At 53.1% G+C, this 118074-nt stretch overlaps 4 protein-coding genes and 1 pseudogene across 7 annotated transcripts; 2 read left to right on the forward strand and 3 right to left on the reverse strand.

The window, feature by feature from the left end:
• The first annotated feature begins 10580 nt into the window (after positions 1 to 10580).
• On the forward strand, positions 10581 to 70005 carry Cacna1h (calcium voltage-gated channel subunit alpha1 H). 3 transcript variants are annotated; one of them, XM_029471410.2, is made up of 36 exons: positions 10581 to 10885; positions 11168 to 11484; positions 46697 to 46808; positions 46888 to 47021; positions 47186 to 47283; positions 49039 to 49198; positions 50473 to 50788; positions 50913 to 51005; positions 51891 to 52680; positions 52970 to 53409; positions 55030 to 55181; positions 55761 to 55946; positions 56348 to 56465; positions 56619 to 56774; positions 56963 to 57053; positions 57358 to 57566; positions 58554 to 58976; positions 59459 to 59559; positions 59721 to 59844; positions 59925 to 59993; positions 60086 to 60270; positions 60450 to 60576; positions 60751 to 60876; positions 60980 to 61069; positions 61259 to 61451; positions 61787 to 61804; positions 62934 to 63085; positions 63586 to 63695; positions 63854 to 63987; positions 64184 to 64254; positions 65452 to 65530; positions 66439 to 66560; positions 66653 to 66898; positions 66990 to 67158; positions 67323 to 67483; positions 68187 to 70005. In XM_029471410.2, the coding sequence occupies exons 2-36, from the start codon at positions 11186 to 11188 to the stop codon at positions 69228 to 69230; spliced, it is 7098 nt and encodes a 2365-aa protein (XP_029327270.1). In that variant the 5' UTR covers positions 10581 to 10885; positions 11168 to 11185; the 3' UTR covers positions 69231 to 70005. The 3 variants fall into 3 exon arrangements, with proteins under 3 accessions (XP_029327270.1, XP_021005554.2, XP_085689269.1); XM_021149895.3 differs by lacking the exon at positions 61787 to 61804; XM_085833143.1 differs by lacking the exons at positions 10581 to 10885; positions 11168 to 11484 and adding an exon at positions 43910 to 43936 and having other exon boundaries at positions 46690 to 46808.
• A 30-nt stretch (positions 70006 to 70035) lies between these two features.
• On the reverse strand, positions 70036 to 74894 carry Tpsg1 (tryptase gamma 1). 2 transcript variants are annotated; one of them, XM_085833145.1, is made up of 4 exons: positions 74825 to 74894; positions 71663 to 71834; positions 70896 to 71161; positions 70036 to 70611 (listed from the first exon to the last, which is right to left on the reverse strand). In XM_085833145.1, the coding sequence occupies exons 3-4, from the start codon at positions 71071 to 71073 to the stop codon at positions 70076 to 70078; spliced, it is 714 nt and encodes a 237-aa protein (XP_085689271.1). In that variant the 5' UTR covers positions 71074 to 71161; positions 71663 to 71834; positions 74825 to 74894; the 3' UTR covers positions 70036 to 70075. The 2 variants fall into 2 exon arrangements, with proteins under 2 accessions (XP_085689271.1, XP_085689270.1); XM_085833144.1 differs by lacking the exons at positions 71663 to 71834; positions 74825 to 74894 and having other exon boundaries at positions 70036 to 70378; positions 70466 to 70611; positions 70896 to 71149.
• Positions 74895 to 76440: 1546 nt separating this feature from the next.
• LOC110284206 (tryptase beta-2) lies at positions 76441 to 78009 on the reverse strand. Its single transcript, XM_021149897.2, has 6 exons — positions 77930 to 78009; positions 77652 to 77721; positions 77362 to 77527; positions 76976 to 77241; positions 76679 to 76842; positions 76441 to 76605 (listed from the first exon to the last, which is right to left on the reverse strand). The coding sequence occupies exons 2-6, from the start codon at positions 77719 to 77721 to the stop codon at positions 76441 to 76443; spliced, it is 831 nt and encodes a 276-aa protein (XP_021005556.1). The 5' UTR covers positions 77930 to 78009.
• Positions 78010 to 98441: 20432 nt separating this feature from the next.
• On the forward strand, positions 98442 to 100687 carry LOC110284076 (tryptase). The gene is made up of 5 exons (XM_021149674.2): positions 98442 to 98680; positions 98772 to 98937; positions 99071 to 99336; positions 100165 to 100328; positions 100401 to 100687. Exons 1-5 carry the CDS (start codon positions 98509 to 98511, stop codon positions 100563 to 100565), a joined length of 933 nt encoding a protein of 310 aa, XP_021005333.1. The 5' UTR covers positions 98442 to 98508; the 3' UTR covers positions 100566 to 100687.
• Positions 100688 to 111734: 11047 nt separating this feature from the next.
• On the reverse strand, positions 111735 to 113684 carry LOC147000468 (serine protease 29-like; annotated as a pseudogene).
• Positions 113685 to 118074: the final 4390 nt, after the last annotated feature.

Here is a 118074-nt window from a genome sequence, read left to right on the forward strand (position 1 = left end):
TCCTAGGCAGACAGCGGCCCTTGCCACCCAGAACATTGGTCCTCCTGTCATCACTTGACAGGATGACCCAAGGAGAGCCCCTTCTTCTCACTGGGCCTCAGTGGTCCTTTAGGGGAACGAGATATTGGCTTATCACCGAAGAGTAGAGCAGGTCAGGGGGTGGTAGGAAGAGAAAGAGCTTTATGGGGCAGAGAACTCAGCTACTTCAGTGGAGCTGCTGGCTCAGTCTGCAGTTGCCTCCCAGGGGTGTGGTCTATGGTGGGGACATGGTGGTCTGGTGGCTCCTATGGTGACTCTGTAAGATCTACATAAGCCCAGGGGTGTACACTAAGGACTGAGGCTTGGAGCCTCTCTGGCCCTAAGAGTGGTGATCCAGAGTTCTGGGATTCTGTGGCATTGCTCAGGCCTGCTGTTGCCCATCACAGGCTGCATCTCTGAGCCTGCCATCAGCAGAAGGATCAGATCCAGGAAGACAGACGACACTGTGCAACGAGAGGATGTGTGTGGTCTATGACCAAAACATCTCCAAGAACTCGCTGTGCTGATCGGGAATCCACAGCCAGGCTCAGGCCTCCAGGGGCCCCAGCAGGGTAGGCAGGATGGGCTGACATAGGACACAGGACACAGGCAAGCAGTTCAGCCTGCTCCCTGCACCTGTGTGAAAGTCTTCTCTCCCACGTTAAGAGCCTGGGCAAATCTCTTTTTAGACTCTCCTTAACCATGAAGAATACTTTACATTCCCAGAAATGCATGGCTATAAGGCAGCCAATTCTTTGAATTTGGGAAGTTATTTTACTTTGTTTGTGTGCGTGCATGTGCGTCTGCATGTGTGTGTGTTCACCATCCTACACAGCCTATACTAGGTGAGCTTCCTACCAATAAACGTCAGCCCCAGGCTTCTTTCTATTTTTAGTTTTGAGACAGTGTCTCACTAAATTGCCCAGGCTGGTATTGAATTCTCTCTGTAGTGCAGGCTGGCCCAGAACTTTAGATCTTCCTGCCTTAGCCTCCCGAGTAGCTGGAAAGTCAGGCCTACCCCTACCTACACCACCAGGCACAGTGGGGGATTTTTTTTTTTTGAGCGCATGCATTTTAAAGAGCTTTGCCAAGATATAATCAAGTGCACTGTACACATCTGAAGTTTGACACGTGTACATTTGCAAAGCCATCAATTCAATCAAGATGGTAGAAACATCTGTCACTCGGAGGCTGCAATGCCTCCCTCCTCCCTGACCCCAAAGTGGCTGCCCACCTGTTTCCTGTCACTGCTGGCCACTTTGCATTTTCTATAATTACACAGAGAAACCAGCACACTGTACTCGTTTGGCTTTTTTCATTCAATGTGATTGCTTTGGCTGTCACCTGTGTTTGATGCCAACAGTTCAGTCAATCCTTAGTGTGTGGCATTCTGTCCCAGGCCCCAGAGCTGAGACTTGTTAGGGAGGAACCTGGCATTGGGCATCATCTCCCTAAGGGGCTGCCTTGGACATGTAGACAAGTCTTCCCAGGACAGTGCATCTCTAGGTTCATGTGGTGAGGATGTGCTTCTTAAGAAACCGCGCAATCTCGTTTTCCAGAGCGGCTGTGGTGTGTTGCAAACCCCACTGTGTTGGTCAGAAGCTTTTGTCCCTGTGATGAATACTCAAAACAGCTTAAAGAAGGCTTATTCGGCTCGTGGTTTCAGGGGTTTCAGTCTCGCCACCAGCAGGCTCTGTTTCCGGGATAAAGTAAGGCGGAGCAAGATGGTGGGAGGGTGTGGCAGAGCAGGGCTCTCTTCTCCTTATGACAGCCAGAGAGAATGTGGGAGAGGGGAGAGAGAAAGAGATGGAAAGGGAGAGGGAGACAGAGGGGAAGAGGGAGACGGAGGGGGAGGGGGAGGGGGAGGGGGAGGGGGAGGGGGAGGGGGAGGGGGAGAGGGAGAGGGAGAGGGAGAGGGAGAGGGAGGGAGAGAGGGACATAAGCAAGCAGGCATACCCACAGTAACACACTTCTTCCAACCAAGCTCCTTCTAATTTTGCCTACCTCCCAATAAAGCCAGCATATTGAGTCCATCAAGTGATTTACTTATTGATTCATTATAGACCCAGGATTCAATCACCTACTCTAGAGACCAACCCTTCCACACCTGGACCTTGGAGGGACACCTCAGATCCAATCACAGCTCCTCTCAGTATGTGGACCTTCCCCCTAGCCTCTCCTATGCCAGTGTCTCCTGCCTTTAGACAATGCCTTTTGTGTTTCAACTTCTCCCAAGATCCCACACTCATCTGCTTTTTCATTACTATTGTTCCTGATAACTAGCCTTCCAATTCTTGGTCATTTCCAAAGTTTTTTTGTTTTTATGTTTTTTGTTTTTGTTTTGTTTTTGGCTTTTTCAAGACAGCACTCTGTAGACCAGGCTGGCCTCGAACTCAGAAATCTGCCTGCCTCTGCCTCCCAAGTGCTGGGATTAAAGGCGTTCACCACCACTGCCCGGCCCAAAGTTTTAACATAAATGTGTGGGTTTGAATTTTGCCCTGCCACTGGGGTGTGGGACATAATCTTGGGAGGTGGAACACAGAGCGCTGGACTATGGTTAACCTGGGTCACCACTGTCAGGTGCTGGGCTTGAGGGAAGTGTCGACACACCCACTGAGGGGGTTTGGGGGGGAATGCAGCCTAAGATGTGGGAGGCAGAAGCCTGTGACTGCCATCCACTGAGGCTGCAGCGAGGGAGGGGCAGGTGATGACCTTTGTCACAACTGGATGAGGGCATCCCTAGAGAGGCTACTCAAATATTTGACAGGTGATGACTTAACTCAGTTAACTGTAAAGATGGAAAACCTCCCTGGGGTGACTATATGAAAGCGAGATGAGTCAGACCCTGCCTAGACTCCCAGCTGGGCACAGTCTCTGTAGCCCCTGGATCCTGCTGACCTCTGACAGACCACCTGGCCTCTTTACCTGCCTACATGGGCTCTAAGTTGGTCGTGCCTCTTGTTCAGTCTCTACAACGAAAGCCAAGAGACAGAGAGCTGTCCATACCCCATGCACTTAGCAGGAATCCAAACCTGAGTCTCTACCCCTTGGTGCCCTTCCAGGGGTCCCTGAAATGCTGTCAGCCTTTGACTGCCTCAGCTGTCCTTCAAGTGTTCCAGGCAGTGGTGGCCCCTCTCTTCCAAGTTCTCTCCCCAACTGTTTTGGCCAAAGTGGCCATCACTAGCCTCAGGGTCTCAGGCAGACCACGTAAATGAGGTTGGAGGAACTTAAGGAGGTATGGTGGTCTGTCTGTCTGTGACTGAAGGGTCAGCCATGTGTACCTCTAGGCATCCCTCTGTGAAAAAGACTCCCCTTGATGGGCACAGAGTTCTGTGAGTAGATCCGCAAGGGCTCAGCCTTCCCTTTCTGCTGTAGAGAGAGCAGGCAGGCCCCAGCCTGGGCAGGGCCAGCCATCAGCAGAGCCTGGCTCTGCTGTGTTTCCCACAGCCCCCAACCCCCAATGTCTGCAAGCTCATAGCCTTAGCTGAATTCCCAAGGGTCCAGCCCATGTGGCTGGCCAGATGTTTCTGCAGCTCATGTCTCAACTTCCGAACTCCTGAGATTCCAAGGACCCACAGGACAGGCTGCAAGCCTTGATCCCTTGCCCGAGATAGCAGTTCTACCAACCAACTCCCACAGAGGCTGCACCCAAGGGGCTCCAACTCCCCCATGAGAATCCAAGTTCAGCAGGAAAGGGGTTTCCTGCTGCCTCCACGGCTTCGCAGAGACAAGGCTCCTTCAGAGATACAAGCTGTGGGCTTCAACATGTTTGGTCATCACCGTCCTCTCAGACCCTTCATCCCTCACAAAGGGCCCCCCACCCACTGCCATCACCTGGCCTCCTCTGCTGGAAGCCGTGGCTGCCTGTGTCTCCATGTCTTCACAGGTGCTGATATTTCATATACACAACGTCATAGGTGTTGTCTTCTGTATTTGCACTGCTTGAGGCATGGGCATCTTCAAGAACCGGACCATATGTGTTGGGGATCCACCTTCTAAATAACATCTGACTGTGCAGGGAGGCCACATTTCACTCCTCTGTCCACTGGACATTTGGAGGTTCTTACCTTCAGCCTACTGTGAACTGTGGCGCTGTGACTGTTGACAAGCATAAATGTTCCGAGTAGACATTCTACCACAGTTCCACATGGAACTGTTCTCCGGCCCTTTTACCTTTTCTTGTCATTAAAATGTTTTTCAGTGAAGGAAATTTAGTTCTCTGGTCAGAACATTTGTGCAAGGACACTTAGCCAAGATCTAATAGAACTGAGTCCAGCCCAGAGATTAGCCCGGCCCACTGCTTGTTCTGATGCCCCATTCCTACAGGGAGACCCAGGCTAGCCCCCAGCATCAGGACACCAAACTGAGCAGTGTTGGCCTGGTTTCCAGATGGCACTGGGGTAGGACAGACCTTTATTGATAATGATCATGGCACTAGGGTAGGACAGACCTTTATTGATAATGATCATGGCACTGGGGTAGGACAGACCTTTATTGATAATGATCATGGCACTGGGGTAGGACAGACCTTTATTAATAATGATCTGAGGGAAGGATTTACTTGCTCACAGGGGGCAGAAGAAAGAAGAAAGAACGTTGTTGGTCTGTAGGCATGGGTGTCATGGCTAAGCCTTAAGGCTGTAGGAACATAGCTCTCTGTTCTTTCAACTCCATATCCAGCTCACAGACCAGAAAGTGGGGAAACGGGGTGTCCAAGTTACAGTTACTACTGCTGTAATGAAACACCCCAACCAGAAGCAACTAGAGAATAAGGGTTTATTTTGCTTGTTGTTTCATATCACAGTTCATCATCAAAGCAGTGAGGGCTAGAACTCCTGCAGGGCAGGAGCCTGGAGCAGGAGCTGATGCAGAGGCCATGGAGGAGGAGCCTGGAGCAGGAGCTGATGTAGAGGCCATGGAGGGTACTGCTTACTGCCTTGCTTCTCATGCCTTGCTCAGCCTGCTTTCTTAAAGAATCCGGGACCAGCAGCCCAGGGGTGGCTCCATCCAAAATGCTGGGCCCTCCATCACTGATCACTAATTAAGAAAATGCCCTACAGGCTCGCCTACAGCTGTATCTTATGGAAGCATTTTCTCAACTGAAGTTTCCTCCTCTAGTGACCCTAGCCTGTGTTACGTTGTCACAAAACTAGCCAGGACAACTGACCCCTTGTCAACTTGACACACAGATTTGTGTGTCTAATTGAATTTTCAATTAGAGCCTTTCCTTTTTCATTTATCCCCACAATAGCATGTTAACATTAATACAACAATATAAAGCTTAAAAGTCCCATAGTTTTTACAAATGCAAACATATTAAGTGTTAAGTCTTTTTTAAAATACCCATTGTCTTAGTTAGGGTGTTACTGCTGTGAACAGATACCATGACCAAGGCAACTCTTATAAGGACAACATTTAATTGGAGCTGGCTTACAGGTTCAGAGGTTCAGTCCATTATCATCAAGGCAGGAGCATGGCAGCATCCAGGACAGCACAGGGTAGGTAGCGCTGAGAATTCTACACCTTCATCTGGAGGCTGCTAGTGGAAGACTGGTTTCCAGGCAGCTAGGACTAGGGTCTTAAAGCTCACTCCTCACAGTGACACACCCACTCCAACAAGGCCACACCTCCAAATAGTGCCACTCCCTGGGTCAAGCATATACAAACCATCACACCCATTCTCTTTAAAAATCCAAAATCTCTTTTAAAGTTCAAAGTCTTTCAGCTGTGGGCTACTGTGAAAATAAAAATGAAGTTAGATTCCTTCTTCACGAAGGAAGAACTTCGGCAGTGCCATACTCTGAACAAACTATTAACAGTGTAAGAAACTCAATGCCCAGTGATCTGGGGCTCACTTATGACCTTCTGGGCTCCTCTAGGTGGCTTGGGTCATGTCTTAGTCAGGGTTTCTATTCCCGCACAAACATCATGACCAAGAAGCAAGTTGGGGAGGAAAGGGTTTATTCGGCTTACACTTCCATGCTGCTGTTCATCACCAAAGGAAGTCAGGACTGGAACTCAAGCAGGTCAGAAAGCAGGAGCTGATGCAGAGGCCATGGAGGGATGCTCTTTACTGGCTTGCTTCCCCTGGCTTGCTCAGCCTACTCTCTTATAGAACCCAAGACTACCAGCCCAGGGATGGTCCCACCCACAGTGGCCTTTCCCCCTTGATCACTAATTGAGAAAATGCCTTAGAGTTGGATCTCATGGAGGCATTTCCTCAACTGAAGCTCCTTTCTCTGTGATAACTCCAGCTGTGTCAAGTTGACACAAAACTAGCCAGTACAATTGACCCCTTGTCAACTTGACACACAAACACATCACTAGTAAGCCTCAACCCTTACATTCTTATTCATCCCCAAGGTCTAAATAACTTTAAACGTCCCACAGTCTTTACATATTCTTAAAATTTGAATCTCTTTAAAATATCCATCTCTTTTAAAATCCAAAGTCTTTTTACAATTAAAAGTCTCTTAACTGTGGGCTCCACTAAAATAGTTTCTTCCTTCAAGAGGGAAAATATCAGGGCACAGTCACAATCAAAGCAAAAATCAATCTCCAACTGTCCAACGTCTGGGATCCAACTCACGATCTTCTGGGCTCCTCCAAGGGCTTGGGTCACTTCTCCAGCCATGCCCTTTGTAGCACACACGTCGTCCTCTGGGCTCCAGATGCCTGTACTCCACTGCTGCTGCTGCTCTTGGTGGCCAATACACAGGGCCATCTCAGGGCCACTCAGAGAATGTAGTATCCCCAGTGCTTTGCCTGATCCCACTGTCTCAGACACTGTCCTTTCAGAGATGTAAGGAGGCTAGGATCTATGGCAACGTTAAGGTGCCCAGTCCCGGCCAGGCATGGTGGCACACGCCTTTAATCCCAGCACTCGGGAGGCAGAGGCAGGCGAATTTCTGAATTCGAGGCCAGCCTGGTCTACAGAGTGAGTTCCAGGACAGCCAGGGCTACACAGAGAAACCCTGTCATGAAAACAAAAACAAAAACAAGAACAAAAACAAAAGTGTCCAGCCCCCACCTTTGAGCTCTGCACTCCCAGGGACATTCGGGGCTTCAGAGTTCCTTGGCATCCTCAGGGAAGGCAGAGTGTGGGATCGAGAGCTTCAACTCTATTACCTATTGGAGGCTGCTCACCTGCTTGGTGATTTCATTGGCCTCTCTGAGCTCTAACTGTGCTACCACTCACTCGTGTAATAAATATCTCCTGGCTACCCACCATGGGATGGCAGCACCCACAGGAGTACCATATAGAGCCTGCAGACACACCTGGCCTCACACCTGGTGGGGGTTACAGGGCTGGGAAGCTGAACGACAGAAGCTTTGGATGGTAGAATCCAAGAGGACCCCCAAGGCCCTCTGCGTTTGAAGGACCTAACAGTAGGTGAAAGCAACGGGGTGGGAGTCTGGAAGGGCCAATGTGGCAGGTGGAGAGTGCTGTGTCTGATGGAGACAGTTAAGAGAAGTTAGGATACAAGGTGCCTAGGTATGGGTATGCACTCATTCACAGAGGGTGTTGGTCAAGTTCAGACTTGATCCAAGCAGCTTGGGAACCACTGGGAATTCTGGGAGGGACATGGGTGTATGGGCAGAGGACAAAGCCACATGAAGATAGAATGGAAGGTCTTGGGGTATGTAGCTGCCTGGGGATGGATGCCACGAGCACCTTCTGAGCTGGATAGGTGCCCACAGGCTGTGGCAAAGGCATCCCCACTGCCTACTGCCCTGTGGGCCAGCCTGCCTTCACTCACCATAAACTGCTGGGTGGAGGGAACAATGTTCCCCAGGATCATGGCCACGGGATTCCCACTGGCTGAATTCCCTGGTTGTTTGTTCCCCTTCCAGTCCTCAGCTCTTTGTCAACTAGCAGCTCTGTACACACACACACACACACACACACACACACACACACACACACACACACACAAAGGAAATAGCAAAAAAAAAAAAAAAAATCCCAGAGGCCTGGAGGATTTTAAAATGCATCCGAACACTCTGTATGGTTTAATTAAACAATTTTAACGCCAACTTCTAAGTTGTCCTACGCTTGTCTCCCTCATTACCTGCTCACCACGTGAGCGTATGATGCTTTCATTGTTTTGAACCCAATTTTCTCATCTCATATCTGAGTAGTGTCTGCTTTTCATTTCCTCTCCTGAAGGCAAGTCTGTGTCACACGGATGGGCTCGGCCCCTGCAGCGAAGCAGACATGATCTAGGCTGATGGTGCTCGGGTGTGGAAAGCCACCATAAGTGACCACTGCCACAGGAAACTGAGCAGACAGAGTATCAGCCCAGGGACAGGAGACCCTGGAAGGGCAGTACAGCAGATCCCCCGAAGGCTTGATAGAACAGGAGGAGCAGACATTGGAAGAAGTCCCCTAAGGTGTAAATCATAGTGTAGATGTCCCTTCAGTTGGGCTGTGGCCGGCTTTGGGTCCTGCTGACTGTGGGAATGGCTCAGTCAGACATACACACCAAGTCCAGGGCCCTTCCCCTTCTCCAGAAATGTGAACAGCAGAATGTAAACAGAGATGGGTGAGAGATAGCCCTCAAGTCTAGGGTGTATGACGCTCCCTCCAGGCTCCATGGGGCCCATAGTAAACCAGCTCTGGCCCTCTCCTTCCATTTTCCTTCCATCTTCCTCTGCAAGGATGCATTCTGCTCTCCTGAGTCCTCTCACTCAGCCATCTCCTGATTTCCAGAGGGCCTTTGCATAGGGGTCTTGAAGCTGGAGAGCCCTGGGACCCTGCCTGTTTCCTTGTCCTCCAGGAGCCATCTGCCCTTGGCCAACAACTATGTTTCCTTCCTCACCCCCCCCACCACACACACTTGTTCCTGGCCTGCCTCCCACTGGAGTGAAGCCCCCAAGAACAAGGGTAAGATGTCCGGTGTCACCTCCGGCGGACCTGTAGCTCCAACCGGGGTCTGGCACCTTATCAGTCTCCAGCTAGTTTTCAAGCAAACCACCACCTTGCACTTCATCTTAACCTTTCCGAGGGGTTTGAGGAAAGTGGCAGTGCTTGCCAGCCATCTGGTCCAGGACCCCGCGTTGGCATAATTCGCCTGCTTGTCTATGCTTCACTCAGCTGTGTTCAAGGCTCAAGGCTCTTCCTGATCCCTCTCCTGGGTGGCTAGGTCCTTAATTGCTCTTTGAGGACCTTAATTATGGGCCGCAGCCACCCACTGGTAAGTAGGAGCATTAAAATAGAGTAAATGTTTTCCTTTTCTTGAAAAGTTCACATATACAAGACAAGGTGCTGTTGGGCCCAGGGGCCTGCCCTGCTTGGACCGACAGGCAGAGGACATGGTTCTTGCTCTCCACCTCCTTCCCCCAGCCTGTGCCCTTCCCAGGCTCAGCGGTGAAATCCTCTTAGAATCCCAGAACCACATATGGGAAACTCCACTTCTCTGCAGCTCACCCTGCCAGGGTTCCATCCAGGTCTGGGGTTGCTATTTTGCTCTGGCCCTCCAAAGAGCCCAGCTACCCCAGGGCAGAGAGAGGGAGGCTGCTCTTTGTCTAGGACAGGAGTGGTTTTCCCCAATAACAGGGCCTGAAGGTGAAAGAGCCCCTTGTTGGTTGAAATTTAAGTGGATGTACACCTAAGAGCTGGAATTTTATGGCCCTAGTGTGGTAATTGTGAGAAAGTAAAAAATCCCTGCATACCTCCAGCGGGAGAGGGGGAGCAGCCCCTCTGCTCATGCCTTCATGGGACAAGGGTCATGCAACCACTGGAGTATGAAAGGAGATTCAGCGACATGCTCAGGATATACCCTCTGTGTGCCGGCGGGTGCTGGGAGGCCCCGCTCGGCTTGTACTCCTTCTCGAGGTTCTTCCAAGAGCCCCAGTCCCCAGGAGAAGGGGGAGGGGGATGGGCACCGGCAAGTTTGCGGAAACTGGGAGGAGTGTGGGGGAGCTGCGTACCAGAGGACCCGGACTGCCCCAGGACAATTGGTGTCGCGTCGCGCATCGCGCCCCACGTCGCCCACGCGCTCTAAAGACACTGGCGCCCCGGCACACCCAAGACACACGCGGTGGGGGAAGGGCACGCGCCTCGCGGGCATGGTCACGGCGTGCCTCCCACGCCTGCTGAGCCCCGCCCCCTAGCCGACCCTAGCAGTGAAGGGAAGGGGCGGCGCGCGAGAAAAGGAGGGGGTCCCCGCCGGCTCCGCGCCCCCGCAGTGGGGGTGGGGAAGGACGTTGGCGCCGCTTCCCCCGCCCCTCGTCCAAGCATCCCTGCGAGCGCCCCCTGCTGCCGTGCTCTCCCGCGAGACAGTATGGGGCGGGAGGAGAGGTCGGGGAGGGGGGCGCGGACCGGGTTCGCCCAGTCCCGGACTTGGGGCTGGCGGCGTACCGGCACGGAGAAACACGGACCAAGGGATGTCGTGGGATAGCTTACGTCTGGGTGGGGGCGGGCCGGGCTGATGACCCCCGCCCACTCTCCGTCCCTATCTCGGTCCCTGAGGGTCGCCCCCTGCCCGCCCCGGCCGCGTTGGCCCCGCCCCATGGGCCGCCCCCGCCGCCCCGCCTCCCCGCCACTGCTCACTCCGAAGTTTCCTGCGCTGTGCGCGGACGGGCTCCAGGGCTCGCTCGCTCCCTCTCTGGCTCGGCCGCGCCCCCGGCCCGTGCCTGCGGTCCGCGCCCGCCCCGCCGTGCATTTAGCGGTTTTCCGCATCGGGACACCGTTGCTGCTGCTGGGCGGGCCGGAGCTAGAGCTTCCGCGAGAGCTGGTGCCGGGTGGGCCGGGGGCGCGGGCCGAGGAGGCGATACTGGCCCAGCTCCGGGCTCTGGACTGGGTCCCCAGTGACAGCGCCGCCCGGGCTATGCCCACAGGGACGCCGCTGGCCACCGGAGCGAGGTGAGATGCGGAGGGTACGCGCGCTCACTGCGTGCCTGGGACCCTTTGAACTTGAGCTCTATGGGCTCGGAGCCCCTAGGGCTCCCGCAACCCTTCGCCTCGGCCTTGGGGGTGGGGCTGCCAGGCTTTGCCGGCGGGAGGGGGCGGGGGGCGCACTTGTCTCTAATAAGGAGAGACAAAGACATCCCGGCGGCCGCGGCTGTTCCCGCAGCTCCGCTCCGCCTGAGGCGGGGCGGGGGCGTCGTTCCTGGGCCAGGGTCATCGCCTGCCCTCTCTCCGCAGGTGCTGCCCTCCGCCACCATGACCGAGGGCACGCTGGCAGCGGACGAGGTCCGGGTGCCCCTGGGCGCTTCGCCTTCGGCTCCTGCAGCGCCGGTGAGGGCTTCCCCAGCGAGCCCTGGGGCGCCAGGGCGCGAGGAGCAGCGAGGATCCGGGTCCAGCGTGTTGGCTCCCGAGAGCCCAGGGACCGAGTGTGGTGCGGACCTGGGCGCCGACGAGGAACAACCCGTCCCATACCCCGCTCTGGCTGCCACAGTCTTCTTCTGCCTCGGGCAAACCACGCGGCCGCGCAGCTGGTGCCTCCGACTGGTTTGTAACCCATATCCTTACAGGGTTGGCAGGGCGCTGGGGACTGGGGTGTGGGACTCCTCTGCGTACGTCCTGTGAACCCCGGCTTGTGGGATCCGGCGGGGGCTCTGGGTAGGGGTGCTAGGGCGGCGTTCTTCTCAGAGATGGTAGGGTTAGCCTCGGAACTCGCCTGTGGAATCTGGGTTCAGAGGCACCTCGGGACGGGAGAGTATGAGCAGAAGCGGCGAGGATGCCGCCGGCTTGGAAGGGAATGAAAGGTAGTTAACTCCAGGAGTTCTACCGGGGCGGGGGAGCGGGGGGGGGGGGGAGGAGATGGGAATCCCCGCCTTCTTAGCTTTCCAAACGAAACACCTGAGCCTGTGTGAAGACCCTCGCTGGAGTCTGGGGGCCGGAAAGGGAGAAAGTTTCCACCTGCTCCGTTGGCGCTGTGTGTCGGGCAGGGCTGCTCCCTGGTTCTCCTCGAAGTGACGTTGGTTTGAGAACTCACTTTTCCAGGCTGAAGTCTGTTCAGGAGCTGATTTAAGTCATGCGCAGCTGTGTGTGTGTGTGTGTGTGTGTGTGTGTGTGCAGGAGGCAGCTAGCTTTGACCCCGACCCCCTTCACCACAGTTGCCTGGGTCAAAAGGAAGGGATTGTGCCTTCTTTTTCTCGGCCCCAAGGCCACAGACTTTCACAGAAGCTTCTAGAACACGGTTGGGTCAGTACTGGCAACATTTCTGGGGTGCAAAAAGAGGCTTTTGGCCCCAGAACAGGTGGCCTTTTGGGGCTCCCCCTGATAGGCTTGATAGTCTCAGAGGAGGGGCTGAAATAATGCCTGGTAGTGCGGCCACCCCCACCCCCAGCAACTGCTCGGAACTGGTCACCAGGGCTGGGTGGGTGGAGGGCCAAGGGGAGTTGACATGGGCCCATAAACACTCTTCAGCGGAGTCAGGGACAGAGGGAAAATGAGCAATGTGTGTATATGTTTCTCTACCTTGTGTGTTTAACTGTATAAATATTAAATACAAAAGAGAAATCTGTACCAAAAAAAGTAATAAAGCCCATGTTTCTTTTCACTCCAATCCAAACATTGGGTGAGTCAGATTTTTCTCTGCTTGTAAAGGAGGGTGGTCCAGGGCTATGCTTGGGCTTCACTGCCTGCTGTCTTTGTCCTTTGCAGTTGATGGTAGTGACTGCCCGTGGTGGGCATCCTCTGGGTTGGCTGGCCCTCTGTGCAGGAGCAGGGTGACCTTGTGTGCCAGCTGTCAGTTTGTCCCCTCTGCGGGATCTAGACTGGAGGTGACTGGACCACTTGGTTTTGGTGGTGAGATTGTATGGCTGGGAATAGTGATGAGCCACCGGGCAGTGCTACTGTGGACCTTGGGGAGGTGACAAAGACCAGCCCTGTGTTAGTGCCTGAATTTGTTGTTTTCAAGCTGTACAAAATACGAGAAGAACGAGTGGACTTAGACTTGGTCTCCTGACAGCCAGGATGTGGCTACACAGGAGTCGGAGGCTGAGCCTGGTTCTCTGGCTGCTGTGTCCCCGAGGACTTCTAACAAGGTTGTTTGTGTTGCTGCCTTCAGAGAAGGTGGGGATGGGATGGCTCATGTAGGTAGACTGAGCCTTCAAGGACTGTAGAGCTAACATTTGCCACCTGGCCTGAGCCGACTGTGTGGCTTAAAGTAGAAGGTGCCCTTGTAGGTCTAAGAGAGACTCGGGTGTTATCAGGCCTGGGAGAGAGGGCGGGGTGTGTGTGTGTGTGTGTGTGTGACAAGAGCTCTCAGTTGAGGAAGGAAATGCCAGGCTGTCCCTGCAGGTAAGAGCACCAAGGGGAGATAGGTAGATCTTCCCTCTCCAGTACGTCCCTGTCCTGGGGCTGCTGGCAGGTTCCAGGAGGCCTGCCACACCCCCATCTTCTTGCTGTTGTCTACCTCAACAGTTTGATTCTCCTACTTCTGAAACCCAAGGATTCTGCATATCCCCAAGCTAGGGAGATGCCATGTGGGGAGAGCTGGTTTTCCAGGTTATTTGGCCTTGTCAGCACTCTGTATCTGTCCAGTGGGGTGGGTTCATTAGAGCCCTGGCCACATGGGGATGGGTCTGACCCTCAGCAGATGCTAGGCTCTGAAGTAGGGGTGTGAAGCTGGGCCTCAGGGAGATCCTAAAATAAGCTGCACGCCTGGACAGGCGGGGGGGATCAGCTTACTGGGGAAGCCCGTGTGGGCCGAGGCTTCCCGAGCTCTTTATGTTCCTCATTCCTGGGAGGTGGGGGGGGGGTGGCTTTGTATGAGGCAGGGGAGCCTGGTGATTGGCATGGCCAGGATTTTACAAGGACTATGTGGTGCCCTGTGGCTAGAGAGAGTTTCCTGGGCCTCAGTTTCCCCTGCAGGTAGACAGCGTGACAGCGGGACCTCCGGCCTTTCCCCAGAGCAGGGAAAATCAGCTTTGCTCTGAGAAGCAGCTGCTGGCTCCCAGCAGATGCCTGCCAGTCATAGCTGGGCTTCTATTGGCTGTTGGAGCAGAGGGAAGTACTTTCTCCCAGTCTCGGACTGTTCTGGAACTTCCTAGTGGAGGTACCAACATAAACGTAGTCCCAGTTCTACATGGATGGTGTCTCCCATCCCTGTGGCAAAGGAGCCTCCAAGGACAGCCTTTGTCTTTATTGATTTAGTTCCCTCTTTAAAAATACAATCGGGCTGGAACTTTTGGGGAGAGCGCTGTTTCTCCTACACAGGCTTATTTATAGAGGAAGGTGGGTGGGACCCGTGTGTTGTAGCCTGCTCCGCCGCTGGGTTATGTTCTGCCCCGGCTCCCCCACCCCACCCCAGGCTCCTGACCCAGAACTGCCTGCAGTGCAGCTGCCTGCCCCAGCAAGGGAAGGTGGGGCCTCCCAGGGGTGTGAAGCTCAGCAGTGGGCACCCAGCTGGCCTGTGTCAGCAGGGAAAGTGAGCTGTAGACATTGAGGATCTAGGAGGAAATCTGGGGTGTTCAGAGGTGACAGTCTTTGGGGGGAGGGAAATCCCCTTTAACCTCTCTTTTTCCCCATAACTGACAAAGAATGAAGGGCATGTCAAGGTCACGGAGGTGAAGGGGAACTGGTTGGGCCGAGCCCAGCTTGGAAGCGCACACATTTGTTGAACCCCTGGCTAGACAAGCCTAAGAAGGTCTGTATGCCATCTTTTAAAAATGGATGCTTTGAGATGCCAAGGGCAAACTGCTTCAAGGTGGCTGCTAGTACCTGATTCTCCACTGGCATGTATATCCCCAGTGGAGACTTACGGGTGCTGGCCTTAGGGGTGAGGAGACAGCCTTTACCCTTGCCCTGGCTTTGCCTGAATCCTGTGCTCTGAGAAGGGTCCATCTCTGCTGCTTTAGAACATCCAAACTGGCTCTCAGGGGAACTGTGTTGATTGCTGGGGGTCATTGGGCCTCTAGGGACTCTTGGGCCTGACTTCTGAGCCAGGAGTACTTATAAGTAGCAAAGGCCCCTGTGGCCTTGGCTGGTACTCGCTTGAGGAATGTTGTGGTCTCTAGAGGATCCTTTGAGGGTTCTCGGTGGGAGCCGGTGGCTTCCTCCCTGGCTTCTCCATCTGTAACTGGAGACCTTGCTGAGTCTTTCTCCCACTGTTAACTCTTCATGACAGCTTCTCTGGACTCTGCAGACTCTGCCAGACAGAGCCACTGCTGGCTCCGTCCGTGTCCACCACTCTGACCCGGTTAGGGTTATGGAATGTGGACCAGCAGTGCTAGCTTCCCGGGTCTTGACAGGCACTCTTACCTACCTAGGGACGTTGGCCCTGCATTTCAGGTGTCAGCCTTCCCTAAGGTCCTCGATCTGAGCGTTCAGTCAGTGCAGGTCATTGATGGGAGAAGAGTTGCAGGACAGCTTTTGACGCTCCTAGCCCACACCTATCAAGTGGGAATCTGGAGCAGGTATTGATTCATGCTTTATCATGGTGAGGGCACATGGTGGCTCTGGGACTCATTTGTGTACAGGGATGTAGCATCCTAACCAAGAGCTGTAGGTGGTGGGATGTTGGGAAGACCCTCAGATGGATGTCTCCCAGGATAGGGTTCCCCTAAACTTTTCATTGGAGAGTCATTCATACTTGCATCATGGAGGTGACACATCCATGGGATGTTACCTTTCCAGGCTCATCCCTCCACGGGATGCACATGATGCCAGTGAAGGTCTACAGGGTACACATAGGGATCGGAGGCTTAGTCTAGGACAGGCTCAGCTCTGGTGGGGGCTGTGCCTCCCAGATCTGCTTGTGTGGCTCAGGGATGGCTGTGTAGGGTCAAGGCTACCATGCAGTGTCCAGGTGGACTGACAGGCCTGCCCTCCTGATTAAGGCGTCACCTTCCTAACAGACACATCACACATCTGCATCCTGGCACCCTGGGGGAGGTGGCCCCAGGCTCACTTGTGTTGCCAGTGGGTGATGACTTCTTTCACTAGGCCTTACCCTGCTTATTCCTAATCACCCTGGCATTGACCAGACCCAGGGCCCCTTTTTGATGGTCTCAGCACCTCAAGTGAACAGAAGAGCCTGACCATCAGCTACTTGGGGACCATAGCAGACTCCCACCCCACGTTCTCCATGGAGATCTTCCCTGATAGAGCCCTGCGTTGTGAGGAATTGTGGAGGGAGTGGCCATGGCTCCGTCATTCAGCAAAGGTCTCCCCAACAGAACCATTTGGGATCCAGCTGTCCTTGTGCCTGTGGTGGATGGGTCTGGACTAGAAGCTGCTGGTACCAGGACCAGGGAGGTGGTAGCTACAGTGTGTCTGTGTAGAGAGGAAGCCAGATGGGCCATCACGTGCCATGGTTCTGCTCCTAAGGTAAGTGGTCTGAGGCAGGAGGAAATATGGTGGAAAGGGCTCTGGATCCCAAGAGCTTGCTGTTAGCAGCGTGGGATGTGAGATGAGACGGAGAATTGGGATATCAGAGAATAGTGGATGGGCCAGCCTGGGAACTCGTGGATGGGCCAGCCTGGGAACTCGGGAATCTAGTGTGCTCGCTGATGAGGCTCAGGAAGAGGGCAGGATTGGAACCCAGCCCGGTGGGAAATTGAGGTAAGGCAGGACTTAAGGGCACTCCAGGACAAGGTCTGAGAAGTGGGTCCCGGTGTCCTCATATCTTGGAGGCGTGGCCTGCATAACATGCTGAGACACCCCAGCACCATGCTGGTAGGGCACGGCACACAGAGCAGGCTGTGGGTGTCTCCGTGGCCGCAGGAGCACGCAGGGTGGTCTGGGAGCTCCCCTTGCTTCCTCGCGTGCAGTGGGCCTGGCTCCCAGTGCTGCTGGCAGACGCCCCATTCAGGGTCAGGATGTGGAAGAATGCGGGGGGGATGGGGCAGCCTGTCAAACAGGGATGAGTCCAGAGCAGTGGCCTGTGGCCAAGTCCAGTCCTCGGGCTTGAGCAGTCAAGGTCAGGCGTGCAAATCCGTTACCTTTGTTTATGCAGATGTTGGCCCTGGTGCTGAGCTGAGCCTGCTGGGGAGGGGGTAGCAGCTCTCGGGACCTGACTCAAAATGTTCTTCCATACCTTGGGAGCCGTTAACCTTCTCTCTTCTCCTGGGTGGTTAGTCTTGGCCTAACTTGGAGCACTCCTAAGAAATGTATGCCCAGGTTAAATGTCTAAGTCTGGGATTAAATTAAAGGCCACAGCCCTGGGCAGAGACAAGGTGTGTGGTGGTGTAGCCCTGGGCAGAGACAAGGTGTGTGGTGGTGTAGGGCTGGATCCTTGATCAGAGATAAGAGACAGGCCAGACAGGATGCAGTCCTGGGAGCCAGGGATGTAGAGGAAAAAGGAACCTACTGGCCCTCAGCCCATCTCCAGCTCAAGAGAGTTGGCAGGTCTGGGTACCATACCCAGAGTGCTGTGCCTGCCTGGAGTGACAGGCTGGATGCTTAAGCCACTCACCGTTTCCTCAGGAAAGGCTTTATGGGACAGACTTGAGCCACGCCTGCCATGTGTCTGCCAGGGTTGGTATCTTCTGGCTTCTCAAATCGTTCTAGGCACTGTGACTAGCAAGGGGAGGAGGTGAAGCCACGGGCTGGCAGGGAGATTGGGGTTCTGTTGGTAGGGGCAGTTGAGGAGTACGCAGATTAGACACTGGATTGGGGAACTCCAGCCTCTGCATGATTGCTGCTTCCAGCGCCAGGATGTGTGAGCCTTGGATAGAAGAGCCCTGAACAGTCAGGAGCCAGCCCCTCCTGATGGATTTCAGGGGTCCTAGAGAACCTCCCTCCCCTTTTTTAAAAAAAACATGGGCTATCCAAGCCTTTACCAAAGTTTGAACCTGGACTTAGAAGCCTCCCCTATGCTCTCAGAGTTAAGGGTTCCCAGGATTAAAGCAGTTAACTCTCGCTGCCCAAGTTGGAGGGGTGATCCACCAGGCTTGATGGTCCATCAGGCACACCTATACCTGCACCTATACCCACCGCCTCCAGATAAGAGACCCATGGGTTAGGCCTTAGTCCTGCCTGGTCCAGCCAGGTTCTTCACCCTTTGCTGTTTGCATTCCTTGGAACTTCTGTGTTCTTTCATGAGGGAAGTAACCATGGCACAAAAAGGGATTCTTTGTATCTGAGCATTAGGCAAAGAGTCATTGCCTCATTAATGGGGCACTGCGGAGCCTCAGCCTCTTGGCTGGCCAGACCTGCAGCAGGCAATAGGGAGAAGGCCCTGTTTTGGGCTGGAGAACAGGCCAATCCTAGGGACCACAGCCCCTGCCTGGCCATGTGGAAAGAGATGATTGCTGCATCCCAGCATGGCCTGACCCTGGCAGCACACAGGATGTTCCTGGCAGACACAGTGATTGGCTTGGTTGCTCTGTTCTCTTCCCTTTGGATTATGCTAATGTCCCCTCCACAAGCTGAGCTCTAGGTTGGTTCAGCTGGGACAGACAGTGACCTGGGGAAGGGGCTTCAACGGTATAAGGGCAGATTGCTCTGCCCACCCCACTTTGTTCTGGCCCTCTTCTTTACTTATCTCTACCTGGTGAAGCTCTTGGTGGGGGATGGGAGTAGGAGTCAGTTCTGGACGATTAAAGGGGGCACCCTGACACTGTTAGGGGACAGTGGCCTTTACCGTTGGAGGAGCTGGAACCCCTTGGGTCCTAGGTCCCTGTAGCTGCAGGAAGGTTAGCAGGGCAGTTGACTCTGAGGCTTGTGTGTACAGAGTAGTTGGGGGGGGGGGGCATGTGCAGTGCATGGATGGCAGGTGCAGTGGATGGATGGATGCAGGGAGAGGCTGCTGGCCAGGTCTGTTGTGCATAGGGCAGGTGCGCAGCAGGTACTCGGTAGGAACTCCTGAGTGAGGACTATACTCCCTCATGCTGGCAGCATAGGCCCCAGTTCTGAGTAGCACCTGGGCTCCCTGGGCCCTGTCATGTTGGCCCATACTGTGGCGTATGTAGCCCATGGCAATAAAACCGATGGGTTCAATGGATTTCCTGGAAATTAGTGGGAGTGATGTAAGCAGACTTGGGGCATCCTCCAAAGTTGAGGTGGTAGAAAAGGTACCAAAATTGCATTGTTTCTGTGGACAGATCACCTTTTGGGCCTCGGTTTTCTCCCCTGTGGCCTCCAGCTGAGCGGCAGGGAAAGGCTATACTCCCTCATGCTTCCATCTCTGTGCTGGGCTGACTGTTGTCCCCTTCAGAGTGTGTGACCAGCAGAATGTGAGGCTGGCCACCCCTATTTGACAGTGGGATATATTCAGATGTAACTAACTAAGCTGAAGGATAGGTTGGACTGAGTGCCTCAGATCCAGTGATGGAAGTCTCTGTGGGGAGGGGATAGACTGTGCGGCAACCGAGGGAGAGAGAGAGAGAGACAGACAGACAGACACAGATAGACAGACAGACAGACACTGGAGCAGCATGGCCACAGCCATAAACAGTGACTGTCACTAACACCAGATGTAGAAGGCCAGGTACAGCCTCCCCAGAGCCTTGGAGATAAGCAATCCCTGCTGAGGCCTGGCCTGGGGACTTGGAGCTCAGACAGAGTAGGAGTTTGTGTTGTTGAGGCCGCTGACCTGTGGTGCTTTTGACAGAGACACAGAACCTCGGCCCAGCTGGTGGCAGGCTTGCCCATGTGGCTGAGAGTGCCCTTCTATGCACGCACGCATGAATGAGCCTTTCCCAGATAGCGTGCCCCACTCCTGGAGGGAGATGAGCAGCTCGGCTTGCTAGGGCAGGAGGCTGTGATGTGCTAACTGGGGGTGGCCACTTGGGACAAATCAGATGCTCAGTGTCAGGCTCTTAAGACAAGGGGTGGGCCACCTGGGGAGAGGAGAAAATCAGCCATGAAATTGGTCATTCTGACTGCCTGGCCGGCCAGTCAGGCCATGCCTGGGGCTTCCTGTTCTGGTCAGAGGCCCCTCCCAGAAGCTACCGCAGGTGTCTGGTGTGTTTATAGGGACATCTCCAGGGAGATTTGAACCACTCCCATCCAGTCTAGAAGGTGCCTTGAAGGTCAGTCCAAAATGGGAGTGTCTAGTGAGTTTTTACAAAGCTGACCACTCTGTCCGCGAGGAAGCCTGCTGAGGTACCCCTGGGATTCCTCAACCCTCTCTCTGTCCTGGTTGTCTCTGTCCTTTGGTTTTGAGCAGAACAATGGAGATGTCAGACAAACCTCTTCAGTGTGAAAGCTGACGTTCAGGTTCCCAGAGCTGTGGCCCCTAAGACCTTGGATGTTACCTGTCTCTAGCTGTTCCAGTTGTCCTCAGAGGAGCAGGACTGTCTCCCTCTTGCTGTCCATGGTGAGGAGTGTTGACCCCAGATGGCCAGGGAGGAAACTGCTGTAGTGTTGAAGCTGCACCCTGCCCCCAGCTTCCAGCCCCAGCTCAGAGAATACAGAGAAGTCCATTATGGCCCATTAGGTTTCTCCCGGGGACACTCAGGCCTTGCTCTCCCAAGACTGACCATTGGATAGTGATTAGGCTAGAGGGACATGGGCTGGGTTTGAACAGGGATAGCTGGAGGAGGAGTAGCTTTGGCCCGAGAGGGAGACCCTTGAGGTGCTTGTTTATGCAATTATTGTGTTAAAGTGTGGTACCATGGTTACCTCGAAGCTGACCCAGGCACCTCCTGGCTAGTGGCCATGTGCTTCTTCTGCCTTGAGGGTAACTTGACCCTCGAGATGTCTGTGCCCTTGGGGTTCATGCTCAACCTCTCTGTCCTATACTTCAAGTAAGAGAGGTAACCTGCAAGTTGAGGGCCTACACCCTGGCCACTGTCATGCATCTGAAGGTGGCAGAGGACCTAGTGAGAACCAGGCACCCTGTGGAGGGCCTGGGGTTGGAGCAGTATGGGGATGGCTGTTCTTCAGCGGGACACCTCCAGCTATCTTTCCACGCCAAGGATTCTAGTCCTAGGATGCAGCCTAATCTGACACAGGGAAGAGAACCCTGCCCAGATGCCCAGCCACTGCTGTTTGAAGGCACAGAGGGACATGAGGGACATGGGGACCACACAGCAGTGTCCCTATCATGTCCCTTTGTCTTTGGCAGCAGTTGCCAGTCCAGCCTCTGGCCGACGGTTGGTGAGTCAGCCTGCATTAGTACCTCATTAAAATGGACAGGATCTTCCTGGGATGCTGAGGGAAGCCCAGTCGGCTCCTGCCCTTGCCCTGGCTGGCTGAGGCATCCACTCTGACTGTTAGCACTTGCTGTATCCCCATCACTCCCACCACACTCTGGACTCAGCAGGGCTCAGGGTGTGCATAGGACACCTTCCACAGGATACTTTGCTCCAGTCCTTTCTGGGGCGGTGGTGGCCTAGACCTGCTGTGTCACTGGTGACTAGATGGGACCTGCATGTATCCTGCGACTATGGCCCATTGTGCCTGGCCTTAGCATCCTCCTACACCATCATTGTCTCTCATCATTGTGGAGTGAGGGGCCAATAAGAAATAGCTGTAGGCACTGTGGCCATGTGGCCATTCCCAAGCCAGTTTCATAGTAGAGGAGTTGGGGTTGGTACAGGCATGCCTAGCTTCTCCAATGCTGTCTGTGGGTGACAGAGGCCAGCTCTGCGGCTGGGGCTTGCTGCTGAAAGAAACTCAGGGTACCCTGTGAAATTAGCATTTCCACCCAAAGATACAAATGAAATTAACCAGGAGTCATCAAACATGGAGTAAGAGTGGTTTTTATTTAAAATCCCGGTCTGGGGCTTGGGGATTTGCTCGCTGGCTCTCGTGTGTACGTGTGCCACTGCACATGTGCAAGTCACAGGACCACTTGTAAGACTTGGATCTCACCTTGCATCATGTGGGTCTTGGAGGTAAAACTCTGTCATCGGGTCACCTGCAGAGCCATCCCAGGGTCTTTATTTTGAGGCAGAGTCTCACGGAGCCCAGTCTGGCCTTGACTTTATTATATATAACTGAGGATGGCCGTGGACTTGCCTCCTGGCCTCCATCTCCTGAATGCTGACATTATAGGTCCGTACCACTGTGCCTAGTTTATGTAATAGTAGGGCTCAGACGTGGAGCTCTGTGTGTGCTAGGCACAGACTCTACCAACTGACCTATCTCCAGCTCCTGCATCTTTTTAAATCCTAGGAATTCGATGACCTCACTGCGAGCCTGAGTGTTTAGAAGATGTTAGTTGCCTAGTGTGGACATAGCTGGCCTTCATTCTCCAGGGTGTTGGATCCTCATTATTGGTGTGACAAGCACGGTCTGACATTCTATGTGGGTGTATCTCTGGTTAGCCCTTCAGACCCTGGATCCAGGAAGGCCTCTGGTACCCACTTGGAGCACCTCGGCCCCTGTCCTGTGAGCTGAACAGTGGGCATGCATTGGCCATTACATGTTACCTGCGTGTACGATGTAGCTACCCGTACCTAGCAGAGTCTCAGTTCACGCCTCTGCAGCTTGGCCCATGTGGATACTGTCATCGCCTAGCTCTGCCCCTCTCCCAGTCCTGACACTGCCAGTGACTTGCCCCACTTACAACCCTGACCCAACTAGCCCTGGCTATAGGTATGGACTGGCTACTGCCACCTCACCTCATCCTCTAAGGGAGCCTTGGGGACCAGGTGGTTGGTGATACACCTCCTGCTGAGGTCTTCCAAGTTGTTCCCGGGTCCTCATTGTTCCTGTGTAACAGACCCTGCCAGGCCTCTTTCTGTGAGATTGAGGCCTGAGGCCCGTAGAAAGGGCATTGTACAATATGGTTGGTCTGTCTGAGGTTTGCTTGTACTGTCAGTGACTAGCTGGGTGTGGGCCGTTGTAGCTCAGGACCAGGAGTCATGGAGGCATGGGGGGGCTCATGGCCCCAGTTGAGTTTCTGAGTATGGACCACTCCAGCTCCCTCATGCTTTCCCAGCTTATGGAGGTTGGTGGCTTTCTCTCCTTCAGTGCCGCTGCCCTGCCCCTAATGTGGGTCCACCAGGAGTGCCCTCCAGGCAGGGACTCCCAGGTGGTTTTGGTTTTGTGGAGGCTCTGAGATATGAAAACATTGTTGAGTGACACAGGGTCAGTAGCGCTGACCTGCTTGGTGAGGTAGGGGCTCTGAAGACTTCCTGTGCAGCAGGTTGTGAGTTGTTGTAGAGATGGCAGCTGTCTAGGAGGTGAGGCCACTGCCCAAGAATGACTCCCTCTAACACCATTGTGTTCCCAAGTGCCATCATCAAAAGGAATGTTCCCCCAAGCCAGACAGCGCCAGACAGACAGATGGGAACAAGCTTGTCAGGTGGGATGGGAACAAAGGCTCACCAACCAGTAGCAGATACAAGGCCACGGTGTTTGTGTCAGAAGCTGGGCCTGCTGCCACAGTCTTCCATAATATTGCAGAACCTTGTGTGCTTCTCCACATTGGGATCTGGGTCACCAAGCAAATGGAGCAAGGTCCAACCAGCCTGAAGCCATCGGGGAGGCTGGGTGTATGCTAGGAAGGGGTAGAGTCAGACCCACTAAGGCCTGGTTCAGAAGAGCTGCTCGGGTGGGAGTGCTTGGAATTCAGAGACCCAGAGGGAGAAGCCTTCAGGCCACCCCATCCCTTCCCATTCACTATGTGTCCCAACTCCATCCCCAGGTGGCAGTGTGTACCACCCTTCCCTGGTGGTAGCTCTGCCTGCTTTACCATGACATCAGGCTGGTGTCCCCCTGAACCTTCCCCCACTGACTTGCAGTTTTTCACAGAGTATCAGGAGGAAAGCTGGTTTCTTCTCATTTGCTGTGAAAGAATGGGCTCCATTGTGCCCTGTGCATGGGCAGGCTTGCGGCTCCTAATTGGGAAATTGGCTGTCTGGGCCTGACCCACTGGGCTGTTATTACAGTGTGTGAGTGTCTGTGTGGTACAGGCTGCAAACGGCTTCTGAGTTTTGCCTTTTGATTGCGCATTGCCATATCTCTGTGGTCACTCCCTTGTCTTCACATTGCTCTAAAGGGGGCGTAGTGTTCCTGGTAGTGAGCTCCTACCAAGAGTTTCTCAGGAGTGGGGCGGTAGGAATTGCTGGTTAACTTGATGCTTTCTCAAGGCCTGGCAGGGCCTGATAAAGGAGACATCGAGCCTCTAGTGGCCTTAGTGGCAAGGCGGGTGAGAGATCACATTTTATCCCATGAGGTACTCTGGGACCCAATGTGGGTATAATGAGCTTCATGGAGTTTGCTAGGTGACCCTGAATGTTTCTAAGTTCCTGCTGGCCCAGCTTGTCCTAGAAGCCAGTGGTCTTTAGTCACCTGTCCAGAGCAAAAGGCAGAAGCACCTGCCTGCCTGCCTGCCTGGCACATGACATGCCCAAGTCTCTACATCTTGTTTACTTTACCAAGCTCCTGTGTGTTCCCCCCCACCCCCCGACCTCCAGGGACCAGGGTCTCAGATAAGACAGTAGCAGCTACTATGCAGGCATTGTAGGCTGACCCCAAAGCTGCTTGTACTATTGGGGTAGATCATGAGTCACATAAGTAACCCATGAGTGTACAGCTCTGTATCTGCCACCCTAGTCTTACACTTGGGCATCTATGGCTGCAGTGTGCTTCGGAGCACTTCTCACCATGCAGGGAGCACCATGCCCATGCATCTCTGCTGACTGCCTTCATCCCATCTCCCTGTTCCAAGGCTCCATGTAGTGGCATCACATGCTTGCATGTGTTGGATGGTGTACTGTGAACCATCTGACTTCAAGGTTTAGTTTCACCGTAGCAAGGTGTAGTTAGAGAGCTTTTGTGTTTGTGGACATGTGTCCAGGTGTGTAGCAGAAAGCGCTGCAGAGAACGGGCGGGCTCTGAATGCAATGTGACTTCCTGGGTTTCGTCTTTCTGGGTAGATACCAGGAATGGGATTGCTGGGTCACGTAGGAACATTGTTTGGTCACATAACGAAACTTCCAGGGGCATTATAGAACAACCCCTACTTGCTAACCGTTTCTCCCACCTATGAGTCTGGGCCCCAAGGTGCTGTAACAGGATGTGTGGCATCTCCAGTGTGCAGTAGCCGTCTAGTGGGTCTGAAAGTGGGGTCTTGGCTGTGCTTCCAGAGCCTGACTACTCCCTGCTAGGTCCTGACTCCCAGTTGGGGTGGGGACAGGTGTCACTGTCAGGTGGCGTCTGGGCCATGGGTAGGAGTAGCTGGCGCGAGTGTTTGTTCTGCATCCGTCCCTCCCTTCATTCTCGAGAGGTTTTCAACACCCACACTTGGAATAAAAGAAAAATTATTAATGAGCTTGGTGCGGTTGCCATGGGAACCTGTTGCTAATGAATCTCTGGGGTTTCCTCTTACCTTTGGGGAGCTAGAGGAAGGCTGAGCTATGCTCAGACCAAGCATGCTTCCTTCTCTTTGGGTTGCCTTGGCAACGCCTGTCACTAATCCCCAGCCAGCTCCTGGTTTACCAGCCTGGCCCCAGGAGCCAGCTGCCCGCTTATGCTTACATAAAGCCTCTTACTGTGATCCTAGCTGCTCCCAGCCCCACCCGGCCCCATGGAGCACCACCATTCCGCTCTGGGCCACACATGGGATCCCTAGGGTGTGGAGAACAGATACAGTGTCTCAGGCTTTGCTAGAGAGAGGACTCTACATGGATTGGGTGGGGCGGAGTTCCGACTCTGAAGTACCCAAGCAGGAAAGGGTACACAGGGGGCCCAAACTAGGACTCATGAGATGACACTTGGCAGGGCTGCTACCCAAGTGCATAGCCTCGTTGACCCATGACTGCCATCTTGATGGAGCCCTGAGGGTCCTGGGGAAAAAACAGGCCATCCTGAGTCCTAGTGTCCTGCCCACCAGGTGACAGAGGGAAGAGGGTATCAGGGTCTGGAGAACTTGCTGTGTGGGATAAGCCTGTCTACAGCCAGGTTATAGAGCAGGGCTGAAGAGCTTTGAGTTCAAGGGATTGGGCATTTAGTAAATAGTTGCGTGAGATCCATGAAAGGACAAAGGGAAGGGTCTGTGTCACCTAGGGTAGTGGAACATTTGGCATAAACCCCAAGCATGGGCCTAAGATAGCCAGCTTCTCAACCCAATGATCTTTTCCTGGACTGACTACTGGCCACGGTCAGCCTGTGTTCTCGGGGCGTCTTGTAGAGTCTTGCAGGGAAGGGGTGGTAGATACAAGATGGCTGATAAGAGGGTGCTGGGCAGGAGGCCTCTCCCAGCTTCAGTGTACGTGTCTAAGATGTGGATGGAGAAGGTGTGGGTGGGAAAGGCCAGAGTGGATGACATGTCCACACAATGCTAGGCCCTGTCGTCTCCAAGAGTCGGCACGTGACCCCTTTGTTCCGGGACATCTGAGGCCCCAGCATGAGTCATTTATTTTTTCTTTTTGTGTCTGTGACAAATGGCTGAGTGAGTGAAAACAGTTTAGGATAAAGACTGATTTTAGCTCATGGTTTCAAAAGTTTCATTCCGTGGTCAGCTGACATATATGTATGTATGTATGTACATATGAAATATATATATACATACATACATATATGTATATATATGTCTCTCTATATGCATATATATGTGTGTGTGTTATATGTGTGTGTGTGTTATATGTGTGTGTGTGTATATACATGTTCATATACATATAGATATATCACAGACACACCTACCTCTCTACAGGGAGTTTATGAAGAAGGCCAGTGAGCACAAATAGTTGTGCATCAGCAAGTTTTGCCTTCATCCCCTTCTTCCTTTAGGTCCCCAGACTATAGGATGGTGCTGCTCATATACTGGGCATGGCCCCTACTTAGTCATCTCTGGAAATGCCCTCAGAGACACACTCAGGTGTGCTTTATAATGTCCTAGCCGTGGCTCAGTGGAGTTGCTTCTGCTTACACCTCACGTTTCAGAAGCTGCATGGTTAATGTGCGCTTGGTGGGCTTTAGACCTGTGAACCGTGGAGAACTGGGTGAATGGATAAGGGGTGGGGGGCTACACTAGAGCTGAGCTGGTGGTTGGCCCTGGGGCCCAGCACCCACAACTCTGGGGCATCAGTAGGAGCCCTCTTTTTTAAGCCACTGCAGCAATGTGACCCGTGGGTGAGGCATTCACTCAAGTCATCTTTCATCACTTTGTTATGTTGGATTTGGAGCTGATAGCCATGGTGGCAGCTGATGGTGTTGGTCACCTGGGTTCTGAGGGTCTACCCCTCTCGGCCCGGTGTGACAAAATGACAGAGGCGCCATGGCTAGGCTGTGTGGCCCGAGACCTGTGTATGCTGATGGTCATGGGCTTGGTTTTCTGGCTTTGTGTTTGGGGAAACAGAAGCCTGACAGATGGGGTGTGGCCAAAGGTCAGGCCTATGATGTAATGTCAAACTGAACACACAGAAGCTAAATAGCATGGAGCCCCTGTGGGTGACAGGGTGTTTGAGTTTGCTTGCCCCCCGACCAGAAGCCACTCTTCACTTCTGACCTGGAGAGTGACCAGCCTTGTTGAGCCTCCACCTCTGTGGCATCGTAGGATTTGCCCGGTCAAGCCTGCTCACCCTCCTAGCCCATATGTAACTCCTAGTGAAGCTCCTGTCCTTTGCCTGGCAGCCTGAGGCACTGGCTGTCCAAGCTCCACCCTAGAGCCCCCTCCTCCCTGGGGACTGCCCCCTGATCCCATGGGAATAATGGTGCAGGTGTTCAGGTCAGAAAAGCAAGACAGGATGTGATAGAGGGATGCAGAAGCTCTCCTGGATACCATCTGCTCTTGAACTTGGACTTCTAAAGCCACAGCCCAGGCAGAAGGGTGCAGCGGTCCCACTGCTGCCCCTCCCCCCCCACACACACACACACCTGCTTTGGGTTCCTTGTGCCTGCTCTTCACCCTGGCTTCTCTCCTGGAGGGGGCAAAGCCAGGACTGGTGGCCCCAGGTCACAAAGCTGGAAAGGAACATCCTACCCCAGTTCACAAGCCCTGGGGCTTCCTCCCCTGAAAACCAGGGGCTAGGCTAAGCCCTGGTTGGGGGATGGGGCTGGCAGGAGGCCACAGAATAGTCTGACTGCTGTGGGTGTGAGGAGTGTGGGACAGTCCTGCCCAGTCTCTCCCTGGGGGAGCTTTTGACTGTCTCCCTCTCAGACCTGTTCTTGTCCCTAGGGTGAGCTGTCCATATGCACGTAGGGCTGTGTCCACGCAGGTGTGTGTGTGTGTGTGTGTGTGTGTGTGTGTGTGTGTGTGTGTGTGTGGACACAGATGTCTCTGGCCACCATCGAGCTGAGAAAGTTCAGTGCTTGTAGCCGGGATGTTTTCCTACTCCTTTGAAATACACCCTGCCCAATGATGGTGGCTGGGATTGGCTTCGGGGTATTTTAATTCCTAATTTAGACTGTTTATGTGCTGGGCTGGAGTTATCTGCCTGCCCCTCAGTACCTCCCTCCTCACCACCTTCTGTTTCCAGCTGTCTGGGGGTTGTAGGGTCCTCTGAGGTGTCAGGGAGCTACCTAGGCAGAACCTGGCCCCTCACCCCACTGCTGCCAGCCCCAAGTGTCCTCACCAACCCTGCAGGGACCCCCCAGGCTAGTGAGCACTGCTCTCTTCCGGGTCCCACCACAGAGCCCTCTTTGTGAAGCCAGCCCCCTCCCCACATGCTCTAGGCCTCTTTGGGATGGGGATCTGAGGTCATGCTGTGGCTAGACTGTCCTGCCAGTCCGGCTGCCTGGGTGGAGCCACAGGGCAGGGAGCAGAACCTGGCAGCAGTTCTGGATAGTCCAGCTGTCGCCTAAGGAGTCAGAAGTGGAAACAGGCAGGAGGGAGCCCCTCGCTGACCCTCCCCCTCCGTCCCCCCCTTTGCTCCTTTATGAGCTGTAAGGACTGCCTGGGCATTGATGCTGACTGCTTGGCTTTAATCAGGAAATACATTCTGCAAGGACTGGTCTGACAGGCCCCTGGGCTGTCTTCCTGGTTTCCATGTCAACAGAGTGAGGGGCTCTCACCCCCCACCCCTGCCCAGCCACCAAGGCTTATGGGAGGCTACAGGGAGAGGATAGGGGGCCCTTGAAAGCAGGGCCCACAGCGCAATCCAGCTGGGTGGGTCTTGACCAATTGCCTCTCTTCCTGTGTGCACTTGTGTGTCTGGCCACAACTTGTTCAGAGAACATACAAGAGAGTCTAGAGGGATCTTGCCTGGGGATCATAACGCTGCCTGGTGGTCCAGGAGCCAAGACTCAGATGTCCCTGACCCTGAGGAAATAGAAGCATGAACTGGGGGCTGGGTAATCCCTGTGTCCATCTCAGTCTCCACCCCCAGAATACCCACAGAAGGAGCAAAGGCTCCCCCATCCCACCCTGCTCTAAGTCTTTACCTAATTTAGCTCCTCCCCTGTAGGCGGGGCTGGGAGCCCCTCTCTTGGTATCCTCCATGTTTTCTTTCCCTTGGAGGCCTCTGTGAGGTGAGACTGGGGTCATTGGGAGAGGAGGGTCCCCAGGGTGCTGGCGAGCAGTAAGCCTCATTGCTTGTTGCAGGCTCCTGTCCACAGCACCACAAAAGCCTCTTCATAAACCACCACTCAACAGAGACTACTACGTGGAAGCTTCTAGAAATAAAAACCTGAATCTTGGAGGAGGCAGGGAATCGGATGTGCTGGAGTTCCGTTCTCTACAAGGCTAACTCCTCCCAGCCTCCAGGGACCCAGGGCCCAGGGAGCCTGCGACCTGCCACGCTTAACTTAGCGGTCCCTTTCACTGTCTTCTGCCCTCTGACCCCAGCTCCATAGCTGCAGGTCATCTTGGCTCACACCACCTGTTATAACTCATTCTTATGCCGGCAGGGACAGGCAGAGCCAAGGGTGAAGTTCTCTGAACCCCTCCCCCATCTCATCCCGTTTTATATCTCAAAACGTGGCTACCTCGCCCTCTATTCACACTGGGAGCCTATCAGAGGAGGTAGTAAGGACGGTCCACACCATGGGAAGTTCTCATGCTATGCAGTGGTCTAGGGACAGTACCATGAGAGGCCTCGAGGTGCCTGGGATGGGGAAAGGTAAAGTGACTTCTAGTAACCACCCTTGGCCCAACTGGCTCAGGTCCTGCATAACTTCACATTGGCCACTTGGCAGGTCTCCTGTCTCAGGGGTGTGGCTGAGGCCATGCTGGAGTGGACAGGGCTGTCTCGGTGGTTGGAGGGACCACGGGCTAGTCCTGGGTTCTCCCGTGTCCATCTTGCCTTCTTAACCAAGTAGAGCCTGGAGACACACCGAGGGCTATGATAGCTATCCCATCTGAGATAACCCCTTTGGGCTATCCTTTCAGCTCTCCTCCCACCTTGGTGGCTCCTGTGCTGGGGTCTGGGCAGCCACTCTGTAGCCCGCTGTCAGGATTGTACCTGTAGTGTGTGCTGAGTCTTAAGGCATCCGCTCCTTGGTGTGGGGATCCCCCAAAATGTGGTAACAGCAGGTAACATCCCTCAAGCTGGTGCTCCACACTGTGCTGGCTCCTCATGGGAGCCTGGAGATTCCCTAATTAAGCGATTTATTATTAAAGCAGCCGTCTTCCTTGGAGCCTGCTTTCTACTGCTGCTGCAGGGACAGACAGGCAGGCATCCCACAGGGGCTGCTCTGGTGGACAGCTTGTAACCTGACACCTTACTTAGAAGAATTCTTTTTTTTTTAATTAGATATTTTCTTTATTTGCATTTCAAATGCTATCCTGAAAGTTCACTGTACCCTCCCCCTGCCCTGCTCCCCTACCCACCCACTCCCACTTCTTGGTCCTGGTGTTACCCTATACTGGGGCATATAAAGTTTGCAAGACCTAGGGGCCTCTCTTCCCAATGATGGCTGACTAGGCCATCTACTGCTACATACGCAGCTAGAGACACGAGCTCTGGGGGTACTGGTTAGTTCATATTGTTGTTCCACCTATCGGGTTGCAGACCCCTTCAGCTCCTTGGAAACTTTCTCTAGCTCCTCCATTGGGGGCCCTGTGTTCCATCCTATAGATGACTGTGAGCATCCACTTCTGTATTTGCCAGGCACTGGCATAGCCTCACCAGAGACAGCTATATCAGGGTCCCTTCAGCAAAATCTTGCTGGCATATGCAATAGTGTCTGGGTTTGGTGGCTGATTATGGGATGGATTCCTGGGTGGGGCAGTCTCTAGATAGTCCATCCTTTCGTCTTAGCTCCAAACTTTGTCTCTGTAACTCCTTTCATGGGTATTTTGTTCCCTATTCTAAGGAATAATGAAGTATTCACTCATTGGTCTTCCTTCTTCTTGATTTTCTTGTGTTTTGCAAATTGTATCTTGGGTATTCTAAGTTTCTGAGCTAATATCCACTTATCAGTGAGTGCATATCTAGTGACTTCTTTTGTGATTGGGTTACGTCACTAAGGATGATATCCTCCAGATATATCCATTTGTCCAGGAATTTCATAAATCCATTCTTTTTAATAGCTGAGTAGTACTCCATTGTGTAAATGTACCACATTTCTATATCCATTCCTCTGTTGAGGGACATCTGGGTTCTTTCCAGCTTCTGGCTATTATAAATAAGGCTGCAATGAACATAGTGAAACATGTGTCCTTATTACCATTTGGAACATCTTCTGGTTAGAATTCTTAGCTTGCCTAACTCACCAGTAACTCTGACTGGTGCTCCATGTCTCCTTAGGGTCACCTCAGAGCCCAAAGGATGTTTGTGGGACTCAACAACTTAGTTCCTGAGGTTAAGCAGAGGCCAGGGTCATCAGCCTGTCCTGCCCTGGGGTGATTTGTATAACACAGGCCAGACCTAGGGACAGGAAGTGGGGACATCAGGATTTGTGCTAAGTGGTTGGTATCTGGAGGAGGGGAGGTGCCTTCCTTGAGCATCATGGAGACCCCTAGGATATTGGGGTATGGTGCTGGTATAGTTACTGAGCTTATGGTCTGAAGGTATAGATAAATGCAGTGGCCCATAGGAACCCTGGCCAGTGGCGGGGGGGAGGGTCTTTGCTGGTACCAAGTGGGGTGTTCCAAAGCCCAGCTAGACAGCTAGAGTAAATGGGAACCCCGGCATAGTGGGGGCGCTCAGGTGGGAGCCCCTGTTCTCTGATGAGGTTGCACCTAATCTCCTGCCCTCGAGACAGTGACTGCTCTACTGGGGGTGGGGGGCATGTGTCTCAGGATCCTGTCAGCGTACGCAGCTAGAGCAAGGCCCTAGTGCTTTATCCTAATGATGTTTAGAATCCTGGAAACTCGGAGGCGGGGGAAACAGCTCAGTAGCTAAGAGTGTGGACTGCTCTTGCAGGGGTCCCACATTGGGTTCCCAGCGCCCACAACTCACTTGTAACTATAGTTCCTGGAGTTATGACACTTCTGTCCTCAGGGCGTGCACGCGCACACATACACACACACACACACACACACACACACACACACACACACAGAGGCACAGACACACACTTGCACAATTTAAAAATAAACTTTAAACTGGGAAATTTAAAACTCCTGACTGGCCAGTTCACCTTGAAACACCATTAAAAAAAAATACCTTGTGTGTTTAACACACTCTTTCATGAAAAATGGCAGGGTTTTTTTGTTGTTGTTGTTGTTTTTTGTTTGTTTTGTTTTTTGTTTTCTCTCAATACAGAGATTCAGCAGGAGCAAGGGCATTGCTTGTTAATCTTTGAGATCTCGGCCATCTGGCTTGATGGAGACCCCAGGGCTTGTGGAGGATCGAGGCATGGGAGGAAGGATTCCTGCTGCCATACCACAGAGAACCCTCTGGTCTCTTTTGTAGACTGAGCCACTCCCATCACCAGGACACAGGCCATGTGTCTTGCCTCTGTGTGTTGGGTTCTTAGCCCTGATGGTGTCACCTTGGGTTTCTGAGAACCATAGAGAAAGCCGGGCAGTTTCCCTCCCACTTTGTTAGGTGCTGGACCCTGAGGTGCACACACCAACTGTGAGGCGCTGAGGAGCCATGAGTAACACACTCCCACAACCAAGTGTAAATTGAGCTCTTCCTCAGATTTGCGGGTGTGTGTGGGGGTGTCTCCCTGGCTCCCAGGGAGGGGGAGAGCACCAGGATTCCCCAGCTGTGGGTAGCCAGAGCCCCAGGGCCGGCCAGCCTTGATGGGTTGGAAGCTGGCACGAGGCTGGTCTGAGAGGAGGAAGGAATGAGCTTAGTTAGCACCATTAGGAAGACCATGCTTGGAGTGAGGCTGTCCTGACCCACCTCTCCCAACAAAGATATGTAGCACCTCCCAAAACATCACACAGCACCTTATAGAACATGCGGAGGCAGTGCAGCTTGCTGTACTGGGGAGGGGAGAGATGCCCCATTGTTAGCGGGTTTTTTTTTTTTTTAAATGACTCAGACGGTTCACAGAGCTTCCTTTTCCTGCCGGTTTCCAAGAATCCTGCTTCAGCATAATGGATCGAGTTATTAGGGGATTGATCGAGACACGGGTAGCTGGACGGGAGCCAGGCCCAGCAAATTGGTATGGCACTGGCTAGGAGACTCCCAGGGGTCTAGGTCTGCGGTCAGCAGGCTGGCGGGCAGGCAGCCAGCCAGCCAGTGAGAGGCACCTAGCTCCTGGTAGCCACAGGGCAATCACAGTTTTGGCAGGGTGGCCCATCTTTGTATTAGGGGCCTTCTGTGGAGAGAGAAGTGGGAAGAGGGAGGGATGTGTGTGTGTGTGTGTGTGTGTGTGTGTGTGTGCATGCACAACTGTGCATACATGTCCAGATATGCCTCTTGTGGGTGGTGCCCCTAAAGTGTGATCCATTTAAACTAAGGCTATATACTGTGTGTCTATGGTCTCACATGATGTAAATCCCTACTGACTGTAAGACTTTTCCTCATGTCCTCATCCCACTATTGGAGGAAGCTCTGGGGTGCTCTGAGGAGACCCAGTAGGCTCCTCATTCCTAAGTAGGTCTGTTTATGTGTTTGCACTGTAAGGCCTCTATGTGGGATGATAGCTTGGGCCCATAGAGCCCTGCACTGATCCTGTCACAGAGCTGCAGCCATTAGTGATGTCCACAAGTGGCCTCAAGGCTCCCTCCCCTCACTACTTACACTTGGAGCTTTATCTGACATCCGCTTGCCTATCAGGAATTTGTCCTTCACAGTCCCCTGCACCGAGCTTGATCAAGGCCAGCCTCTGTGAGCTCGCCCTTGGGTTCGTGGACCTGGAGCACACCCCTGACATCCAGTAGGTACTCCTGGTGGGTGGATTTTCCCACTCAATGACGGGCAGAGCAACAGAGGAATTTGGTCCTTTCCCAGGAAGGACTTCCCGAGATGGGCTTTTTGAGGCTGAGTAGAGTTTACCTCAGCAGAGAGAGAAGTGGCATTGCTGAGATAACTGGCTGCCACCAGACTCAGGTCAGCCATGATCCGTATCCCCCAACTAGGCCCCCAGTGTGACCATCCGCCCCACCCCTAGAGTTCTACCGGCTCTACCTGACCCTATGGCCCCAGGCTCCAACATTTCTAGGCCACGGTGAGATCTAGGGTTAGGAGGTGGGGTGAGCTTAGCCTCTTGGGCTTCCTCTCCAGTCCTTTGGATGAGCCCTGTACGTAAGGCTCCAGCACACTGCTTCCCACTTCTCTGTAAATTGGCTGGCATTATGGCTCAGCTGGGTTCTGGGCTTAAAGAATTTCATCCCATTAAACAAAAATACCATGCGGTTTGAAATATTTGTGCTGGAGCCGCCCTGACTATTCCTCAGGCGAGCCACATGGAGCTGTAATTAGTGCCTGGCGGGTAGCCGCCAGTGACTTTTGGGGTGCAAGCCCGTGGCCTAGCTGTGATTGTCTGTGTTGTTTCTATGTTGTCCTACCCTGCGCATGAGTTTGGCTGTTCCTTAGCCTAAGCAAGTTGGTCTGGGCCTAGAAGGATCTGTCCCTGCAGGGTGTGGCAGACACATATGCTCTGAGCACAAGGGCTGTCTCTGGGGCAGTGGGCAGAGAGTGACAGTCACTGATGGGTGCTCGGCTAGGCCCATCAGCCACATGGCAGATGAGATACCCTGAATATCAGTTTTCCCACCAGAACAGGTTATATCTACAGAGCCTGTCACATAAATGCTACGACAGAGGTTATAAGTCCAAAGATGTCAGGCTGTGTGTATGGTGTCTACTTCCTGGGTCTCCACACCACCGTCTTCACATGATCTGTGCCCCATGTCCACATGTCCTGGAGCTAGCCCGTATTCTTATTCTACCTGATAGGGACTGGCCTTCCAAGGTTAACTGACCCTTAGCCGTGGACTGAGTGCCTGTTTCCCCTTAAATTCCACTGTAACATCCCAGGAGTATATTAGAATGAGAAACTGGGGCCTTTGTGGGTTGTGTTATCTGATCTGTGGTGATCAGATATGGTTATGAGGGTAAGGGTCCCCAGAGTCACCTGTGTACAAGATCTCTGCCATTTATGAACACAGGAGTCAGCTGCCTGTGGCCCAAAACCTTCCCTGTTGCACCGTGATCTTGGTTCCCAGCCTCCAGACTAAAACATGTGTTGTGTGAAAGTTCCCAGCACCACCAGCAAGTCCCACTCCCTCCCCATTCCACTTTGCGTCACACTGGACCTGGGTATGCCTGGAGCTGGGACTCCTCCATATCCTGTCCTTCACCCACCCCGGGGTCACAGATGAAACAGATGTATGGGCCATCCTGACCCAACCAACTTGGCACCTGGGCAGTGGCTTCCCAGAGGGGCAAGAGCAGGACTTATGGTTCTGACCTTTGGGGCAGAGCCTCTGAGACCATAGTATATAGATGCCATGCTGGGGCTGATGCCCAGGTAGCAGGATGCCTGGTCTCGGAGATGAAGCAGCAGCCTTGGGAAACCAAGGTCCAGCAGGCTTCACTTTGAAATCAGACTTTCCGGGGGCGGGGTGGGGGGGTGGGTCTGGGCCATCTTTTTAAAATGTCACCACTATTAATAACATGGCCGTTGATGGAGGGAAGACAGGGACAAGGCCAAAGCCAGTTAGCTCATTCACAGTCTGAGCCACCTTTGGGGTATAGGCCAGGCCCTGTGTAGATGTAAGGAAGCTGTGTGAGGCTTGGGGACCTGTGGTAAGGGTCAGCCTAGATGAGGTCTGCTCAGGGCAGGGCTTCCCGGAAGGACCATAGGGGAGGTGCCCAGAGATGATAGAAATGGGGGGTGGGTTTCACCCAGCTTTGTGTGTGTCTCAACAGAGATGAAGAAACTGTCAGGCAGCTGTCAGACAGATGCAGGCAGGAGAATAAGTTGCCTTTTCTTTTTTTTTTTTTTTTTTTTACAGGAGGCTCCAAGAGTCAGGGGGATTCCAGAACTCTGTGTGAACAGGGGGCCTGACAGGGAGGGAGGGAGGGGCTGGACAGCCTCTAACGGCATAGATTCAGTGTCTTCCAGCATCCAACTAGGCTTAGGGTTCCTCAGGAGGGAAGGTGCCAAACTCACCACCAGTACCTGGAACTCGAAAGTTCTAGATGCTGTCCACTCGGGGGTAGGCCTCCATCTTTGATGTCCACATCTGGTCTGGCCATAGCCTCCCTCTATACAGAGCTCCCAGTAGCCTAGCAGCTCCAGGAGGCTCTGCCTCACGGACATACCAAAATCTGGGATCTTATACATCGGTGCCCACACATTGTAGGGCTTTTGAGCTGGGCAGACTGGCAGGATCTGTGACCATAACAGCTGCCCTCCATCCTGCTAGAAAAGTAGAGTTACTGAAGTGTTATCCACTGTCACCCAGTGCTTCTAGGGCTTCAGGGGGGTGGATGGTAGGGTTAGGATGGACTTGGGGCTCAGGGACAGGTAGAGCAATGTCTCTGAGGGTGTGGGAGCAAAAAACTAGAGGGGTTTGCGCCAGGCTGGGAGAGCAGGCTGGTGGTAGGCATTGCTGTGAGGTTTCCCTTTTAAATAAATACCCGGTTGCCAGGCAACAGTGGTGGGGATAGCCAGGCTTTGCATAGATGGATTGGGGGTGGGGGTCAAGGACCCAGTTGGAACACAGCCTGCAGCAGGGTTCCTGGTTTCCCATGGATGCCAGCCATCATGCCACAAGGTGCCCGCCCTGTCTGTCCCCTTTCCTAGTATGCCTGGGATCCCAGCTCCCATGTCAGTACAAATTTGTGTTTGCAGCAGTTGACACACACATCTCAGATCACAAGTGTAGGCTGGGTTTTCTCACTAAGGTGGAGGTGGTAGTGCCCCTAGTAGTATGTAGAAAAGAGAAGGGACCCAGCCACATGGGCTGGGGAGCCGAGGCCCACCCAGAGAGGCTGCTGCCCCTAGCCTGCAGAGGAGGAGTTGAGCACCTGTGCACTGGAGCATTCAGCCTTTCCATCTCTTGAGGGACAAAGTCTCCTGACCCTCAGAGAGGACAGAGGGCAACCTGTGTGCTGAGCATACGGTGGGGACATGAGAGAGGCGTGACTTAGGGGGCCTTGCTGGCAATAATGTGACTGGTAGTGGCTCCTCCCAGTATAACTTTCTTCATCCTCAATGGGCACTATGAGGAGCTGGGTAAGGCAGCAGAGATACAGGATGGAGGCCGAATCCTGGATAGGGCAGCCTAGGCAGAAAGGGACAAAACTGCATACTGAAGAGAGACCCCGTGACCCTTCCCTTGAGTTTCTTCCCAGCCTCCAGGCCCAGGTACCATAGGATCCCACAGGGCTACAGTAGGCAGTCCTGGGTCCTACAGATGGGCCCTGCTCTGTGCTCTCCCAGGCCAGCCCCTATCAGTACTACCTAGCCATGGAGAACAGAAGCCACATGGGGGCCCCTTCCAGATGGGCTCACCACAGTTCTGCAGGAAGGAGCCAGACCCTGGGGGTGGGGGGAGGGGTGGGGGAGGGGAAGAATACCAGGCCATGTTCCCATGGAAGGAGTGTCCAATCCCCTTGGGTCACTAATTTGAGCTTCAGGCAGCTGTGCAGCGAGGCCCAGGCAGTTATTTCTGGCCCAGAGAATTCCAGCAGAGAGGTCCCTGAGAGCCCATCCTGTGGACCAGCCGTCCTTCTCCCCAGTAGTCACCTGGCTCGGTTTTTGTCTACCGTCCATCCTTCCTTTCCAGGACTACTGGAGAAGGTTGTGCGGGATGCTCTTGGGGATCCCACCAGGCAGAGGTCAAGCCAGGCCCTCTTGCCTCCTCCCAGGATTAAACTGGTAGCCCTGAGTGGAGCAGCTGGTGGGGAGGGGCTGTCACTATGATTGGTCCTCAGTGAGGAATAACCGGGAGAGTCTGAAAAATGTGAGAAACAGGCTCCCCTTCCAAGCAGCACCCCGATGGTGTTCTGGGGGTGGGGTGGGGTGTGCATGCTGCCACCAAGTGGCTGGCAGAGTCTGGGTGAGGTTTCTCGCCCACATAGCCTGCCTTCCTGCAGGCACAGGGACTAGAGGGGTGGGATCAGGCACTTTTCCACTCAATTATCCCTTGAAAAGATCCCGAATCAAGCTCTTTATTAAGAGCTAAGCAGAGACATTAGCGCACTTTCTAATTAGCATGGCTTTAAAAACTGCACAATTAGAGCCATTGGCATGTATTCAGCGGGGCTCCACGATGTCAGTCTCTGCGGATAGGGGGGCTTGGCCTGGGAAGACCTGGGGTCCTGCCCTCCTTTGAAGACCTCATAGGGTGTGTTTACAATGCAATCCAAGTGCCCCCGTTGTGTGTGTTTGAGACATGTACACTGCACTGGATCAGATAGTAGTTTACACGTGGGTACACGTCTGGTATCCAGGCCTGGCTCTGGGTGCCCCACTGTAGAGCCTGCCCCTGCGGCTGACCAGGCACACACTTTATCTAGGGCCAGAGCAATGAGCTGGGGGTGGTGGTGCTGCCTTACATGGCCTAGGCTGTGGGGACCAGCTCACCGCAGTTGTTAATCAGGGACAGGGAAGTAGAGTGCCTCACAGGGTTCAGGCGAGGATGAGGATGAAATAGAATGTTCTGGCAGCTAGAGCTGAGTATTCCTGGTGACCCAGCCTCCCCGTTTGAGGGGCTACAGTGGGGAGTGGCTCCCACACCCTGGCCTCAGGAGGAAGTATTCTCCCACAGACAGCCTGCCCCCCCTTCCCCTGGGTGACCCTGAGCAGAGCAGGCAGCTGGAGAACAAACAGCTCCATGTTTGGTCCGCTGCCCTCACTCCCCACCCCCCACCCCCCACCCCCGCTACCCCAGCTCAGCCCAGCCTGCCGTGAGTCACGCAGGCCTAGGCCTGGGCTCCCAGGCCATGTTCCCTGGGCCTGGCCATGGGGGTGGGGATAAAGGAAAAAGGTCTCAAAGAATGGGAATGGAGAGCAGGAAGCAGGTTGACTAGGCATTGGGGGGGGGACAGGGGGGTTAGAGAGGGAGTGAGGGGAGGACATGGCCAAGATTCCACCCCCCCCCCCCGCCCCGCCCCAAGATCCTGAGCTTTGGACAGAGGTGATGCATTGCATCAACTACCCTGCACCTGTTCCCTCCAGCCTACCTGGGGGTGGGGGTGGGGGTGGGGGGGACAAACCCTGAACCTGGTGGAGCTAGCGTGTGGTGCCACTGCCTGTGGCAGTACTGAGCCCTGAGCATCTGGTGACAAACCACTTGTCTCAGCTCTGGATGTCTCCTGTACTGATGGAAGGAGAGCCGAGAGATTGAGACCCAGGTGACCTTAGATAACAGCTGCACATACCCCCTGTCCTAGGAGGGACCTAGGTGGAGGTACAACTGGTCCTGTGGTAGCTGGAACAAATGTGCACACACTCAACAGTCTCCACTTCTGGAAAGCTCTGGGTCAGACCAGCTGGCCCAAGTACAGGGGTCTAATGAGGGGTAGGGGTGGAGGTAGGACACGCTGAGTCCCTCAAGGAGGGACAGGGGAAAGGAAGCTGCCACCCATGCCTGTGTTTCTTGTATGGGATCACTCTGATGACCCCAGCAGGACTGACTGCCTTGTCCTGACCTCTCCTGTCATCCCTATCTTTTCCAAATCCCAGACCTGAAAAGGATATTCACATACATTCCCCCCATCTTGAGACCAGTGGTACAATGCAGGAATGGGTAGCCGAGCTGGGCCAGGGCTGATGGAAACCTTTGGAAATGGAGCTGGGCTGGGGATCCCCTCTGCCTTTGCCCTAATTGGGTCTCCAGGTTCCTCCTCACCTTATTATCAGCCTGTTGGCATGGCAACAGCCTCAGGGAAGAAAGAGAAACCTCCTTCAATCATCACATCCTGCAGCGTGAGTGCTCCGCCCCTGAGACCTCCCGGGAGACCAGGACAAATGCCTACAGAGAGCTCCCTGGGCACTGACCTGTGAGAAAGGCTTGGGATTTCCACCACCTCTTCCTGGGGAACAAGGAAGGCATACAGACCCAGAGGGCTGGTGGCTGGCTTTGTTTGCAGTAGGTCGTGGGTAGCAATGTCAGACTGGAGGATATGGCCATACCCAGGTGTCTGCAGGGCCCCTCTGCATTTCAGGCATCCCCAGGGAAAGGAATAACAGGCTCCACCTACCCTGACTTGTGAAGTCGCTAGAATATCTTGTCCAGCATTGGGGTTCCCTCCAGGGTTACAGTTGATCTCAGCCACAGAGCTCCATCCTGCCCATCTGGAGGGAGCCAATCCAAGGTGTGGGTCACCCTGTCATGAAGGAGCACATAAGGGTGGAGAGACCCCTTATCCCCTGCCTGCAGTGGACTCATGTTCTACTTAGTGGTGGCCTACCTGCCCTTCCGAGCATCTTCCCAGAGCCTTCTGATTTAAACAGACACCAGAGACACCTGTGCTGAGCTTGCATGAAGGAACCTGTGCCTCAGTAGGGGCTCCTAACAGTCACTCGCTGAGGCTCCATTCATTGTAACTTACAGGGACACTGAGAGGGCCACCCTATAGGCTAGAGAGGTCATCGTGGGGAGTAGCAGGGGACTGGATCCCTGGAGCAGCCAGGACAAGATGGGAGTTGAGCATTGCTTCCCCAGGCTGGGCTACACAGAGCTCTGGCTTGGATTATGTGTCCAGGGCACTAGGAAGCCACGGCAGCGTGTTGAGCTGCTGCCTTGTTTTAGAGGCAGCTTAGATGGATTGAAGGGTGGTGTCATAGCAGGAGCAAGGACAGATCTGGGACCTCTCGGAGGGATGTTCCTGGGTCACAATGGACCGTGAGACATGACACTATGGGGGTCCAGTTATTTGGGGCTGAGGATGGGAACTGAGAGTTTGAGGAGTGAGCCGTGCTATAGGTTAGTCTCTGGGCTTGAGGGGCAGCTCAAGGAGAACAAGGAAGGAAAAGGCTAGGGGTGTGGGACCTCAGAGCTGGAGACCTCAGCCAGGTAAAGGTACATCGGTGTGAAGTGTGTCATCTCTTACTGGATGGTTTCTGTCTTCCTTTGGAGAGTTCTAAAATCTTCAGACACCTTGCCCCAGACATGCCCAGTGCCATAGAGTGAGCATCATAGGTAACCTAATCCATCAGTGCCGGAGGGACTGACCTATACAATCACATCCAGACCATATGAGCCAACCACCTGGGCTGTGCCTGGTCTCAGGCTCTGCTGGCTGCAGAGAGGGTGCTGCTGGCAGGAACTGGTGGAAAACTGACTTCCACAGAACATAGTTACGTCCCTGGCCTTCCCACATCTGTCCCCTCCCTTGATGGGAGGGGCCTTTGCCTGGGGACCTGTCCCAGACCCTTCCAGGCTCCCAGAGCTCTAGTACCAGAAGATCTGCCAGGGCACAGATGATGGATGAGGGGCCATGGAGGCCACTAAACACGGAGCATGTAACCCCTCACTCAACCCAGGAGTAGGAAGAGTGGGAAGTGCCAGGTTCACTGGACTGGCAGCCCAGGGCAGATGTGCCTCTGTACCCTGTTTCTTGTTATCTCTTTGCCCTGGTAATTCATGACCTGGCCCCTGGAAAGGCCTAGATAAGATCTCGCTATCTGCCAACCAGAAGTTGCTGGGCCTTTGATTTCGGGAGCCCAGTACTCCTAGTTCAAGTCACAGAACTTCCACAAGCAGAGGCATTGCCTAAAAAAGGCAAAAGATGTGACAATGTGAAGGGAGCTAAAGCCGAGTCTCACCCCTCTATGCCCCACCTTGTACCTTCCCCATGTGCCCATGGATGAACAATGCCCCCTGGTCTTTGCCTTTCCGTTCATGCAGAGAGTGCATCCTAGAGAGACGGGTTCGTGGCCTCATTGTGACGTTCTCCATAGATGAGGCTGTGTGACTTCGTGACTTGCTCTCACCCCTTCTCCGCTCCCCTCATGTCCTAGTTCATACAGCAGCAGCATTTTTAACGACAGGGCCACAGACTGCATAGCGTGTGTGCGGTGAACCATGCACCTTACCTAGAAGCTCTGCTGCTTTGGTTTCTTTTCAACACGGGGAGCCCTAGCGCTTGGACCAGAAGCCCTTGGGCCTCCCTGGCCACCATGGTTGTATAGCTTCTAGATGAGTAGCCCGTCCAGACCTCATTGTCAGAGAGAGACAGGCCAGGAAGACCATGCTGGGGGAGTCCGACTGCTTCTAGGGTAGAACCTGCCTCACTGCCCACTGAGTATGGAGTGCTGCAGCCACCTGCCCAGGACAGTTATCTGATGCGGGACCTGAAGCTGCTATTCTGTCAGCAGAGAGAGACGGCTTCCACGAAGCATGTGAGGACTCGTTGACAGACTCATCTCCTCACCAGGCGGGGCTGACCTACTGAGGACAGTCCTTCACCATGAATAAACATGTCCCTTTTTTCTTGAACAAATTGAAAAGTAAGGTTGAGTGCCCCTGAGAACTCGGTGGCAGCAGAGGCTGCAAGGAGGGTGGTCTATGAGCCTCAATACTGCAGAGTGACAGAGAGGACAGCCCAGACCCCAAGGACAAGGGGGGCACTGTAAAACAAGGGTCACTGCAGAGAGAAGCCTAGACCCCCCCCAAGGCGGAGTGTGGGGGCTGTCTGTCTGACCTCTTTTCCTATAGTGGCCCTCCACCCTTCCGTCCCTCCTGCCCAGCCTTTCGCACGCAAACCAAGCTGTTCTGGATCTGGCCTAATGGAGCTTAGCTGGCTGTGCAGATTGCTCTGAGGGCTGATAGGCGGGGCTGGAGCAGCTCAAAAGCTAATCCTCTGATCTCATGTACCACCTAGCAGGGAGGCCGTGTTGGAATCCTTGTCTTGCTTGGGGCCCACTCTGACAATGGAGGCCAAGCAGCAGCCATACTTGAAGACTCCTGACCCTCACCCCAGCTAAGCATGGCCACACTACCAATTGGTATGAGAGTGTGGGGCTCTGGGACCTTGGCCGTCTCACTGGGTTAAAGTTCACAACTCCCGCTGCCCTGCTTTTCTGGTGGCACCCTTCCCTGGTCCCCCCCCACACACACACATGACAGACACGTGGAGGGTAATAATTCAGAAACCCTGCCCAAGAACTGAGCATATCAGGGGGACTTAAGGCCTTGCTTGTTGCTGTACCGGAAGGATCTGTGTAAATCAAGTGTTGTGACAGATGGAGAAACTGAGACCTGAAGAAGGGCAGTCATAGTAGATTCAGGGCAGATCATGCCCCCTGACTCTAGTCCAGATGAGTCACTAGGGTTGGGTGAGAAGAATCCCAGGGACTGTAAGCCAACATGGGGGCTGTGTCAAGCTGGGTGTTAATAAATCCTGGGGTCTGAGGGTGCTGGATCACATTGGGCCATACCATCCTGCATCATGTAGCTCCCCAGTGAGAGATTGTATTCCATCTGGAGACCCAGCTAGGACTGTCACCCATGGGAGCCAGCAGCTTGTTAAGTTAACCAAACAAGCAACAAGAGACTGTTCCCTGACAGGCCTCGGTGACTTTATAGAAATGACAGTGGCCACCCAACCAGCAGGGTCCTGTAGCTTCCTCACCTCTGCTAGGACAAGGGATCGTGGCAAAGCACAGCCTTTCTCAGCATGTATGTCTTCCTCGTGGTTCCCTTTGAGTGAAGAAGGGCAGGCCTAAGATGTGTTTCAAGAAGAGGCACTCAGCTCCAATGGGGGACCCTACTCCCTGGCTTGCATCCCTTCCCCAGCCCAGCCTGATGCCCACCCTGAGCAGGCTCCAGGTGGGACAACTGCTTCAGCACCACGGACAGCGACCGCCGCCACTGCCTTCCCTCCAGTGTCCTCTCCATTCAGGTTCACGGAAGGCTACATTTAGGGGCTTTGTTTGTGGTGCATTGAAGACGATCCATCTGTGACCCAGGGACCCTTCTGTGGACTCTGGTCATGGTACCATTTTGGGTTTCCTGCACAGGCAAGAAGGAGAAGGTACCTTGCCATGGGGTAACCTTGTGTCTCCCGGGGGGAAGGCTATGTCCATTGCAGACAGCCTGGAGACCCTAGAAAAGACTTCTTTACCTAATGTTTTGAAATCTCCACAGCAGGACCTTCCCTTTGCTGGGTACTGACTGGAATTCTGACCCCGTGGTGTGATGTAGAGTGGGAAGGCTGTTGAGCCCCTCCAAAGTGAGAGGTGGCCAGACAGACAGTGGGGTGCTTGGAGTTTGGAGTGGGGCCCCAACAAGGGTAGCTGATAGCTGTTATGTTTGATAATCTCTAGCCACGGGGCCCTCTGCTATTCAGGGGGTCTTCTGGGACCCCTTGTTCAGCCACTCGTCTTGCTTCTCAAACCTTTGCTGCTTGCTAAGCCTCAGAGCTAGGTGGGTCTGTGCTGTCTGAGCGAGAGACTCCCACAAGGAGAGATCAGATTAGTCCACTTGGCTGGGTTCAGGCCCTGGGCTGTACCAGCACCAACTCCTGCCCACATATCTGTTTGGTTTCCTCTAACCCCCATGGAAATTGATTCTAATTTGTAGAAAGCCTGCAGGAATTTTAATTAAACCCAGAAAATCTATCTGTTGTAATTAAGCCTCTAGAAGTCACCCGGCTCCACGTGTTGTGACCAGTGGTGCTGCCTGTCCTTAGCTGCCCACAGAATATGACCAGGGGGCAGCATGACACGTGAGGTATGTCCTTGCTTTTGTAGGAAGCTGAAACTCCCCATTTAGGTAGATCTCGGGTCTCTGCCTGGAAGAGACCAGCCCTGGGCCCTGGACCTGATCTGTTTTCCTACTAGTTTGGACGGGGAGGGGTCCTGCCAGGCCTCCTGCAAGTTTGCCCTGTTTCCCTCTAACCCAGAGCCCTTGGCTGCCTCTTGTCTCAAAGCAGCAATCACTCAGGGAGGGCACTCCAACCTTGGTATCAGTCTTGGCGGTAGCTGTATGTGAAGGTAACGGCTGGGGCCTGGGATTCCTGGGTACTTTGACTAAAGGTTCTAGAGACAGTCCAGGCAAGCCAGCTTCAGGAGAGCATGGCCCATCTCAGTCTTTACTGGAGAGTCTGTAAGTAGGTGTCTGTGGCCCAAGCCTGAGAGAAATCAAATGATGGGCAAAGAAGTCAAGAAGCAAGCAGGCCACAGTCCTGGGCATCTGAGTGGGTGGGGGTACAAAGGATAAGCTAAAAAAGCCCATTTCCACTGATAGCCTCTTCCAGAAATAGGGCAGGCAGAGCTTAGTGGTCAGGGTAGTAAGGCAGACAGTCTAGGAAGGGCGTGGCCTGGGAACCATGTATGATCGGCTGGTCTGAGCGTATGCCCTACTGGTGGCCTCCCCCCGGCCATTGGAGAAGAGGGCTTCTGTCCCCCATGGCTTTGTGCTTCCTCTCTGAGCCTGCTCCCCTCTAACCCAGAGCAGCACCCCCTCACGCTGGAAATTCAAGTCTACCCCTGAGCCTCATGGGGATGCACACTGGAACCCCTAAAACAAAGCCACCCCTAAAACACCAAGCCCTTGTCATCTCTTGTCTGTCCACACGGAGAATAGCACAGAGCGCTGGGAATGAGCTTGGCAAAGCCGGGAATTGCCCGGTGTGGGGTGTGCAGAGGTTGCTTGGAGCCACAGGCTCTCCACCGGATGTGTAGACAAGGACGGGCTGAGAAGTCTCCATTCTCTCAGCCTGGGAGCCGTGCTGCCCATCAGAGGCAGGCCAGTGCTGCACTAGCAGGAGGCTGATTTTTGTTTTCCGCAGCCCCATTATGGCAGAGGCACTCGTTACTGCTGAACCCATTAAGTGTAATTATGACGCTCTCAGCAGGAGCGTGTAATTACATTGGTGGCCTGGCACCACCGAGCACACCGCCTGGGTGGGCTAAGGGGCCCAGCTCCATGGACAAGAGGGGTCAAGAGTCAGGACTGCAAGAATGGGTGTCAGAAAATGGGCTAGCCCTCCCTCCCCTCCGTCCCCTGCTCCCAGGTACCTCCGTGGATGGCGGGCACAGACCACACCAATACCAGCCTGTGTCCTGTGTCCACGCACCGAGCTGACAGTGCTGCTGTTTAGGGGTTGGCTCGTTATGGGGAGGGGGCAGGGCTCTGTGCTACTGTTCTCGTGGCAGACTCAGAGGTGTGTGACCTGTTCAAGGTCACCTTCAGGAGATTCCCTCTCTCCCTACCACATCCTCTTAAGCTCCCATGTCCCTCCAGTTATACTTTCCTTCATGCTCTGTAGAGTTTGACCCTCACTTAGGCTACCAGGCTCCAGGATGTTTGATGTCCTTACCTGGGCCCCCTATGTGACACTGCTGGCTCATTGCAGTATTTCCAGGGCCATCTCAGAATGAAGCAGGGTCAGGGGGCAGTGACTATCCTTCCAGGGAGAACTTGAGACTCTGGAGAGCCAGAGGGGCCGGCATGGTGCCGTGGCGCCACCTGGTGGTCATATTGTGGTGTTGTTGCCTGAACTGTAGACTTGGGGCTGAACCCTGCCCCAAGCTTGGGAGAGGGCCCACTCAGCTGACTGCACCCGTGTGCCAGGAAGCACGCCTGGGAGGAGGCGCAGAGTGAGGTTGTCTGCTGCACAGCCCTTAACGCACAGCCCGCAGGTGGTTCGAGCACATTAGCATGCTGGTCATCATGCTGAACTGTGTGACCCTGGGCATGTTCCGGCCCTGTGAGGATGTTGAGTGCCGTTCAGAACGTTGCAGCATCTTGGAGGTAGGTGTCAAGGACGGTGAGGAGGACCAGGAGGGCACCAGATGTGCCCTGCCCCTCATCCTGACCCCCTTTCCTCCAGGCCTTTGATGACTTCATCTTTGCCTTCTTTGCTGTGGAGATGGTTATCAAGATGGTGGCTTTGGGACTGTTTGGCCAGAAATGCTACCTGGGTGACACCTGGAACAGGCTGGACTTCTTCATTGTCATGGCAGGGTATGCTTGGGAATCCCAGGAGCAGGCTCGGGGCTGAGACCTGAGAGAGGCTCAGGTTTGACAGGGTGCATATGTTGATGGCCCCCCCATGGGGCGGTGAGTGACGGTGACAGGAGACAGAGGCCTCTGGGCTCCTCCCTCCCTGAGCATCCCTGCTTCCCCAGCATGATGGAGTACTCTCTGGACGGACACAACGTGAGCCTCTCTGCCATCCGAACGGTGCGTGTGCTGCGGCCCCTCCGCGCCATCAACCGGGTCCCCAGTAAGTGCCTCTACTGCCCTGAAAAAGAGATCCGCCCTTATCCTGCTGGGCCTGCCATTTACCCAGACAACAGCAGACTTGGCCTTTCTTGGGTAGTCCCATTTGGGATGTGACGGGGTACCCAGTGCTTAGTGCCAGGAGCCTCTCTGAACCTCCTTGTATGCATAGCACCTGGAGTGGGCCTGGGGGCTGAGAAGGTTCCCAGTTATATCAGTGTCCAGTGAGGGCCTCAGGCAAGTGGAGGTACATGTAAGAGTCTGGGCTTTTGGGGGGTACTCTGCAGCCCACTGCCCACCTCTCCCATACAAGGGAACGGAGCTCAGAGCTTCTGGAACGAGAGGGAGAGGAACACACCGCATGCTCCCACTACACATGGAGGGAAAGCTTGCAGGAAGTCATGTGGCTGTGCTTGAGGCGTGGCCTGTCCAGATGCTGGCCATCTGCCTTCATCCGTGGACAGTTTTGGTGTTTCCTCAGTAGCTGAGCTCAGATGTTCAGGTTGACGGTGGAAGGTGTGACTCCCACGGAGCTGCACAAGGTGCGTGTGCACATGCGTGAACGGGTATGGTTCCTGGATCGACCTGGGCATCACACACCCCTTTTCAGCTGCCTGACCTGACTTTTTAGCCTCCGCACTCAGCCTTCCATCGTCCTGCCTGGCCTTGACTTTTGAGATCAGATAGGGCTCAAACGCTGTGCGACACTGGGCAAATTACCAGACCTTTATGAACGCCAAGATCCCCTTGAAACACTGGAGTTCGGAATCTGTTTTCCAAGGACATGAATGGGTGTTAGGTGAAGGAGGCACATGCCTAGTTATGAGGGCTCTGCCTCACACCCTGTGTGTTCAGCCTACCCAGCAGAACCCGTGACTCCTCCACCTGGGTAACCTGCGTGCTGGAGCAGAGATGAAACCTAAGCCCGCTCCCATCCAAAGTGTTTGCTGTTCGGGTTAAATGTCCAGGTGGCTCTGGAATTCTGTCTTAGACAGCAACCCTAGCGCCGTCAGGGCTGTCTGAACATTTCCCTTGGGTCCACTCATGTGACCTAGTTGGTTGTTGCCTGCACCATTTCCTCAGTGGTTGAAATGTTAGTGGTGCCTCTAAGAGCTTGGTCTCCCTGTAACCTGAGGGTTCCTATTCCATGGCTACCCCTCTGGATTTCTCAAAACCCTGCTTCTCTCTGTCCTAATTGTGTGGCCCATGCTCTGCCCACAGCCTCAGCTCCCCCAGTGCAGATTTTGAGCTGTGTTCTTTTGATGTCCGAGAAGGGACAGACCAGTGATGAGGCCAGGGACCCTTGGGCCACTTCCTAGATTTGTTCAAATCCATACACGCAAGAAGAAGGACTCCAAAGTTGCTTTGAGATCCCGCACTGGTTCATGCCTATTCCCTGTGATAGGGCCCTGTTGCAGGCCTGCTCTGGCATTGGAAATGAGAAAGCCCATCCCCACAGTAGAACCCCAGAGCCCAGTGTGCCAGGGTCACCACAGAAGCTGCTCTGGCCTTGTGACAGGTCCACTGGGGCCCTGGAGATGCTGCGTGGTGAGGTGGAGCGGGGACACGTTTGACTTGGCCGTGTGGGGCCACAGACTGACTCCCCTCTGGGAGTCCATCAGGCCTTACCTGTCCCTGGCCTCTGCACACAGATGGTCTTGATAGGGATTTATGAGCAGTGGGGCGGGCTTGAGGGGGGAGGCACCCTAGGAGCCTGTCAGGGCTCCGCTGTGCTGAGCACCGGCCCTGCCGCCCTCAGGCATGCGAATCCTGGTCACTCTGCTGCTGGACACACTGCCCATGCTTGGGAACGTCCTTCTCCTCTGCTTCTTCGTCTTCTTCATCTTCGGCATCGTTGGGGTCCAGCTCTGGGCTGGCCTGCTGCGGAACCGCTGCTTCCTGGACAGCGCCTTCGTCAGGTGTGCAGGCCCCGCCCCTGGTGTACGGCTCTGCCCACCTAGCCAGATGTGACTCCAAAATGCTCTCTCTTGACCCTGCCCTTCAGGCTTCACCGTAGGGGCGATGCTGTTTCCCTTCTGTAGGCCCCACCCTCAAAGGGACCCTCCCTCTAAGGCTGTTCTCCTACCCTACCTAATGTGAGCGCCCCCCACCCGCACCAAGGTGCTCTGTCCTTGAATACAATGAACCTGGGTCCTAGTTTGTGGTGAGGTCCTGGGGTGCACAGTTCTACTCAGGACAGGCCATAGGGGCAAGTGCAGCCCCTGGAGACAGGATCCAAGTGGAGGTGAATACATAGGTGGGCATGGTGGTTCAGGGGTGGGCTGTAGGAGGGCCTGGGTGGGGGATACTTCTCCCTCTCAAAAATGTTTACTCTGAGAGTGCATGTGAGGGTTTGATACTGGGTGTCGTTAGGCTCAGAGGTCCTGCTTGAGGGAGGCAGCTGTGCTTATCTGTCTACCAGTTCCTGGCACAGTATCCCCAGTGGTTGCTGCCCCCTGGCCTTGCTCCTTTACATCTGTCTGATTCAAGGGCTTCCGAAGTGTAGGCACCCTGTGCCAACATGGCATTTGCTTCATGGGGATGTGGGTGTGCCCAGCCCCTTCATCCTGGACCTTCCTCAGCAGCATTAGAAGACCCAAGGCTGACCTGCCAGGGTGTCCCTGGAACGCAGCCGTGCATGGTACTGTGAGGCACTCTGCTCTCCACTAGGCCCCAATTGGGAATTCTGTGCCCCCTCCAGCTCCAGTCAGTGACTTGTGCACTAAGCCGCTAGGCCAACGTGTCTTCTGCTCTCTAGGTCTTTGGGTCTCAGAGCTTCTTAGACGCTCGTGGATAGGAGTATAGGGACTGGGAAAGAGGAAGATGGGGGATCCATGAGGGGATTTCAGGGAGTGTGGAGCTGTTGGAGACACCCTGCTTGGCCATGCTGCCAGGCCCCACTCAGGAGGACTCAGGATGCTGTGGGTACCGTGGGAAGGGACTGAAGGTGGGTGGTCCAGAGGCCCTGAGATGCTTCAGGTATGGCTTGTCAGTTACTGCCTCAGTGATAAAGTCCCAGCTGGGACGTTGTCTATCCAGTGTGCATGTTGCGGGACTCAAGTCTAGGGCCCGGCTGAGGAATGGGCATGTGGGGTTTTGGGTCAGCAGTCTTGAGTGAGACTGGTTGTGTAGATGGAGAGAGTGGTGTTTGGCCCAGGAACCCCTAGTGATGCCCTGGCCTTCTGCAACCCAGGAACAACAACCTGACCTTCTTGCGGCCATACTACCAGACAGAGGAGGGCGAGGAGAACCCGTTCATCTGTTCCTCACGCCGCGACAATGGCATGCAGAAATGCTCGCACATCCCCAGCCGCCGTGAGCTTCGAGTGCAGTGCACACTCGGCTGGGAGGCCTATGGGCAGCCACAGGCTGAGGATGGGGGTGCCGGTCGAAATGCCTGCATCAACTGGAACCAGTACTACAATGTGTGCCGCTCAGGGGAATTCAACCCTCACAATGGTGCCATCAACTTTGACAACATTGGCTATGCTTGGATCGCCATCTTCCAGGTATACTCTAGGATAGCCTGGGGATGCCTGGAGTGTGGGATGGTGGACCCTGAGACAGGCACCCATACTGGGGTCCTTGGGAGCTGGAGAATGTGGGTCCATGTCCAGCTGCCTGCCTCCCCAGGTCATCACACTGGAGGGCTGGGTGGACATCATGTACTACGTCATGGATGCCCACTCGTTCTACAACTTCATCTACTTCATCCTCCTCATCATTGTGAGTGTGGGCGTGGCCAGCTGGTGGGCATCCTGCATCGGATGAGGGGCGGGGGAAGAAGCCATATCCCTCCCCTTCCCCCTCAATGTTCATCCTGGACCCAGAGTCCTAAACTCAGCCGCAGCTGCGGGATGTGCTTTGGTGGGTGGGCAGGCAGGGGGCTTTTCTGCCTAGCCTGTGGTTGAAGGAAGTATACAGGATGGAAGGAGACCTATACAGGCCCTCGGCCAAAGGCCCAAAATCTTGTGAGCAGTCGGGCTCCCACCCCACATTGTATCTCGCCCTCTAGCACAGTGTACCCACAGCAAATGTGTGATCTTCTAGCATAGCCCCCTGTAGTGAACAGGAATCTCTCACACACCCATCACCCCACACCTCTTTGGCCCATGACTCCCCATTACCAATCGCCCACACACACAACCCCCCAAAACATCCATGCCTCAGGTTTAGTTTTCTCTTGCCCCTCAATATCCCGTGGTCCTCAGATAGGACAATATTAGTTCATCATCCAACAGACAGCTCCAGATCCCTGAATGCATAGGAACTGCCTGCAGGGACCCAGCAGGGAAGGGGTAGCATACATCCTCAGACAGCCCACACAGCAGGGGCATAGAGGAGAGTCAGTAATGGCCTATACCAGGGAGAACTGGCCACAGAGGCTGCCTGGGAAGGCCACAGTAGAGGACAAACCTAAGGAGCAGGAACTCATGCAGGACCCCAAGGCGGGGTCCCCATCCCATTATCACACAGTTGCAAAGTACCTGTTGCATGCCACTTCCTGGAGTATTAATGCTTGTGGCATTGTGGCTAGGCCCCAGTCCCCAGAGTGGGTCCTGGCTAGGCTGGGTATGGAGCTGCTGTGTAATCACACACACCCTGCCACAGGTGGGCTCCTTCTTCATGATCAACCTGTGCCTGGTGGTGATAGCCACACAGTTCTCAGAGACAAAGCAGAGGGAAAACCAGCTGATGCGTGAACAGCGGGCCCGCTATCTGTCCAACGACAGCACTCTGGCCAGCTTCTCGGAGCCTGGCAGCTGCTATGAGGAGCTCCTCAAGTACGTGGGCCACATCTTCCGAAAGGTTAAACGCCGTAGCCTGCGCCTTTATGCCCGCTGGCAGAGCCGTTGGCGTAAGAAGGTAGATCCCAGCAGCACCCTGCATGGCCAAGGCCCCAGGCGGCGGCCACGGCGCGCAGGCAGGCGCACAGCTTCTGTGCACCATCTGGTCTACCACCACCACCACCACCATCACCACCATTACCACTTCAGCCATGGTGGCCCACGCAGGCCTAGCCCAGAGCCAGGTGCTGGTGACACCAGGTTGGTTAGGGCCTGTGTGCCACCCTCGCCACCATCCCCAGGCCATGGGCCACCGGACTCTGAGTCTGTGCACAGTATCTACCATGCTGACTGCCACGTGGAGGGGCCACAGGAAAGAGCCCGTGTGGCGCACACCATAGCCACTGCTGCCAGCCTCAAGCTGGCCTCGGGCTTGGGCACCATGAACTACCCCACCATCCTACCTTCAGGAGCAGTCAACAGCAAAGGTGGTACCAGCTCGCGACCCAAGGGGCTTCGGGGTGCTGGCACCCCAGGGGCTACAGCACACAGCCCTCTGAGCCTGGGGAGCCCCAGCCCCTATGAGAAGATCCAGCACGTGGTTGGGGAACAAGGTGAGGACCCAGCCCCCACCATGTCAGAGTGAGCGGGGAGGGGGTACCCAGGCAAGGCTGGTCCTTGGTCCTAAGTGTTCTGGGCCCACATCCCATTGCTCCAGCCTGACCCCAAGAGGAACTGCCAGGCCGTTTCTTTGTATCTGTTTATCTTTGAAAAACTGCCCCTTTCTATATGGAGAAGCTAAAATTGGGATTGTGCAAGAGGGAAAATGGAGACCAGAGGCTCAGGGCCCTGGGCTCAGGGCCACGTAACCTAGCTATAGTTGTCTGTGTCTTTGCCTCACAGGACTAGGCCGAGCCTCTAGTCACCTGTCAGGCCTGAGTGTGCCTTGCCCCCTGCCCAGCCCCCAGGCTGGCACGCTGACCTGTGAGCTGAAGAGCTGCCCATATTGTGCCAGCGCCCTGGAGGACCCCGAGTTTGAGTTCAGTGGCTCAGAGAGTGGGGACTCGGATGCCCATGGAGTCTATGAGTTTACACAGGACGTACGGCATGGGGATTGCCGGGATCCTGTGCAGCAGCCCCATGAAGGGGGCACGCCGGGCCATGGCAACGAGCGGTGGCGGCCGCCGCTGCGGACAGCCTCACAGCCAGGAGGGTTAGTCCGCCTCTGGGCTTCCTTTAGTAGCAAGCTGCGTCGCATTGTAGACAGCAAGTACTTCAACCGAGGCATCATGGCGGCCATCCTCGTCAACACTCTGAGCATGGGTGTTGAGTATCATGAGCAGGTAGGGGTGTGTGTGTGTGTGCGTGCGTGTGTGTGCGCGCGTGCGCGCATTTCCCCCAAACCCCAGGGCAAAGCAGGGCTGGGCTTGCAGGATGATGACTCTGGCTTTAGAATCTTCCTAGAATTGCTAGCCTCTTCCTGAGATCTCTGAGGGAGCCATCTGGTCAGTCAGCAATTATGGCTCCTTGGACTGAGGCGCTGCCGAATGGTAAGCACCACACCATTTTGGCTCGAGTTCAGCAGCTTTCCTGCTGTGGGAGGAACAGGTGGCTTAAGATCACCGAAGACTACCCCCCCCCCGAAGAGTGAGGGGACCCAGAGGCACTACAAGGGCCTCTACTCAGCCGCCTCATTCCAGGGAGCAAGCTTATGCCCAGACTCCCTGGGGAGGGGCTCTCTGTGCTTCCTCAACTTCCATGTCCTTGGGGAAACTGAGGCTAGACAGGATCTGCAGCATAGGCTGGACCTTCAAGGAGCATCAAGGGGTACCCGGGACTCCACACCTGCCTGGATGCTGCAGGTCCTCTTCCTTCCACAGCTCCACACTAGGGGAAATGAGGCACTCCTGGGGGCGGGGCCTGGAGCTCCACCCATTTTTAGGGTCTGGAGTGATTTCCTGGGGGCCTTTCCTCTACTTTTTCTTACCTCATAGTAAGCAGAAGAAATTTACCCACTGTGGCCTTAGGCAGACATAGGTGGGTGATGCCAGGGTGAGAATAGGTCGTCTCCATCCTGAACCCCCACCCCACCCACCAAGTGCGTCCCTATGTGAAAAAGCTACAAACATCTGGCTCACTTAATATACACGGATGCATTCTATACATGCGTGGTTCAGCTGCATGTGTGCATGAAAAATCACACATACTGCACATGTTCAAAGCCTCCCTGTGTACATGGAGGCCAGTGCACATGCATTCGTGCTGTGCACACAATTCACCTATGGGTGTGAAAATTGCCTCATGAACGGTTGAGGAGCAGGTGCATGTGAGCACACATGTATGAGGATTCAGGCATGTCTCCACACATCAGGCGACCAGCACCTGTACATTCATGTTTGTGCTCAAATTGTGCTAGAGTACACACACCCAAACCTCTCGAGCATTACAGGTATGCGTGTGTATTCACACATGCAGGTCATAATATTACAGGTAGAGACAAACATACACGCACATACATCTACACATGCAGGAGGGTCGGTCAGCACACTCATGGTAAGAGACCCGCTGGGCCTTCTTCAAAGGAAGGGGTGGGTGAGACTGCAGGTACTGTTCGTGTGCAGACACCTCCATAGCCCATCATGAGGCAGGCCCCAGCACAGAGTGTCAGTCACCTACAGAGGAAGGGGTCTTTTGGGAGACTTGGCAGCTCTTGTATGCAGCTATCATTCCCACAGAGTCAGGATGGGGGCTGAGTGGAAGAGCCAGAGAAGCCGACTGTCATATCTAGACAAGACAGCCCTAGATTCCCTATCTGGGTGGCTAGGCAGCTCTTTCCTGAGGTGCTGGGGAGCCACCAGTTCCTAGCGTTCTTGAGGCAGTAAATTTGCTTTTGCTTCTGGATTCTGTGGCCCTAAAATGGGAGGAGCCACGGTGGGTCCTGACCACCTCTCCTGACCCCGCAGCCTGATGAGCTGACTAACGCACTGGAGATAAGCAACATCGTGTTCACCAGCATGTTTGCCTTGGAGATGCTACTGAAGTTGCTGGCCTGTGGCCCGCTGGGCTACATTCGGAACCCCTACAACATCTTCGATGGCATCGTTGTTGTCATAAGGTAGGGCCCATCCCCGCCCAGCTCAGTAGGCGCCGCAGAGAACAAAGTGATAAACTTCATAGTGGGCCGGGTGATAGGCGTGAGACCCTTGGTCATGCACAGCATGGACCAACAGGTCTAAGCTCCCACCTGGGAGCTTTGTGCTGTGCGGGTGCTTAGCCATGTCTATGTGGGGGCTGGCTTATGAGCAGAGGAATACTAACTGGTCCTGGGGTCGGGGTGGGGTTGCATTTACAATAGCAAAATAAGCACAGAATGATGGGAACATTTGAGGTTGGGCCCTGGCTCCCTTCAGAGGGTCCTGTACCTGGAAGGGATGGTTTGAACGTACAGATGAGCCAGGCGTGGAAGACCCTGGGTAGAGAACTCTGTCTGAGCTCCCTGACAGCTCGGAGCCAGGGCTTCCCCGAGATTCAGGAGTCACAGCTGATGGGGCTACTTGCTGAACTTGCTCCCAGCTATGGTGTTGAACAGAGGCTGCGGTGGCTCCCAGACTGGCCATCCTGCCTACAGGAAGAGAACATCCCAGGGCCATGGGATGGGCCATCCTGACCTTCACACTACTGTCCCAACCCACAGCGTCTGGGAGATCGTGGGGCAGGCAGATGGTGGCCTGTCGGTGCTCCGTACATTCCGGCTGCTGCGGGTGCTGAAGCTGGTGCGCTTCCTGCCAGCCCTGCGGCGGCAGCTGGTGGTGCTCATGAGGACCATGGACAACGTGGCCACCTTCTGCATGCTGCTAATGCTCTTCATCTTCATCTTCAGGTGGGTGGGGCCCAAGCTCCTCCCTCAGACAGCACCAGGCATGGTGGGCGGAGCGGCTCCGTTCTGTGAGGCCCACAGATGCATAGGGCAAGCCCTGGGGATGCTACCAGGCTTTTAGTGGGTTTTGCTTAGCACCTTTTGTGTGCTAGCCAGTCTTGACACTTAGGGAGGGTGTGGGAGAGTGAGCATCCCATAGGATGCTGGGACAGGTTGTCCTTGCCACTGTCCAAAGGCAGAATGGTGGCCTCTGTCCACCCCTTTACGAAGGTTAAGATCTTCTCAGCTGTAGAAAAATGGTTGAGCCTCAGGATTGGCCCTGACTGCAGACACGGGGTGTGGAAGGTGAGGGGGCTGGCAGAGGGGGGCCTGGGCCCCTCCCACTCAGTGCCCATCCCCCTCAGCATCCTGGGCATGCACCTGTTTGGCTGTAAGTTCAGCCTGAAGACAGACTCTGGAGACACCGTCCCTGACAGGAAGAACTTCGACTCTCTACTGTGGGCTATCGTCACTGTGTTTCAGGTACAGCCCCCGGTGTCTGTCCCTGAGACCACGAAAGCTAAAGCTCCAGGGAGCCGAGAAACTGTGGAGACCCCTGGCTCTATCCCCAGGGAGGTAGGCAGGGCCTCTTGTGGGACCAGAGCCATTTTGAGCCCTGCAAATGTGTCCTTGCAGATCTTGACACAGGAAGACTGGAACGTGGTTCTTTACAACGGCATGGCTTCCACCTCGTCCTGGGCTGCCCTTTACTTTGTGGCCCTCATGACCTTTGGGAACTATGTGCTCTTCAACCTGCTGGTGGCCATCCTGGTGGAAGGCTTCCAGGCAGAGGTGAGGAGGGATGAAGAGGATAGAGTCTGGTGTAGACAGGCCCCTGCTTTGGCAGATCCCCCACATCTTCACACGGCAGCCTCCAGGCCCATACATCCACCCTGCACTGCCAAGCACAGACCTTGGGCTGGGGACAGAAGATCCTGCTGTGGGAGTCTCCACACTTACTGTGTATTGCCTGGGTGCAGGGCGATGCCACCAGATCTGACACCGATGAGGATAAGACATCTACCCACCTAGAGGAAGATTTCGATAAGCTCAGAGACGTTCGAGCCACAGGTATGTGCGTGCTTGGATGGTGTAGACCATGGGTGCTCAACCTGTGAGTTGCAACCCCTTTGGGGGGGGTCACATATTAGACACCCTGCATGTCAGATATTTACATTATGATTCACAACAGTAGCAAAATTACAGTTATAAAGAAGCAATGAAATAATTTTATGGGGTTTTTTTTGGGGGGTCACCACAACATGAGGAACTACCTTAGAGAGTTGCAGCACTGGCGTAGACTGAGGCAGGGTTCTGGCAGATAGTTTCCCACTGCTGGGACCTCTGGAGGCTCAGACAGCCCCTTAACCTCTAGAGATGAAGATGTACTCACTGGCCGTGACCCCTAACGGGCACCTAGAGGGCCGAGGCAGTCTGCCACCGCCTCTCATCACGCACACAGCGGCTACGCCTATGCCTACCCCCAAGAGCTCCCCGCATCTGGACATGGCCCATGCTCTTCTGGACTCACGGCGCAGCAGCAGCAGCTCTGTGGACCCCCAACTTGGGGACCAGAAGTCTCTGGTAGGAACCAACCCCAGCCCCTGAAATAAGGGAGAGTCCCTGTAACACCCCAGCCCTGTCTAAGGCAGAGCCAGGGTCCTTCTGTTCCTAGAAGCCTGGGTATCTATTGCTGTGAAATGAGCATAGAGACATGAGGGAGGGATGGACGAGGATTAAGATACCTTCTGCTTGCAACGGTGTGAAATTATAGTAGAGATAAAAGTTGGCCAAGCACGAGGCACACCAGAGAACGAGGTGGGGGTCTGACAGAGACACTTAAAGGCAGTCTGGAAAACAGGTGAGTGGGCCAGGCTGAGGGTCCACGAGCTGCGGAGCACACAGCAGCTCACTTGTGTTCACACCCAGAGTGTGTTCTGTGCAAAGAGCAACCTTGCCTGGCTTGTGAGCCCCTGAGAAGGGCCAAGTTGGGGTTGCATAAGCAGTGGCCAGAATGCATGGGGAGCCTAGGGACAGATCCAAGGGTAGGAATCAGGTGTGGGAAAGCCAAAGAAGAGAAACTGTCTGGTGGATCAATCAGGAGTCCAGGGCTGAGCCACCTAGCACAGCTTGCTACAGTCACTTGCCAGGGGGACCCTGAGAGATAAGACAGACACAGGCCAGGGGAGAGTATGGCTCAGCTCCTGTGAGACCCTGGAGGTAAGGATGAATCTGGACACCGAGTGGTGTGGAAAGCCAGAGGGAACCCAGGTTATGGGCCTTGGCAAATCCAGGGGCTGAGCAGTTAGGCTTTGCCAGCCCTGGCTGGTTCTGGGCTTTTGCTTTAACTATGTGGCTGAGTCAGATGTTACCTGAAAACAGGACATGGGCAGTGCCCTGGTAGAGGGCTTGCTAGGTGGGATAGCTGTGAGTGACCAGACATCCAGCAAGTGTTTCACAGATGCCCTCGATAGCAGTAATATCTGGGGGAGGTCCCTTCCACCCCAGAAACTGGTGTGTGTGGTGATCCTTAGGGCTGTGCCAGTCTGCTCACTCCCTGCCATCCCTCAGGCCAGCCTGCGCAGCTCCCCTTGTGCCCCATGGGGCCCCAACAGTGCAGGAAGCAGCCGGCGCTCCAGCTGGAACAGCCTGGGCCGCGCACCCAGCCTCAAACGCCGCAGCCAGTGTGGGGAGCGCGAGTCCCTGCTCTCTGGCGAGGGGAAGGGCAGCACGGATGATGAGGCCGAGGACAGCAGACCAAGCTCGGGGACCCACCCAGGAGCTTCACCCGGGCCCCGGGCCACACCCCTGCGGCGTGCTGAGTCGTTGGGCCACCGCAGCACGCTGGACCTGTGTCCCCCACGGCCTGCCACCCTCCTGCCCACCAAGTTCCGTGACTTCAACGGGCAGATGGTGGCCCTGCCCAGCGAGTTCTTCCTGCGCATCGACAGCCACAAGGAGGACATAGCAGAGTTTGATGATGACATAGAGGATGTAAGTGGGTGAGACAAGGGGGCATGGACTATACACAGCCATTCCTGGCCCTCTCTGAGTGTGACAGGAAGCAAAGCACTAGCCGGACCCACAGTTATCCATAACCGTCCTGTCTCAGGGCTGCCTCTTCAGAGCAGATTCTGAGACATCATTCGTGGTAACTCAGAAGGAAGCAGGCCAACCAGGGTAGGGGTCGAACTTCAAGTTTGTCCCAGGCTAGGAGCTATCTACCATCGGGGGCCAGGCCCCTCAGGGTCAGAAACTGCCTCTACAAAAAGCAGCTCTTAGTGGCCAGTCAACACTTAAGATTCCTGCGGCCTCACAGCATGGTCACCCTCCCATTGCTCAGATGGAGAAAGTGAGGTGGAAGGGGCAGGAAGTAGCAACAAAGACTGGCCTGAGGTAGGGAGGTCAGGGTGGCCACATGCTAGAAGGCAGCAAGGGGAGGCTGCCGTGACCCAGATGGATATCTGTGTCCCCAGAGCTGCTGTTTCCGCCTGCACAAAGTGCTGGAACCCTACGCACCCCAGTGGTGCAGCAGCCGGGAGTCCTGGGCCCTATATCTCTTCCCGCCGCAGAACAGGTGAGCTGTGGTAAAACCCATCAGCCACCAAGGCTGCACCCTGCTGGGAGGGTAGAGTGAGCCGGCCTTACCCACCTGTGGCCAAGCACTGGGGTGACCCAGGCAACATGAATAGACACAAGTGTCTGTTCGGGGTCCCCTCACCTCGGCTGCCTCCTCAGGCTACGCGTCTCCTGCCAGAAAGTCATCGCACACAAGATGTTTGACCACGTGGTCCTTGTCTTCATCTTCCTCAACTGTATCACCATTGCCCTGGAGAGGCCAGACATCGACCCGGGCAGCACTGTGAGTCCCCGAAGGCAGCTGGCCCTCTGGGTGGGGCAGGGTGAGGTGGACGTGGACTTCCCACTGGTCTTTCCCTGCAGGAGCGGGCCTTTCTCAGCGTCTCCAACTACATCTTCACAGCCATCTTCGTGGTGGAGATGATGGTGAAGGTACTGATGCTCCTCTCTCCCTCAGCCCCTGTCCCACACTACCCTGTCCTGGGACTCTCTGCCAAGCCTATACATGACTGTCCCTCCCGCAGGTGGTAGCCCTGGGGCTGCTGTGGGGTGAGCATGCCTACCTGCAGAGCAGCTGGAACGTGTTGGACGGGCTGCTTGTCCTGGTGTCCCTAGTTGACATCATCGTGGCCGTGGCCTCCGCTGGTGGTGCCAAGATCCTAGGCGTCCTGCGCGTGCTGCGCCTGCTGCGGACCCTGAGGCCTCTGAGGTGGGGTGTAAGGGGCGGGGGCCACTCATATACATCCAGGAAGGACCCAGAAGCCCACCCCCACCTCTGCCCAACCGTATGGCTCTCCAGCCACACGTTCACGTCACCTTGGGGGCATTGCATGAACCGTTGCTTCTGCTGCCCCACCGCCCTCTTAGACGCCCTCTGCCTGGGTGCAGGGTCATCAGCCGAGCTCCAGGCCTCAAGCTGGTCGTGGAGACTCTGATATCATCGCTCAGGCCCATCGGGAACATCGTCCTCATCTGCTGCGCCTTCTTCATTATCTTTGGCATCCTCGGGGTGCAGGTGTGTGGCCCTGGCTCATCCAGGGTCTGCCCCACCCTGAGCCTCTGCTCCCCAATGGTGGGATGGGTCCCGTCCTCCCTGGTTGGGTGGTCAGCACATCTAGTTTGGAATCCAAGAGGTCTGTGGGCCGGTGATTGTGCCAGGCTCTCTGGATTAACAGCCCCTTCCGGTCAGCTTTTCAAGGGCAAATTCTACTACTGCGAGGGTACAGATACCAGGAATATCACCACCAAGGCCGAGTGCCATGCCGCCCACTACCGCTGGGTGAGGCGCAAATACAACTTTGACAACCTGGGTCAGGTAGGTTACGGGTTGTGTGCAGTGTGGCCACGGAGGTGACCAGGTGTGTGGGGAACACGGCTGCCATCTCTACCCTTTCAGTGACCCTTACCCTGCTACACAGGCGCTGATGTCTCTGTTCGTGCTGTCATCCAAGGATGGCTGGGTAAACATCATGTACGACGGGCTGGATGCCGTGGGCATCGACCAGCAGGTGTGCAGGGCTGGGGCCGTGCTCACGGGTGACCTTGAACAATTCCTGCATGTCTTTGGGATTGGAGCAAGTCGCCTCAGAAACCTTCCCCCAGAATCTCTGACTGTCACGGTACTCCAGACCATTCCCGGGGAGGGCTTCCAGGCAGGAAGGAGGATGGTGGGGGACCCACCGTCTTGTGTGCTGCAGCCTGTGCAGAACCACAACCCCTGGATGCTGCTGTACTTCATCTCCTTCCTGCTCATCGTCAGCTTCTTCGTGCTCAACATGTTTGTGGGCGTGGTCGTGGAGAACTTCCACAAGTGCAGGCAGCACCAGGAGGCCGAGGAGGCGCGGCGGCGCGAGGAGAAACGGCTGCGGCGCCTGGAGAGGAGGCGCAGGAGTAAGGCGGTCCCCGAGGTGGAGGGTCGGTACCTGAACGCATGCCGTGTGGCACCCAGCTCTGGGCCTGCAGCCCCCAGCCCAGATGGCTCTGCATGTGGCCACCGTGCATGGGGGCCAGGCCTTGGAAGAGGGGCCGACCGGAGTGAGCCTCTGGGGTGCCTTGTAGCAACAGGATGCAGGGTAACCCCATGAGGGCTCAGGAGGTAGATGGGACACTCCCAATCCCCCTCAGGAGTTGGAGAGACAGGACAGTGGGCCCTAGCTTGGGAGCACGGAGGGCTTCCCACACAGTGTCCCCACCACAGCCGCTCAGACATGTCCTTGTTTTTCCAGGCACTTTCCCCAACCCAGGTACCTCCCTGCTCTGCATGCTCAGCCTGCTGCTGCTGCTGCTGTTGCTGTTGCTGCAGTGGGAAAGATGGGCATCATAGGCCTCCAGGGACCACCTCAGGGTGGGACACAAGTGTCAGGGTGCTGGGTGCCAGAGGGTGGGCAGAAGGTCAGTGGCTGGCCCACCGGTGTCCATGTTGCTGCCCCTGCCCTTACTTGGTCCTCCTCATGGCTGGCATGCGCACATGTCTGTTGTGCCCAGGGAACAAGGTCCATCCCGGTTCCCCGGGCCTCGTGGCTGCTCCCTGGTGTCTCAGCTGTCCGCCCCCTGGCTGCTTGCACTGAGCTGAGTTTGCTAATGGCTGCATGTCGGGCTGAGGAGCATGTGGGTCCAGGGTGGGATGGTTGCCCATCAGACCCTGCTCTTCCAGGCCCAGGCCTTCAGCCCCTGAGTGTGTGGTTCTAGGCCGAGGAGGGTTCTGGGGTGCAGGGTGGCTGAAACCCTCGCCAGTGGAACTCCTTAACTACACTGAGGTCCCCTAAGAGGATTGCTGCAGGCACAACATTTAGTGGAGATAAACCTGTGGGGATGCATGAGGGGAGGCCTGCCCCTGGTGGTCTACTCTCCTGATGTCTGCCTCAGGCTGGCTGGAGTGCACATCCAGGCCCTGGGCGGTCACCAGTGGCCCCCTGGAGTCTGGGAGGAGCTAAGCCTGAAGGCCAGGGATGGTGTCTCTGTCATCTCTGTCCAGATGGAGCCTGCTGAGCCCAGACAGGGAGATGCCTAAAGTCAACACATGGTTGATGAAAAGGACAGTCCCTACTGCTCCCCAGACTAAGCCACAGAAGAATAGGGTCCAGGCAGGCCCTCGGGTAGGGAGGCTGAGATGGCTCATCCCGCCCTGCACTCTGTCGGAGGCCCCGGTCCTGCTCCCTGGGTACAGTGTGAACAGGCCTCTCTCAAAGGAATCTTCTCTCCCCTAGCCTGGGGCTTCCCCCAGGGGCCACCCAGCCCATCTGAGGTCCTACCTGAGCCACTTCCACACACTTAGCACTCCAGATTGAGGTCAGGGCTTCTGTCTGGCAAAGCGGAGAGGGCACAGGCGGTCCCTCAGCATCCAGGTGGCTCAGCGGCTCCCCTCTCCCACAGAGGCCCAGCGCCGGCCCTACTACGCAGATTATTCACACACGCGCCGCTCCATCCATTCGCTGTGCACCAGCCACTACCTGGACCTCTTCATCACCTTCATCATCTGCCTCAATGTCATCACCATGTCCATGGAGCACTACAACCAGCCCAAGGTGGCCGGCCGGGGCCGGGGTGGCACTGGGAAGAGGGTCCCTAGCCGGGAGGGGAGGGGACACAGAGCTGGTGTTCCAACCCCAGACTAGGGACCGAAACTCAGCAGGGCCCTGCCTGCCTGCCTGCCTACCTGTCTGCAAGTGTGGACACTGATGAGGGGCCAGCCAGAGACCTCGAGCCTGAGGGCCATTGTCCTTTCCATGACCCTCCAAGCATATCCTGAAGGACTTCCCTCTGCACCCTCACCAATGAGTGAGGAGGAGTGTGGGCTCGCTACAGCAGAGCCTTTTGTTGGAGTATATGCTTGGCCTTTGGAACATGCCATCTCAATGTCAGGGCTGAGGACAGTCCTGGTCTCTTTTGCCTACTGTCCTCAGCCTGCTCACAGGGTCATCCATCAGGCATGCCACAGGTGTCCTGAAGTTGGCGCTCAGGGAGCAAGGAGCTAGGGCAGCTAGGAGCCACATAGCACCTCAGCCAGCCCCGCTTCTCTCCCCAGTCTCTGGACGAGGCCCTCAAGTACTGCAACTACGTCTTTACCATCGTCTTCGTCTTTGAGGCCGCACTGAAGCTGGTGGCCTTCGGATTCCGGAGGTTCTTCAAGGACAGGTGTGTGATCGTGGACGAGGGGCAGATTGTGGCTGCAAGCGGCCTGGAACGGGCTGCAGGTGGTAGGGAGAAGGCTCTTTGTCCTTTGGGGTGAGCCTTGGCTGAGCTGCAGCTACTCCGAGCCATGGCCACACTAAGCTTCCGCCATGGCTGGCCAGGTGGAACCAGCTGGACTTGGCCATCGTCCTCCTGTCCATCATGGGCATTGCGCTGGAGGAGATTGAGATGAATGCTGCCCTCCCCATCAACCCCACCATCATCCGCATCATGCGCGTGCTTCGCATCGCCCGTGGTAGGTAGCCTCCGCTCGTTCTGTCCGGGTAGGCCCCAGACCCAGAAGGATGGGCTACAGACAGTCTCCGTCTGGGATGTCTGCAGCAGCCAGAGGGAGACCTTGGCCTGTAGCTAGAGAGCAAAGGGATTGGTGTATAGGGTGCCCTGGACTTTGGGGTCAGCTGGGCCCTGCTGACACTTGGCTCCTCCCCTAGTGCTGAAGCTACTGAAGATGGCCACAGGCATGCGCGCCCTGCTCGATACTGTGGTCCAAGCTCTGCCTCAGGTAGGTTGGGGTCCAGCACCCCTGAAGGCCACCACAAGCCTTGAGGGTACAGGCTTCAGGGAGGGCTTGGCACATGTCCCTTGCTTGCTTGCTTGCTCTGTCCTGAGGTCAGGGCCATGCCCAGCTGATCTGGAAGAGGTTGAAGATGGCACCCCGCCTGGGCCTCAGGCTCTGGGCAGGAGCGTTAGAGACCAGTGCCTGCCTGGCTGGTACACACGGGAGGTAAGGGGCTACAGCCAGGCCAGCAGGGTCCCAGGTGAGCTTGTCAGTGGACAAGAGGTCTCCGGCGGTGGCTTTGAGCCAATGTAGACCAGGCTCCTGACTTTCTGTGCCTCCATCCCAGCCTATCCCCAGACTGCAGGATATACCTGCAGTGTTCTGTTTCAGCTGCACCAGGTGGGGACACACTGGAAGACATTCCCACACTCTCCACAGCCCATCCTGCTGCCTGGCCACCCCTGCACCTGTACCCGTATCCTCCAGCTGACAGGCCTCAAACTCAGCTTGTTCCTCTTCACCTGACTCCCCACACACTTATACAGCCCACCACCATCTCTGCCTACCATGATCTCTTATACGCATTTGCCCACTCTTCAGCCGTCTGGACTGCCTGTTTCCACCTTGCCTGATAACATGCTGGCTTGAGCAGCATTTTGAGCCCCATCTGAATGACTTTGCACCATGTTTACTGTCCATGGGGTTGGTGAGGGAGGCCCGGGTAATGCCCTGAAGAGGAGCTGGAGCAGATTTGGGAGTGTGGTGTGGGCATGTGCTGGGGCTGGCAGACGCTCATGGGTGGTAGTACGAGATCCCTGCTAGTGCTCCTGTCCACTGAGCACCAGCCCAGTGTGAGGACTCTTTTAACACCAAGGTGGCCTCTGCATGGGTAGGCGTGACCCCTGAGTGGGACTCTCTAAGCCTTAGGGGCCAGCTAGAGGGTAGAATAGCTCCCAGGGGCAATTAGAAGAACAGACAGAGAACCAGGGAGGGGCAGAGGCTGGCTTGCAGAGGGAACGCTGGGCCAGAATGGAGCTCTCTGAGGGTGGGTGATGCTTCAGGAAGGCCAAGGGGCTTAAGTGGAACTGTAGGTGGACCCTCTTCCTGGGGCTGGGAGCGGCGGGGCAGGGTGGGGCGGGGCGGAGCAGAGCGGGGCAGGGCAGCACAGGGCTGATGTTATTCTGCTTCTCTCTTGTGTAGGTAGGGAACCTTGGTCTTCTTTTCATGCTCCTGTTTTTTATCTATGCTGCCCTGGGAGTGGAGCTGTTTGGGAGGCTAGGTGAGTGTGGCTACTCTGCCTCTTCCAAAAGGGGATGCCTGACCCTACCCTACCTCCCCACAGGGTACTGGCCTAGGTACCAGGTAGACCACGAGCCTCAGACGGCCTGTCGATACCTCACCAGCCCAACGCTTAGAGCGGGGACGCATACTCACGCCTGTGTACACAGACATGTCCACTCGGGGACACATTCCCACATCTGTGATGCACATGTCCACACTCAAGCCAGGCAGGCAGGCAGGGCCACATCCCAGGGTGAATGTGTACCTTGGAAGACATGCACGCATTAGTGTCCCCCGCCCCGTGCCTCCCCCTGAATGTTGTCCCAGGAAATGTCAGCAATGTGTCTTCTGTATTGTTACCTAAGGCAAGTCTGCGAGCTTATCTCGTCTGGGCGAGGGCATGTTGGGGACTCTATCCAGCTCTACTAGACTCTTCCCCTAACTCTGAGGATCTTCTGGGGCCTTCGTGTGCCCCAGTTGGGCAGAGGACATGCAGGTTGTCACAGCCTGTTGTCTTCCTGTCCAGACAGCTGAGTCCAGGCATGGCTCCCACCCAGTCCTCTCACACAGTCCCAACAAATACTTACGAATCCTTTCTTCCCTGTCTCCAAGTCCCCCAAGATAGGTCTGGTATCCAGGCTTGACAGCCAGGCCACCTTGTGCCCCAGAGAACCCCATTGCTTGGCATCTACCATCCATGAGCAGAGGCCAGGCCTAGGGCTTGGGGGTGCTTAGGAGCTCAGACAGTGATGTCTGCTGAGGACAGGCTCAGTGTAGAACAGAGGCCAGGGCCCCAGGTTCCAAACATAGATGTCCTGGCCAGCCCAGCATGGGATGTGTGTGCTGACGTTGTCCAGTCCCACAGAGGCGTGAGGGCTCTGAATGGGTGGGGACTCTTCCTTGCAGAATGCAGCGAGGATAATCCCTGTGAGGGCCTGAGCAGACACGCCACCTTCACCAACTTTGGCATGGCCTTCCTCACGTTGTTCCGAGTGTCCACTGGGGACAACTGGAATGGGATCATGAAGGTAACTGCGAGGCTGCTCCTCCCCACCCCTTTCCTAGCTGACAGAGGGGGAAGACAGAGCCGTGATCCCGCTGCTTCCCCACCCCACCCCAGGATACTCTCCGTGAATGTACCCGTGAAGACAAGCACTGCCTCAGCTACCTGCCCGCGCTCTCCCCCGTCTACTTCGTCACCTTCGTGCTGGTCGCCCAGTTCGTGCTGGTCAACGTGGTGGTGGCCGTGCTCATGAAGCACCTGGAGGAGAGCAACAAGGAGGCCCGGGAGGATGCGGAGATGGATGCCGAGATCGAGCTGGAGATTGCACAGGGGTCCACAGCCCAGCCCCCGTCCACAGCACAGGTGAGGCTTCTCAGGGACCTAGGGCTGTCCCAGGGTTTCTGGGTGTGGGGAGGGTGCTGCAGAGCTGATAAAGCAGCCTCCCTCACCATAGGAAAGCCAAGGCACCCAGCCAGACACCCCGAACCTCCTGGTCGTGCGCAAAGTATCTGTGTCCAGGATGCTCTCGCTACCCAATGACAGCTACATGTTCCGGCCGGTGGCTCCTGCGGTTGCCCCGCATTCCCACCCACTGCAGGAAGTGGAGATGGAGACCTACACAGGTAGCATTTCTTCGGGTGTGGACTCTGGTGGGGACAGCAGGGACATGGGACTGGGCAGGGAGGATGGGCAGATGGGAAATTGGGCAGCGTGGCAGGGAGGGTGGGAGGCAAAGATGGGACCCACAGGCGTCAGGCCACACAGTTCAGATGCATCCCTGTCCCAGGCCCGGTCACCTCTGCTCACTCGCCACCCCTGGAGCCTCGCGCCTCCTTCCAGGTCCCATCAGCTGCGTCCTCCCCAGCCAGGGTCAGCGACCCCCTTCGTGCCCTCTCACCCCGGGATACACCCCGCTCTCTGAGCCTCTCACGGATACTCTGCAGACAGGTAAGGAGAAACCTTCATCTCACAGGCCTTGGGTAGGGGTAGGGGGTGGGGGTGGGGGGTGGATCCACGGGCCTCCTTTTCCCCAGTCACAGGGTTAGCATGCTTGAGGCCCAAGATGCTACAGGTATCCTTAGACTTGGAGTTTTCCATCTCTGCTTAGTGGGTCTCAGGTCCTCAACCAGATGGCTCAGCGTAATCTATCGAGGCCAGCTGTGGTAGCAAAGCCCCTCATGGGACTCAAGTCCCTTCCTTAGGCAGAAACCTCAAACCCCAAAGTGGCTAATGTGCCTGCATCACCCAGCCTGGTCCGAAGTCTCTGCCTGACCTTCCCCGTCAGTTCCCACTATCTGGCACAGGAGCCTCAGACAACCTGGAAGCTCTTGGGAACTTCCTGTTCTTGGGATACCAAGTTGGGCTGTGGGGCTCAAGAGTGGGGAGGTGACCTAGGCCCTTTGGGCTTCCCCAGGCCCTGGAAGACTAGGAGCTCAACCCCAAGTAGCATAGCAGATTCATCCTCTGACATCTCATAGGTCAGTGGGTCGAAGTCTGGGATGTTCACATCAGCAGCCCCCAGTCCCACCTAGTCTCGAGCCACCTTGGAGTATTGCCAGCCCTGACCTTCCCAGGGCCCAGATGGGAGAGCAGGAGCCTGACTGCTGTGTGCTAGACAGGGCCTTTGACTTGGGCCTCTGTGCCTTTTCAGGAGGCAATGCACGCAGAGTCCCTGGAAGGGCAGATAGATGACGCTGGAGAAGACGGCATCCCAGACTACACGGAGCCTGCTGAAAATAGCTCCATGAGCCAGGCACCTCTGGGTACCCTGCGGTCCCCTCCGTGCTCCCCACGGCCTGCCAGTGTCCGTACCCGCAAGCACACTTTTGGGCAGCGCTGCATCTCCAGCCGCCCTCCCACCCTGGGAGGAGATGATGCTGAAGCAGCAGACCCAGCCGATGAGGAGGTCAGCCACATCACCAGCTCAGCCCACCCCTGGCCAGCTACAGAGCCCCACAGCCCAGAGGCCTCCCCGACAGCCTCTCCTGCAAAAGGCACAGTGGGCAGTGGGCGGGACCCACACAGGTTCTGCAGTGTAGATGCTCAGAGCTTCCTGGACAAACCAGGTCGGCCAGATGCACAGCGGTGGTCCTCGGTGGAACTGGATAATGGGGATGGCCACCTGGAGTCTGGGGAAGTGAGGGCCCGGGCCTCGGAGCTAGAACCAGCTCTTGGGGCTCGGAGGAAGAAGAAGATGAGCCCTCCCTGCATCTCCATTGACCCCCCCACTGAGGATGAGGGCTCCTCCCGCCCCCCTGCAGCCGAAGGAGGCCACACTACCCTGAGGCGCCGAACCCCGTCCTGTGAGGCTGCCCTCCATAGGGACTGCCCAGAGTCTACAGAGGGCCCAGGCACTGGAGGGGACCCTGTAGCCAAGGGTGAGCGCTGGGGCCAGGCCTCTTGCCGGGCAGAGCATCTGACTGTCCCCAACTTTGCCTTTGAGCCTCTGGACATGGGGGGACCTGGTGGAGACTGTTTCTTGGACAGTGACCAAAGTGTGACCCCAGAACCCAGAGTTTCCTCTTTGGGGCCTGTAGTGCCTCTAATACTAGAAACTGAACTTTGTATGCCCTCTGGCGACCCCCCAGAGAAGGAGCAAGGACTGTACCTCACTGTGCCCCAGACCCCCTTGAAGAAACCAGGGTCTCCCCCAGCCACTCCTGCCCCAGATGACAGTGGAGATGAGCCTGTGTAGACTGGGCTGTGTGTCCACAGGGCTTTGGCATTGAGGTCGTTGGCTCCCTGCAGGGTGGTAGCCCCAGTCGGGGCTATGAGTGGACCCTGGCTTAGGCCCCACCAAGGCAGAGGGACCGGGAAATACTATCCCGGGAGAGGCAGCAGACGTTCCGTCTCTGCACCATGACACAGGAGCAGCCTCGGGCCCCACGAGCCTCCCTCGTGGTGATTCAGGTTTGGGTTTTCCTGAGTTTTAACCACCACCAGAAGTTGTACCAGGACCAGGTCATCAGTCTCAGGAGGAGAGACTGTGTCCTGAGAAGGACCAGAAATTCCTCATGGGCAGGAGGGCACCACAGCTCCATCCATGTGACACACACAGGTTTCCGATAGGGAGTACACGCTTGAGCCCCTTGCGCCCTGGTGGGCAGACATTGGGTCCTGTAGCCGCCACAACCAATATCACCTTCGTTCACGGTCTCGTTCCTGTCCATCATCACTCGGCATCCTTCCCTCTCACAGTACCCCACCCCGACCATTCCATCCTCTTAGGTGGTTTAGAAACTTTGCAGTGACCCTGGGAAGGGCCACATCACCAAGGAGTACTGGCCCATGCAATAAGACGTCACAGTCCCAACTGAGGCGGGGCTTCCCCTCCATCCCAGGCTGTCAGGCTCAGCGTTCATTTGACATCCATTTGCTTTATGTCATCCCGTTCTACAAATTCAGGTTAAACGTTGCAATAATCTGATGCAGAAAACTTGGCTTCCTAAGTCAAAGCTAAGGGGAGGGGAGGGGCAAAGCAAAGCTGAATAAACACTAACTTATTTAAGAAAGACACTTGGGTTGGTTGCGACACGTCATTCAGAGTTCTGAGGCCGGGTAGGAGGGAGAGCTCAGCCAGTACTTGGCCATCAGGACTCCAGAGACCAGCAGCAGGAAGAGGCTTGGCCAGAAGAGGGCAGCAAGGAGCGGAGCCCAGGGAAGCCCTTGCATTCCCAAGCCCCCTGATTCCGGGATGTGGTGGTGGATCCAGTTTACATAGGCAGTAACCCGGGCATAGACGCCAGGGCGGTCAGGGCGGCCACAGCCCTCACCCCAGCTGACAACGCCGGCCTGCTGCCAGGTTCCAGCCACCTGGCAGACTAGTGGCCCTCCAGAGTCATCCTGCAGGACAGAAGGGCAAAACAAGGATGGGATTCTAAGGACCATGCTCCATGGTGCGCCGTTCCTCCACATTCCCAGCCCGCTCACCTGGCAGGCATCCCCAGGGCCCCGGGCACATAGCATGTCTGGCTGGATGAGGCTGCCGTTGGGACTGTTGTAAGCCTGGCTGCAGGTCTTTACATCGACCACAGAGACTCTGGCCTCCTGAAGGTTGTATGGGGGCTTCAGAGGCTCTGAGAGAAAGGAAAGTTCAGGAGGAGGTTGAGTGACCAGCCTCACACTGCTGAGAGTGAACACGCAGCAGGCACATCCCTCATGGGGTTCAACCCCCTACCCGTGCTGGCACTGTCTTTCTGTGGGTCAGATGTGGATCTTGGTGGAGGCCAATAAGTGGTTGGCCTTTAGGCGTGGCCACTAGGAGCAAAGCGGTGGCACCAGGGGCTCCCACTCCTCCCCAGGTGGCACCTCTTACCTTCCCTTATCCCCATGGGGGAGGACCTCAGAAGGGACTCCTTACCTCCCTCCCCTGTGTAGCCCCAGCCAGTCACCCAGCACTGCATCCCAGGGTAGAAGTCAGCTGAGGCCTCTGGGAGGCACACAGGCTGGACCTGGCTGGAAAGGGCCACCGGGGAGGCCAGCTGCACCAGGGCAATGTCCCCACTGGACCCCGGTGGTCCTGGGGAGCCAGTGTACATGATGATCCGTTTTACAGTGGAGAAGTGGGGAGACAGTGTGACCGTAAGCTCTCCCAAGTGCACCTGATAATCAGACGAGTTCACAGACCTGGGAGGCAGGAAGAGATGTGAGTGTGTCCCCCTCCAACAATGACCACCACCACCAATGTCCACCCACCGCCCACCCCTGCCAATAGCCAATGTCCCATCTGTCCTCAGCGCTAGGCACAGAAACAGCTACTGTGTACATGAAGCCTGAACCTGGCAGTGCCTCACACATAAGGGCCCAAGAACAGCTGGGACGTTGGCTGGGAGGTGTCTGGCACTCTGGGGGAAAGGCAGTTCCAGAAGTGTTTGAGACAAGTGGAAGGGCCTGTGCAGGCTGGTTTAAGATACATCCTGATACCAGCTAGATGGGTGGCCAGCATCACACTTAAGCCCAATGGAGGTCGCATTCTCCTCCCGTGGCAGATGTGGGAGAGGGGGCTGCACACTGCCACTGCAGGTGGGTGGGACCCTTGGACTCAAGGGTGAGTCACAGCTAATCAAGGTCCTGTTTGCTGTCATTGTCCCATAAGGCCAGGCAGTCGGGCTTCATGACGTGACTTACCCAAAGAAGCAGTGGGCTGCTGTGAGCACCCATTCTGGACTGAGCAGGGAGCCTCCACACACGTGCACCTTGTGCAGACGGAGGCTAGCCTGCCACGGCCATGTGCCTGCTGGGGCGGCATGCCCTCCCACGATTCGACTTCCGGAGTGTGTAACCTGGGGATGGCCACACCCTGATCCAGAGGAGACACTGTTGGCGAGGGAATCTGGAGACCGGCCTTCTGCTCACTGCCCTTTCTCTGGGAGCCCTCCATGACTCCCATCTTGGGAGCCCTAGCATCTTGGGGCATCTACAAATGTCTCTGCTCCCCATCCGCTGGTCTCTCTCCAGAAGCATTGTGGTTGAAACTAGGGTTTTCAACCTTCCTAAAGCTGGGACCCATTAATACAGTTGCTCGTGTTGTTGTAACCCCCAACCATAAAATTATTTATGTTGCTACTTCATAACTGTAACTTTGCTATTATGAATCATAATATAAATATTTGATATGCAAAAAATGTTAGGGGACCCCTGTGAAAGGGTTTGATCTCCCCCAAGGGGTTGCACCCCACAGGTTGGGAACCACTACCCTAGAAGCAGTAAGTTCATGGATCTTGGCTTCCGAACACTGCCCCAAAGGACATAGCAGGCTCCTTAGAAAGATGCTCAGTGGAGCTGGGCAAACGGCTTACTGCCTGGAATTAAAGGGGTGAGGAAGGGCAGAGGTGGTGGGAGCTACGGAGGCCCAAGAGGCTGGGGGTTTCCTTTTTAGAAGGATGTTTGGAACTAGATAGATGTGATATCACAAAACACTGGGGATGTGTTAAATGTCAACAAATGCTACACTGTATCGTGGGTAAATGTTATGTAAATTTCACCTCGACTTTTTTTCTCATGAAAATCTAGAGATATCACCCACAGGGGAGGGCTTCCCTTAGTCTGTACTACAAAATGAAACCCGAAATTGGGTCCACATTGATAAAAAGAAATGGAAGAGACCACATCCTTCCCACCCAGAGCACCAGGTACGTCCTGAGGAAGATGCTTTGAGTCTCTTTCCCAAGAGCAACATCAGCAAAAGAAAGAGCTCATCTGTGAGAGCCGGCAGGCTGTGTGGCGCAGGAGATGGAGAGTGGCTCTCGAAGATACAAATGGGGCAGAGGTGCAGCTTCCCAGGAGAAGCCTGCGGCAAATCATAGCCTCCCTGGGCCAGGTCACTCTCTCCCACCACAGGCACTGCCCCTCTAGGGTCTGCCTGCCAGGACTGGTCTCTAATCCCGAAATATCTGCTGGAGATGTACCTGACTGTAGAGCTTCGTGGGTGATGCCTGAAGGATGGAGACAGAGGGATTAGGGGAGCTGCCTGTGGGAGTGACTCTGGTCCTGTAGGCCTAAGCACTGCCCCCCACCCTGGAAGGTCCCAACATGGCGCTGAGGTAGATGTTCCCATCCTGGGCAGCTAAAGCTAGATCTAGCCAAGTAGGTGGGGCCCAGCTGGGTGGGGCCCAGCTAATTGATTGGGGCCTGGTCAGCTGCATCCCAGTTCCAGGGTAGGGTGGGACCAGCCATGGGCCATAAACAACAGCTGGGAGGCAGTGAGCCTCAGCCCCTCACAACCTCTAGGTCCTCCTTGAGGTGGGTCCTTCCAGGATCTAGTCCTGTAGGTGTCCCCACACATACACCCAAGCCTCTGTCTCCAGTAATGACAGCCAAGCTGCCCAGCTGAGGAGCCCAGACAAAGCAGAGGCCACCATGAAGAACTTGGCTTTGCTTGTCTAAGGCCAGGCTTCAAGGTACCCGGACCCCTCCCAGATTACATGGCTCCCAGATTTCTCTGAGCTCTGGCCCAGAGTGGAAAATAGAATAAATGCAGGGGAAGGTCCCGAGAGGAAGCAGGCCCCTCCCACCCCAGTGCCACACCAACCCCAAGCCAGTTCACTCACCAGAAACAGCCAGAAACAGTAGGATGCCACAGTAGGGCCCCAGAGCCATGGTGTCTTCCCACAGCAGAGTCAGGACCACCCCATGCCCCTGCCCAGCCCCAGGCCTATCAGTATGGGGTTGGATAGGGATGGCTTCACACCTGCCGCAGGGTGGGAGGGAGGAGGATACAGGCTCCTCACCTGATCCTATTGCACACCACAGGGAGGGGCTGTCAACTTTATTTGTCTCATTTGAAGGCTACACCCAACCTTGGCAGCAAGGGACACATTCAATGACACAGAACATAGCAGGGACAGAATGGGACCCAACTGTCCACACCACAACCCAAGCTTCTCTTCTCCCAGTGTGGAGAGGGCGCCACAGCCTTGGTTCCTACAGAGTATGCATCTCCCAGTCTCCAGAGTCTCAGCCTCCAAGGCTCCAGAGGGGCCAGCCCTCTCTCTGTGTCCCTGGGTCTCCTAACTCCACCCCAGGTAAGTAGAGTCAGATCTCACTGCCTGCATAAGGCTTCTGTCCTGTCTGGAGCGTAACGACCTGCTGGCCATGGGTGTGGCCAGAGCCAGGAACTTTTCCCGGCTCCAAATCACAGACCCAGGGTCGGAGGGTCCCACTGACACTTTCGAGGTCAGGAATCCCCTCTTAGATTCGGGAAAACTGTCAGTAGAGAGTTGTTCACTGCTTCCTCAGGATGTGACAGCGCGGGGTGAAGTTCGCCTGCTTCCTGCCTACTTGCCCCACAGCACAAGGATGCATGCGGAATGTTTGCCTTAGTGACAGACGAATACACTATCAGCTCGCCCTGTGTGACTGGCCTCCCTTAGGTAGCTGTACACCTGAGAGGGGACTGTTGGGAACATGGGACCTGCCTGCCAGTCTACCCCCAACAAATGGCAGACAGTGGAGGGAAGGGGTCCATGTGCTCTTACGTGTCATCCCAACCAACCCAAGAGCCTGATGACACTGGGGTTTCCATGGGATCAGAGCCCCTGCCCCAAGTCCTGACCTTCTGAACCTCAGGGTCCACATAGGAGAGAACTTAAGGATCTTTATCTGCCCCACTTTCTCTTGCTTTTGGTATTTGGAGACCTAATCTCTCTCTCTCTCTCTCTCTCTCTCTCTCTCTCTCTCTCTCTCTCTCTCTCTCTCTCTCTCTCTCTCACACACACACACACACACACACACACACACCAGAGAGAGAGAGAGAGCTTAGGGCTATATCTGCTAAAATAGCCTGCTTACCTGGGTACTGGCCTCTGGCTGAGACAGTGGGTTTGGATGTTGCCCACTGAAAACTCTCAGCTAAGCCTGGTCCCTGTAGCCCATGGCAGAGATGAATCCAATGACCGTTTTTTAATCTGTCACCTGACGGCTGGGCTGGGCTGAACTGAGCTTCTCACTGGAGATCCTAGTCCATCCCCCACTCTGCATCCTCCCAGTGCCCCCCCCCCCCATCTTCACTAAGGATGGCTGAATGGCCTTATCAGAGTGCTGCCACCCATCGGATTCACCGTGACCCTGAGAGTGAGATGGGTGGGGCTGGAGGAATGAGATGGGTGGGGCTGGAGGAATGAGATGGGTGGGGCTGGAGGAATGAGATGGGTGGGGCTGGAGGAATGAGATGGGTGGGGCTGGAGGAATGAGATGGGTGGGGCTGGAGGAATGAGATGGGTGGGGCTGGAGGAATGAGATGGGTGGGGCTGGAGGAACGAGGGACCGAGTACTTTCACCTTTTATTTTTTGTGATGGATGAGTCTGTTGTTTGACATTAAAAATGAAAACTAAGGAACTCGAGAGATGGTTCAGTGGCTAAGAGTGTCACACACACACACACACACACAGAGCCAGAGATGACACCTAGCACTGGGTGGGACAACTGACCTAAATTCCCATCAAGGATGAGGGCTCCATCCAAGAGAGGGAAAGGTCAGCACTCAGCAGTAATTGTAAAATGTAGATGTCACCCTCATCAGATGTCATCTCCAATACAGAACGGCTGAAAGAAGACAGGAGACAAAGAGGCAGGTTGCTGCGGAATGATTATGGAACATAGGTGACATTCCAACAAACAGGGAATGGACACCCCAGTGGGGCCTATTCATGGGCCAACAGCTCCCTTCAGCAGAAAGTTTCAGATATAAGCATATGTGTGTGTGCAGGAACGGCCATGAGCACCCAAGGGCCAAGAGGCTCAAATGAGAATACCCAAAGCAAAGTGCTGCCAGATGTGCCACTGCATGACTGGAGTGGCCAGATGTTCCGCTGTGTGACTGGAGCAGCCAGATGCGCCACTGCATGACTAGAGCAGCCAGATGTGCCACTGTGTGACTGGAGCAGCCAGATGTGCCACTGCGTGACTGGGGCAGCCAGATGTGCTGCTGTGTGACTGGGGCAGCCAGATGTGCTGCTGTGTGACTGGAGCAGCCAGATGTGCTCCTGTGTGACTGGGGCAGCCAGATGTGATGCTGTGTACTGTAGCAGGCAAATGTGCCGCTGTGTGAACTTATTTTTGATCTTTATGGTCTTGGGATGGCGCATCACATATCCCAGACTGGCCTCAACCTCAATACATAGACAAGGATGACCTTGAACTCTTGGAGCAACTCCAATAGCTGTTTTCAAGTACTTTAATGAGCCACAGAAGAGAGGGAGCCACACAATGCAACTATTATGTGGTGGGAGGCAAGAGGGGACCGGAGTGGCTAGGGACTCAAGATGGAACTGGGGGTTGGGGGGCTCAGAGGGACACCTAGTAGACAGGGGAGACAGAGAACAAGGAAGGCAAGGGTTCCACCTGACCAGGAAGCAGTGAGTTAAAGACAGCACGGCCCTGGTTCTTGCCTGACCCTGGATGGGTCTCAGGAATGCTCAGGGACATAGCGGTGGATCCAGTCCAAGTAGTATGTCACCCGGGTGTAGATGCCAGGCTTGTTGGGCTGTGCGCAACCCTCACCCCAGCTGACCACTCCTGCCTGCAGCCAGGTACCCTTCACTTTGCAGACCAGTGGCCCCCCTGAATCGCCCTGAAGAAGACAGGGGTCAGCACACAGTATGGAGACCAGATGGGGTGTGGTGCAGGGGGGACACAGGACCTACCTGGCAGGAGTCTCTCCTGGTATTTCCAGCACACAGCATGCCATCATGGATAATGGGAAAATCATCTCCCGTGTAGAGGCCAGTGTGGTACTTCCGGTCACACAGGCTGTTTTCCACGATGGGGACCTTCACTTGCTTCAGAGGATAAGGAGGTGGGAGAGGTTCTGGGGTGAGACAAATGCAGCCTTTGAGGGAGGCTCATGAGTAACCAGCCACTAGAATCCCTGCCCACCCTCCAATGCTGGGGTTGGAGGAGACTTAGTCCCTGCCTAACTGGCAGCTATCCTTGCCACATACCGTCATTATCAATGTCGCCCCAGCCTGTCACCCAGCACGATGTCCCTGGGGGGAAGGTCTCCGAGGCAGGGGGCAGGGATATGGGGTGGATATGGGTGGAGACATTCACAGGGACTTCAAGCTCCAGCAGGGCAATGTCTGCCCCACCCTCGGCCGTGTAATAGTGGGGGTGCACCACGATCCGGTTCAAAGAGAGGAGCTGGTCCCCATAGTATAGATACTGCTCACGAAGCTGCACCCGGAAGAGCTGTGGGCTTTTGATGTGCCTAGAAGAGTACAATCATGCTCGGAAGGCTCCAACCAGGATGGGGACATCCTCGGGAACACTGGGGATGGTGGGAATAATCTAGATCCCATCCCACCATGCCAGGCCCAGGGAGACTCACGGTCCCACACAGTGTGCCGCAGTGAGCACCCACTGTGGGTGGATGAGAGAGCCTCCGCAGAAATGTATCCAGTAGTTTAATTTAAATCTCAGGCTCACCTGCCAGGGCCACTTACTCTCAGAAGCCTCGTGTCCTCCCACGATGCCCACTCGCTGACTGGCTGGGCCTGGAGAGAGACAAGAAGCAACCTCCGTGCCCTGCCTTGGAGCTAACCCTGGGATTCTCTAGACTCCCCATTCCTGTGGCCTGTGAAGGTGAGGGAGAGACAGGGAGGGCTCAAGACAACTTACGAGGGGCCGAGTACACCAGACTAGCCAGGAGGGACAGTGCCAGCAGCAGCTGCTGCAGCCGCTTCAGCATCTGGAAGCAGCGAGGAGCACAGCCTGAGTCCAGCTAGGAGACAGGGCTGGACTGGGGCTGGCAGAATATCAAGTCCAGAATGGAACCAGGGCCCATGAAACGGAAGGCAGGTTCATCCCAGGAGTCTGCAGTCTTGGTGCACCAGGTTACAAAGGTCACAAGCTTGGTTACTCTGCTTCAGGGTGACATATAGACACCAGGACTTTACCTTGGCTGCCTCTGCTCCTCTCTCCTTGGTCTGCTGTCCTCTGCCTTTTTATTTTTCCAGACCAGAGTGCATGAGAGGAGGGACACAGCGCCCACCAATCCAGACACAAAGGAAATAGTGATTTAGATCAAAGGTCTCCATGTAACATGTGTCCCCACCACCCAGATGCCCTTCTGATGACCACAGGTCACACGGTTGAGTGCACAATGAGAGGATCAGTCATACACACACACACACACACACACACACACACACACACACAGAGTCTTGGTATTTCAGACTATGGAAGGCAGAGTTCTGAGATGCAACTGCTCTGGGTCCAGGATAGGGGAGTCAGGTAGTGGGGTGGATGGGCTGGCAGGACAGTGGTCATCCCCAGCCCTCCCTGGAAAGAGATATCTTCTGAGGGGAGGCTGGTAGCCTCTTCTCAGATTTGCCTCCTCTTCATGTCTTGCTCCTCAGCTGGTGAAATGTCCAAGGAAATGCTGAGCTTGCCAGATGTCTCACAAGCAGCCCTCCACATCAGGAGACCTGGGCAGGTGTGGCCCCCATCTGCTCAGGATGTTACTCTGCTCTGCCACCACCAGGTCTGCTCTGTCCACCATGGGCAGAGCACCGCATACTGAGGATGCCTCTCAGTTGAGTGCTCTGCATCACCCAGCTGCTGCTCCTTCCAACTGTTGAGATGGGGATCCCATCCCAGGGATATAGAGAAGGTCTCAAGAAGGCTCCTGGCTCAGTGTCGCCCTAGCATGACATGTTGACGCACTCTAACTCATTTCCCAAGAGTGAGACAGAACAGGAGATGATGGTGTCTATGAGCCATCCCAAAGGAGCAGAGCACAATGGGTAACAGCGTCGTTCATCTTGTGTCCTCTGAGTCCTCAGGGTTGGGCTCAGCTTTCCACTGGAGAGGATCACATGATCCCTTTGTCAAAATAGCAATCAGCTGATTTTGGCAGAGATGAGTAACGAGTGTCACGGTACAACAGCCCTGCTGACCCATCAGACGAAGCTCTACTGATAAATCCTGCAGTGTGACCTCCAGGCCATATCTGCCCAAGTCTCCTGATGGGGTGGTGGGAGGTTTATCAGACATCTGATAAGATGAGCCCTTCATAGAGCATTTCATCAGCTGAGGGGCAACACAAGCAGAGGAGGGCAACCTGAAAAGCTAGCAGCCTCTCCTCAGAAGCCCACTGTCCTGCCTCCCCATCCACCCCACCGCCTGGCTCCTCTGTCCTGCAGGTCCCCTCTACAGTTGCCTCCTCAAGACTTCATCACCAGCTTGGTCCCCACTAACACTTCCTGGGTTTCTCCAAGGACTGTCCTGCTCTGTCCTGCCCTGCTCTCTGCACACCTCAGAGGCTCACTCTTCTGGACTCCTGAACTCCTTGGGCAGCTCTGGACAGACCCACTCTCTAACCAGACATCCCCACCACTCTCAACACAGCAGACAAGACAGAAATGCAGAGGTCTAAAGATGAGAGAGAGAGAGAGACAGAGACAGACAGAGACAGAGAGAGAGAGCAGAGGGAGAGGGAGGGAAGGAGGAAGGAACAGAGAGAGACAGAGAAAGACACAGAGAGAGAGCAGAGGGAGACAGAGAGAGACAGAGAAGAGAGAGGGGGAGAGAGGGGAGGGAGAGAGATCCTAAGGACACACAAGAGGCTCCAACCATGGAGGGTCCAAAGGGTGTTAGGGCCTGCATGCACCATTGGATCGGACTGTGGCTCTTAGTACTTCCAAGAATTCTGATTGGTTCAGGCAGCAACTAATCTAAGGAGGTGAAAGTAGTGGCCCCTGCATGTAATCCTGGAAAAGAATTGAGGTCTGGACCTACATAGAAAGATCCTGGCTCAAAACAAAATTCAAAAAGAGCAAGGTTTTCTCAGCGTGGCAGATTCTGAGGGAATGTGTCACCAGCATCTCTGCTACCCTGGGATCTGAAGATAAAGTCCTGTCCCAGAAAGAAGATGGTAAGAGGACGCAGTCTGGTTCAACATCAAGGAACTTCTGGAAATGAACATACCTTTAAATGTCAACTTTCAAAACTCAACTGAAAATAATTGATGGCTTAAAGAAACCACAAAACCAAGAAGATGTATAATCCTTACAGCTAGTGCTAGCAAACGGTATTGATTTCCAAGTTTACCTCCCAATTATTATGGAACTATGAGTGTGGCTGCCTTTGTATATCCCTGCATTTGAAGGCCGCTGAGGCTTTCCTATGTAAACTACAACCAACCATTTGCAAAGCCTGGTTTGATCCTCATGCCACAGTTCTCGGTGTCTCCAGAAGAGGGCAGGCCAGACCTCTGTGACCAGGCACACTGCTAGGCACCTCCCAGGGGTGTGATAGAAGCCCCTAGGAGTGAGCTAGCATAAACTGAGTGAACCAGGATAGGCAGACCCTCTACATGAGACCTTGGTTGATAACCTCACTCTGAGCCTTTGTTTCCGCCATGGAGAGAGAAGGCAGAATCAGGGCTGCTGGATGCCGCAGACGAACCTCACTTGGATCCTTGATCCACAGGCAAAACTCGGGTTGGGTTACAGGTGGGTAAAGAATCAGCGAAAGTGGGGTAACAAACAGACTCGACACAAAGGAGTGTGGATCTGAATGTAATTTGTTAAATCGAGCATCAAACTTATTTTTTTTTCCTTCGTTTTTCAAGACGGGGTTTCTTTGTGTAGCCCTGGCTGTCCTGGAACTCACTCTATAGACCAGGCTGGCCTCAAACTCAGAAATCCGCCTGCCTCTGCCTCCCAAGTACTGGGATTAAAGGCATGTGCCACCACGCCCACCTCACATCAAACTTTTTATACTGAAGAAAATAGGGAAGTTGGGTGACACACCGGCAAGGTACAAAGAGGTTACTGGATTCTTACACAAAACAGAGGAATGTGAACTCGAGGAAGGACTGGCCAGAACCAACAGGGATAAAATTCAATGTTAACAACTGGAAAAAAAAAAAAAAAAAAAAAACAGCTCCACCTAAGGTTCACTTAATCTTAGAAGCCAGGGGCAAGGGCACGAAGGTCACAAACTTCCTTCTTCCTAGATAATGGTAAATTTCTGTGTAGGGCAGTGACTTAGCTATCCATGCCCAGGGTTGGATCAAGGACTGCCTAGAATCTAACTTAGCTATATGTCAAAATATCAATCCTTAGGAGCACTTGTAATAAAGCAATATTAAGGGAAAGCACACAGATCTGTTTACCAACTAAAGCAAGGACATTGGAGCATTCTTTATACAGGATGCCACGATTCCAGGAGACTAAGTTTCCGTGAACTTTTCGCCCGCCCAGGTTTTCGGGGCCTGTTGCTCTTGTTGCTACTGGAGTGAATGCAGCAGCTGGAGACCTAGGCCAACCCTCTTCTTTGCCTAAACAATGGGCGGGGTGGGGTGGGGGTGGGGATGTAGACCAGCAGCCCAAGATAAAAAGGAATAAACCTGGGTGACACTTTGGAAGAGAACTGTAACCAAAAGCTTGCTGTTTTCATTGTAGCTATAGAAACATAGATGTAAGATGTGGGTGTATGATCATGAATGCACACATTTGGATGTGTTGTAGAGTGACAATTATCATCTTCATCAGAACTGCTTGTTGTCTGTTGATTCCTTCATAGAAAAAGGGGAGATGCCAGATAGTGGTGGCCAGAGAGTTGATCCCAGCACTTGAGAGGCAGAGGCAGGTGGATCTCTGTGAGTTCCAGGACAGCCTTGTCTACACAGTGAGTTCCAAGACAGCCAGAGCTACACAAAGAAACCTTGTCTTGAAAAACAAAACAAAAGGAAGAGGAGGAATATGAAGAGGAGGAGGAGGGAGGATGCTGAGGAGGAGAAAGGGATATGGAGGGTCATTAGCTATCATACAGTCATGCCTAAATGCACACAACCTCATGGTCTGGGGAGGTACAAATGTATAGAGAGTATAGGAGGTTAAGTGGAGGAGGGGGGATCTTTGCCCATGTTGAGGTGAGACTGTTAGATGGTGCAATTGCTTTGGGGTTACCCACCCTCCTGAAAGTAATCCCTTATCCATGTTCTGTAAATCCAAGAAACACTTTGTTCCTTGTCGGGCTGCTTGTCTGCCTCGCTGCTGGCATGCCTGAGCACCACCGGCAAGCTGCTCAGGGGAGGTAGAACACAGTCCATAATAGGGGTCCCAGTCCGTGTTTACCCAGATGAGAAACAGCGGAGTCTGAGACAGTTGCTGGCCTCCTGTGTACCCAGATGCCACTGAAGTGCCACTAGGAGTTGGGAATGGGGATCCACAGTCCTCTCCTTGGGGTACCTATACATCAGACAGGAAGGGATGGCTGAGCCCAGGACTGGGATGGAATCTGGTATGGTTCTGACTGCCGAGAGTAGGAGGGGTTTGAAGAGAGAAGGCCTTTGGGGGGAGATTTAGATGTGGCTCTTTGCAATGAAGCCCTCCCCCTCACCACCCCCCACCCCCACCCCGTGGCCATACTTGATGAAGAAGATGGTCCTTGCTTGTCCGAACTGTTTTATTTGATGGTGGAGGTGAATGCATACACCTTAATAAGGGTGAACCTTTTGTAGGAAGGAACACCTGGGAAGGGAAGCTCACTCATTGCCTGAACACTCAAGGCCTATTTAGATACCTCATTAACATGGAGAACTCCATGTTTTTATGCCATCTGGCAGATCGTCATGGTCCTCTCAGTGGGGTGTCGCGGTTACGTGTTCCAGATCAGATAGTTTGGCAGGGAGCTGACTCCATGCCTGCCATTCTCAATTCTGAGATTCTCTGGGTTTTGAGCCTGCTCAACCTTAATAGTTCTTCTGTCTGGTGGCACGGTCCAGATGCCTGACAGGCTCCTGAGTTTGGAATCACACCTTGATTTTGTCATTACTGCTTTTATAAGGAAGGGGTTAGTGTTTGCTAAATCTCCCCAGAGAAAGAGTTCACTTGACAGTATGTGTGCCCATGTGCACTGCATAAGCACATGCGTGTGTCTGAGTTTGCACACACACGTGTGTATGTAATCCCTAGCTTTGTCCTCTGAGAAGGATTCTGGATCAAAGGAAGTGCAAGAGGACCTGGAATTATTTTCCATAATTAGATAATGCCAAAGAGATGGAGCAGAAGCCTAAAGACGGAAGCCAGCTTTCAGGAGGCCCTGGAAGCCCTGTCAGAACCTGGAATAGCAAATAGGAACTGGGGGAAAGAGAGACGTGGAGATTCATTGACTAAAATAGAAGATTATGAGTCAATGTAGTCACCGATAAGTGAATCAGTGATTAAAATTCTGTTAAGAAATCAGATAAAGTTTCACTCTCTGCCCTAGGCACTTGGTAGTGCTAAGTGCTTGGTAGTGAGGGGTGAAGAGAGGAATTTCTCTGGGGAGGCTGAGGGCCTCTAATCAAGCACCAAGCACCAAGAACTGAAGTGGCAGGCATTTGATAAGACAAGACTAGGTCTGAGTCACATTTGTGATGGTGTCATGAGATGTCTGACTTCAGTCTAATCATGAGAAATATCAGACAGCCCTGCTTGAGTATAATTTTTCCAAAATGCAATACTCAGAAATTTTGTGGGCTCAGAAAAGCCAAGAAATGGAACTGAATAATCCAACTGTCCACATCAGACTGACGGACATAGCAGGGAGACCAAGTGCACCAGGGATTCTAGTCAGCCTCCTTCTGCTTTCGCATTCCCAGTGAGGTGGTAGGTGGATGCCAAACAGTGCCTGAGAATCCCTCAGTGACAGTGTCTTTAGATGTGTCCTGACTCAGTAGGGCAGCACCATAAAAAAAAAAAAAATCCCCTTTTAAAAAAAAGAAAGAAAAGAAAAAAGGAGAGGCCGGTGAAAATCCGAAGCCCTCACACAGTCCAAACCTTTAGTGGTTCAGAAATAAAAGTCTTTGAACCAGACAAATGGCTTTTCTGGAAGTTTCTGTATGAAATTGTGTGTGTGTGCATGTTTATACATGTACAACTATACATGTACATGTCTACACACGTGTGTCATTCCTCAAGTCTTGCCCACTTCTCTCTCTCTCTCTCTCTCTCTCTCTCTCTCTCTCTCTCTCTCTCTCTCTCTCTCTCCCTCCCTCCCTCCCTCCCTCCCACCCTTCCTCCCTCTCTCTCCTTTCTTCTTTTTTGGTTTGGTTTTTTTGAGGCTGGCTCTTCCACTGGACCAGAACTCCCCAGGTATGCTAGCTCACCAGCAAGCTTCTATCCATGTGTGTGCACACACCCCACAGTACATGAGTGGAGGTCACAGGACAATATCCAGGAATTGATTCTCTCCTACAATGTGGTCCCAGGGCTCCAACTCAGGTGGTCAGGTTTGGTGGCAAGTGTCTTTATACACTGAGCCATCTTCTTCTTTTTTTTTAATGTTAAAAGTTTATTTTCAATATTTTTTATTGAAAATAGACTTTTCTCTCATATAACCCATCCCAACCACAGTTTCCCCTCCCTTCATTCCTCCCAGCTACTCCCCACCTTCTCTCTGCCCCAAATCCACTCAGCCTCCTTTCCATTTCACAGAAGAACAGACTTCAAGAGATGACAGTCACACAGGACAAAATAAGACACATAAGACAAGGCAAGAGCCCTCAGACTGAGGTTGGACAGGGCAACCCTGTAGGACAATTCCCTAGAGCAGGCAAAAGAGTCAGAGACACACCCGCTCCCACTGTTAGGAAGCCACAGAAGCACCAAGCTAACAGCCAGTTACATACACAGAGGACCTACTGCCGACCTATGCATGTCCTGTGCTTGCCGCTTCAGTCCCTGGGAGCCATGCCTCGTTGGTCCAGTAAGACCAGGTTATCCTCCTTTCCTCCACCCCCTCTGACTTCTACAACCCTTCCTCCCTCTCTTCTGTGGGGTTCCCCAGTCTCCTAGGGGAAGGATCCAATGGAGACCTCCAACTTAAAACCTCTCTTGGAATAATACCTGCCTGGATGAGGGTCTCTGCACCCGTTCTCATCTGCCTCTCTGATGATAATGGGCAAGGCACCAATTTGTGACTATATCATTAGGAATAATTTCCTATTTTCCAGTCATATATGGTTCTACCCTAGTTTTCTTGGCTATCCAGTCTCCAGTTCCTTGCCATCCAGGCAGTGTAGGACATGGGCTTTAAGTTAAACCAAACATTGGTTGACGACTCCCACAAGTTCTGGGGCACCATTGCCCCAGTATATCTTGCAGGCAGGTCATATTGTAGAGCAAGGGTTTTGTAGCTGGGTTAGTGTCCAGGTTTCTCTTTCCATAGCTGGTAAGAGTATCTTTTTGCACCAAAGAGACTAAAACAGGGATGAAGGCTCCCATCAGGCACCAGTGTAACCTCCCAACATTCTGTGGGCAGTGTGGATGTTGTCTTCGGCCAGGGGACCCTGCTGTCAGTTTTTAGAGAGTTGCCCTCTGTGCTAGCATCAGCCTGTGTTGTCTAGGGATCTCCATGGGACTTCCTTGGCCTACAATTGAACACAGCCCAGTCTCATCATTGGAAGCATGGCCTGGCTATAAAAGATGGCCAGTTCACACTCTGTATCTTTCATTAGGCAGGGTATTCACTAAGGTCACCTTCATAGATTCCAGGAAGTTGGTTTCAACATCACCCATGCAACACTTCTTAATTTCAGCTGCCCATCTCACATACACACACACACACACACACACACACACACACTTCATCCCTCCACAACTTGGTCATTCTTGTTCCCATCCCCATCTGCCCCCAGTTCACTCACAAAATTTATTCTATTTCTTCTTCCAGTGGAGTTCCATATGTCCCCAAGAGCCCTCCTCTTTAACTAACCTCTCTGGGTCTGTGAACTATAGCTTGATAATCATTTTTTTAATAGCTAACATCCTCTTATAAGTGAGTACATACCATGTGTGTCTTTCTGAGTCTGGGTCACCTCACTCAGGATTAATTTTTTTCTAGTTCCTCCCATTTGCCTGCAAATTTCATGATGTTGTTGTTTTTTTTTTTTTTTTTTTTTTAACAGCTGAGTAATACTCCATTGGGTAAATGTACCACATTTTTCTTTATCCAGTCATCTATTGAGGAGCATCTGGCTTGTTTGCAGTTTCTGGCTATTATGAATTAAGCAGCAATGACCATGATTAAGCAAGTGTCCTTGTGGTTAGATGGATTGTCATTTGGGTCTTAGGGCAGAGCAATTCTCAACTTTCTAAGGAACAACCATATTGATTTCCATGATGGCTGTATAGGTTTACCAGCAATGGAGGAGTGTTCCCCTTCCTCCACGTGAGGGTTCCCCTTCCCCCACGTGAGTGCTCCCCTCCCCCCACATGAGTGCTCCCCTTCCCCCACGTGAGTGCTCCCCTTCCTCCACATCCTTGCCAGCGTGAACTGTCACTTGTGTATTGATCTTAGCCATTCTGCCAGTTTTACTAAAATGGAATCTCAAAGTAGTTTTCATTTGCATTATCCTGATAGCTAAAGATGTTGAACATTTCTTTAAGTGTTTTTTAACCATTTGAGATTCTTCTATTGAGAATTCTGTTTAGATATGTACACCATTTTTAATTGGGTTATTTTTTAATATCTAATTTGTTAAGTTTATATATTTCGGGTATTAGACCTCTATTGGATGTGGAATTGATAAAAAGAGAAAATCTTTTCCCATTCTGTAGGCTGCCTCTTTGTCCAATTGACAGTGTCCTTTGCCTTAAAGAAGATTTTCAGTTTCATGAGGTCCCACTTCTTAGATGTTGATCTTAATGCCCACACTATCACATACTGAGTCATCTTACTAGTTCATCCCTTGTTAAGATAGGCATCCTTGTTCAGATGAGGAAGAATCTTGGGTGGTTTGTATTGTGTTTCTAGAGTGATAAATAATGTCAAGTGTCTTCCCACATCTTCACTGGCACCTGTGTATCATGTGTGTGTGTGTGTGTGTGTGTGTGTGTGTGTGTGTATGAGAGAGAGAGAGAGAGAGAATGTGTGTGTGAGAGTGTGTGAATGTGTGTGATTGTGTGTGTGTGAGTGTGTGTGTGTGTGTGTGTGTGTGTGTGTGTGTGTATGTGTGTGTGTGCTCATGAAAGCTAGAAGAGGGCATCAGATCTCCTGTAGTTACAGGCAGTGTTGAGCTGTCTAACATGGTGCTGGGAAATGAGCTTTAGAGCATAGTCCTCTACAAGAGCTATCCACCTCTTAGCTGCCAAGCCACCTCTCTAGCCAACTCCCCCCTTTTATTTTTGAGTTATGAATTTTTAAAAATTTTCAAAACAACTATGTGTACTTGTGTATGTTTGTTTGTTCAGGTCCTCTTGGAGGCAAGAGCCGTCAGGTCCTCTGGAGCTAGAATTACAGGCAATTGTAAGCTATTCATGTGGATTCTGGGAACAGAACTCAGTCCCTAGAGGCAATATGTGCTCTTAACCATAGAGTCATCTCTTCAGGCCTTTACATGCTCTTAACCACTGAGCCACACCACCATTTAACAAAGTTCAATTCATCTACTGTTGGTTGTTTGTTTTGGTTGTTTGGTTGTTTGGTTGGTTGGTTGGTTCCCAGGCTTGAGGAACATATACCCTCATAATCCATTGCCTAAACTGAGGGAGTTTCCGGGTTGTGTGGGGGGGGGCGGGGAGAGTATTGCTTCTTCTTGTTGTCGTCATTGTTTGGTTATTTTTGTTTTTTATAGAAAGGTTGGTTTGAGGGGGTGGTTTTGTTGTTGTTGTTGTTGTTGTTTTCGAGACAGGGTTTCTCTGTGTAGCCCTGGCTGTCTGGAACTCACTTTGTAGACCAGGCTGGCCTCGAACTCAGAAATCCACCTGCCTCTGCCTCCCGAGTGCTGGAATTAGAGGCGTGTGCCACCACGCCTGGCTGGTGTTTATATTTCAAGTTGACCTCAAATCCACAATCTTTATACCTCAGCTTTCCAAGAGCTAGGATGACAGGCGTGCACCACCACATCTGACTCCTGTTAACTTCTACACCGTGTGAGGTGGGTAAGAGGTTTTCTCTGTGCTTGAGGGGTCCTGTTGTCCCAGCACCATTTGATGAAGAGACCCCTTCCCAGAGAGTGCTCCTGGCACCCTTGTCAATAAACTGATTGGCATCTCTGTGATTGGCATCTCCTTGTAGGCTTGCTCCTTCATCTCTGTTCTTTTCCTCTACTCTGTCTGTTTACATGCCAATGTCAATCTGTGGGCTCCTAAAACTTTACACAAAATGATAAAATTGGGAGTGTAAGTCTCGCAATTTTTTTTCTGAGTTTCCAATCTTCCTCTGCTGCCGGGGTTGATCTCTACCTTGTGAATTTGAGGGCTGCCCTTTCCCCATTTCTGGATTTTGATAGTCGTTACACCAGTGACAGGGGCAGAACTGCTGTCCTCACAATGGCAAGCTTTCCAAGTGTACACATGAGATGTCTGTCTTCTTGTTTATATCTTCTTTCATTTCAGCCTGTTCAGAAACATTCTCTAGTTTCAGTATTGTCCTAAAACTCACATCTGGGCTTTGAGTCAAGTGTGGATACACACACACACACACACTGTTGTCATGTGTAGTGTGTAGTTACTACTACCCCACTTTAAGCTCCAGGCAGACCACTGCCCTGGTTTGCTTGAATCCACACATGGAAGACACACACACACACTCATACACACACCCATTCACACTCACACACACACTCTCTCACACACACATTCACACACACACACATTCTCACTCACACACACACACACACTTGTTCATTTTTAACCTATCTTACAGCCCAGTGGCTGGGCTCTTCTAAGCCTCCTATAGCTCACATGCCCTTCCCTTTACTCCTTGCTCAGCATCCTAAATCTGCCCTCAGTTTAGTTATGTTTCTAATCTCCTGCCTGCTACCCCAGGCCCAATCCATGAAGTGGCCAATGGCCACTCCACCCTAGATCTCACATGGCTGGTGGTTTTCTCTCTCTCTGAAGCATGGCAAATTCTCTTTCCTCCTCCTGTGTCCCATAGCCTGCCTGCAGGAACCTGGAAGTCCTACCTTTTCTGCCCAGCCATTAGCCACTAGCATCTTTATTGATAGATCAAGAATCAGTTGGGAAACAGGACCTTCAGCGTTCACATGCAGATTCCCGATCAAAGCATCAGAACCACTCCCACAGTCTTGAACTAAAATGTTTATACTCATAGAAGCAGGAGACTCCATAGATCATACCAGTAACTGTGTAGGAAAGATCCCATCACGAGGCCAAGAAGGGAGGGCAGAACACACCCCCACATCTCTATCAAGATCCTCAAGAAGGGAAAGTGCTAAGACTGAGCAAATTGAAGGTTGGCCCTAGGATGCAGTATGGCCCCACTTGCCCAGAGCCCAGGCTTTGTGGCCCATGCTGGTAATCTCTGTACACAAGGTGCTGGTGTTCGAGGCAAGGAGCCTATTGGCTTGTAGTATGGCTGTTTGGAACAGGAAAAGAAGAGCTAGGAACATAGCTTAGTTGATACTCACTTAGCATGTATGAAGTTCTTTGTCCAATTCCTAGGCCACAAGACAGACAGACAGACAGACAGACAGACAGACAGACAATAGTAGCACACAGTTTTAATCCCAACACCCAGAAGGTAGAAGCAGGAGGATCAGAAATTAAAGGTCTTCCTTGACTACACAGTGTATTTGAAGCCACTTAAAACAACACAGCCGGGTGGTGGTGGCGGACACCTTTAATCCCAGCACTTGGGAGGCAGAGGCAGGCGGATTTCTGAGTTCGAGGCCAGCCTGGTCTACAAAGTGAGTGCCAGGACAGCCAAGGCTATACAGAGAAACCTTGTCTCGAAACAAAATAAAACAAAACAAAACAAAAACAAAAAACATAACACAGATTGCTCACAAAGGGTTTGTGGGGAACTTGCTATAACATGAGGGAAAGACGCCTCACCTCTGTCCTTTTCCTCTCAAGAACCTATAAGGAATCATCTAGCAAATCTCAAGAGAGGGGATGCTGCAACGTCCTGACACCAATCTACAAAGCCACCCAGCAGATCAACGGGAAGAGGAAGTCAGGTATACTGTATACCTGTGATTCTAGAAGTTGGGAGACAGCAACAGGAAGATCAGAACCAGCCTTAGCTACACAGAAACTATCTTAGGTTACAAGAGACCCTGTCTCAAAAGAAAAAAAAATTCTGCTAAATTGTTATAACCAGGGACTGGAGAGATGACTTAGAAATTAAGAGCACTGGTTGTTCTTCCAGAGAACATGGCTTAATTCCCAGCTCACAACTGTCTGTAACTCCAGTCCCAGGATGTCCAACACACAGTTAGTGTAAGACACACATGTAGGTAGAACACTCATACACATAACATAAAAATAAAGGTTACAAACATTTTTTAAAAACCTGTCACAACCAAGAGTAAACCAAGAAGATGGGACAATTAAACATCACCAGATATTCTATAACAGAAAGCAGACATTCAGAGGACGTGAATTACATTTTAAATAAACTGAGGCTGGGTCCATAAGGATGGTCCACACAGCAAGTTCCAGGACATCCAGAGCTACACAGAGAAACCTTATCTAAAAAAGCAAAAACAAAATCCCCAAACACACAAACAAACTTAAATAACTGTGAACTGAATTGCCATTGAGTCATGAACTGTAATGAATGGATCATTTTAATATAGGATGTTAATCATAGTAAAATATGAATACAGTGTATGGGCATCTCTCTGCTGGCTTTTTAATTTTTCTAATCAACTCTATCCTGTTCTCAAATCATATATTAGAGAGAAGGGGGGACGGAAGGGAGAGATAGAGGGAAAGGGAGAAGGAGAGGGAGAGGGAGGGGGAGGGGGAGGGGGAGGGGAGGGGGAGGGGGAGGGGGAGGGGAAGAAGGAGAAGGAGAAGGAGAAGGAGAAGGAGAAGGAGAAGGAGAAGGAGAAGGAGAAGGAGAAGGAGAAGGAGAAGGAGAAGGAGAAGAAGAAGAAGAAGAAGAAGAAGAAGAAGAAGAAGAAGAAGAAGAAGAAGAAGAAGAAGAAGAAGAAGAAGAAGAAGAAGAAGAAGAAGAAAGACAAGTCCACTCCTGTGGCCTGAGTCCCCATGATGCACTTCTGTGATGTCTCCACCACATCTGCCTGGGTCCCGTGGTCTTCACCACAGATGGTACTCTTAATGGGCAGGCCCATTGTAACGTTCTCGGACTGGTTGGAGCCTGATGAGTAAGCTGATTAGACATGGGGCTCTGAGAGCCAGGGACTTTCCCACCCTCCCTAATTCCTGTTCTAAATCATAGGCCCCACAGTGTTGGAGGGAACCACTGAGACTCTCTAGGTCAGAGAGCTTCTATTAGATGTAAGGAAACTGAGGAACAGAGAGCAGCCTTATCATTTATAAGATGGTGCCACCTCAGTGAGGCTTGGTGGCACATGCCTGGAACCCCAGCACTTCAAAGGCTAATATAGAGGGACCATGATGTCAGAATCACCTAGGGTACAGGGTGACTTCCATGAGGGCGACACCCAACAGCCTTTGATCATAGTGTGTGTTAAATGTGTGGCTGAAATGTGATTGAAAAAGGTATCAGTTCTGCCCTGTACACAATGCCTGAACTACACACAGTAAACAGGGCCCTGCCTCCCTTAGGTAGTCTCTTATATGGAGCACATGTCTCAGAAAGGGTGGGAGTTGCCCCAGTCAGGAGAGCATGGGCTGTGAAACTTTGATTTTTTTTTTTTTTGAGACAGGGTTTCTCTGTGTAGCCCTGGCTGTCCTAGAACTCACTCTGTAGACCAGGCTGGCCTCGAACTCAGAAATCCACCTGCCTGTACCTCCCGAGTGCTGGGATTAAAGGCGTGCGCCACCACTGCCCAGCATTAGGCTGTGAAACTTTGGAAGCCAAGTATCCCCAGGCCCGGCCACCCCTACCTGGGAACCAGAAATCTGCTATCATGGAGTTGGAGAAGTCAAGAACTCATGGAAATTAGTTATTCAGAGCTCTGGTGCCCATGGGAGAAGGAATCCCTCACCCACTTGAGCACAATTTTCCTCTATCTCCATGACCCTGTCTCCTCATCTTTATCCTCCCATGAGGATGGTAGAAGGCTGTCCCTACAGCGATGAATCTGCCCTCCGCCATGCACGATGTTTGTTGGCAAAGGTCCCCACCGGAATCTGATCGATAGCAACTGCCCCTGATGGGACGGTGCAAACCATCCCCTTCTGTGGGGATGACCCCAAATCTCCAACCGTCATCTAATCACAAAGAGCCATCAGACAAACATGGTACATTATTCACAGTGGCATCTGACTCTGGCCAGCAATCTTGGTGAGTGTGAAGACAAGGGGAAATCAAAGAAGAGAACTGGAGCATTTACAAAACCCCATTTCACCTCTGCTGTTGCCTGGGCATTTAAACCAGGTTCATGGGGTCGAAAGTGGGCCATTGACTTGTCTTATGGCAAGCTTGGAGGACAAGATGTGATTTGTCATCATGGATTCTGGTGTAATGTCATCTTCTGGCGGTTGGAAAGACGGCCACGTTAGACATGCCTTCCAGACTCCAAACTTTTTTATCCTGCCAGATTTGTGGGAACGCGTGACACCGGTCCCTGTGCTCACCTCCCTGCCTTGTGTTATAGTTACAGTCTCTCCTGGGATGGCATGCTGAGTTCATCTGCTCTTCTGGCCTCTGGTGCTCTGCACGACCTGTAGAGTTCTCAGTTCCCTCCCAGCATGGTTCTTGGCAGCACCCATGTGTTTTGATTGTTGTTTTCATTTCACAGAGATCTGTGACTTTCTAGCTTCCCTTGTGATTTTTTTTTTCTGTGACCCACTGATTAAGACTGTCTATAACCTTTGGGAGTGGGTGATAGGGTCTCTCTATGTAGCTTTGACTGTCCTGGGATTTGCTGTGTAGACCAGACTGGCCTCATAGAGACTGGCCTGCCTCTCCCTCTATCTCCCAGTGTTGGGTGGTGGTGGAGCACCTTTAATCCCAGCACTCGGGAGGCAGAGGCAAGGCAATTTCTGAGTTCGAGGCCAGCCTGGTCTACAGTGTGCGTTCCAGGACAGCCAGGGCTACGCAGTACCACGCTGGGTTTGATGACTAAAATCTTAATCCTTCCCAGCACACACACTGGTTCATTCTTCACTTCTATCATCATCTCATTGTGCCCAAATGTGGGACGGTGAAAGGCAGCCCATTTTCTGGTTGGGCTAGGTTTAAACCCCGGAGACCCAGCAGGTGTTCCTGCAAGGAACAGAAGGCGTTTTCCATAATCCCAGACACTAGGCTCCTGACAAGAGGCCTCAGCTCTCCATAGTTCTATGGCCATCAGTCACGTAGGGCAATGCCCCAAGCCCCTCCACAGGTAGAGGACATGACTACAGGTCTCATAACCTCAAGACAGAGCTCCAATTTAATGAGGTAGCTAAAGGCCTGAAGGTCTTAGCCAGTTAACTCCCCTTCCCAGACACTCCTCCCTGCAAAAGCTATTTAACCTCAGGCCTGCCCTGAGAAGGGGTGGTGGGGTAGTTTCACCCATCACAACTCTCTGCCATGACAATAAATGTCTTAAAACCATGGACTGTCTCTTCTCATCAGGATCTGCCGTGCTGGAGCAATGGAGCAGGTCTTCCTCTAAAGAGCTGCACCTAATCTCACGCAGGAGGCCTCTCTGCATTCCCAGTCACAGTTTCCACCAAGCCAAGCAGCCATCCTGAGCAAGCCTAGGTTACTCTCCTCCCCATGGGAACCAGCTCACGCTCTCCCCTCCCCTCTTTTCCCTTCAGCCTCAGACCCACACTCCATTCTCAGCTCTTCTGAGGCATCCAGAGGAGTCTGTGGTGTCCAAGAGCTAGAACCCACAGTCCCCAGCCTCCCTGTGACTGCAGGGACCTCAGACTGTGCCTCCCCAGAGCGGGGCTCTCCAGCTTCTCACAGCCCAGCAGCAGCGTGAGGCACTCAAATTCCCTGCATCCCACCTCCAGGAGCGGCCCTAGCCCTGTGGGGAACTGGATACGGGACAACATTTTAACACACACTCAAAGAGGGTGCTTTATATAACATCTTAGAGGTTCTTTCTCAGGCTCCATCTACATCATGGAACAAGAAGGACCACCTATTCCAAAACCCTCAGTCCCTGGAAGGCTGATGCTCTCTAGGCACTACCTAGAACCCTCATTAGGCCTCCATCAGTTCCCCTGTCCCTATCCTGTGGGGTCTTTCCCTCAGCCAGTGGCCTAGAGAATCCATAAGGACAGAACCTCAGTGGCCAGGTCTAGAATGAGTGACCCAGGGCCTCAGCTCACTCTGCCCATCTGTCGAGAGCTAGACAGACACAGGATTCTCCCACAAGCCAAATCCTATCTTCTGGATCCTAGAGAACCCAGACAGATTTTTCCAGGGGCCACCTGGGCCCTGTGGGAAACTCCTCTGGTGTTCATTCATCTATTCACTTATTCATCCATTCACTCATTCATCCATCCATTCATTCATCCATTCACTCATTCTTCCATTCACTCATTCATCCATTCACTCATTCATCTATTCACTCATTCATCCTTCTTGCTGTTTTCAGAGCACTAGGGGTCTGCAGTAAGCTGAAGAGGTTACTGCCTCCCACCAGTGTCTCTTACAAAGCCACCACACACTATATCCCAGCACTGAGGGTAACAGCACACTGCACACACCACACACCAGCATCGAAGGTAACAACACACAATACATACTGCATCCCAGCACTGAGGGTAACAGCACACTGCACGTACCACACACCAGCACCAAGGGTAACGGTACATAGACTACCGCATCCCAGCACTAAGGGCAGTGCAGGACCACTTGCAATTTGAATCCCAAAGTGACAGCTCAAAATCTTTTGCATTTTCATTAACTAAATTGAATCTTTCACCTTTCTTCAATGCATTGTGAGGTTTGGATGTCAATTGTCTGTTTCGTGGGTGGTCGCATATGAGAGAACTTAATTCTGTTACCAACTATCAAGAGATAAAATATTATAGAGTCAGAAAGAGTACTGGCTGCTCTTCTAAAGAACCAGGAGTTCAGTTGCCAAGACCTACAGGATGGCTTGAAAACCATCTGTAACTCCATTTCCAGGCTATTGGATGCCTTCTTCTAACCTCCATAGCAAATATGCTGCAGGCCAAGCACCCACATACATAAAATAAACTGAATAAACCTTTCAGAAACAAGTTTTAAAGAGTTGGGATATTGTATGATCAACTGGGAAAGTCACCATGAGAGCATTTGCGCAAACTCTCCTTAGTTTCTGTCCACATCTTCTTCAATGCTGCTGATTGACCCCACTGATGGACCCTGAGCCCGTCAGAACATCCCTTCTAGGACAAGGGTCCAGTAACAGTTAGGTGGTGCCTGCTGGGCCCAAGCCCTGGAGTTTCCTTGCATTCTTTGTTTACCTGCTGGCCACCTGTGGGCTCATGAGAGTCCTGTCTAGTCAGTCTTGGACTTTAGAAGACACGTGTGGCTTTTTCAAAGGCCTTTAGCATCCTTCCCCATATTCCCTCTTCTACTCTGCCTGCTACTCCCCCACCTCAGTTTAACTCCTCCTGCTCTGTTACTTCTTTAGTCATTTATACTCCTATGTCTGTCTTCCCTCTTTTGGAAGTACCCACCCCTCCATGGCCCCTTCATTATTTTCTGATCTCTGTGGGTATGCAAAGTGCTGAGGGAAGACCTGTGATGCTGCCTTTCTCTGTCTGGATTACCCCACTCAGTGTCTGGATTACCTCAGTCAGTGTCTGGATTACCTCAGTCAGTGTCTGGATTACCTCAGTCAGTGTCTGGATTACCTCAGTCAGTGTCTGGATTACCCCACTCAGTGTCTGGATTACCCCACTCAGTGTCTGGATTACCCCACTCAGTGTCTGGATTACCCCACTCAGTGTCTGGATTACCCCACTCAGTGTCTGGATTACCTCAGTCAGTGTCTGGTTACCCCACTCAGTGTCTGGATTACCCCACTCAGTATCTGGATTACCTCAGTCAGTGTCTGGATTACCTCAGTCAGTGTCTGGTTACCCCACTCAGTGTCTGGATTACCTCAGTCAGTGTCTGGATTACCTCAGTCAGTGTCTGGATTACCTCAGTCAGTGTCTGGATTACCTCAGTGTCTGGATTACCCCACTCAGTGTCTGGTTACCCCACTCAGCGTCTGGTTACCCCACTCAGTGTCTGGATTACCCCACTCAGTGTCTGGTTACCCCACTCAGCGTCTGGTTACCCCGCTCAGTGTCTGGATTACCCCACTCAGTGTCTGGTTACCCCACTCAGTGTCTGGTTACCCCATTCAGTGTCTGGATTACCTCACTCAGAATGCCTGTTTCTAGTTCTATCCAGTTTCTCTGTGTAGTCCTGACTGACTTGGAACTGCCTTTGTAGGCCAGGGTGACCTGAAACTCACAAAGACCTACCTGCCTTTGCCTCCTGAGTATTGGGATTCAAGGTGTGAACTATCTCACACATGACTTAATTTTATTTTTCTTAACAGCTCAATATTCCATTGTATAGATAGATATACCACATTTTTATTATCCATTCATCAGTTGGTGGGTGTATAGAAGCCTACTATCATAGAAGGTTCCTAAAATACATACATATATAAAAATATTTTAATCAAATAACCCTACAGTGAGGGTAGGGGGAGAATCCCTCAACCACATGTGATACACCACATGCTAGCATTTAAAAACACCAGCACCTTGTATGGGGTTACAGTGAGACCCTATAGATGCCCAGCTATGAAAATAGGCTATGAAAATATATTCTTTTTTTGAGGCAGAGTTTTTCTGTGTAACCTTGACTGTCCTGGAACTCAGGACCAGGCTGGACTTGAACTCAGAGATCTGCCTGCCTCTTCCTGCCAAATGTTGGGATTAAAGGTGTGCACCACCACCCAGCTACTCTCCAGAACTTGATGGGGAGACCCTGTTGCCAAAGACTTAGATGTTGAGTCACAGAGCATGAGGGAATCAAACTGGTCCTGGCCTAGACGCCTCATTTCTACTGGCTGAAAGGCGCTAATCACAGCATCAGAAGAGAAAAGTAATTATCCTTCTCCCCCAGCAAGCTACAATAACGACTGGCCTGGCAAGAGTGACATGTGACAAGAGTAGCAATAACGGAATAATGGTACAGAATTAACCAACTTCTTTCAGTTTGGGATCTAAGACCTGCTCCAAGAGTTAGAACCCTTTCCTGCACTGTTAAAGGGACCAATATCCAGTGGCTGTATAGGTCATAAGCCCTGGGGAAGAATCTATTACTTGGTTAAATGGATACAGTGTCAAAACAACTTCTACTGACTTACCATATCCATAGGTCAGTGCATCTCTCGACCCTTCTCAGAGAAGTTTCACTTAACACAGAGGCCCCAGCTGTCCAGTGTAGAGAGAATAAGAGACTGTGCAGTGCTCAGCCATAAATGGGTTGCGCATGTGCCACCCTCCCCAGAAGGCTCAGGAGAGGGGCAGGAAGACTAAGACTCAGAGGTGGAAGACAGCCTCAAGGAAACAAGATCTTTGGCTACAGCAGGGCAGCTTCACACACAAACTCATAGCAACTGTGACAGCATGCACAAGGCCTGCACAGCCTCAAGCCGGACGAAGTCCTAGCATGGAGTCGGGTTTGGACACAAAACCCTACCAATAGCAGAGGAGCTGTCCACATGTGTTAGCTGCTGGGAGGGGACAGAGCTCCCAAGAGTAGCTGGGAAATAAACACTGGAGTTGAGGGTGGGGAGAAAAGTGTCAGCCAGATGGGTAGGTGGGTGAGAATTGAAAGAGTAGCTATGGGAAGAGTTGGAAAAGAAGGTGAATCTGATCAAAATACATTGTATGGAATGCTCAAAGAATTAGCAAAAACATTATTATTACTATTATTATTATTATTAAAATCATACATATGTTAGAGAACTAGTGGTGAGCAGAGAAAGACCCCCCTCTGACCACTTCGTGCTGCCTCCAGGAGTTCCGATGGAGATGGTGGAGTGTGCAGAAGGGACAGCCTGGTAGGGCTTAGAGCCTACAGGGAATAAGAGAGATCCAGAAGGTGGCAGTGAAGGGGAAGGACAAGGAGGGACAGGAGTTAAAGGTAAGGAGAGGGCTAGAAACTAGTGATCAGTAGGCCAAGGAGAGTCACAGAGTAGGGTGGATCAACAAGAGAGTGGCCAGCCAGGAACAGGTACCTGAGGGGAGGCTGGTGGCCTCTCTGCCATCCCCTCCTTTCCATGCGCTGCCTCTCTGTTGCTGAAGCACAGATGCATTGGATAAGCAGGTGGCCCTGGTCATCAGATAGGGCCCAGAGGCCACAGTACAGGGTTTATCCACAAATCTGGGTCTAATGGAGTGGAAGGTTGACAGAGCCCCTTCTTGGCCCAGACGCTTGTACCCTGAGTCTGAGTCACCCATTTCCTCCAGGCTTGGATTGGAGGATGGCATGCCCTTCCTCCCACCCCACCCTGTTCTGGGAGGATAAGTGGAGAGGGACCTTGAGGCTGGGTAGAGAAGATCGAAGACTGCTAAAGTGATCTCTCCTGGACCCTGAAGCAGAGTGGCCAAGCCATTAGAGTCCTCGGGCTGTTGGAATGAACCTACTTTCCTGCTCCCAGGTTCCTGGCTTGTGCACCCCACAACCTGTTGGGCCTAGACTAGCCCTCACCTCCAACTGGGCCTGCACTACTCCTCACTGTGTCCAAATGCTAAAGCTGCTGCTGTTCACGCTGCCCCTCCTGTCCAGCCTGGTGCATGCAGCCCCCGGTGAGTTCTCCCCTGGGCCCTCCCGATCCCTCTTTCTGATCCTCTTAGCTCACAGGCCAAGGTACTAAAATTAGTCCTGTCCTATCCCCAGGTTCAGCTATGACACGAGAAGGCATTGTGGGGGGACAGGAGGTACATGGGAACAAGTGGCCCTGGCAGGTGAGCCTGCGTGCCAATGACACCTACTGGATGCATTTCTGCGGTGGCTCCCTCATCCACCCACAGTGGGTGCTCACTGCAGCACACTGTGTGGGACCGTGAGTCTACCTGGGCTTGGCAGAGTGGGACAAGGAATGGGTAGGAGAGTGGGGTAGGATGGGATCATCACCCACCATCTCTGGGTTTCTGGAAGTGACACAGGCCTCCTAAATGAATATCTCTTCTCTTTAGGGATGTTGCTGACCCCAACAAGGTCAGAGTACAGCTCCGCAAGCAGTACCTCTATTACCATGACCACCTGCTGACCGTGGGCCAGATCATCACACACCCCGACTTCTACATTGTCCAGGATGGGGCAGACATTGCCCTGCTGAAACTCACAAACCCCGTGAACATTTCTGACTATGTCCACCCTATCCCCCTACCTCCTGCCTCAGAGACCTTCCCCTCAGGAACGTTGTGCTGGGTGACAGGCTGGGGTAACATCGACAATGGTGGTATGTAGTAGAGACAACTGAGGTTAGACAGGTGAGGGAGCGGCCACGCCCATCCACAGCACAGGGCTTCCCCCCAACTTGTAGGATGGAAAGCTGAAGACCTCGGAAGTGGAAAGGCATCAGAACATCAGGGATTTCAGGGTCCATAAGCCAGGATACCCCAGTGTAGCTACCATAAGTCATTCGATCCCTCTAATCTCAGACACTTCATGTCTGAAGGGACCACAGTATGCTTGTATTTCGGAGATTTGATTGAGGAAGAGTCCGATCACACTTACCAACAATGTCTCCAGCAGCACTTCATGGGCTGTGGTAGTGTGTGGGGCTAGATGGCTCCCTTGGGAGCCTCCAGCCCCAGTTTCCCTTCTCCCTAGTGGTCTTACTTCATTTCTTTTGACACTCAGAGTAGAGCTCTAGGGGTAGGGCCATGAGCAGGCAGACCCTGGCTGCAGACCACAGGAAGGATCCAGTCTCTCTGTACACAGAGGTGGGGCAGGAGAATAGTGTCCAACCAGGGCTCCACTGGAATCCTCTATCCAGCCTAGGCCAGAGCCAGCGGTGCTGAGGGAGATAACTGCCTCTGCCCCTGCCCGTCACTGACCAGATGGCCCGCTAATGACCCTCTGGGCTGTCCTCCTTCTCTGAATAAGGTCAGAAATCCAGGTCCAACCTGGAGGAAGAAGCCAGGTTGGCAAAGCTGAATGCCATGGGCCCGACTCAAAGAGGGACTTGGGGGCAGAACTATCCTCAGAGAACGGGGTTAGCTGAGCCCATCCCAGCCTGCCACCTGAGACTCCGCCCACAAAATGGTCTTTCTTTCACCTACAGTAAACCTGCCGCCACCATTTCCTTTGAAGGAGGTGCAAGTTCCCATTATAGAAAACCACCTTTGTGACTTGAAGTATCACAAAGGTCTCATCACAGGTGACAATGTCCACATTGTCCGCGATGACATGCTGTGTGCTGGGAATGAAGGACATGACTCCTGCCAGGTGAACTCCTGTCCCCTCACCCTGCCACCCCCACCCAGCCTTTACAGGAGTACTGACCCCTATCCTCTCTAGGGCGACTCTGGAGGACCTCTGGTCTGCAAGGTAGAAGACACCTGGCTGCAGGCAGGCGTGGTCAGCTGGGGCGAGGGCTGCGCACAGCCCAACAGGCCTGGCATCTACACCCGGGTCACCTATTACTTGGACTGGATCCACCGCTATGTCCCCAAGGACTTCTGAGTCACATCCAGGATGACCTCCGTTCCTCCCAGCATGCTGCTTCCTGCCCGGGTGGCATCCCTGCCTTCCTCTCTTGCTCCCCATCCTGAGTCCCAATTCTCCCTTCCACTCAAGTAGCTACACTGCGCAGGCGCCGCTCTCTGCTATGCCTCAATAAAATGCATTAAAGCAGCCATGGGTGTTGCTGTGATTCTGAAGTTAGCAGGGGTAAATGAAGTGCCTGGGAGAATTGAGGTAATGTTGCTTGAGCCTTGGGGTGCCAGCTTGAGCTGTGGGGTTTGGCTCCTATCGTGAGGTAGATCGTCCTCACCACCCTGTCTGTTGTCATCTTAACTTCTCTCTACTCGAGTTCATTCCCTCTGGGTAAGGGGCACCACCCCTTTGGGATCCAGGAAATAGCAGGAAAACTTTAAGAGAGAAATATAGGGTGTGGGAGGGTTGGCGAGATGGTTCAGCAGGTAAAGATCCTTGTCCCTAAGCCTGAGGACCTAGGACCTAGAGAACACAAGTTGTCCGTCCCCTAACCTTCACACATGCAGGCCATGGTATGTGCATGAACAGTTACCCCTACACAAATGCGAGCACACACACAGACACACATACACACAGACACACACACAGACACACACACACATACACAGACACACACAGACACACACACACACAAACACATACACACAGACACACACACACAAATACACACACACAGACACACACACACACACAGACACACACACACATACACACAGACACACAGACACACACACAGACACACACACACAGATACACACAGACACACACACACAGACACACACACAGATACACACAGACACACACACACACACACAGACACACACACACAGACACACACATACATACAAACAGATACACACATACACACACACACACAAACACATACACACACACACAGACACACACAAACCCACACACACGATCATGACTGCAATAAAAATAAGCAAATAAACGTAATCTTAAAATCTACAGATGCCAGGTGGTGGCGCACACCTTTAATCTCAGCACTTGGGAGGCAGAGGCAGGTGGATCTCTGAGTTCGAGGCCAGCCTGGTCTACAGAGTGAGTTCCAGGATACCCATGACTACATAGAAAAACCCTGCCTCAGAAAAAACAAATAAACAAACAAACAAACAACCCAAAAAGATAAACATAGATAACACAGTCAGTAAAGCAGGAAGACCAGAGTTAGGCCCCAGAACCCATGCAGAAAGAATGAGGTGTGATAAGACGTGGTTGTAGCCCTAGAGAGCTGGAAACATGCAGCCTAGAGAAATGAGCGCACTCCAGAAAAGGCCAGGACACCCCGTTTTGTTGTTGGGTTGGTTTCTTTTGGCAGGGGGTGTCTTTTGGGGTGTTCATTTTTATTTTTGTTTTTTTAAGATAGGGTTTCTCTGTGTAGTCTTGGTTATCCTGGTTGTCCTTGCTCTGTAGACCAGGCTGGCCTCAAAATCAGAGAGAGCCATCTGCCCCTGCCTCCCAGGTGCTGGGATTAAAGGTGTGAGTCCTAACCACACAGCTGGGAAAACTAAAACAAAACAAAGGAAAAACAAAACAAGAAAGATAGTGCTCTAAGGAATGACATCTAAGGTTGACCTCTGACCTTCACACATACACGCAGACATGTGCACACAGACAGACAGGGGTTGAGTGGGGGACGGACTGAGGACTGCAAGGCTCCCCACAAACAAACCAAGAAATGAAGCATAGCCCGTACCCCTCGGCCTTCTCAGACATCCTTCCTGCAGGTAACAAGAGGCACCCTTCTTTGCCAGATTAACAGTTCACATGACTGTGCCCTGGGGAGTGTCCTGGAGGCTCACCTTCCCACAGACACTGCCACGCTCAGGTCAGCTCCGTTTCTGCTGTTTGAAATGCCATGTGGGGGTTGCAGTCAGCTGCAGCAGTGGACTTTAGCCTGTCCCCATAGTGTCCTGTGTGTGCGTGTGTGTGTGTGTGTGTGTGTGTGTCAATTAGCCTAGGCAGGCTCATCAGTAGCCCTGAAAGTCCTCTGTCCCCACCTTCCCAGCCACAGGGCCATGCCCAGAGTTTTTCTTGTTTGTTTTTGTTCTGTTTACATCCTGACCACGATTTACCCTCCCTGCTCTCCTCCCAGTCCCTCCCCCTGCCCTCCCCTCCTGCCTCCACTCTTCTTCAGAAAAGAGCAGGCCTCCCTTGGATATCAGCCATGACATATCAAGTTGCGCTAGGCACCTCCTCTTCTATTCAGGATAAATCGGAGGAAAGGGTACCAAAGGCAGGCAGCAGAGTCAGAGATGGCCCCTGCTCCCACCATAGGGGTCCCACAAAAAGACCAAATTACACAACTGTAACATATGTGCAGAGGGCCTAGGTCAGGCCCATTGCAGGCTCCCGGATTGGCAGTTAATCTCTGAGAGCTCCTGTGAGCCCAGGTTTGTTGATTCTGTGGTTCTTCTTGTGGTGTCCTTGACCCCTCTGGCTCCTTCAATCCTTCCTCCCCCTCTTCCACAGGATCCCTCAAGCTTCATCTGGTGTTTGGTTGTGGGTCTCTGCATCTGTCTCCATCAGTTCCTGGGGGAAGCCTCTCTGATGACAGCTGAGCTAGGCATGACTCTCTGAGTATAGCAGAATATCATGAGGAATCATTTATTTCATTGACTTTTTAAATTTTTTGCCAGTCATCTTTGGTTCTCTCCTAGGTCTCTGGGCTTTCCAGCCTGTGGTTCCTGACCCTCCAGGCCTTGTCAGCGGTGGGCTCCCTCTCAAGCTGGGTCAGCCATGGTTGGCCACTTCCACAATTTCTGCACCACATTTACCCCAGCACATCTTTTTTTTCTTTTGTTTTGTTTTGTTTTGTTTTTGTTTGTTTGTTTTTTGTTTTTTTGGGTTTTTTTTTTTTTTTGGTTTTTTGAGACAGGGTTTCTCTGTGTAGCCCTGGCTCTCCTGGAACTCACTCTTGTAGACCAGGCTGGCCTCAAACTCAGAAATCCACCTGCCTCTGCCTCCCGAGTGCTGGGATTAAAGGCGTGCACCACCATGCCCGGGTCTCCCCAGCACATCTTGCAGGCAGACAAATTGTAGGTTAAAGGTTTTGCAGCTGGGATTGTGTCCCAATCCCTCCACTGGAGAGAGGAGATGGCTGGTTCAGGCTTCATATCCCTCATTGCTACAAACCTTAGCTAGGGTCACCCCATAGATTCCTGGAAGTTCCATTGCAATAGGTTTCTAGCTCCTCCTAGAGATGCCCGCCCCCCGATTCTTTCCCACGAGTTCATGGGAGCCAAATTCAAGTCCTCATAACTACACGACACATGCTTTGCTGACTGAGCCATCGGCACAGCCCTGGCTGTGGTCCTATGGAGGTTGTTAATGACACGGAGTAACTGTCACATAGTACACATGCCCTGGCCTGGAAACCCGCCACGCTGCTACCTGAACTGGATACCCAAAGACCATGGCTCCATGCTTGTCTCGTCTGATGTTACATGGACCAGCTGTCCCTGTCTCCCAGTGGGTCTTCATTAGTTTTTCTATTTTTAATCTAGTCTCACCATGAAGCCCAAGCGACAGCCATTCATGACCATCCTGCTTCAGCGATCCGAGTGCTGGACTGGCAGGGCACACCACACCCAGTACCCTTGTTAGAGGTTTGTGCCGCTTCCTCTCTTACACCAGGATTGTTTTGAGATCTTAGGGATCCTAGGCTGCTTCCTGCTGGCGGCTCCCAGTGAATCCCAGGACAATGCTACGCTGTCTCTGAAGAGGTGGTATCTGTGTATTATTGGCCATCGCAGGGTACAAATGTGAGAGAAGCTGAACTGTGGCTGTGTAATGAGGCACATACATGCTACAGTGTGTGCAGGAGTGTTGCCAGAATAGGCTGAGTATACCATTGGCCTCGACTAAAAATATCCCCGCTTTTTAATTCAGTGCAACAACACCGCCTCCCCGGCTGCTTCCGCGGCCTCCCCGGCTGCTTCCGCGAACAGTTTGCTTCCCTTCCTGTGCTTTTAACATGGGATGGGGCTGCACTTAAAGATGGAAGATTTCAGTTTTGCGGCAGTATTCTCTCTCTCTCTCTCTCTCTCTCTCTCTCTCACACACACACACACACACACACACACACACACACACACACACATACCTCTGGCTTTCTGACACTAATTCTATGGGACCAACTTCTGTCCCCAACTGACAAACATCCCTCCAGCCAGCCAAAGAGTAGAGTTACAGGGCACACAGGAGTCTGTGGGCCACTATACAGATGCAGTGTCATCCAGGTGCTGTGGTTTGAATAAGAATGTCCGCCAAGGACTCATTCATTTGAATGCTTAATCACAGGAAGTGACCAGGGAGTGGAAATGCTTGGGCAGGACTAGGAGGTGTGGTCTTGTTCTTGGAAGAAGTATGTTACTAGGAGTAGATTTTGAGGTTTCAAAAGCCACACCAGGCCCAGTCTGTCTGTCTGTCTGTCTGTCTGTCTCCCTTTCCATTTCTTCCTCTCTCCCTTCCTTCCTCTCTTCCTCTCCCCCCACCCCCGTCTGTCTGTCTCTGTCTCTATCTCCCTCTGTCTCTCTCTCTCTCTCTCACTCACTCACTCTCTATCCCTGCTGCCTGTAGATCAGGATGCAAAGCTCTCAGCTGCTGCTCCAGCGCCATGGCCTTCTTTGTGCAGAAATAATCATGGGCTCACCCTCTAAAACTGTAACCAAGCCCCCAATTAAATGCCTTATCTCATGAGTTGCCTTTGTCATGGTGTCTCTTCACAGCAATGGAACAGTAGCTAAGGTGTTAGGTTCCTGAGGAGGACCAAGCATTGACTCTATACAGCCAGCCTGCCCACACAGACAGAGAGCTATCAGTGCACACCCTAGCCACCCCGCAAATGTCCACTCATGTACAAAGGGAGCCTTCTCTCGTATCCCCTCCTCTGTGACCCGTCAACTCTTTTTGGGCTGTCATTGTCCATGTCAGGGAGGACAGTTTTCTGAGAATTCAGCCACAGTGTATGTAACAGGCTCAGAGGATGAAAGTCAGGCCCTAAAAGCATGGAGCTTTAAATGTGAGGTCCATGGACTTACTGGGACAGGGGCACAGAGCAGGGACCACCCTGGGCTTCCCTCTGTGTGTGTGTCTCAGTCCAGTGATGATTTACAGAAACACTCAGCTCAACCCTCCTGTTTGGGACCAAAGGGCGGCTTGAGGCAAGTGAGCAGCCCAGAGGAGCGGGCTGCTCCAGCCCCGCTCTTGTATAGAGCCCCAGACACAGGAAGACCAGAGCCTTAGAGGGAATTGCCACTGTGGTCTACCACAATGACCCTGGGATACGGGGAGACCCCAGTAGTTGAGAAAGGGGTCACCAAGACCAGACTGTGACCTCCCTCTGCTCTTCTATCTGGACAAAGGCCACACATGTCATTGGTTGATGGAAGAACTCAGAGATGCACAGGTGGAATTTCTTCAGGAACAGCAAACCTGGGTGGGATCCAGGATGTCCAAAGCTATGCAGGAAACTAGGTGACAAAGCGAATAGGAGACCAGGTCCCTCAGACCAGAGGCAATGACTCCTCCTATGGGTCCAGTGTTTGAGACTCAGAGGATCTGTCCATGAAGGACACCCCTCAAGCTAGGTGACATTAGTCCTGAACGAGGTGGGATGGCCTGTGGAGACACACGACCCCCTCACCCTGGTCTGTCTATGCTGGGATGAGCTGAGAGCTCCTACCTCCTAAACAGTCCCTTCTTAGGCCAGCACCCGAGGGAGGCAGGCCCAGACTCACATCGCGCCTTTACGCATTACTCACCAGGTCAAATGCTTAGTGTGCATTCCTTTTTTAAAAGATGTATTTTATTTTTAATAATGTGGGGAGAGCCAAAGCACACATGAGTGCAAGTACCCATGGAGGCCAGAAGAGGGCGATAGACAGCCTGCGTTACAGGTGGTCGCAAAACACCCATATTTGGGTTATCTACAAAAGCAGTTCTTGCTCTTAACTGTCGGGTCATCCCCTCCTGTGCCTACTGTGCAGTCTTGAGCTTTGGCTGTGGGACAGGCAGACCTGAAATAACCATGTCATGTCACATGATGTCACATACTGGAGGAGGACTAAACAACTCTCCCCACTCCCCTGCCTCAGTTCCCCAACACCTGATCTGAAGGTGTCACTGGAACCCTCCTACTCTGATCTGAGACTTGGAACTGCACTCTTCACGCTGACCACACCCTGGTCACTAGGCTCCAGCCATGACACCCTGGTCACTAGGCTCCAGCCATGACACCCTGGTCACTAGGCTCCAGCCATGACAGGAAACTCTGCTCAGGGAGTCGGAGACTTGGCCCCTCTGAACTGAGGTGGAGTCTGAAGACCCAGGGCTGGATGTAGGAACAGGGACACCGAGGAAAGTGTGTTTTCACAGATGCCTACGCTCACACAGAGCTTTCTGAGGAGCCCAGATGTGGACTCCAGATGTAGGAGAGTATGTCCTACAGGAACCAGGAGGGCTGCCTGGAGGGGACACTGTGACCTTCCCACACTGAGAAAATAAATGTAGGTTTCATTGAGGACAACATCCTATCTCTGCTGCATTCTACCTCTGAGCTGGTCCCTGCATTTTGGGCTGTAGACTTCATGTGAACACAGGTGGAGGTAACAGCTCTTCCCTGCCAAATGCAGCAGAATGGAGACACTGTCAGTAGACCTTACCTTCTCCCTCCTCCCTCCTCCCTCCTCCCGCCTCCCTCCTCCCTCCACCCTCCTCCTTCATCCCTCATCCTTCATCCCTCATCCTTCATCCCTCATCCCTCATCCCAATTTACAGCAGATACAAGGCCCAGGGATGTCTGAGTTGGTCTTGTCACTTCAATAGAGAGACTCCTTCTGGCCCAGACCTAGAAATGGCCAGCTCCCTCAGACCTTTCAGCTCCCCTCTGTTCCTGTCATTCATTTGTTCACATCTACCCCCCTGTTCTGTGCAACAAGATCAGTCCTCCATAGAACATCTAAATGTTTAGAATACTTGGATTCAAGGCATATATTATGTAGCACTCAGGAAGCAATTTTTAAAAAAGTAAAAAACATTTGCACATTCGCCAAAAAAGATATGCAAATAGACAATATAGACATGTGGCAAAATGTATACCATTAGCCCTGACAGAAATGCTAATTAGAGACACGGAGAACAGAGCGGTGAGTGTCGCCCAGCTGTCAGAGCACTTGTCTAACATGCAGGAGGCACTGGGTTGGGTTCCCTGTCCAGAATCAGCTGAGTGTGATAGTGTTGATTTCTATCCTGACAGAATCGCCCCAGAGAAGGGCCTCTAAGCCTCCAGTGAGGAATTAGCTTAAATTACACTGATTTAGGTTGGAAGAAGCATCGAGAAGAAGCATCTACTGTCCAGGGCACCACTCCTGGCTCGGCTCCTGAACTCTATAAATGAAGAAAGAAAGCTGAGCAGCATTCGGTCATGGCTCTCTGTTCCTAGACTGTGTCCATTATATGGTTACTTACCTCATGCCCCTGCCTCTATTCCTTCCCCACAGTGATGAGTGTAGCTTGAACTGGAAGCTACAACAAACACTTTCACCCTTAAGTTTATTTTGCCAAGATGTTTTGTCAAAGCAACAGTAAAAATGAAACTAAGAGACCTGGCGTGGTGATGCACATCTGTAATCGTAGCACTTAGAAGATGAAAGCGAGAGGTTCAGGAGCTCAAGGCTTACCTGGGCTACAGGAGTCTCTGTCTGAAAGGAGAAAGAGAGAGAGAGAGAGAGAGAGAGAGAGAGAGAGAGAGAGAGAGAGAGAGAGAGAGAGAAAGGAAGGAAGAAAGAAAGAAAGAAAGAAAGAAAGAAAGAAAGAAAGAAAGAAAGAGAGAGAGAGAGAGAGAGAGAGAGAGAGAGAAGGGAGGGAGGGAGAAAGAGAAGGAAGGAAGGAAGTTAGAAAAACAGACAAACAGAAGGTTAGACAGGGCCGGGCGTGGTGGCGCACGCCTTTAATCCCAGCACTCGGGAGGCAGAGGCAGGCGGATTTCTGAGTTCGAGGCCAGCCTGGGCTACAGAGTGAGTTCCAGGACAGCCACGACTACACAGAGAAACCCTGTCTCGAAAAGCCAAAAAAAAAAAAAAAAAAGAAGGTTAGACAGACAGACAGGAAGGAAGGAAGAAAGTTAGAAAGACAGAAAGATGGACAGAAAGACAGAGAGACAGACAGACAGAAAGAGAGAAAGAGAGAAGGGAGGGAGAAAGAGAAGGAAGGAAGGAAGGAAGGAAGGAAGGAAGGAAGGAAGGAAGGAAGGAAGAAAGTTAGAAAAACAGAAAGACAGACAGAAAGCAGAAAAAGAGAGAAACAGAGAGAGAAGGAAGGAAGGAAGGAAGGGAGGGAGGGAGGGAGGGAGGGAGGGAGGGAGGAAGGGAGGAGGATGGGACAGAGTGAGAGGGAGGGAGAAAGGAAGAACCCAGAACTAGCCATGGTGACTTAGTGTTTCTAAGCCTAGAGGCTGAGGCAGGAGGATCATTGCAAGTTTGAAGCCATCCTGGTCTACAGAGGGGGAAAAACTGTCACAAATAAAACTCAAGAAAAAAACTCTGCACCCCACCCCACCCCCACCTAGAGTTCCTGAAGCTAAGGAGGGGTGGTAGATACCAAGAACCAATTAGGAGCCCAGTCTTATCCACAGCCAATAGGATGAATTCACAGCCCTGAATCTGAAAGCCTTGTATCCTTTAAACATTCTGTGTGAGTCCACAGTCACAGTTGTGCTCCTCCGAGAGAAAACATGTGTTCACACAAAACACAAACTGTTAAAAGCAGCGTTGCTCCCAAAAGCCCTAATTAGAAACAGCCCAAATGCCCGTTAACTTGTACCTGGATGAGCGAATCCTGTGGATTCCTTCAACAGACAGTATTAGCCACAAGGAAGGGACCACAACACCACGTAAAAAAACATGCATGCTCAGAAACAGAGCAGAGGAGACCCTAGTCTGGAGGCACAGACTTGCTTTCTCAGCACTGGGAGAGGCTAATGTGGAAGGACTGTCTGTAAGTTCAAAGGCAGCCTGGCCAACCTAACAATACTGACTCAAAATGCCAAAAAAGGACTTGGAATATAGCCTAATGGTAGAGGTTTTCTCCCTATACATGCAAAACTCTAGGATAGACAGGACATTGAATACAGCCCCAAGAAGCCATCTGGCTTCCTGTCAATCAGGAGCCAGAGAGTGTGGGTCAGGCAGAGCACAGCAAACTGATAGGACCCACTTTCTATTGGGATTCTGAGGGTTTTGTAACTACATCTGTGTTACAATACTCCTAACCTGTGTGGTCCCATAGGACTGTGGGAGGTGGGAGGGGTGCTGGAAGCCCGGCCATGCATATAACCTGTCATGACCTGTTTTCCTGTAGAAGTTACCAGGTCCCCAAATCCTGCTTCCCACCGCATCTTATCCCAGACTCTGCAGTCGAATACAGACTGGGCTGTCCACCTTCATTCGGCCAGCAGCCCTTAAAATAGCAAATAAAAGCCTGTGAAAAGAGTGAACACTCTCCAAAAGAGCTTGGCATGGAAATTTGAGGCCAGCCTGAGCCACATAGATCTCTCCTCCAGAAGAAATAAAATTAAAAAGGACCCTGAAGAATGGGAAAGGCTGCTTTCTGCCTGCTGAACACAGGCCCTGCACCAGGAGGCGGTGGGCTTCCTTGCACACCCGAATCGCAGTTCCCTCTTCCCATCCTGCAGCGCCACCTGGAGGCTGCGTATGTGAACAGCAAAGAGCATTTCCGAGGATTTCTTAGCGTCCAGCCCTTTGCTTTTCCTCAATTGCCTGACACCCTTTCTTTTGTTGTTCTTCTCCTTAAAGCCATCTTCAGGCCGTACATATCCAGAGACAGATGTGCAGCGGTGGCAGGGTTCACCCTCCCCCTTGGCTTCCCTCAGTCCCAGCCGTGGAGGTCCCAAAGTGCAGGACAGAAAAGGTACCATGACCCTGGGGTGGATCTCTACTAGAGGACCGGGAGCTGATGCAGGGGTGGACTGATCAGCGACCTGCAGCTGGCCACAGAACTGGCTGATTCCTAGTCTCCACCCCCAGTGCCCTGCGCAATGAGACACCACCATAGCCCTGTGTGTATGTGATGGGGACAATCCCTTTTCTCTCCCATCCTTCAGGGGAACCCTGACTAGAACCCTTCTCACACCCCTGCAGCTTGGGTAAATCGCTCCTGTCCTGAGTTTAGTCCTAAGCAAGGCTACAGGCCTGTCCTGCCTGTCCCCTATGTGCCATGCTGGAAACCAGTTCACTCTCCCATGCCTGTGGGCATCCTCCTTGGGAAACTCAGAATCTGATCTAGATGAGACTGGCTGCTGCCAGCTTCATCCTCACATGCCCAGGACCCCTTGTCAGGCCGGTTGGACGTGCTTGCCGGGGCTGGGGCTCTGGCAGATGGTACTGATGCATAGGCATTTCTTTTCCAGCCCCATGTTCTACGGGGAGCCTTCTCTGTGTGGTCTGAGTCTACAGAATCCCAGTACAGAATGACGTGAGGATGAAGGCCTCATGTGACTTTCTGTGAGTCACTAAATCCCAAGCACACTTGTGCCACTTGTGATGGCTAAAGTCTTTCGTCATGCTGAAGATCTCCCCTGACACCAAACCCTTCGTGTACAATAGGGCCACACCTGGATGCCAAGTACATTTGGGATGTCAAGATATTAAGGCCCAATGGTGACTATCTGGACAAGGACACAGAGCACAAACAAATTTAGCAGCACAGACAGATAGTGTTCTCAGCATGTGGAAAACCACACCTGTGGGCATCTTTTCCAAAGAGAAGGAAATGTAAAACTCACACAAAACCCTGAACTTGAATGTGCACAAGACCTTTATTAAGAACAGCCGAAAGCAAAAGCCAGTCAGTACCTTCAACAGCTGCATACAGCATGCAACAGCATGCGTAGAAAATCTTCATTCCTCTCTACCTTCTGTCAAGCCAAGAGCATCCACCCCTGCCGGCCATTGTCCCTGCTTTCTTTGATGGGTCAGGGATGTCCAGGCTCCCAGAAGGCCAGAGGACAGGACAGGTTCAGAAGACCAGGAAAAGGCTGAAGCAGTGGGTACTGGGAGATTCATCTTCTGACGACCAGCATGAGGCCAGCTGGGCTCAGGAGAACCTCTTCATCTGCCGCATGATCCAGGGCAGGAAGGACTGCACACGTGTGTAGACCCCAGGGATGTCCTTCAGGTCACCACTCCTACTCACCACGTCCACGAGCCTGTTACCCTGCAGACCAGGGCGCCATCTGAGTCACCCTAGAAGAGGAAGTAGCATCAGTGGATATTGGCCCTGAAGTGGGATTAGGAACAGGAAGGAAGAAATCAATTGAACTCACATAGCAGGCCCCACAGCCCTCACTGACCGCACACAACATGTCATCTTGGATGCATTTGTAGCCCTGGTGGTGGTGCCTGGTTGGATTATGGTATAGCTGCTCACAGACGATATTATCCACTATCTGCTCCTAAACCTGCCGCAGGTGGTAGGGAGGGGGCAGCGACGCTGGGGAGAAAGGAAGTAGGATTGGTGGTACATAGATCCTAACTGTCCACTACCCTACCAACTCATCCTGGGGGCTGAGAATACGCAATCCCTACTCAAAGCCATCCCTGCAACAGTGTGTGTAGGAGACACACATCTGCAAGATCCATGCCCGGCTCGGACCCTTAAGAGGCTAAAGATGGCTCCTATGTGCTTACAGGGGCAGGTGAGATGGGTCATTTGTTAAGAATGCTTGCAGTCAAGTCTGAAGACCTGTTCATCCCCAGGGACTCATATGATAGGAGAAAACAAATTCCTGAAAGTTGCCTCCTGACCTCCACGTGAATGTTATGACAAAACATGGCATTCCCCACACACACAAATAAATACATAAATAATGTAACAAAAATCTATCTGCTTGCAGTTCGAGAACCAAAGAGAGGGGAATCAGATGTTCTAGTATTTCCAAAAGGAGAAGAGAAGGAGGAGGGGAAGGGGGGAGAGGAGGAAGAGATGGGGAGGAAGAGGAAGAAGAGGAGAAGAAAGAGGAGGAGGGGAGGGAGAAGAGGAGGGAGAGGAGGAGGATAGGAAGGAGAAAGGGCCTTTGCCTCTCGGAGTCTTGGGTTCTGGGCCTGGCCATGCCATCGGCCTCAGGTACAGACAGACATCTGGAGAAAAGCCAGAGGTGTTGTATATTTGCCAGTATTCTCTTTCCTCCCTGGATTCTGTTCCCTAGGACCTCAGTGCCACCCAGCAGGGATCCTCAGATGACAAGTTTGTTCCCACAGCCCGAATCTTTATTTGAAACATACCATACATATGGACCATGCCCCAGCCAGTCACCCAGCATGGGTGCCTTGACCTCAAAAGACCCAGAGACCAGTTTCACCAGCCTATGTTAGCGGAAAAGTCCAGGGGTTTCTCCAGCTAAGCAGAGCCCATTCCACACCCAGGACACCCTGCACGTAGTCCTGGTGGATGATGACCCGGCAGCTCCTTGCCCCCATAGAGGTACACATACCCAGCGTGGATGCGAAAGGCTGATGGGTTGGCATCTCTCTCGGGGTCAGAAAGAAGTTGTGACTACATATTCTAGGTACTGTGGAGGAAGTTCTCCTGGACAGAATCAAGTGAACCCCATGTTGGCCTTTCTGATTCACCCCACATCCTTCCCAGCACTACATGACAAAGGATCTCATTTATGAATGCAGTGGGCAGCAGTCAGCACCCACTGTGGGTGGATGATGGAGCCCCCACAGATGTGCATCCAGCAAGTCAAGTAATAGTGGTAGATCCTAAGGCTGACCTGCCATGGCCACTTCCCCTGTGGGGAATTATGGACTCCCATGATACTCACTAGCACATCCCCAGGCACAGGTGCTGCCAGCAACGGGTCGAAGGTCAGGAGCCCAGTGCTCAGCCTGCCACGTGCACTGGGGCAGACAGAGCAGGTCATGCTGGTGCCCCAGGGGCTGCTCTGGAGCCAGTATAGAGGGTGACATGGAGTGAGGATTCACCTGAGCTCCCAGCAATGGAGCATCCAAGAAAGAGGGTCTGACCAAGCAGGCTCAACATCTGTAGAGATAAACAGAGAGACTGTGGAGGGGGCTGGGCTAGCTTCCGTAAGGATGGAGAGGGAATGTGGTCAGGAATCTCAGCCTGAGAGAAAGCCTAATGTGAAAGGTGAATGGACCATCAAGATGGGACTGCAGGGGCTGGAGAGATGGCTCAGTGGTTAAGAGCACTGACTGCTCTTCCAAAGGTCCTGAGTTCAAATTCCAGGAACCACATGGTGGCTCACAACCATCCGTAATGAGATCTGATGTCCTCTTCTGGTGTGTCGAAAGACAGCTACGGTGTACTTACATATAATAATAAATAAATCTGAGAGAGAGAGAGAGAGAGAGAGAGAGAGAGAGAGAGAGAGAGAGAGAGAGCAAGAGCAGACTGTGTGGCGGCAACACATCTTTAAATCCTGGCACTCAGAAAACAGGGGCAGATGGATCTCTGTGAATTTAAGACTAGTCTGGCCTAAATAGCAAGCTTCAGGCTAGCTGAGGCTACATAGTGAGACCCTATCTCAACAAACAACACTAAACAAGACCAGGAATGGCAAGAAGGAAGAGACAAGTCCTCTCAGACAAGGGATGCCCATCTGGGCAGCTTCATGGAGCACAGACAGGAAGTAAGTTCAGGGTTGGGCCCTTTACATTTTTGAAGGAACCCAGCAAAGTCTAATGAGTGACTGGAGGACTCACTCAAGAGAAACCATTTCCTGGTCTCTGTGGCCATTGCAAGCCCAGGACACCTTATCTCGGTGAGATTACCTGAGGCCCCTCATTGGTGATCCTACTGTTGCTGTTAGGCAACAAGACCTAGAGATAGGATACCTGGCCACCCTGATAAAGGCAGGACCAGGCCACCATGAATGACCACATCCAGTGACAGGGTCAGAGAGAACCAGGGGCCACATGAACTGGGTCAGGTGGCCGTTAGCTGGGGAGCCACAACCTAGCCAGTGAGAGTCCTGTGGACCTTCTGGGTTCAGGGATGCCGTTGGAGAAAGGATGTGGTTGCCAGGGCTGGTGTTGCAAGAGGGAGAGCTGGGAAGAGGTACCAGCACTTAGGTATCGCTGTTTGAGACTAAAGTGAACAGAGTTCTTGGGGTTGAACTACAGCTGATAAGAGGCACAGACGAGGTTTTTCCAATGTCCCCAGACACACACATTCCAGCCTGTGTATGAAGGAAACGTGGATTAGTGATGAACCAGCTCCTGGGGTAGGCATAGTACTTTACCAAGACCTGAAAAGTCCTCCTCTCCAGTTCTGGGTCATCCAGGGAGAAATCCCCATTGTCCACATGGACAATCTTGTGTGATGTTGGCTGGTTCCCAGCATCCTCAGGTTGAAGTTGAGGGAGCAGGAATAATCAAGGGCCCTGGTGATGAGGCTGTGGTATGCAAGCTGCATGCTGGGTACCCCTGACTATCATTGGAGAATACCTTGATGCAAGTTCAGGCTGAGCCTTGAGCAGATGGGAAGTTTGCCTGGGAGTTAGAGCCCCAGCAGTATGTCCCTGGGATTGAGAAGGAGAGCTGGAAATAGGGAAGAGGCCAGGTGCTTGGGCCATTCTGTCCTGACAACTCTACCTCACATAGAAGAGTGCGTCCCTGCACTGACCTGCCCAGGATCACACTTGTCCTGGTGTCTTCTCACGGGATCGGACCCAGAGGTGAGCAAGAACAGTCCGGGGGGAGGGGGTAGCATTCTCGCCTGGTTCTCAGCCTGCCTGCTGCTGAGTGTGGCCTTTAGGGGAACCGCTGTCTTCATGATTCTCACCTGCCGTGGGAGGAAGGAGCTGTTCCCAGCGAGTGACGCTAGCAAAAGGTCCCAGGAGCTATTGTTGGTCATTAGTTTCCAAAAGTGAGCTTACCAAGAACATTCCAGAAAGGCCTCTGGCACTAGTGGAATCCTGGAAGGTTTATTTACCCAGAGATTGCATTAGGGACAAGCCAGTTGTATATTCATAATAGCACCTGTCAAGGGAATCGGATACAGTGTCTCAGCCCTGAGAAAGACCAGGCTGGGCCAAAACATCTCTGTGCAGACCGCCCCAGCATTCAATTATGATTTTCTCCATTTAATTTTCTTGTCTTTTACACTTAATCGTCTTATCTCTTAAAGAGCATTTTGCTATTTAAAAAGCAATGATGTCAGACCAAGGGCATAACTCAATGGCAGAGTGCTTGTCTTACTGTGCACAGATTCTTGTTTCAACCAGCACTGTAGCAGGACAACACCCAAGTGACGGGGTCCGTTACTGACAACGACAACCCATCTGACCTTTTGTTTTAAAGATAATGGCAGGACCTGAAGCGTTTGTGAGGAAGTGAGGGGTGTAACGGCTCCAGCTATCACACAACCACCTTCCAAGTGTGTGCCCCCCCAGGCCCTGCCCCGAGGGCACTAACTCTCCTCACCCCAAGCTACCCCTGCAGAGGACACTACACCAGGGGCTGGCTTTCCAGGATATGAGGAGAAGGACCCATGTGGGCTTGTAGCAGATGGCATGGTGCCCACTAAGTCTGGAGAAGATGCATCTGTAGACCTGGTACCCTGTTCTCTGAGAGTGATTGCCAGGACTCTTGCAGGGAAAAAAATCACTACAGCATCATCAGTAAGAACTGTGGAGACAAAGCCCCTTCCTAGGTAAGAAGGAGGTTACAGTAGGAATATCACCGAGATACCTTCTCTGGAAGCCGGTGCCATCTTATAGACCAGTTGTTCTCAACCGTCCTAACGCTGCCACCCTGTAATACAGTTCCTCATGTATGGCAACCTCCCTCCTATCCTATAATACTATTTCATATATCCTATAATGCTACTTCATAACTGTAATTTTGCTACTGTTATGAGTTGTAATGTAAATATCCATGTTTCCCAATTGTCTTACTCAACTCCACAGGTTGAGAACAGCTGTTATAGGGGAAGGAGGAATGGGTTACCTCCCCTCCTCCTGCAGAGTTTATCAAGCGTGGTCAACTTTCTGAGCCTCCTAGCCAAAGCTGCTCAATGAAACATGATAAGAAGTACCGGGTGCCCAGAAGAGGGAGTCAGATCTCATTGTGGGTGGTTGTGAGCCACCATGTGATTGCTGGGATTTGAACTCAGGACCTTCCGAAGAGCAGTCAGTGCTCTTACCTGCTGAACCATCTCACCAGCCCCAACGACCCCTTCATTGACCTCAACTACATGTTCCAGTATAACTCCACTCATGGCAAATTCATCGGCATAGTCAAGGCCGAGAATGGGAAACTTGTCATCAATGAGAAGCCCATCACCATCTTCCAGGAGCGAGACCCCACTAACATCAAATGGGGTGATGCCAGTGCTGAGTATGTCGTGGAGTCTACTGGTGTCTTCACCACCATGGAGAAGGCCGGGGCCCACTTGAAGAGTGGGGCCAAAAGGGTCATCATCTCCACCCCTTCTGCCGATGCCCCCATGTTTGTGATGGGTGTGAACCACAAGAAATATGATAACTCACTCAAGATTGTCAGCAATGTATTCTGCACCACCAACTGCTTAGCCACCCCACCCCCCGGGCCAAGGTTATCCATGACAACTTTGGCATCATGGAAGGACTCATGACCATTGTCCATGCCATTATTGCCACTCAGAAGACTGTGGATGGCCCCTCTGGAAAGCTTGGGGCTGCCCAGAACATCATCCCTGCATCCACTGGTGATGCCAAGGCTGTGGGCAAGGTCATCCCAGAGCTGAATGGGAAGCTCACTGGCATGGCCTTCCATGTTCCTACCCCCAATGTGTCCATCGTGGATCTGACATGCCGCCTGGAGAAACCTGCCAAGTATGATGACATTAAGAAGGTGGTGAAGCAGGCATCTGAGGGCCCACTGAAGGGCATCTTGGGCTACACTGAGGACAAGGTTGTCTCCTACAACTTCAACAGCAACTCCAACTCTTTCACCTTTGATGCCAGGGCTGGCATTGCTCTCAATGACAACTTTGTCAAGCTCATTTCCTGGTATGACAATGAATATGGCTACAGCAACAGGGTGGTGGACCTCATGGCCTACATGGCCTCCAAGGAGTAAGAAACCCTGGACAAACCCTAGACAAACCCTGGAGAAACCCCAGCAAGAACACTGAGAGCAAGAGAGAGGCCCTCAGTTGCTGAGGAGTCCCTAAGCCAACTTGGCCCCCAACACTGAGCATCTCCCTCACAATTTCCACCCCAGACCCCCATAACAGGAGGAGCCTAGGGAGCCTTCCCTACTCTCTTGAATACCATCAATAAAGTTCGCTGCACCCCCCCCCCAAAAAAAAGAACAGCAATGGCTTGTTCTGTAAGATCAAGGATCAACAAATGGGACCTCATAAAATTGCAGTTTCTGTAAGACAAAGGATACTGTCAATAAGATAAAACAGCAACCAACAGATT

The sequence above is a fragment of the Mus caroli genome, unplaced genomic scaffold (assembly GCF_978045245.1).
Source record: "Mus caroli unplaced genomic scaffold, Mus_caroli_1 scaffold_18, whole genome shotgun sequence".
Classification (NCBI taxonomy): domain Eukaryota; kingdom Metazoa; phylum Chordata; class Mammalia; order Rodentia; family Muridae; genus Mus; species Mus caroli.

Coding starts and splice junctions, on each gene's coding strand:
- Tpsg1 (XM_085833145.1), bottom strand. CDS start 71,073: ATGTACACTGGCTCCCCAGGACCACCGGGGTCCAGTGGGGACATTGCC. Junction 70,612..70,895: donor GGGCTACACAGGGGAGGGAG/GTAAGGAGTCCC, acceptor CCTTTCTCTCAG/AGCCTCTGAAGCCCCCATAC.
- LOC110284076 (XM_021149674.2), top strand. CDS start 98,509: ATGAACCTACTTTCCTGCTCCCAGGTTCCTGGCTTGTGCACCCCACAA. Junction 98,938..99,070: donor GCAGCACACTGTGTGGGACC/GTGAGTCTACCT, acceptor TCTTCTCTTTAG/GGATGTTGCTGACCCCAACA. Junction 100,329..100,400: donor AAGGACATGACTCCTGCCAG/GTGAACTCCTGT, acceptor TATCCTCTCTAG/GGCGACTCTGGAGGACCTCT.
- LOC110284206 (XM_021149897.2), bottom strand. CDS start 77,721: ATGCTGAAGCGGCTGCAGCAGCTGCTGCTGGCACTGTCCCTCCTGGCT. Junction 77,528..77,651: donor TCTGGTGTACTCGGCCCCTC/GTAAGTTGTCTT, acceptor GTCTCTCTCCAG/GCCCAGCCAGTCAGCGAGTG. Junction 76,843..76,975: donor GGGCGACATTGATAATGACG/GTATGTGGCAAG, acceptor GTCTCACCCCAG/AACCTCTCCCACCTCCTTAT.
- Cacna1h (XM_029471410.2), top strand. CDS start 11,186: ATGACCGAGGGCACGCTGGCAGCGGACGAGGTCCGGGTGCCCCTGGGC. Junction 56,466..56,618: donor CTATCGTCACTGTGTTTCAG/GTACAGCCCCCG, acceptor GTGTCCTTGCAG/ATCTTGACACAGGAAGACTG. Junction 65,531..66,438: donor GGAGCTGTTTGGGAGGCTAG/GTGAGTGTGGCT, acceptor TCTTCCTTGCAG/AATGCAGCGAGGATAATCCC.